General features: G+C 32.1%; 10 protein-coding genes across 14 annotated transcripts in view; 5 read left to right on the forward strand and 5 right to left on the reverse strand.

Annotated features, from left to right (window-relative positions):
* Positions 1-8,452, reverse strand: part of LOC139517509 (4'-phosphopantetheine phosphatase-like) — a 19,563-nt gene extending 11,111 nt beyond the window's left edge. The window contains exons 1-7 of the mRNA XM_071308663.1: positions 8,370-8,452; positions 6,270-6,412; positions 3,444-3,511; positions 2,041-2,264; positions 1,288-1,471; positions 813-905; positions 27-186 (exon numbers count right to left, since the gene is read on the reverse strand). Coding sequence (XP_071164764.1) covers positions 27-186; positions 813-905; positions 1,288-1,471; positions 2,041-2,264; positions 3,444-3,511; positions 6,270-6,369 — 829 coding nt within the window. The 5' untranslated portion in view covers positions 6,370-6,412; positions 8,370-8,452. The remainder of the gene's footprint in view (positions 1-26; positions 187-812; positions 906-1,287; positions 1,472-2,040; positions 2,265-3,443; positions 3,512-6,269; positions 6,413-8,369) is intronic.
* A 4,483-nt stretch (positions 8,453-12,935) lies between these two features.
* Positions 12,936-17,136, forward strand: LOC139517510 (uncharacterized). The gene is made up of 2 exons (XM_071308664.1): positions 12,936-13,080; positions 16,007-17,136. The coding sequence occupies exons 1-2, from the start codon at positions 13,023-13,025 to the stop codon at positions 17,122-17,124; spliced, it is 1,176 nt and encodes a 391-aa protein (XP_071164765.1). The 5' UTR covers positions 12,936-13,022; the 3' UTR covers positions 17,125-17,136.
* Positions 17,137-23,520: 6,384 nt separating this feature from the next.
* Positions 23,521-33,768, forward strand: LOC139517511 (transmembrane protein 256 homolog). Of its 2 annotated transcripts, XM_071308666.1 has the most exons (4): positions 23,524-23,806; positions 26,937-26,980; positions 32,680-32,760; positions 33,508-33,768. In XM_071308666.1, the coding sequence occupies exons 1-4, from the start codon at positions 23,608-23,610 to the stop codon at positions 33,649-33,651; spliced, it is 468 nt and encodes a 155-aa protein (XP_071164767.1). In that variant the 5' UTR covers positions 23,524-23,607; the 3' UTR covers positions 33,652-33,768. The 2 variants fall into 2 exon arrangements, with proteins under 2 accessions (XP_071164768.1, XP_071164767.1); XM_071308667.1 differs by lacking the exon at positions 32,680-32,760 and having other exon boundaries at positions 23,521-23,806.
* Positions 33,769-40,930: 7,162 nt separating this feature from the next.
* On the forward strand, positions 40,931-52,685 carry LOC139517512 (cilia- and flagella-associated protein 300-like). Its single transcript, XM_071308668.1, has 7 exons — positions 40,931-41,181; positions 44,835-44,916; positions 46,708-46,780; positions 47,778-47,944; positions 48,806-48,978; positions 49,980-50,046; positions 52,543-52,685. Exons 1-7 carry the CDS (start codon positions 41,084-41,086, stop codon positions 52,669-52,671), a joined length of 789 nt encoding a protein of 262 aa, XP_071164769.1. The 5' UTR covers positions 40,931-41,083; the 3' UTR covers positions 52,672-52,685.
* A 3,643-nt stretch (positions 52,686-56,328) lies between these two features.
* LOC139517504 (octanoyl-[acyl-carrier-protein]:protein N-octanoyltransferase LIPT2, mitochondrial-like) lies at positions 56,329-60,506 on the reverse strand. Of its 3 annotated transcripts, none has more exons than XM_071308656.1 (3): positions 60,393-60,506; positions 57,253-57,724; positions 56,329-56,701 (listed from the first exon to the last, which is right to left on the reverse strand). In XM_071308656.1, the coding sequence occupies exons 2-3, from the start codon at positions 57,713-57,715 to the stop codon at positions 56,463-56,465; spliced, it is 702 nt and encodes a 233-aa protein (XP_071164757.1). In that variant the 5' UTR covers positions 57,716-57,724; positions 60,393-60,506; the 3' UTR covers positions 56,329-56,462. The 3 variants fall into 3 exon arrangements, with proteins under 3 accessions (XP_071164757.1, XP_071164759.1, XP_071164756.1); XM_071308658.1 differs by having other exon boundaries at positions 56,335-56,701; positions 60,409-60,491; XM_071308655.1 differs by lacking the exon at positions 60,393-60,506 and adding an exon at positions 57,843-58,083 and having other exon boundaries at positions 56,365-56,701.
* Positions 60,507-60,532: 26 nt separating this feature from the next.
* Positions 60,533-93,666, forward strand: LOC139517505 (protein ECT2-like). Its single transcript, XM_071308659.1, has 21 exons — positions 60,533-60,629; positions 69,233-69,309; positions 70,247-70,426; positions 71,247-71,336; positions 72,128-72,235; positions 72,763-72,864; positions 73,625-73,724; positions 74,114-74,235; positions 74,482-74,770; positions 75,049-75,164; positions 76,764-76,952; positions 77,581-77,691; positions 78,134-78,230; positions 78,995-79,076; positions 81,837-81,915; positions 82,778-82,897; positions 83,860-83,998; positions 87,278-87,441; positions 89,455-89,546; positions 90,212-90,371; positions 90,829-93,666. Exons 1-21 carry the CDS (start codon positions 60,587-60,589, stop codon positions 90,940-90,942), a joined length of 2,574 nt encoding a protein of 857 aa, XP_071164760.1. The 5' UTR covers positions 60,533-60,586; the 3' UTR covers positions 90,943-93,666.
* Positions 93,667-95,952: 2,286 nt separating this feature from the next.
* Positions 95,953-99,522, reverse strand: LOC139517506 (kyphoscoliosis peptidase-like). Its single transcript, XM_071308660.1, has 5 exons — positions 99,452-99,522; positions 98,792-99,021; positions 98,235-98,350; positions 97,793-97,909; positions 95,953-96,974 (listed from the first exon to the last, which is right to left on the reverse strand). The coding sequence occupies exons 2-5, from the start codon at positions 99,011-99,013 to the stop codon at positions 96,011-96,013; spliced, it is 1,419 nt and encodes a 472-aa protein (XP_071164761.1). The 5' UTR covers positions 99,014-99,021; positions 99,452-99,522; the 3' UTR covers positions 95,953-96,010.
* A 3,707-nt stretch (positions 99,523-103,229) lies between these two features.
* On the reverse strand, positions 103,230-105,783 carry LOC139514949 (uncharacterized). Of its 2 annotated transcripts, none has more exons than XM_071304533.1 (4): positions 105,687-105,783; positions 105,370-105,456; positions 103,934-104,120; positions 103,230-103,317 (listed from the first exon to the last, which is right to left on the reverse strand). In XM_071304533.1, the coding sequence occupies exons 2-4, from the start codon at positions 105,448-105,450 to the stop codon at positions 103,268-103,270; spliced, it is 318 nt and encodes a 105-aa protein (XP_071160634.1). In that variant the 5' UTR covers positions 105,451-105,456; positions 105,687-105,783; the 3' UTR covers positions 103,230-103,267. The 2 variants fall into 2 exon arrangements, with proteins under 2 accessions (XP_071160634.1, XP_071160633.1); XM_071304532.1 differs by lacking the exon at positions 105,687-105,783 and adding an exon at positions 105,598-105,654.
* Positions 105,784-114,372: 8,589 nt separating this feature from the next.
* On the reverse strand, positions 114,373-115,555 carry LOC139517507 (complement C1q-like protein 4). Its single transcript, XM_071308661.1, has 2 exons — positions 115,179-115,555; positions 114,373-114,858 (listed from the first exon to the last, which is right to left on the reverse strand). Exons 1-2 carry the CDS (start codon positions 115,480-115,482, stop codon positions 114,446-114,448), a joined length of 717 nt encoding a protein of 238 aa, XP_071164762.1. The 5' UTR covers positions 115,483-115,555; the 3' UTR covers positions 114,373-114,445.
* Positions 115,556-131,645: 16,090 nt separating this feature from the next.
* On the forward strand, positions 131,646-137,119 carry LOC139517508 (uncharacterized). The gene is made up of 3 exons (XM_071308662.1): positions 131,646-131,910; positions 132,965-133,114; positions 136,891-137,119. The coding sequence occupies exons 1-3, from the start codon at positions 131,703-131,705 to the stop codon at positions 137,103-137,105; spliced, it is 573 nt and encodes a 190-aa protein (XP_071164763.1). The 5' UTR covers positions 131,646-131,702; the 3' UTR covers positions 137,106-137,119.
* Positions 137,120-144,179: the final 7,060 nt, after the last annotated feature.

The following is a 144,179-nucleotide window of genomic DNA, read 5'->3' on the forward strand; positions in this document are numbered from 1 at the left end:
CATTACTCATTTATTATGAATCATACCATTTTCTTTATCAGTTCTAGCAGCTTTACCAAAGCTACTGGCTATTATATCCCCTGTTAGTCCAATGGTAGAATATTCTCCTCCGTAAATATCTCTAACTAACATATCAACCTTCTTGTGGTCTCCTTTCTCAGCCAATTCTAACAAATCATCAAATGTCTACAATAAATCAAATTTTACATCATACAAGACATTTTGTGATTCTCTGAACAAGGTTAGTCTTCAAAATGCCATAATTATTATGCAAGAGTTAAAAACAAACTGTTTTCTGATTTATAATTCTAATATGTTTTGCATATCTACAAATACTTGAAATTTATTGATCCATTAGGTTCCCCCCACCCCTTAAATTACAATTCTACAGTCCTTGTTACTGAAACTACTTTCATAGCATATGCAAACATCATTTTTTCATGTAACTACAATATAATAGCTACCATCAATTAATTTTTATTCTTTATTATTGTGAACTACATTCAGCCATAGTTGGTCAACACCTACCATCTAGATGACAGAGCAATTAAAAGATTGGTAGAGAATTGATCTGAAGTTGATCTAAATCCCAAAGTTTATTAGCATGTACCAAATCTGATGGTTTAAGTGTGATGTCTCTATCTGATGGTTTAAGTGTGATGTCTCTATCTGATGGTTTAAGTGTGATGTCTCTATCTGATAGTATAAAGTATGTATTTGTAAGACTTACAACACCACATAGTCTGTAAATACTTATCATGTCAATAAATGTAGTCATGGTCAAAGTCAGCACTACAATGCTGGTTGCTTACCTTGGCTTTTGTAAGAAGAGATCCAAGTCCCCAGAATGTCCCCCCTCCAGTAGATGTCCCTCCAATTCTTTCATATTTTGTCTCTGATTCTACCTACAAAAATAACATAGGGTCAAGTTGCAATTGAGTTTCCTACACAGGGTTTTTCAAAAGGGTCATATTTACCAATATTGACATTTATTGCTGGTAAAAGTCTGTTAAGAATATCACTAAAATGAAGGAATGAACATACAGACAGACAGACAAACTCTCTATTTTACCTACTGTAAATTCTGATATTATCGGGAGTTTCTTTTATTAATAAATGCGAAAAATGTGATGGGTTGCAATAATAGCTTATGTTCTAATATCTGATACATATATATGTATGCAGATTTTGCAGAAATCAAAAAAAATAATCTAACATTGTGTCCAATTTTCAAAAGTCACAGTCATAAATGCATGCAATAATTCCTGAATGAACAGTATATTTTACCTTTACAAAACTGACACCTGATCCTATGTTTACAAGAAGATAGGGGAAAATATCATGATGTATTCCTTGAAATTGATACTCTGGCTGGCCATGTCTTTGGTATATGAATGCCTCATCAGGAATATTCTTCAACAGAAAGTTACTTCCATTAATCAAGCATTCCATTTCATCTTCCTTGTCTAACCTGTGATAAATATACTAGGTTTATATGAAAGTGACATAAAAATATTGCCTTAAACATATAATTTAAATTATAAGTGACCTAAATTTGAGAATGAAATGGGGAATATGTCAAAAAGACAAAAGAGCAGAAAACAGCCTAAGGCCACTAATGGGTCTGCAACACAGGGAGAAAAATACACATCTGAAAGCGGACTTCAACTGGCACCTAAACAAAAATGTGTATGTATCATTTATGTACCTTAACATGTATAATGCACTGTGAGATTGAATACTTAAATATAAACTAGAAAATACAAAAAATACAGGTTCTCTTGCCATTGCTACAAGTGAGGGGAAAGATACCAAAGGGATAACCACATCCATAATTAGAAAACAAATTCACAATGCCATGGCAACTTAGGTCATGTAGAATAGATGTCCAGAAACTTTGTATGTGTGTTATGTTGTGATCCACATAAAGACTAAAGCTGACTATGATTGATGATTCTCTTTTACAAACTTTGTCCATGCTTAGTGGATATACAATGCTAAATTCAAATACCTGAAGACTTATTTTAAATAAATACTCACTGAACACCTAGGGTCTTTATTATTTGGTCCTTGTACTTATGTGCCCCTCCCCCTGTAGCTTTGATGTTTTTCTTCTCCAACATAAATTCTTTTGACTGCATAAGATGCCCTCGAATAAAATCCAAACATTGGTGTAAATACTTGGTCTCAAACTTGATAAAATGTAATCTTCTTGTGTAGCCATCTTCTTCCAAAATTTGATAAATACTATTATTGTCTTCCTTCTGAAGTAAGAAATATTTCAGTAAAAACAACTTAAATAATCCCAAAATAAGTTTGATATTTTGTTGAAATGTATTTCTATTGGGAAATTGGTATGTCTCTTTAATGGTTGTATTGATGACTGTGATCCTATGAGAAATAACTTATCTAAAGTTTTCATATAAAAGTTTGGTAAAATCATTACTTAAATTCCAGTATTGAGAAGCTTATTACTTATAAAATATACTACAAGTTTCTAGTAAGTCTCCTATGATCAAATTATGTAATTATGTAAAACCTGCATAAAATATTCAAAGTTATATATTATCATAACTTTATATGTCATTGTATATCATTGTATTATACTATTGTTCTCTGCTGTCTATTCATGTTTTATATTATGTAATATATGTGGTTAGTTTTGCCATGGCATGTCTATGCTTTTGCAATCAAGATTCATTCATTCATTCATTCATTCATTATAAAGTTCCTTCTTGTCAGGATATTTTGAAAAATTTCACACACAAAAAAGGTCAGATTAAAAATATAAAGATTAATAAGCAGCAAGCAAACAAAACTACTTTACATTTTTTTAAGCAAACATTTAAATGTCTTAAAACAATCTTAAATGTTGGACAAGTACTCATTTACATGGCATAGCGAGCTCTAAATCACCACAAGAGAGCACTTTACATATGTCTGATATGATAATGGTGCAATGACTTTTTTTTACTTCTAGGTTATTTATAAACAGGTCCCTGCTTCCAAAATTATGTGCTGTCTTCATCATCCAAAACAATTACATATGTTCCTGATAAAATTGTAATAATCTATATCTATGAAATCTTTATAATTCAATCATGTAAAATTTTATAAAAACTTCAGTAGTCCATGCTGCCATTGAAATTTAAAATAACTTTATTTAGAATTTTTCTTAAAAAATCAGCTATATGGGTAATTAGAAAATAACTAATTGTTAACAACATTTGTCGTTTCAACCTTTTCAAGCTTGTAGGTTTTTTGATCATTGTTAAGGCTTTACAGTGATCTATAGTTGCTAACTTTTGAGACATTTGTTCTGGTAGAGCGGTGTCACATTGCCAATCATTTCACATCTTCTTATACATGTATCATATTGTCTAAGTAAATGGTAAATGCTAAAAGTATAAGTAAAATTATTTATAAAACAAGTTTGCACTCACATGATCACGAACGTGTGACGTCTTCCTGTGTAGTTTGGAGCAGTAAGCAACTTTTACTAGGGATCCACCTGTGCAAATATGAAAATAACAATATGTTACAGAAAATATCAATAAAATGTTTCGTTGAGTGCAGCTTGATACGACCGCAGAGGTTGAACCCTTAACAGTTGGGCCAAATTTGGACACAATATTCAAGCTTGATACTGTCTGAATTTGGATTGTTATAAAAATTTTGACATAATATAGGTTTCTGACACACACAAAAAATATCAAGATCTTACAAATCTATTGCACTGTGCAATTAAAAATTTCTTCTTGAAACTTTATAAAATTTTGAAAAAAAATTGAACCCCCCAAAAAAGTTTTGAATCCCCCCCCTTAATCCCTGCCTTTCTTTTGTAGTATGGAACCTTGTAGTACAATACAAGTTATTATCTGGAAACTGGATCTGGATATATGCTGGTTTTTGGCCCTTTTTTGGCCCTAATCCCTGCATGAATGGGGCAATAATTCCCAGAACCAAATTCCCAGCCTTCCTTTTGTGATATGGAACCTTGTGGTACAATGTCAGATAGATCCATACTCTTACATACAAGTTATTGTCCAGAAACTACAAAAATGCTTGTTCTTGGCCCCTTTTTTGCCCTTAATTCCTTAACTGTTGGCACCATAGCCCCAAAATGAATCCAAACCTTCTACTTGTGGTATTAAACATTGTGGAACAATTTCAGAGCAATTGAAATATTTATACACAAGTTATTATCCTGAAAGTAAAAATATGCTTGTTTTGGGCCCCTTTTAGTTTAAACATATTTATTTATAGTGGATTGGGAAACAAGTTTTGCAACTCATATTATTCCCTTTCCACTTTGTGGGTGCGAGTGCTGCCTTGTAGCAGCATTAGCCTTCTCTTTTTTGAAATCTACAAGGGTGTCTTTTACGTGCAAGAGATATGGCTCTCTCTTAACATGGGTCAGCCAGTTATCGTCCCCTATCATCGTTTCCTCAAGACTATACTTGCAAATGGTGTCAAGGGAGAGCCGAAAATTCAGTCCCTGAAATTTTCCTCCCGTAACAGGAATCGATCCAGGAACCGTTATGTTAGTAGTCCCATGCACTAACCACTACACCATGGCTCTCCTTTTTGGCCCCTAATTCATAAACTGTTGGGACCATCATCCCCAAAATCAATCCCAAACTTCCTTTTGTGGTATTGAATCTTCTTATTAAATTTAAAGAGATCCATTCACATAAACTTAAGTTATTGTCCGGAAACCAATGTGTCTTCGAACGATGCAGACGACGACAACATCATCATGATCATACCATTAAACGATCCCAAAATTTGTTTTTGCGGTCGTATAAAAAAACCAATTAGTTACAGAAATATAAAAATAACAATATGTTACAGAAGATATAAAACAAATGTTGTTGTTATCAAACATTGGAATAACAATGATCATGATGATATTTCAGAATAATTTAATTTTGGATGTAACGTGTCTTCTGATTGGCTGACGTTATTTTGTTATGAGCCCATAGACATAATTTAGTCATGTGACCGTGACGTCATCAACGTTTTATCATGGTTTTCTACGGTTTAAAATGGAATTTAGAATTAAATTATAAGAAATGACTGTAAATACTTTTTCTGTCTATTCGAAATAACATAAAAAATGTGGTGCACACTGTTAAATAACCCGCTACACGCGTTATTTAGTGTGCACCAAATTTTTTATGTTATTTCTTCATAGACAGAAAAATATTACAGTCATTCCTTAAATATTTCTCCATTCACATTGACTTTATATTTTTGTATCTTTATGAACTGCTTTCATTCACTTCACTAACTAGCCAACACCATTATTCAGATGTAACAGTTGTACAATAAACATGATAAAAGTAGCACAATGCATTTATTATGGTTTTGAATATGCATGACACAATTTTAAATCTGGATCATAAGCAAATAACATTTAATCAAAAGTGGGTTGATTGAATGGCTAAAATAACATGATATTCAGTGGTTGTCGTTTGTTGCTGTGTTGCATAATTTGTTTTTCATTCATTTTTTTTGGGGGGACATTAATAGGCCATTATTTACTTGTTTGAACTGTTTTACATTTATGAATTCTGGGCCCTTTTAAGCTGACTGTGCGCTATGGGCTTTGCTCATTGTTGAAGGCTGTGTGGTAACCTATTGTTGTTAATTTCTATGTCATTTGGTCTCTTGTGGAGAGTTGTCTCATTTGCAATCATATCACATCTTCTATTTCATATTTTGAATATTGTCAAAAGTTTACAGTTGTCATCATCTTATTTAGAATATAATGTTTCTCATTTTAATAAAAGATTGGAAAGTATTTCTCACCTTACTTTTTCATAAACTTATCATTGTTATTATTATTTTTTTCTTTACTGAATTGGAAGTATCCAACCAACATCTATATCTAGCTATCTGTGATAGAGTACATGGTGCTGTCAAAATTATTTCCTTGTTCAAGTAATTTGCAATTATCTTGGTAGCTGAGCTGTGCATGTTTGTATTTCATACAACATGTGCCTACATTTATAGATATGTAAATGGATCAACCCCATCACAATTTGTGAATGTACCAAGTTGGATCATGCATTGTTATTTGTGAATGTACCAAGTTGGATCATGCATTGTTATTTGTGAATGTACCAAGTTGGATCATGCATTGTTTGAACTTTGGTTTTTCTGGAGGAGTCATATGTAGATGGTTGATGTTGTCAACTTGTCTGTTGCACTGTTCAGTATTTTAAGTGATTCAGACCTATACAATTTATATACATTTGTCATACCAATATCAACAGCAAAGTGACAGGCATTCTGTAAATTTCTAAACACATCCTCCGTTGGAAGGTCGATGCTAGTAGCATATCTCTTATCTGTAGAACTCATCCTTGGTCGTCAACACCATACAATATGTGTTAACACAGACTACCTATAAATGATTGATTACACTGTTTAGTGTTTGAAAATAATCAAATTAAAGGTGTACAGATCATCTAAAATTGGATGTTTGGCAAAAACAAAATCATGAGATACATGTATGTACTATGCTGTTTTAATATTTAACAATCACACCAAACAAGAATTTAAACTTACCCAAACCTGAAAAATTATTTTGACTCCAAGCTGTCAAGTTTTTACTCGTAAATGTAACATGCTTATTGGAAAAGAAACAGAACTCATTAAAAAGTCTTTGGTTAGATGAGGCTTGATGTGCATTGATGTCTACCGATATGACATATTCCATGTCATCTCTTTTTTGCAATCTAAATTTTTTTTTAAGTTACCAATACAAGGAAGAGCAAACTTATATGCATAAGAAAGATATACTTTCTAAGTGGACAACATGTATAGACAAATATGTTGATTGTTGAAAAGATTTTAAAATAAAGTCATATGAAATATTGTTGATTAATGGTTTTTAATGAATGAACTGACTTTGAATAAGTTAACATTCTCATATATCTTATTGTTTTTATAGTTGACACTGTTTTGTTTGAGTTATTGTTTTTACAGTTGACACTGTTTTGTTTGAGTTATTGCAATGACATTTGAATGAATTGTTTAAATATTGTTATAATACATGTAGGTCTGGAACAAAATAGGGAACAAAATAAGGAACAATCATATTTTTGTGATGATTTTCAGAAATTTGTATTTTAAAGGTACCCTTAATATTGATATTTTTTAATAAATGCAAGGATGTATTATAAAACGTCCTTGATAAGCCTAAAGAGAATGAACACAGAGCTAATGTACTATATTGGTGAAAGACCAAGGGCGAACATGTAAACAGGGTGAGTCAATTAAATTATCATAAAAGAGGGACGAAAGATACCAAAGGGATAGTCAAACTCATAAATCTAAAACAAACTGACAACGCCATGGCTAAAAATGAAAAAGACAAACAGAAAAACAATAGTAAACATGACACAACATAGAAAACTAAAGAATAAACAACACGAACCCCACCAAAAACTAGGGGTGATCTCAGGTGCTCCGGAAGGGTAAGCAGTTCCTGCTCCACATGTGACACCCGTCATGTTGCTTATGTGATTAAAAATCCAGTAAATAGTCCAACTGATTGTTAATCTGCTGCACCACTGTCATTAGGGAATTGTGGTTAAGTACCTACTGAACAAACTTTATTTCTAGTTTATGATATCCTGCACAAAGACGATCACTAAGACGCTTGATGAATGTTTATAGTGCAGGGATACGGGTGAGCCCCTCTATCTGGTAAATGACGTCACAAAGGCGCGTATAATTGACGAGTTTTCTCCGGTGACAGATGAACTCGAAAGTGGTCTATTATCTTTTTTCAGAATGAATAAATGGTTTGCAACTTTATTATCGTCACTATTAATATACACCTTATCGCTATTTGTCCGCCATTGCTGGAAATCACACAGGTTCCCGTAAAATTTTGACGTCATAAAACAAAATGTCTGACGCCACAATGGAAAAGTGATTGTTGTTGACGTCAAAAGTTCAAGCGGACGGGTCAGCCGGGAATAGCGATAAGGTGTATTATCAATTAACTATTATCAATTAGAACCAAGTGGCCTAGCTTTAACCCTGTGACATGAATATACCAGCAAAATCTCTACTTCTTCAGCTGTCATAGCTGAGGGACATCTCCCTCTGTAAATTTTTCAATTTTTAAAATTGAGCTTTATACTCTTAATCAAAGAGTGGGTGTTTACAGTTTAGTGGGGTTTTTTTCAAATTCGGGCGACAAAATTTCGGCCTTCAGTCAACATGGTCAATGCTTGTGGAAAGATAAATTCATCAGCAGGGCTTAAATATTTGACGATATGCTTGTTAAAACGAATTTTGCAAGTACTGATCAATTGATCAGCTAATTGGGCAAACACATTGTTTCTTACATTTTTTTACTGGACTGTTTGTTTACAACGGAAGTCAGATAAAGTAATCTCTGGAAAATGCCGGATGGTATACATAATTTCCCGCCAAATATTTTTAAATAATCGGAGTCGGAGAGTCGCATTTACATTATTTTTTTTCTTTTTCGTGGTGAAAAGGAGAACTGCATATGTGATTCCCAGATATCATATTTAGAAATTAATCATAAAATTCCTTTATCATCGCAGAATTTTTTGTATGATCTGCAATGTATAACTTATTGAACTGGGATATTGAAAATTTTACTGATATTTCTTTAACAATGATCAACAATGCATCAATGATGATTTTAGCAAAAGCTTCATTCAGGTAGCAAACAAACATGCACCTTTTAAGAAAAGAAAAAATTTACCTAAACAAATACCATATATGAATAAAGAACTCAAGTAGGCAGTATGGACGAACTTTGGGGAGTGGAGGATATACAAGAAGAGAATGTTATATATATAACAAGGTACAAAAATTCAACAACAAAAAAACTTGACTGGGAAGCTCAGTTATAGAGCTCAGAGGAATTTTGTAACCAAATTAAAAAAAAAAACAATCTGTTAACACCTACTTCATTGAAAGATGTTCAAGCGGCCCTAAGGCAAAATATTTTTGGCCTACGGTTAAACCCTTTCCGTTACGAATAAAGGGTGCGCCAACACCAAAAGACATCATTCTACAAGAAAACATGGCTATAGAAACAAACCAGGAAAAAATTTGTGAGACATTTAACAATTTCTTTGTTAATGTAGCGAAGAACATTGGTGGTAACGACATCGCCGTTATCGATGGAAAACATCCAAGTATCGGTGCAATCTATTCAATAAAAAATACCAACTTGTCATCATCAGCACTAAATTTTCACCCAGTAAATGAACATTTTGTTTTGAAGCGAATAAATAAAATAAATGTAAAACTAGCAAATGTACTGATAGAATATCACCAAACTACTACACTATGCTAAACCTGTAGTTACAAAACCAATAACTGATCTTGTAAATTTGTCATTGTCTACCTCAGTCTTTCCAGACTCACTCAAAATTGCCCAGGTGACACCGATTCATGAAAAAAACCCAGTGTACTTGAAAATTTTAACTCATTTCTTGCAGCATTTAGGGCAGGTTTCGGCTGTCAATCCACTTTACTAAGAATAATTGAGGACTGGAAGAAAGCCTTAGACAATGACAAATACCTTGCAGCAATTTTAATGGACCTTAGTCATGAAAGCGTTCGATTGCTTACTTCATGATTTATTACTCATGAAGTTAAAACACTATGGTCTGAGTGAATCTGCTCTCCAATTACTAGATAGTTACTTGACTGGTAGAAAACAATGTGTTAAAATTGGTCAAAGTATGAGTCAAATGCTTGACATTTATAAAGGTGTATCACTAGGCCCAGTTTTATTTAATATTTTTATAAACGATATTTTTCTCTTTGTAAAAAACTGTGACTTATGTTATTATGCAGATAATAATACCCTTTCAAAATCTAGATCTTCTTTGGCATCAGTTATTTTAAAATCCTTGGAGGAAGATATAGTGGTTCACTAATCTCATGGTTCTCACAAAATAAAATGCAGGCTAATCCAGAAAAATTTCAAGCCATAGCAATTGGTAATGAAACACACAAAACATCATAGTCTAACTTAAATGGAAACAATATCAAATGCGATGACAAACTACTTGGAGTAACCATTGATTTTAAGCTTGACTTTAACCAACACATATCTAATATACTAGTATGCAAAAAAGCAGCCAGACAGTTAAATGTTCTGAAAAGAATTGGATCACACTTGAACAAACAGGCAAAAATGACAATTTACTATTCTTTCATCATGTCAAACTTAAGTTACTGTCCACTCACATGACATTTTTGTAGCGAGCGCAACACCAAAATGATTGAAAAACTGCAAGAACGACCGCTCAATAAATCATATGAACAACTACTTGAACAATCTAAATTACCAACTCTTAAATCAGACGCATGAGAACCATGGCATTAGAAACTTACAAAATTTTGACAAAATCCAGTCCTGAGTTTTTACACAATATATTAAATTTTAAAGATAACTCATATAATTTTAGATTTAAACTCACAGTTGATTTACCACAACCAAGAACTACAAGGTATGGCAAAAGGAGTTTTAGCTTTGAGGCAGCAAAGTTGTGGAACTCCCTGCCTAACCATGCACGGAGCCTCTCAACTTTGGAACAGTTCAAACATTTTATTTCTTCATGGTGTTCTTCAGAAAACTGCTTCTGTAGCTCATGTAGACAGTCATTAACTTTGCTGTTCTCAGAGCTGGAATCTTCTGGCCCTGTGTTCTCTTTATTGTTTGCTTTTATTTTTATTTATTTGCTTAGCTTATGTCATTGTGCCAGTTAAAGCAAAATTTGCTTTTCCTTTCTTTAAGCTTGCTTGCTTTGATTTATGCATGTTTGCTTAGCTATTATATTATGCATGTGTTTTATTTGTATGTGTAGTTTGTCAAATGTGCTGATAATTTGTAATTTGTTGTTTGTTTTAAATATCAAGTCGGTTATAAGAGCTCTATACAGAGCTCATGTTTACCTTGTTGAATTATACATATCATGCCCGATTCTAAATAAAATTTACTTTACTTTACTACTACTTACTACACTTGCAACAGTTGGGATTTACTATTTTCAATCCCTTTTATTGCAATATATGTTATTTGCTGTGAACGACACTAAGTTAAACTTTTGTCACTTGTATGTTTGTTTCTCTGCATCAAGTACGAGGAGATTTGCGATAGCTATTAAGTCCGCGATTCTATAGAGAATAGTCTTTTTGTGCCTTTTGCGGCTAAACAACCAAAACATATATAGTTACAGTTACGACAACAAACCCAAACAACTGAGAAGTAAACCCAAACAACTGAGAAGTAAACCCAAACAACTGAGAAGTAAACCCAAACAACTGAGAAGTAAACCCAAACAACTGAGAAGTAAACCCAAACAACTGAGAAGTCGCGGGCTGACTTTATGAGGCTTATAATATACAAAGATTCTCCGAAGCGTCAGCAGTTCCTGCTCGTCTTGTGGCACCCATCATGATGTTACTCAATTTACAAGCTATAGTTCCAGAACGCCCAAAGCTAAATCATTGAAAGCCAACGATGATATGAACCGAAACAGATGAAGAGCCGCTATATAAACAAAAAGGACAAATTGCCAAATCTATCTACGGTCAACTTTTCCTGAGGGAGTTAAAACCTTAGTTTTTAATCATTTTAAATTTTATCAACGGGCAATTTTAGAAATGTTTGTTATAAATCATGTCAGTACCAAAGTACTTATAACTACTGGGTTCTTGATACCATCGAGGACTGATAGTCCACCAGCAGATGTATCGACACACTACCTTTAAAAATGAAAACAACACGTTATAGCATATCAGTATGATACTATAAAATGTTCAAATCGTGATGACGATATCAAAATTACATTGGATGGCTTATCTTTTACACTGGAAATCAAAAAGTCCAAAAGCGTTCTTGTTATCAGGATCAATATCGCAGTGAAACTAACAATAATAGGAAAAAAACGCAATCACTGGAATATCATACCAATATGGATATATTTCATTTATGAAGGTGCTGATAAAATGTTGCTTCAAAGAAATGGAAATTTCACAATGGGAAAGTTGAAATCCCCTCTTTTGTCGTAAATTTTAGGTTTCTACCAATCGACCAGAACTGTTAATTTAGAAATGACAAGATATATTTAGCATGCATAAACTATCTGTAAACAGCTTCATTCCATTATTTAAAAGGAAGCTTTTTTTCTCATGTATTTCAATCTGTCTTTAAGTGTAAAACGAGGAATATGTATGCAAAGGGGAGAGATCATTGAATGTCACGGTTTTCTATTACACGAGGAAAGGGGTTAGTTTGTGTGTACTGCAACAGTTCTTCAATTTTTGTAGTCACACTGCCATGCATAGAGTCTGGGAAAGTTCTCAGTAATTTTGGATCCCGATATTGTTTTCCGATATAAAAGATATTAATAATTCGACAAGATTCGTGGAGCATTTCCCCTACCCCTCAATATAAGTCTATAAGAACACCTACGTATAGTTTACGCATCCAGTGTAGACATTGAAGATCACTTTCTTCATATTTGGTTGGAATTCCAAAAGAATATAATTTGTCCAGGATTTCCCTTTAGTAAGTGTTTTTGGAATATATGGTGGGTTTCATGACACGCAATATTGATTAAACATCAAAATTTCGACTTTCTCCACAAAAGGCAGTTTTTAGTGGTTATACATATTATACATTTAGTTTGGGGGATGGAGTGTTAAAGTAAGTTATACTATATATAATCAATAACAGCCACAAATCAATAATGTCAGTAAACAACTCCATCAAAGACTACTGAACTGCACCCGTCACACCTGGTACCAACTGTTATCTTATTTATCTCACTTCCAACCCCATGTGACACTTAATTATAGGTAACAATACATGTTTGTTGCTTTGATTAACATTCATTAATTATTTATCCAATAGTACTGCATTTTTCATGTGAACTTACAATATACCTGCCAAAGAAACCAATACAACTTGATTTTTTTACTTCGATGCTGATGTGGAATTTTGTATGCGAAAAAGTAGGATAAAGTCAAATACAATGGCACCAACAAATAATTTCCATGCAGGTAAGTTAGAGGCAAGATATATTGAAAACAGTAACAATTATCTTTTGGCATTCTCAAAAAATAATTTGACGCAGGATAAAACTAACGGGAAGTTTTTTCATTAATTATACATGTATGTTTCGTTTAGCTAGGTTTTGAATTGCGTTTATTTATGAAAAGTAAGTACTACGTACGTCTCGTATTTATTTGTTTATTTATTGTGTGTTTGCTAAAAACAAATAATTATCTCGTAATAAATATTATAAATAACTTTCGTTATATGTAAACGTTGGTATAATGCATTTCAATATTAAAATGAATAATACGATTATTGGGGGATTTATCATATTTTTTTTGTCACGATTTATATTTTACTGGGTTTACCAAGTAGGTCTACCCATAGAAGTGTTATTTTATACTTCCATGGTCTACCAGATATTTCGACGTTATTGTCATTTACATATTCGTTTACATCATGGATTTAAGCAGGTCCGTTTGAAGTTGCCTATGCTGATAATTCCAATCGGTTATCTATTTGACATCCATACCTGGTATTTACTTAATTTTTCCAAATAGTTTTCCAAAAACCTTTATTTCACCATGGTTACGTAAATACATTCATAGCAACGAAGATTTCATTATCGATTAAGTCGAATCAAGCATCATTAGCATGTTATAATAACTTGAATACGACCACTGTGAAAGAGTACGTTGTTTGTTAATTTAGTAAGAAATCTATAAAGACTCTTAGATTGTCACGAAAGTTGACAATTCATTACCGGTGTTTTCAATGTAAAAATGAGTGCGTCTAACATTTTTTGTATATTTCTTGATATTTTTGTTTTATGGTTTTATTAATAATTTCATAATATTTGTTTTTGAGGGAGGGCGTGTAAGGGTGTGTTTATTTCAAAGTGCATGTTTGCCGGTTATCTTAATTGATTTCATCTCAAATCTCGCAATTTTCATTTATGTGGGTAACCATTATGGTAAAAACTAAATTATTCAAATGCCCCAAAAAGCGCAACCCAGGGCCGACCGTGCAAGGGCTGTATAGGCTAGCCAGTCAAGGACGTTAACAGGGGAATTAAGTAAACACCCTACATTTTTTTTGGATAATAAGGAAAACATTGTAAAGGGACTAACTTAATTTCCCTCTTTCTCTGTCATGGAAAAGAAACTATAATGAGTAACATGAGACGAGGTCTTGTTTATTGTTATCCGTCTTTTTTACGAATGAATCGGATGTTATTTTTGTGTGGACTACTGTCACAGTATTTTTGGTGATATTCCTGTGATTCTTTCAATATGTATCCATAAACTCCTAGTTTGAAATATTCCATTTTAATTTTAATCGCAAGAGAAGTGACAGTTCATGTACTATTGATCAAGATATACCAGATAACCTGTTGAAATCTGTGATTATACCGTAGCATCATGACGGCTGGTTCGGCGTATGTTTTGTACCATCAAGTCAAAGATCAATAACTTATTTTCAAACCCTTAATATTTGATTATGACTGATGAGCATGAGCAAACAGGTGTGTTTTTTTCCCTCAAACATTTTAACCAAAAAAGCTACAAGAGCATCTGTTACACTGTTATCGGTAGTTTTGTTCGAGTTTGATAAAAATGCCAAATTTTCCCCAAAAAGTTTGAAGAAAACATATTTTTTAATTCTTCGATCAAGCTTATATAAGGTCCTATTTCTATCAGAGAAACATCAGGTTTTTTTTTTAATAAAACGTAGTGATATATACCAGTATCATTTATAACATATTCCAATAAAAAAAAGAACACTGTTACATATATAAGCACGCCTTTTACGAATTTAAGTATGTTAATGCGAAGGTGTGGTTATGTTCCAGACCGTATGCGTACTTTTTCAAAATACTCATACGGTCGGACCGTACCCGTACGGTCTGACTAATATTAAGAAGTTGTCAAAGTTAATTAGATCCATATAACAGATCAATATAACTTAACTCTCAAATAGATACAAAAAAGTAAAAAAAAAAAAAACAACAATATATTTTAATGATTTAAAAAATTCACGCTAATTGAATCTGTTAATCTCTCGTATTTCACATGTCGATCACTCAGTAAAATAATTGAACTATGATCACTAAAATTGAAAATATCGGAAGTAAATATAATGTGGGAGGACAATTGTTTTAGAATATTTAGCAACTTTACCAAAAAATATTTTTGCTAAGGAACATACACGAACTGCAAAAATGTAAATGTAAAAAATATTAGTACGTTACAAGCAAGTGTAACATTGGTTGAGAGTACCAAAATTAGGATCAAGATATACAATTACTGAAACAAATATTTAATTTCAATTGTTCATTTGTTCATTTTATCCGTGTAATTGTAATAATATTAAATTAGTAAATCTGAAAATAAACATTTTAATTAATGTTAATTTTTTAAAATTTAACCAATATGATCTAATAACATGTATGGTCAGCTCGTACTGGACCATACGCGTATACTTATACGGTCCGACCGTACGCGTATGGTCGGACCGTACGAGTATACGTATACGGTCCGGACCGTACGCGTACGGTCCAAATACTCATATGGTCTGGAACAGTTGTATATATGATTTATAGAAATATAAATGGTAGAGGAAACATGTCAAAGGTTAACCAATTGAACCTATTTGTGTTTTTAATTAATTAAATATGTCAATCAAATTGTGACAAGCTTACTATACAAAACGTTTCTTAGTTAAAAAAAAAATTAAACACATGCAAAATTTAATGTTTTCAGTAGATTTGTATTTCAGATATCAAGCAGTTTGGGCGTTTTTCACTGAAGCTCCGTATTTACTCCCTACGCTTTCCGAATTTTCCGGACGTACAATGTAGTATTTAAACATTTCTCTTATGGTTCATGACCCGTACATTTGATTTACAAGGTTTGTGTTTCTCTTTTATAGATGTGTATCAACATTGTGATCTTGGAGCTCATCAAAACTTCGTTGAATCTTCAAAGGCACTTATACAAAACACAAATGCTCGTCTTGATCGATTGAACACAATGTCGAATGACCTTAGAAGACTTGCCAGCCTTATAAAAGACGACCGTGACGAAAACGAGCAATATCAACTGGTTCCCGATATCAAAGCTATCGGCGAGATAGATAAAGACAAACAATCACAACAAACCAAACGTCAAAGTATAAACATTGTTATTCCAATCGACTGTCCGATTTCGGATACCAAAGACAGAACGATCTCAACAGAGAAGACACACAAATTAACAAAGCCGAAAAGTATGCAAAAGAAGAATAAAGAACTTCTAAATAAAAAGAGCAAAGAGGTTACAGCAAAGTCAAATGAACTTTACAATCAAAAGAAAATCGATTTAACTAAGCTTCAAAATTATACAAAAGAAAATAATACTTTTGTTCAAAATATTTTGAACGGAGGACATGGTAGTGAAAATAGTGGAACTTACGGGGATGCACATGATTGTAATACTCGAACAGATAGACAGAAATCTGGAAGTACAAACCCAGACTTCAATGGCAGCTATACTTCTACAGCACATCAACATTGTTGTTTAATTCATAAGATTGAATGCAGTGACGCAAATAATAAAAGAGTACACAATGAAATCAAAGAACCGAAGACAATGACCTCTTCTCCGACTCAGATGAAAGCCAATATTGTTGATCTATCACTTCCTTCTCGATCCAAGTATCTTAATTTTGACAAATATGATGTTAGAAGTAATGACATGAAAAAAGTGGAGTGTTATCCAATGGGATTGTTCCAAACATCCACGTCATCAAAGTTCAAGTATAACAGTAGAGAAGCAAAGAGCGATGTGTTACGACGTCAGGTTTTACTTCCAAAGAGAATAACGCTTCATGCCAACAGTGTCTCAGAAATAATCACTGAAAGATCAGTTTTACCACTAGACAAGTTTTCTGTAGGATTTCGTTTTCGTATTGGACAAAAAACAAATACGAAACACGAAAACAAGTGCAACACAAGACTCCAATACTCTTCTATGGACTATTCTCTCGTTTTAAAATCCTCAGGTTATTAAACTTCTGACACAGTAATCTATACATGTTTTAATTAAGGAGTTAACTGTTACCAGAACTTTGAATGAAAAGACCTCTCGTCGTCCGATTCTATCTCTTCATTCAACAGTACATTTGTACATGTACATATGCCATTAACAAGCATTGTTCCTAGATTTGAATCTTATTTCATATTTTGGCAATACAGTAATTCGTGTACTGATCTTGAGATTACACAGACCCCATATCTTTATCTCAATTGAAATTATGAAGGAAAAACCTTAACTTCATCTCCCTGGAAGTCATTTTTATCCAAATGCATAAAGCAGTAAACAACTGACTGGTTATAACGACAGTTATATGCCATCATTTTAACGGTTGTAGCCTTGCATTTTATATTTACTATGTTAAAGTGCAATTTTCATTCGCTTTTGCGACTGATAAGTAATACTTTGAAATTCTTGCAAAATTTGCCGCCAAACACTTTAAAAAGTGCACATCAATATGAATCCACAAAAATCTAAATCAAGGTAGGAAAACAAATAAAGTTCCGCTATTAAAAGAGCTACTTTGGACCTCTGGTCCCATATGACACGAACACATTAAAACATACCAGAAAATTATTGAAAATACAAATAGGAGTTATCTATATTCCTCTATAGCATTACCAGATTACATTTTGAGTTAAGAAACAAACCTTGTGACATATTCAAAACATACTATATAGAACACAAAAAAAACACTTTTAAGATAATATATCTGTGAATTGGTGCGTGTAATTAAAACGGCAGACGCAGTGATTGAGCATCAGCTGTTACGGTTAAATTATAAACTTCATTAATAAGCCGGTTGGAAAAGCTCGTTTCTTCTGATAGGAATTGTTTGCAGTATCTATTGATTGGTATTTCGTTGGATTTTTACGGAGTTTCTCTTTTTAAATAACTGTGATACATATAAATGAACAAGTCTACAATAAGAGAGACACGTCTTCTTTTCGGAAAACTAACGACTTTGCTGTATACATTATCTCCATAGAGAATATAAATATTAAAAGTTGTTAATTTCTGTATCATATTGGTCTCTTGTAGAGAGTTGTCTGATTGGCAATCATACCACATCTTCTTTTTTATAAAGCAAGGTGACCGCACTCCACTCTGAAGTAACTGTATAAAATCAAAGTCAATGTAGGACTTTCTTTGATATATTATTGTGTCTGGGAGACACAAGTGATGCCCCCGCAGATGCAAAGTGTTATTTTAAAATACTCAAAGTTGAGCATGGGAGCACAATGCGCCAAAGGTTCAGATCAAACTGTAGGAGGAGTAATGCGGAAAAAACTATAACATTTATCCGCTTATACCCCAAAAATGAAAAAAAAGTTCAACTATCTCCCAAGAGAGCAAATATTAATAATAATCCAAAACCCTGACCACATGCACACATTCGATTTATGTTCAAACAGTCAGCAAAGTGAAAACTTCCTGACATTCAAATTGTAGGAGGAGTTATCCGGAAACGCACCTCTTATGCAGGTTAATACTCCAAAAAATGACAAGGTTTAACTATCTCCCAAAAGAGTAAATACTAATTAAAATCAAAACCCTGACCACATGCACACCTTCAATATATGTTCAAATATACAGCAGAGAGAAAACTTCCTAGGATTCAAACTGTAGGAGGAACCGCGGTTATGCGGAATAATAATATGGCCGTAATGGGACAGACGGACTGACGGACAGGGGTAAAACAATATACCCTCAACATTTAGTTGCGGGGGCATAAAAATGGACAAAAGCTTTACACATTCTTTGCATACATTTCAACTCTAAGAGTGTTCACACATTTTACTAACGAAAAGGGTATGTCAACGACCCAAAACAGATATATCGTAATACAGCCAGCTTTATTTAAAACCATACCAATGAATAGAAAATTTTCTCTTTGATAAGTTGGGTGGTATTGGTTTTATTTCAGAGTAGAGAATTCAACTCAGTGGTTTGATTTAAGTTTTTCAGTAAAAGTATGAAGAAAGATTGTGTACCTTTCCAGATAAACATTGCCAGAACGGCTTCGAGTGGGATTCCGTCTTTGGGAACGATTCACAATGCGGGGTACTAGCTCTTTATTCAAACACAAGTCGGCAGTTCAATACAGTAAACATAAACAAATTGGTAAAATCCAAATTCATTTAATAGAGTCCAAATATGAAATAATAGTGTTACAACTTAGTTATTTTAAATCAAAAACAATGCATATGATTGCAATGGAAAATCCGAACGCAGTTCATGTGCTCTCGTTGGCATATCCAAACGGAGTCCCTGAATACAAATTTATCTTTCTTTAAATACCAAATAAAGTTGCTATTACAACACAGTTTGTAATTGTATGGTCATTTCGTCAACAGAAAGTAGATAAAAGATTGATTACGTTTATCAAAGAGAGTTACGATAGGTGATCAATCTATCGGTGAATTAAATTATGTGTGTATTTGATATGACCGTATAAAAGGGTGTCTTCCCATTTATCCAACTTTTTAAAATAAGGTATTCTCATTTAGCCAACTTTTTTTGCTGTTAATTATTGGGTTGTTTGTTTAGTAATAATAAGGTGTCTTTCTAAAATTTGACAGTAAATTTGTTCCTGTATGTTTTTATATTATTTAAAAAATATATATATATAATAGGCGATAGTAAACTTGTTACATTTTACTTTTAATTAAAATTTAGTATACTTTAAATAGTAAATAAATGTTTCATCACTTATATACAGAAGAAACAAACAAATCAGTAATATTTTTATATAAACATTTTATGAAAGTACTTCTACTTCTACCACTAAGTGACCACTTTCATTAGGATGACTATCCTGTTACTGTTTAGTGTGCGCTTGCAAACTTAACAAGTCCAAAAATGATTTAAACAAAAAAGAAAAATGTTGTGCTGTATATAACATTTATACATGGTGCAAATAAAAACATGGGACTTGAAATATAATGTGCATGCAGTAGGCTCTTGAACGAGTCAAGACTCTTTCCTGGTGCTGGTCTTGCATGATGGTATTTGGAAAGAGTGAGACTTCACATATCTTAATAATCTGTCTGGTTGTATTAGTTTGTCGTCAGCATCAACATTTACTTTCTCATTTGAGATTTTATATATCTTTGAAGCCAGAGTGTGAGCGTCAGAACAGTGACCCCATTTTTTTTATTTTCTTTTTCTTTTAAGTATATGATATAGTTCATTTATAGAAAAAATGGAATTATACCCTGATTCAACTTACAATTAACATTACTTGTTAGAGTGTAGGAACATAGGAAGTACAAATCTGTACAATGTACTTTCTTTAAACTCTCATGACAGTTTTACACTTAAACAAGAGGCAGACAAATACATGTGATACAAAACATATATTCTAATGGTGAAAATAATAGAATAGAAAACAAATACAACAACCAGTCAATTGGTAACGTTACATAACAAAAAAGAAATTAATGTGTTTTCTTAAAAAAAATAATGTTTTTATTTATCTTTTTTATTAGATTTGTTTGCCAATATTACTTTTTGTACGACAAATTAGAAATGAATTTTTATTTTATTTGATTTTTGTATGCCAATAAAAGTTCCATATGATGTTTTGTAAACAAAAAGAAATGAAATACTATTAAACCTTTTTATGAAATCCTATTTAAAATATTTAAAAGAAAAATATATTGAAAGATTTACCAATCCTATTTAAAATCTTTAAAAGAAAAATATATTGAAAGATTTACCAATCCTATTTAAAATCTTTAAAAGAAAAATATATTGAAAGATTTACCAATATATTGTAAGACAAATTAGAAATGAATTTTTATTTTATTTGATTTTTGTATGCCAATAAAAGTTCCATATGATGTTTTGTAAACGAAAAGAAATGAAATACTATTAAACCTTTTTATGAAATCCTATTTAAAATCTTTAAAAGAAAAATATATTGAAAGATTTACCAATATAAGTTTTATATAAGTTTAAAAAAGAAAAAAAACGAAATACTGTTAAACATTTAAATGAAATCCTAAATAGTTTATGCTTGTCTTTTTGTAGTTGCATAACGAACTTGTAAGATGTTTGCATTAGCTTAGAGTTTAAAAGGTTATTGACAAATAGAAATTTATAATCTTACATGTTTCAGATGTAAACAAATATTTCGGACATGTAAATTCATAGCGACTTTCGAGAATCTTAGATTATTCTTAGTATTGAATAAATTAAATATGCATGCTGTAAACGAAATGTACATTATAGAAATCAACATAATTAGACAGTTTGAAATATAAAATTTAGTTCCAAAATAATGTGTGACAAAAGTACATAATGCTAACAACGGCAACGTAAGCTGATTTTTCAGCGGATGCACACATCAAACGCTTTCTAAAAATAATACTTTGTGAGGTTTTTGATAGGTTTAAGATGAAATTGTGGGCCTAATAAATAATCATTAAATTATAGAGAATTACATTTTGTAACCTACAAAGTGTTTCAAATAAGTCAGAAATAAAATATAGTCCTCTTTTAAATATTTCGTGTCACATATCGCATTTGCAGATATATGTTTTTGATACCGCAGTCCCACTAGGCCACGATCGCACTACGATCTGTGAAAAAAATGCAAACTTTTTGATGATCGTAGTACGATCGTGTAGATCGCAGTAAGGTCGTATCACGGTCGTGGTGAGGTCTTCAAGATCGTGATGAGCGTGGCCAACTTTGAACATGTTCAAAACAATCGTGGTGCAGTTGTGGCGAAATCAGGTCGTAGCAGAAGCGTAGTGAGAGCGTACTAAGATCGTAGTTCGATCGCAAAGGTCTGTACCATTGTAGAGCGTAGCGAAAGCGTGTTTCTATTCGGAGAGACTACTCTACGATCTCCCAGTTACGTTAGTACGACCTCACTACGACCATCACGTTCTCACCACGACCCAACTACGCTTCCACTACAACTATACCACGCTGTTAACGACCATAGTACGATTCTAGCACGCCCTTGCCGTCCTCATCACGCTCTTCTTACGACCGGACTACGTTCATACTACGACCATCATTCTCATTGTCTTTTACAAAATATAAAAAAGCTCCCTACATTTTGTTAGTCTGTATGTAATTATCCATTTGCTCTAACGGCTCAACCATGCTTCTCGTTTTATATAGATTATACCGTAATTGGTTTTCCCGTTTAGATGTTTTTTAACTAGTAATTTGTTGGGCTCTTTATAGCTTGGTGTTCGATGTGAGCCAAGGCTCCGTGTTGAAGGCCGTAACTGGTCTATAATGGTTTTATTTTATAAATTGTTACTTGGATGGAGAATTGTCATATTGGCAATCATACCACATCTTCCTATAGCTATTGGCACATCTGTGTCATCTCTGCTATCGTTCACTAAAATATCGTCATTTCAGCTTTATGGACCAGCAATATTTTGTAATATTGGTTGAATTGATCAGGATTCGTTACTTTGATCCCTCTGCCTCTACATCAACATCGAGCACCACGCCCACGTGTTCTAGTAGATTTTGGTGGCATGACTGTATTGTTTCCGAGAAATCTATGTATTAATCAGAAATGAAGGAATGGAATTGTATTGATATGGAACAATTAAGATATTGACGTTATTGCTGGGAACGTAGTTAGATCGCGGTATGAACGTAGTATAATTGTGGTAAGAACTTGCTATAATCGCAGTAGAATCGTAGTAAGATCGTGCTGCAATCGGATAACTCGTGGTGTGGTCGTAGTAAGAACGTGAAGAACGTAGAACGAGCTTGATAAGCGTAGTAAGGTCGCAGAATGAGCGCGGTGAGAACGTGGTATAATCGTAACGGGATCGTTGTGGAAACGTAATGAGGACGTCGTAGCATCGTGAAATCAACGAACATTTACATTTTGATGCCGCTCATACCGCGACCTCACCACGACCAAAATTTGTTTTAGGTCGCGATGAGCGTGGTGGTGCGATCGTGGTCTAGTGGGAATGGGGCTTAATTGGTAGCAATTCCGAAACCTTTAAATGTTCTCCTACATTATGACAGATTTTTTAACTTAACAATTCAGAATTTACTGTCCTTAGATAAAAAAAAATTACATGTAATTGGATAAATTCTTTAAACATCTTTTAATCCGTCGAATGCGTCAAAAAATCCACATTTTGTACCGTTTTGACAATACTGCAAGCTCGTCAGGTTGTGTCCCCTTTTTATAATTTTATATATTTTTATTTTTGGCATCGTTTAGGTAAGTAAACGTATGCAAATTATGAGTTTAATCATCAAGTAAATTTACTCTTAAATCGTATGAGTGTCTCATAGTCGACAGTTCCGTACGTTAATCATATACATGACTCGACAATATTTTTTTTCTATTTTCGGTTCGTAGAAATCCTGGTTATTTCCCTTTTGTACTTTCGTTTTGTACATTGCCATTGACGAAATTGTTTTGTGAATGGCCTATTATGTTTGATTGAGATTATTGTCATGTCTAACATTATTGGTGGAGTGATTGATTTTTATAAAGGACTTCCTTCTCTCCTCCCTGAACGCATCATTGAGATACCCGTAGAAAGAATTGTTATAAAAGAATCTACCATGATTATCGGACAGTCCAGACACTTTGTAAGACTTGCAGGTCTCTCCGGCGCTGTAGCCGTTGCAATGTCAGCTTATGGAGCGCACGGTAAGACATTATCTAAGTTCAGTTCAGTCCTATATAAAAAACGAATCAAAAGAACCAATTTATTACAGTTTTGCATTTATCAGCTGTATGGAATGAAAAACGTGTAATGTCATGCGGAGCGTCTTTTTACCACAGAACACCACAGCAATGACAACTGTCTTTTCAACTCCCTTTCACTATTATTGTTTGGCCATGATCAGTCTGCTACTCAGTTACGTGTAATGACATGCATCAACATGTTAACCAACTTTGACTTGTATACATCTCACCCTAACTGTTTAGAAAATGCAAAGAATTATGTCAGAACACACCCCAAAACGCTAGACAAAGTTGTTGACGAATGTGCATTAAAAGATAACAAAGAGGTTTTCATACAGATGAATAGAGACAATTCTTTACATGCACCCAGAGATACCAAACAAATTAGAAATGCCAAGTACCGTAATAAACTGAAAACACAGCCTGCTTATGCCAATGTTGCTGATGAAATTCTTGCCGTTGTCGGGATGCTCGATACACATCCGTTCGTACAACAAATAATTCACAACAAGAATCAAGTACCAGCAATAGTGTGTTACACGGACAACCAAATAACAGATTTGAGACATTTTCTTGCACAAAAGTCCGAGCATCCTCTTGGTGTTGATAGAACATTTAATCTGGGAAGTTTTTATGTCACATCCATTGTTTACAAGAACCTGCGGGTAAACAGAAAAGAAACAAAAGACCATCCAATCTTTGCAGGACCAATGCTTCTACACAAGGATGCGTCATACAAAACATACAGAGCCTTCTTTTCAAACATTTCTGCCACACTTGAACTACCCATTAATGATATTGAACTTCGTCTCCACGAAAATATAGAGTTTGGCAGTGATGACGAAAAAGCTATGACCAAGGCGATAGAAAATGCATTTCCAACTGCCAAACGAAGATTGTGCACAAAACATTTAAAGGACAATGTACAACATTACCTTCAAGATCGTGTTGGTGTTAGCACCCAAGAAAGAAAAACCATCATCAACACAATTTTTGGAGATCAAGGAATTGCAAGCGCAGACGACACATTGCAATTTGCAAGGGCAGATTCGGAGCTCAAGGACTTGTGTGCAAATCATCCTCAGTTCCTGAAATATTACGAACAAAGTTTTAAGCCACGAGTTGAAGAATTCGTTAATGCACCCAATAGACGTTTAGGCACTAAGCAAATGTGGACGAACAACAATGCAGAATCCATGAACCGGGTGATGAAAGTGGCAGTCAACTGGAAGCCCCAACATGCACCAGATTTGGTTGATAAACTATTTGACATGGTGGACTTCCAGTTCATTAATCTACGGTCAGCCCTTCATCATTCTGGGGACTACATGCTGGTCAACTCATACAAACAGTACACTATAGCAGATGCCATCTGGAAAACAAAATCAGACGAGGAAAAACGAAAGCTCTTTAATAATTTCCTGCAGGACAGTAAAAAAAGAAAACACGAAAATATCATAACTTCATCCGATGGACTATACTCTGTTGTGAACAAGGCTAAGTCAATAGCCAAGAAACCTATGCAGAGAAAGAGACCAAGAACAGAAAGAGCCGAAAAAAGACATTAATGTATTTATTGAATTGTTTTGTTATTGATGTTATCAAATTAAAATTTTCAACTTAATTTTATATCTCTTTATTATTATTGAAATTTGACCACAGACAAGACTTATCTAAACTAGAATTTTTTCACTTGAAATTTGAGGAAGACACACACACACACACACACACACAAACAAACGTAAATCAGTCTTCGACCTTCAATTTCCAACAAGAAAAAATTATATTGGTACAATTCTATGTGGTTTTCTCGATAATTGGTCTTACATTAATTTTTAGTCTGGTCCCAATTAAAGGCCAAGTCGATTGGGGTCGTAAGGACAATGAGTCGACACTAGATTGAAATTTTTAATTTGTTTGACTAATAAAATCATATTATAGACATAATTAGCAATAACAACAACTGCAATGTCTGAATTGTTACTATTTAGGAGTTCTGTGGCATATTATATGTGTTCTGTGGTATATTTTTAGTGTTCTGTGGTATTCTGTGGTGTTCTGTGGTATTCTGTGGTGTTCTGTGGTAAAAAGACGCTCCCTAATGTCATGTGAAGTGGTCATTATAATGATCTATAATACGTTGAAGGGCCAATTTATATTATACGGCATCAATGACAACGATAGAAATCGAGGTGCTCTAATTATAAGTACAAGGATATGACTGAGCAACAATGTTTTTGAAAGCCCCATATTGTCTTTGCCCACACAACATGCACAATGTTGTCAGCCGGTAGTCATGGCAGTTAGTCGGCTGTTTTATAAAATTGTTCTTTCTGAGAACGACTGTTTGTTTTAAAAGGGTATTTTTTTAAAACAATTTCTAATTACCAACAGTATGTTGCAATCTTATTATTACACGTCAGTGTGTCGTCTGTCGTTCGTAAACTTTACACAGTTGATTTTTATCTTCCTATCCGATTATAGATAAATCATTCAACAAATTTTAAACAAGCTTGACAAAAATGGGGCAAGTGAGGTTTTCTTCAACCCACCTTCTTTTTTCAAGTATTCTGATAGGCGAACTGATTTAAAAAATCTTCTCATCTGGACTTCAAAGCGAAATGTTTGGTTACTTTTATAAATAATAAAATATTATATGGAGTATGATATTGAAATAAAATTGAGAATGGAAATGGGGAATGTGTCAAATATAAAATCATATTTTTATCAATTTATGAATTGCTCTGAAACTAAAATGGCGATTTAAACCAACTGAAATATGGGGAAGTGGCTCTGAATTGATTGGAGGTAAAATGTCCTCCAGTCAATTCAGAGCCACTTCCCCATGCTTCAGAAACATTTTTATTTTCTGAAAGGAAAATTACTTTTCACATATATGTTGTCTAAACTATTACAGCATCCTTCTATCTTGCTAAAACAGTCTTGTTGCAATTTATGCTTCTAATATGGGACTTCTTCATCTGCCTGTTGTAATTTTATATTATTCATGTGTTTGGCATATTTTATATATATGATTCATGTGTTTGGCATATTTTAAATATTTATTTATGTGTTCGACATATTTTCATAGGATTTAAAGACGACGAATCGAAAGAAATGGCCCAAAGAAAAAAGGTCAGTATATTTAACAAAAAAAAATCATATTTTAAGATCGCCAGACCTAAATGACCAATTAGCTTCTCTCGTTGTTTGCCGTCGGTCGTCTGGAATCGTCCGTTAATTTTTATAAAAGTCTTCTCCTCTGAAACTACCAAGACAAATTCGGGTTCAAACAACATTCGGGTTTCTAGTTTTAAGAATGTATCAGGCGTCCCCACATACAAACTCCCATTGCCGTCACGACTAACATTAGAAAAATAGGGGTAAAATGTAAGTTTTTACTCTTACATGTATATTGAAAATCTATAAATGGAGAAAATCTGACAGTGACAGAAAATGTTCAGAATGTCGTTTTTGGTCTTGAATTAAAACTCAAGAGCTACTACATAATCTAAAAAAAAATGTGTGTAGATTTAAATGTTGAATAAACTTAAACAGGTCGAGAACTCTAGATTTTCTGACGTCAGAATATATTTGCATAGTAATTTCCAAAACACAAGGCCAATATGGCCTTGAAAAACTGACCAATCGACTCAATGAACTACAATGCATTGTGGTCTACTATACGAGTAAACTACTACTTAAAACACGTGGAATTAGTGGGAAAACAGTCAATTAATATATTGTCTGGGACTCTCATTACCAAAGTTTTTATTCTGCAAATATATTTAATGTAAAATATATAACGTAATCTTCAATTTGCATGCTCAGATTAAAAAAATATTGTTTATTGGCTTCACGATTCGACTTTCTTTTTCGCCTTGCAAAAGTAGTTAAACCGGTTTTGTGCATTGTTTTGAATTGAACCTGCATTAATTTCACGACATGACACAGTGAAATATCCAATGAAGTGACCACAGTCCAGTAAGAAAATCATTTGAGCTCTTTTAAACCTGTATAATGTCATTGCAAAATCATTTCTGCCTAGAAAAACACGAAACTTTCATTGAAACACTTCTTTCTGTACTGAATGTGTATTTTTTTTTTATCAGGACCAGAACTAATAGCAAGAACATCATAATATTCAGTATGCTAAAAAGAAGTGTTATGAAAGCGGCAGGGGCGGGTCCAGCCATTTTAAAAAGGGGGGTCCTAACCCTGGACAAAAGGGTTCCAACTACATGTCCCCATCCAAATGCACAGATCGTCCAAAAAAAGGGGGTCCATCCCCCGGAACCCCCGCCCCCCTGGATCCGCCGCTGAGCGGGTACGGTATATAGCTCAATACATTTGTTATAGATTCATCCATCGATAATATCCGTTTGTTGCTAATTTTATCAAAAAATATACCTCAGAGGTTTTTTTATCGTTCGGCTGCTGTTCTGTTGACATATGTAAAATATCTCCAATATTCAAAGTCTCTGGATCATAGTGAGTGCCATATTACTTATTATTTTTTTTCTAAAACGTGCTTTGTATATAGAAATAAGAAGATGAGGTATGAGTGCCAATTGAGACATCTTTCCAACAAAGACATAATTTAGTAAAGTAAGCAGTCATAGGTCCAATGCTGAAAAGTAAGCTATTAATGACCCAAAAATTACTTGTGTAAAACAATCCAAACACAAAAAACACAAACAAAAAACCAAAAAAAACGGCCCAATTAAATATATAAAAGGACAAGAAATCTATCCCATCAAAAAAATACATTGTATATGAGCCTGTATTTCAGTGGTTGTCGTTTGTTTATGTGTTACATATTTGTTTTTCGTTCATTTTTTTTTTTTATATAATTAAGGCCGTTAGTTTTCTCGTTTGAACTGTTTTACATTGTCATATCGGGGACTTTTATAGCTGACTATGTGGTATGGGCTTTGCTCATTGTTGAAGGCCGTACGGTGATCTATAAATGTTCATTTCTGTGTCAGTTTGGTCTCTTGTGGACAGCTGTCTCATTGGCAATCATATCACATTTCTTTTTTATTATAGATCCAACGCTGCAATTTTCACAAAATATATCAAATTTTCCACCTTGTCGCACATACATATGGATAAAACCAGTACAGCTTATTTCCTAATGCATGTGGAGCAAAACTTTGGTTAGCTTGCTTGCTTTGTTTGTATATTGTACAAAATATAAAATAAACAAGTTAAACTATGCCTATATATATATTGTTTAAAGATGTCAATCTTATTTTCAAAGCTTGCATAAACAACTATACAAACAAAGCAAGCAAGTCAACCAAAGTTTTACTTTGCAGGTTTAAGAAATCAGCTGTAATGATTTTATTCAGTTTGGCAAATGTCCGAGCCCGTTAAAAACAGAACAAACTGAAACTACAGTTGCTGACTTCACTACCTTTAAAAAAAGGGAACAGTTTGGAAGTCCCATATACTGAAATGTGACCAACAAAAATACTGATAGATTTTGTTAACACTGCCATGTATATAAATATTGCTTCGCCTTTTTTACGAACACAAAATTCCAGGATCCCACATTTGCCTTTAATTATCTATACGGACATTGCTGTACTCTTGAATATCAGCACCGGCTGTTATCGACGGCTTACTTTACACCAGTAAGTTTGTCTCATGGGTAATTGTGTTTTTTCGCTGTTATTTCGTTGCTTCTGGTGGACAAACACATGAAATCTCTGTGACATCATCAAACATGTTAGTGGCTATATATCGGGTAATTCAAACCCTTTTTTCTTCGCATAGAAACAAGGAACTGGCTACGATTACATGGAAATGTAACAATAATAAAAATATTATTGTTACATTGGAGACTAATTGCCGAAATGCATGGTTGGGTAAGGACCTGATCAATTACGAATGTAACAATAACTATTGAGGCTACGGTTACATTGCGTTATTGTTACATGAAAAACAGCAATGTACGATGGGACTAGTAATACAATACAATACAATACAAAGTTTTTTATTGTCAATTATGACGCCCAATAATTTGAGCAGTACAATTAAGTTCAATTTCATACAAGTGATTACATATTGATTACATTGATTATTTAACAATTAAACAAAGTCAAGTCTTTTTCAAACAAATAAATTCTGCAGAAAAGATATATATATATATATAGTTTTACAATATAATATAGATGGACAAACTACCGGTGACTAAACTGTATCTAGAACTAATTTTCTCTCTTTGAATAAAGTACACAATAATAAACTTACTTTTTTAATTATAACATTATCCTCAGATGACATTAACCATATTAATTTTGATTTATTTGGGAGGCTTTTAAAGTTTTTGTTAACCTTATTTAAGTAATCTATATATTCAGATCTTTTATTTTCTAAAACAGGACACTGAAGAAGAAAATGAATTTCATCTTCAACTTCAGTGTTACATAATTTACATATTCTATCCTCCACTCGAAGCCCCACATATCTGCCTCTTTCAATTTCTAATTTATGTGCACTGACTCTGAACTTAGTGAGCAGTCGCCTTTCATCCTCATTTAAAATTAATAAGTACTTTTCCGTATAAATATTTTTTTTAAATAATCTGTAAGTTTTTAGTTTATTTCCATGCTGTTTATTTTGTCTATCATTGTAAAGTTCAGATTTCCAGATACAAGAATATTTCTGTTTTAATTTCCGGTAAATTAGTGATTTTAAATCCATCTTTGAATTTTTAACAAGTTTAAGATCTATATCAAGATTTTCATAAGAATAGCAATACAACTATACCAACTATTTTTGTTTAAACTATTTAGTGATCTAGAGACATTCAGGGCTTCAGAGAGAAGGATATCATCAGACTTTAATATATGTTTATAATATCTAAACATATTTAAAATTACTTCAAGAAATAAGGGATATCTTCCCATTTCACCCAATACAGCTATATTTGTAGATTTTTTACCTAAACCCAAAGAAAATTTACAGAATTTGACATGAATACTTTCTTGTTTCATGTCCTTGCATAGTTTAAAAAGATTATGTTCATTTTTATTTAGTTTATTTATTACTGAAGATCCCCATATTTCACTCCCATATAACAACACAGGTTTCACAGTATGATCAAATATATGTGAAAGTGTGTTAATTTTAGGTTTATATAAGTTAAAACTTTTTTTATATCAGTTAAATAAAGCTTTCAATCCCCTTTTATATAAATCATCTTTAGCCTCTGTAAAGCTTCCACTTGCACTCACATAAATTCCTAAATATTTATAGCCCCTAGCCCTTTCAATAGGTATATTATTAATATTAAATATTTTTTCATCTAATTTTCCTGTTTTATTAAAAACTACTGATTTAGTTTTCTTTATATTTATTTGGAGTCCCCATTTATCACAGTAATTATATAGTTTATCAATACACCTCTGTAGACCATCAGCTGTTTCTGACATTAATACTAAGTCATCGGCATACAATAAGCAATTAAGCTGTAAGGAATTTATTGCGAACCCTATCATAGTTTTCCATAGATTCACCTGCAAGTTACCTGTCCATTTAAACTTTTGACATTTATTTTATATTTACAATGCATACATTTATAAATATAATTTCTTTAATTTTTTATTTACAATGACAGTTTCTACATATGTATCCAGTAAGTGGTTTTTAAAGCATATTTCATGTGTTTAAGTCCTACACATTTTTGATGAACAAACTTACGTCCTCCATGGATACATGTATACAGAAGTTCACAGTATTAAAGTTCTAAGTGAAACCATTGAACTATATTTTTCGCCTTTGGAGCACTCAGTCCTAATCTGGAGTAGTATCTTTAAGAACATCAAAACCATGATTACGTAAAACTATTTACACACCATTTGTTGAATAATAATATTTATTATTTATCAATATTACCAGCATTATTTAGTACATATGAAAGAATTAAGCAATTAAACTATAGATTTAAGTTTAATTAATCTAGCGTAAGTACATTGTCGTTTTTCATGTAACAATAACTCAATGTAACCGTAGCCTCAATAATTATTGTTACATTCGTAATTAATCAGTTCCTTACCCAACTTTCCATTCCGCAATTAGACTCCAATGTAACAATAATATTTTTATTATTGTTACATTTCCATGTAACCGTAGCCAGTGCCTAGAAACAACTCTTCGTTAATCTGAGCATGGAAGTAATACTTTATATCACGAACTATAAATGAGGATACACAAAATGAAAAACTAAGCGAAATTGTGAATCCCGCATTGCACGAAAAAATGTGTTGTATTTCAGTAAATAACACGTGTTCTTGGTTGATTGTAAACACGTAGTAGTCCATCATGCATTGTGACTCATTTAGTGGATTGGTCAAAAACCTAGGTCAAAATAAATTGCGTCACATGTAAATAAACAATTACATGTGCGAGAACATAAGTATGCTAATTTATGCATTTCCATATAAGGTAGTGGTCCCGACCTGTTAAACTTTCTTTTCTTTTTCTCCTGTACCTGCATGTACTTTACTCTTTTATTCTATTTAAATCCCCTCTAGAAGGCCTCTGGTAGACTGAGGGAGCGTAAAATCATTGTTATCGATAGCCGATGACAAACAAGTGAAAGGTTAATGATTTTAAAATTATTATTTCAAACATTTCCGGTTGTCCAGGCTGTTATGCAAATGATTCTAAATTTTATCTGATGTTACTGGTGAAAGTCCACAAATTGTTGTATAATGAAAAACCAGAAGGGTGTTACTAAGTATATGTAATAATGATATATGGCAGGTTTTATGACACAGCTAACTTGACTCTATGTTAATTTTCTTATTGTTATTTATTTTCAGATCTTTGATTCGGGAAATCATATGCATCTTATCCATAGTCTTGCGCTATTGGGATCCCCACTTACACGTCGACCAGTGTTGGTAAGGTTTTGGATCTCATTGAAAAATATATATGAACTATGGAAAGGGTCTGTGGGCAAAGTTGTCAACATTATTTTGCTTCATTCTATGCATGTAATCATATTACTGCCTATATATATATATATATATATATGATATATAGTAATCATTTGTATCACATTGATTGATTGATTGATTGATTTTATTTCCTCCATTATACTGAAGATTTACATTCTTGGTCATTAAGGTCCGGCGATCTTAAAATATGGATATTATTTGGTGATATATATTTAAAATCAATTATTCCTCGGAGATTTTGTCCTTCCGTCTGACGTTTTTAGCGCTCTTGCGTCTACAATTCCCTTCAGTCGGGATTATAATCAAATTTATGTGGACCGATCCATTACTTTTAGGGTGTTTTGCACCTTGGAAAATGTGAATAATAAACCCATCATAGATACCAGTATTAAAATTGTGTATGCAAGACTTCCGTTTCTTCTTCAAAAGACTCATCAGTGACGCTGTAATCAAAAAGTTAAAAAGGCAAAATAAAGTACGAACGGGAGAGCACCGAGAACCAAAAATTTAGAAGGTTTTACTTACTGCATACAAGAAGAAAGAAATTCGACATTTGTTCATTTATATGAATTTAACATTCAATGTGGTCAAAGGAATTTACGTTGCCCAAATATTTTCTTCCCTTTTGCATTGATTTGATATTGGTAACATATGTAGATGTCTTTTAATACTATTATATAATATTTCCAGGTAGGAAGTTTACTGACATTAGGAATACTTGTGTTTTCTGGAAGCTGCTATTACAATGCAATGACAGGGGACAAGAGGGTTAGAATGATTACACCTTATGGTGGCATGGCCTTTATTCTGGCTTGGTTAGCTATGATGCTATGAACTCAACCAATCATTTAAAACAATGTGACTGATATGAAGGTGTATGGATGTACATAACATGTTTCATGCGTTGTGCAAGTTATTCCAATAAAATATAGTACCGGTATTTAAAAAAAAGTATATTTCTCATTTATCAAACAGAGCCATACTATAAAGAAATCCTCTCCCTGCTTGACTCCTGCTTGTTCGTATCTAAATGAACGGGCTCTGAAACAATACCACCGGACAACTGGTATGTATTCTCCTGTTTATAGCAAGTTTTTTTATAGGTCCAGCATTAATTTGTATCTATAAAATAATTTGGTTAAGGATTTTAAGTACTTTGTTGTAACATAATCTATGACTAAATATTTTACCAGTGATACACAAATTATGATCGTTGAAATCCATTACGTCACTACATACATGGGGTTGGCGAGTTGTGATACACAAACACCGCAAGTTTGGACCACAGGAACATCACCGTCTAAAACAGAAAGATTAACCAAAATCGTCTCGTTTGACGTTAAATAGTAATGAGTTCCTGTGTGAAACTGAAATATTCAAGCCTAGGAAAGGGCAGTTATTACTGTTTGTATTAGATTAATTTAAAGTCTGTTGCCTTCGAACAAACAAATATCATCAACGTAACGGTAGGCTTTGTTGGATTTAGAACTTTAGACGGATCGTTACCGAGTTGTGTCATAAACTATGATTTATTTCAAAACACGGGAACAAAACAATTCTGGCGTTATGTTAAATCCAGACGACAGAAAAACATTGGCATACCAGCAATGAAACAGAATGGAGCACTTGTAAACGACAACAAGGAGAAAGCTAATATACTTTTAAACCAATTTGAATCAGTTTTTGGGAAACGATTGCTTTCAAGCAATCTGTAGACTTATACCGGTGGCTCAGAGCTTTTCCCTCACGTCAATCGTTTTATTTTAAACATTAAGGAACATCTCAGATTCTTATAATAGTCTTGCTTTAAAAGGTAAAAACAAACGAAGGGATTGAACTTAAACAACTTTCCTATAATGTTCTTTTCATAATCTTCATGTTTGAAAATTCCCTTGACTTATATGCGTGTTTTTAACAACACGGCAAATCAGAATTAATCAGTATTTATATTTAGTGTATTTATAGATTTAGAAACACGTCAGAGGGAATTCCCAGTTTTGGTAAAATGCGAGAGTTGTCCGAGTTCCGATACTATAAATCTATTTCTGTCATATAAGAACTGAAGTGGAGTTTTTCTTATATGTTACCGTTATGAAACTGATATTTGAGATTGTACTTCTATAAAGAAATAGAGAACCATCTAGGTCGTTTAATAAACATTTAATATACGTTCTTGCTTCAGGGTTTGTTAAAGAAATTATGCGCATGCGTATAGTTTTCCTGACTTCAAGGGGTTTTAGATTGAATGGTTGCTCTAGATTCCACACTCAATTAATTAATTTATAACTCATGGGATCTTTTCTATGTATGTCTGCTATTGAGGGTTAGGGAGCTACCATTTGATTTTTATGGGGGGGGGGGGGGGCTAGGATGAAATTTGAAAAAAATAGGCAGGACAGGAGTTTTGAGTAAAAAAAAAAGGCAGGATGAGACCCTTTGCAAAAAAAAAGGGGCAGGATGACAATTTAGGTAAAATAAGTCAGCATAAACTAATAAAAAAAGGCAGGACCGAATAGAGTGAAAAATAAAAAGGCAGGACAGAGATAACAACTAAAAAAAATGCAGGACAAAATTTTTCATCCTAGCTAGCCCCCCATAAAAATCAAATGGTAGCTACCTTATTGTTGTTGCATAATTTTAAATCATACGCATCATTTAGATTAAAATAAATGTCGTCCAAATCGTAGAACACCCCTTCCGGCGAAATGGAGCCTTCCATATTATCGTTTCAAGTTGTCTCCCTTCCGGAAGTAACTTCTGTGAATTCTGAATCAAAACAACACGTTCAGTATATAATTTAACTCGTTCTGTCAATAAACGTCGTATCATAATAAAAACGATCGCAGTTAGCAATGGGGTGCCTCCTAGAATTAACGAAGGAAAATAGGTGATAAGATAATGTACGAGGTGAAATGTCTTCTCTCACTCTGAGTCTCAGTGACTGCTGTGGAAAGTAAACTTGGAATTGATAGTACAAAAATAAAACACAATAGGCCTAATTACATTGTTCATACACTTTTATCCGGGATTGGCTATTTTGTAACTATTTTACTTTTGTAACTATTTTACATGTGCAGTTGAATTAGTTTTAAAACTAATATTATCCAGCTACATGTATACATGTGTAAATGAAACAACGGCAATCGTATCCCTCAGAGCAATCTGCTCTTTGATTACAATAGACACTCTAAAGCCAGACAATTTACCAAACATTGTCCTGAAAAACTGCTCTAAACAACTAGCACCTGGGCTGCGACACATCTTCCAGCAATCCATAAACTCTGGCACTCTACCTACTTATTGGTTAAATGCAAACTCCTGTATTTAAAAAAGGAAATATAAACAAACCAGAGAACTATAGACCTGTTTCTCTTACCTGTGTAATCTGCAAGCTGCTTGAGCATATTATATGTAAACATCCTGACACACCTAGAAAGGAACAACACAGTTACAACAAGCCAAGGCCAAGTGAGAGTCAATTCAAAAAGTTGCTCTTGTATGTTTCATCAAAGTATGTTTCTCCCGTGTAGGCATATACTCAAACTAAGAAAAGTTAATCATGAAAATTTGTTTGTTGCTGAAGCAGTGTCAGATCGTTGGAAGATTAACACAGTCAGGACATCACGTATATTATTTGATGATACCGGTATATCAGAAACCCAGTCATCAGTGTTTTCTATCATATGTACACCAAAAAGAGTGAGAAAAATGCCTCAAAGCACAAAATACAGGGAGACACAAATACTAATACAGCAAATGGCAAGTCTTGCATCCGAAGCTAGTGGTGGCGAATATCAACAGAGATTAGATGTTATTTAGAGAATTGCAAATTTTTGGAGTCATGGGAAGAAGTGTATGGTTCTTGCAGTTCTAGAATATGATTCTGTGGAAAGTACAAGTTCAAGTGGCAATGAACACGACCAAAAAAGACGTGCATGGTAAAGAGGATATTGAAGACATCAACCCTTGAGACCATTTGCGAGTATGGTCTTGAGGAGACGATGATAGTCCGTCGTAAGGGGACGATAAGTGGCTGACACGTGTAAAGAGAGAGCCATATCTCTTGCACGTAAAAGACACCCTTGTAGATTTCGAAAAAGAGCAGGCTAAAACCAATTCTTTGCCTTTGGAAGTTGTTTTAGTTTTAGTTGATTTAATCAAAAAGTATTGTAAAAAAGATGCATGGGAAGCTATTCAGGGCGTATTTAAAGAAAATAAAAGGAACCCTGTCTACATATGTAACATATGCACACATGACCCAGATTCAAAGGAAGTCAGTGTTATGTGCACTGTGTGGTTATGTGTAACTTCCAAAGGCAAAGACTTGGTTTTGTAACAATTGCAAATGTTAAATCATGTGTCCATTTGAGACAAAAAGAATTGAGTTACAATTAGTTTTCAAAAATAAAGTATTCAGTATTTTCGTGATTTTACTTTTTTGAAAAGGGGGGGGGGGAGGTGTTCGGAGGGGTCCTGATCCCGAAATCCCGAAGTCACGAATTTAAAGAAATTTAAATCCCGACATTCCGAAATTCGAAAAAAATAATTCCCGGATACCGAAAGTATCAATCCCGAAATCTAAGCTGGTTCTCGGCTGACTACTACACTTTGTTTGAGTGTAGCGTAATACAAGCCGGGATTCTAGTTTTTTCTGAAATCCCGAGCTTAAAAACACCCGATCCCGACGTTCCGGAAAAGATCCTGCCCTTTTTATAGCTATATTTCCAGAGATACAATTTTCTTTTTAAAATATTACCTACAAACGGAAAGAATATTTTATGGGCTAAAAACGACGAAATATTGCGAAATCGGAATTTCCTAAAATTCCATCTACACTTTCTTCAGAACCTTTTTACAATTAAACATTATTCATTAATATAAACGTGAAATTATTCTTTTTTATGAGAGTGAGTGACCCATATTCGCCGCATAATTCGTTCATTTCCATCAACATACGACATACATTCGAATATTTGGACCCTTCGTAAATTTTACGGACGCCATCACGAGTTGGTTGACCGTATTGGAATAACCGTTTCACAGATGATATATGATATGTTACTTACGTCAACCACAACTACAACCCCCTTCCCTTTCATGAATGTGACCTACCGAATTAGACTATTAACCGGATTTGTTATAACATGAGCAATACGATCTGCTTACCCTTCCGGAGCACCCCTAGTTTTTTGTGGGGATCTTGTTTATTCTTTAGTTTTCTATGTTGTGCCCTGTGTACTATTGTTTGTCTGTTTGTCTTTTCATTTTTAGCCATGGCGTTGTCAGTTTATTTTCGATTTATGAGTTTGACTGTCCCTCTGGTATCTTTCGTCCCTCTTTTATGTAGGTTTCAGAAATTTTACTGCACGAAAAAAAGAATGTAAACTCTAGAGCAAAGTCAAATTGTTCGTGTACCAGGGGGGCACATTTTCACCGCAAGGCAAGTCCTGGGTAAAGGCACACAAATCGTTAAAGAAAAAATAGCAAAACGGCGAAAATGTGTCCATGGCGCCGGACTGAATATGCGCCACCCACTCGACATAAAAGTATGACCAAAACGACTTACCCGGCCACGTCCACTTGTATTTTTGTCCATCTGATGAGTTAAGCCTTTTTCGGGTACCACGCCGATTTCCCGAGAAATGCGAGAAAAACGTAATATCCCAAAAACAAACAGATATATCCCGAGAAAAAGATTTTTAATGGTGTCATAGGTGTTGTACTGCTTAAATTAGTGTAACAGCATACAATAATAAGATTTAAGGCGTTCATATTTAATAAAAGTACACGCAACTTCATAAAATCGATTTTATTATATCTTGTATCTTGTTATATCCATCGAATGACACTGAGACTACTATAACATGTGTTATAGTAGTCTCAGAATGACCGGACCGAAAAACAGGACCAAATGAAAAATGCTAATAACTTTTTCATTTCTCAAAGGATTTATCTAAAATTTGAAATCTAATAAGATTTTATCATTTTATATATCGATGTAAGAAGAAATAAATAGATTTATTTTTAAAAAAACGTCAGAAAACATGACCTGACCAACGCTGATAATGACAGGGCCAACATCGAGTCGACAATGACTGGACCAAATAAAAATGCTAATAACTTTTTTATTTTTCAGAGGAATTATATCAAATTTGAAATATAAAATACGAAGTCATCTTTCAATACATGAATTTTATAAGAAAACGTGACATGACCATCGCTGACTGACAGGACCTCGACAATGACAACCAAATGAAATTTCTAATTACTTTTTTATTTCTCAGAATATTTCTCTGAAATTTGAAATATTATAAGATTAGACCATTGTTTACATAAATACAGGAATATTACCAAAAAAAAAGAGAGATAGCGGTAATGTGACCTGACCAACGTTGACAATGTCAGCTGATAAACCTCAACAATGACAGGACCAAATGAAAATGCTAATTACCTTTTTTATTTCATCAGAATATTCCTCTCAAATTTGAAATATAATAAGATTTATAAGACCAATTGATTATTCGTACATGAATATAAGAACAATTACAATATAGGAAAAAATATTAAAAGCGTGTGGTTATGTGACCTGACCTGGCCGATTAAAGGTCTTAATTTCTTTCTTAATTTACTAAAATTCTTAATTTTGATCCATAATTAAAAATATATATTTATAAAAATAAACCTCAAGAAAAACATACTTTTTAGTGGGTAAAAACTTGACCTAGCTGACAAATGTACGTTGGCGGACAGAAAGTCAAACGACAAAAAGACACAAAGGATCACTGAGTATACAATTGTTTGAATATTTAATGCATATATATTCATTTTACGGTTTAGGAAATATAGCTCATTAAACTAGATAAATTAAGATTTATTGAATTATAATCATTATATGATCTTATATTTTTTGACATCATGCAGTCGTTCAGCGTCACTGATGAGTCTTTTGTAGACGAAACGCGCGTCTGGCGTATATACAAAATTTAGTCCTGGTATCTATGATGAGTTTATTTAAGTCAGGGACTTTCTACTTAAATGATTTGAAAATATTTAAAAAAAAACCAACTATATGTGATTTTAATTACTGTCATCACAAACTATATTGGATTGATCAACTTATTTATGACTTATTTCACACCTTTTGTTTGATACCTTATAATTGTGATTAAACGTGTCAGATTATGATCGGTGATTAAACCATAAAAAAACTTTTTCTCGGGATATATCAGTTTGTTTTGGGGATATCACGTTTTTCTTGTATTTCTCGGGAAATCGTTGTACTGGCCTTTTTCAACTGATTTTTATAGTTCGTTTTGTACTGTTTTACCACTGTCCCAGGTTAGGGGGAGGGTTGGGATCCCGCTAACATGTTTAATCCCGCCACATTATTTATGCATGTGCCTGTCCCAAGTCAAGAGCCTGTAATTCAGTGGTTGTCGTTTGTTTATGTGTTACATATTTCAGTGTTTCTTCTTCTTCTTCTTCCAGGTAAGGAACCGGATTCATTGCTGAATGTTAATGGTTCCGCGCGAAAACTTTACGCAGTGTCGGGCAACACAGAAAGATTTCTCTTGGCTATTTACAAATTACATTTAAAACGTTCGCAAAAAAATATACAATTAAAATTATTTACAACTGGTTTTCCTACTTCCTTTCAGAGCATGCCTTCAGGGCAGCTCTGAATCCCTCAACGGTGTTGGTCGCTGTAACTGTTGTTGGTAGGTTGTTCCAGTCCCTGATTGTCCTCGGGAAGAAAGATTGGCCATAGGTGTCTGTACTTGTTCTTTCTTGTTTTTCGTTCATTTTTTTTTATATAAATAAGGACGTTATAGTTTTTCTCGTTTGAATTGTTTTACATTTTCTTATCGGGGCCTTTTATAGCTGACTATGCGGTATGGGCTTTGCTCATAGTTGAAGGCCGTACGGTGACCTATAGTTGTTTTAAAATGTATGTGTCATTTTGGTCTCTTGTGGACAGTTGTCTCATTGCCGGGCAATCATCTTCCGGCTTTTTTTTATATTTTATTACAAGGCAAAACTAAACTGGTACTCGGCCGACTACTACACTTTGTCGATATCTTTGTCCACAGCTAGAGTGAGGCGTATTACAAGCGAATTCCAGTCTTATTTCCAAAGAAAAATACTGTACAGTAACTAACAAATATATTTTGACAAGCCACGTGAGAGTTAACTGGTTCACTGTTTACGATATACTTATTTTGGTGAAATACAATTGGAGAAATCAGTAGACGAGAACATATCCAACATGGAAGTCAAAGCAAGAAAATTCTCTTTTCAACATCTCAATTCAAAGAAATTTTCTTCAATAGACAGTAAAGAAAGTCAAGAATCCTTTCTTAAATGGTAACTAATAGTCAGTACAGCTATTGCTACTTTTTTGGCAGTGTTTAAATAGGAATCTTTAAAATATAACATTGTTGCCATAGACGCTTAATTTTTTTTCCAGAAAGATCGATCTGTCTGTATCTGTATGTAAGTAAGTAAAACTTTATTTGGATTCGGCATATTTTGTACGTTGAAGACACCAAATTCTGACTTTTATTCAACAGGAGAGTAAGACACCGATCCCTATAAGAACTCATTCTTCGTCAAGAGTGTACTACATTGGAACCAACTAGAGGATCGTATTGTATGCGCAGATACAGTTGAGAGCTTCAAGGCTGCTCTCCAACACCGCCAATAGGTGTCTCTCTCTCCCGTTGAGTAAAAGCCAGAATTGGTATCTTCAACGTATACATACAGATACAGATACAGACACCTTTTGACGGTGTTTGAGAGCTACCATGAAGCTCTTTTCTGCATTGGCGGATCTAATCCGAGATTACTCTGACGTCCAACGGCTGTGTTGCCAGACAAGCTGGGGCCGGGCTAGTCCGAGATTACTCTTACTTCCAATGGCTGGCAAAACAGCCGTTGGACGTCGGAGTAATCTCGGACTAGCCCGGCCCCAGCCAGACTTGGCAAAACAGCCGTTGGATGTCAGAGTAATCTTGGACTAGCCAGGTCCCAGCTTGTCTGGCAAAACAGCCGTTGGACGTCAGAGTAATCTCGGACTATGGCGGATCTAGAGGTTTTAGCATCTTGAATTTCCAAATAATTATGATCTCTTGAGAGGAGGTCTCATTTGGGGGTCTGATCCCAAATCCTGCTTGTTATTTAGTAGTAATTTATCATGCTTCTTGTTGCCATAATAGCACATATAAGTTCCTGTGTTTTGCCAGACTTTGATTCTCGCTTTCAAGCTTTTGTTTTTTGCTTTCACGTGGCACCCTTAAAAAAATAGTCCAATCACGTTTCACACTTAGACCCCAATTTAATAGACTCAGTACGTTTAAACACTGCTAAGGACTCCTTAGTGCACTAAGGACTATACAATGCCACTAAGGAGTAGAAGGAGTGCTGTTTACACAGTTATATGTATTATATTTACATATTATGTTAGAGATTGATATTTAATGCATAAATTTCAAATTTAATAGAAAAATGATCATAAATAAACAAGATATTCAACATTATTTAGGCACGTGCCCATTTTTCTTTGATATGCCGAAAAATCAATGAACCGTTTGACACATGCCAAATAACAAAACAACTGATTAAACAATCATAATCTTTTTATTTTAAGAAATAAACAATTGTATCGAAAAGATTTATGCTTAATATTTATAATTAAATGTGTTGTTCTTATTAAAAATGATTAAAAGGACAAATGATTTTGTTTTTGTTTTATTTATTTCCCAACAAAATTATTTGCCATAGGTGCACGACTGATGTGCGCCAACTAAATGACTAATAAGTTAGAGTGTGGTCAGCTACAAAATGTACATGCAGTTAAAATGTTTATGTAAAAGTTTGTTATGATTATTTAAATTTATTGATCAATGCAAACTTTTACACGGATGAGTACATGTGATGAGGTTATTTTTATCATATGGTAACTATAGAAAGGTTAATTTGATATTATAGGTATGTAAAAAAATTCAATAGAACGTACATGTAACAGTATAATGATGAACAATCTGACAATTGGCGCATATAAGACAACGCTTTTTATGGTTGATGTTTTGACGGATGAGTATTGGAAGAAAAATATTTCGGTAATCCAAAACTTTCCTCTCCTTAATCTTTAATTGTCTTTCATGGGTGTAATATTTTCTGGAGACAACAATATGTTTTAAACTCTAACAAAACATGATCAAGGTTTCAGTGGTGTAGCACGAGACTGAGTGTAGCATTGTAAGCATGTGCTAACAAATAATTTTAAAAAACACTTTTTTCAACAAAATGTTTACTATAAATAGTTCACTTTATTTTGTGCTGCCATCTCCCTTTCCAGACGGTGAGACCCCTTGCTTACATTTGCTTATAATGGTTTAAAAAAATCTATTTTGATGTGAAATTAACATTTTTATCACTTCCCTTTTACATAGAAAAAAGGGAGAGAGTATAATTTTTTTGCTAGAAATCCATATACAAACTAGTGAGGCAATTTTTCATAAGTCCTACAATCTTTACTAAAACAAATTATTACAGGAAGTATATTCTCCACATCTTAACGTACTTAGCAATATTTTCGAAACCGCAATATATCTCACTGAATATATAAGGTAATATAAAAAATAATTTAATACGAGTAAGGTATCATAAATACCTTATATAACCGACGAATTCCATGGGGGTGTTGCAGTGGGGACTTCTGACTGCCGTAACACTAACAGTAATTCTAAACAATTATGTTAATTGTTTCAACAAAATGGAGGTCCATGTTCCCCCTTTATGAAAGAACCTCTGGGCCGGTCTTAAAACTTTTCAATTTTGTCCCTGTAAGTGAATTTTTTTTAGGGTATGCGCTACATCTTTAGAATAAACTGATTGAAAATTCAAATGACGCCCCCCCCCCCCCCCCCCCCCCCCCCAAAAAAAAAGAACGCCTACACACATATATAAAATGTAGTTTTGCATGCTCCATGCTCTCTCTTCATTCCTTCGCACGGTGTATTATTACAATTTAAAAACCCATGCACGTATACAGAGTAAACAAAAGAAAAATAGTACTATGAATTACATGTGTGTAAAAACTGAGTACTTTTCGGTATACATAACAACGAGATTGGGAAATAGTATATACACCCACTATTATCTCTTGATTTGTTGATTGTACGTCATTTGAAGAAAATAACGATGATCTTTAATATTTACTTATTATATTTAGCAATAAGTAATAAATAGTATTTTATTACTGATATATTGTTACACCTCAATATGAATTAAAAAGACAACATCGAGTTCTTATACAATATTTATATATTGCAAACATGTAACCAACTTTTCACATCGAGCAACAACCTTAAAACTGACCAGAAAATACATTAACTCTGTTTTTATCTTTGAATGTTAAACACATTAGAATAACCAGAAATTTTAAATGTTCTTCAGTGGCAACTTTATGGCCATAGATAAATAGCACTAATTAATTGCGACAGTTCTAGAGAGTTCATTCAGATGCTAAGAAGGTCTCAAATAATTATCATTATCGTTATTTTTGGAAAAAATTAAACTTAAATTCATAAAAATTCTGAACAGCAGCTTAAAACAGACAATTGTTCAGTGTTCTGTGTTGAAGACCGTACTTTGACTTGTAATGGTTTACTTTTATAAATTGTGACTTGGATGGAGAGTTGTCTCATTGGCACTCATACTACATTTTCTTATATCTAATTGGTCAGAAACAGAAGAGAATCTGAAATTATTCATATAACCGATATACTCTGATAATGGAACTTAATAACTTAAATTTTATTTTACCAGGTTACATGTATAAGAAAATGTGTTCAGTGTATCAAACCATTAAGAGAAGTTGCTAGATAGAAATTAATGGTTTTGGGCAGAAATTATGTTAGGACAACACTGAAGTTCTATCAAATTAAGACTTCATGTTTTATAATACTAATCTTAAATACACAATGAGAGGACTATGAAGATGCTTTGTTTTACAGGTCTATGAAAGGAAGAATATGTGCACAAATGTACAGCTTTGACCAGTCATTCCAAGCATATGAAAAAGACAGTTTTGTAATGGTATGTGTGTTCAATTTGTAACATTATACAAGGATTTGTATTAGTAAGATCTTTCTATACAAACCTTACATTTCATACATTTAAATTTTATTTTGGTATTCATTATATTATTTTTTTTAATATATAGATATAGGAAGATGTGATGTGAGTGCCAATGAGACAACTCTCCATACAAATAACAATTTAAATAGTAAACCATTATAGGTTAAAGTACGGCCTTCAACACGGAGCCTTGGCTTGTATACATGTGTATTATACAGTCCTTGTACTTTTGTATTGTGTAATTTTCACAACATTTTTTGTGAGAAATTATTTTTTTCTTCTTCTGTTTTTTACCACCCATTATGATAATGTTTACAAATGATTTCACTGTTTTGGCTTAAATGTATTAAAAAAAAACAAGTTTAGTATATATGTGACAAAATAAAATGCTAGTTGAAGTTCTCACTTTTGTGTTTAGGTTGGATTTTTGTTTTCATTTTTGTCGAGCCTGCAACTTTTGTTGCAGAAAGCTCGCCATAGGGATAGTGATCCGGTGGCGGCGGCGGTGTTAGAAATAGCTCACTTCTTAAAATCTTTATATTTTAGAAGGTGGAAGACCTGGATGCTTCATACTTTGTATATAGATGCCTCATGTTACGAAGTTTCCGTCAGTCACATGTCCAATGTCCTTGTCCTCATTTTCATGGTTCAGTGACCACTTGAAAAAAAAGTTCAGATTTTTTGTAATGTTGAATTCTCTCTTATTATAAGTAATAGGATAACTATATTTGGAATGTGCGTACCTTGCAAGGTCCTCATGCCCGTCAGACAGTTTTCACTTGACCTCAACCTCATTTCATGGCTCAGTGAACAAGGTTAAGTTTTGGTGGTCAAGTCCATATCTCAGATACTATAAGCAATAGGGCTAGTATATATATTCGGTGTATGGAAGGACTGTAAGGTGTAAATGTCCAACTGGCAGGTGTCATCTGACCTTGACCTCATTTTCATAGTTCAGTGGTTATAGTTCAGTTTTTGTGTTTTGGTCTGTTTTTCTCATACTTTATGCAATAGGTCTACTTTATTTGTTGTATGGAATGATTGTAAGGTGAACATGTCTAGCGGACAGATGTAATCTGACCTTGACCTCATTTTCATGGTTCAGTGGTCAAAGTTAAGTTTTTCAGTTTTGGTCTTTTTATCTGATACTATACGCCATAGGTCAACTATATTTAGTGTATGGAAATATTTAATGATTTATATATTAGTCGCTCAGGTTTAATTTGACCTTGACCTTATTTTCACGGTTCATTGCATTGCTCAGTGTTAAGTTTTTGTGTTTTGGTCTATTTTTCTTAAACTATAAGTATTAGGTCGACTATATTTGTTTTACGGAAGCATTGTTAGCTGTACATGTCAGCCTGGCATGGTTCATCTGACCTTGACCTCATTTTCATGGTTCATTGGTCTTTGTTTAGTTATCTTGGTTAATGTAACGTTTATGTGACAGTTGTAATAAAGCTTTATACTTAGAACTATCAACATAATATCAATGATTAGTAAAGAAGGCGAGACATTTCAGTGTGTGCACTCTTGTTATTACAAAGGATGCAATTTCAACAGAATAGAAAACTTTTTGTCATATTTAGGGTGGGGATTATGGGACATTAATCAGAATACTATGGACTTCTTTACTGGTGAATTTGTCTGAATGACAATATTTTAATGAAATAACCGGTATGCACTATGGTTATTTTGCCTACTGTTAAAAATGTGATAAAAAATCATAACCCTGTTTCTTTTTAATAGGACTTTTTAACAGATCCAAATGTCCTTCACACACTAAAAGTGGTATCTTCAGGTGGTGGATGGTCAACCCTCGGTAAGAATTGAATAATGAAATATATGAATAATGAAATATATGAATATTGAAATTATTAGGACACGATTGATTCTGAAGTTCTTCCTTGACTTTAATAGAGCAGGAGGAGTATCAGTTGATACTTAGCTTGTATCTAAAGAAATAGTATTGTCTTCTTCCAAACAATATTTGAAAGCAAGATATGTGTATACTAATTTTATAAGTTATTCTAATATGGCGTGCTTCTTTCGCTTTGTGAACAAACACATGCTCTAATTTCAATAAAATTGTTTGCACATGCGTATATTGACTTCTTCAGAATAATGAATTTTATCAAATTAACATGCACTGAATATATTTCCTCAACTTTAAAACACTTTCAAACTCTTAAATGGTGCACATAATGTTACTTATTTATTTATTATGACTGTAATGTGTTGCATTCCGAAATTGACATATTTGACCTAGATACGACAACCATTCATGCTGGCTGTTCAAACTCCTCCCTCTGAAAAATCACAGTGCCAGCCGTTTGCCTTTTTTCAAACAAAAAAGGGAGGTTCATGGAAATTACCTCAATTGTCCTAATCAGAATCAAAATAATTGATGCAAGCTATACTTTATTGTAGTTTTGACATGGGTAGGCATTATATTTGTGTTATTTTAGCCCTCACTGTCGCTCGAGCAAAAATATTCACTAATATAATGCATATGCCTACCAATGTTAAAACTACAATAAAGCATAGCTTGCATTTATTATTTCTTAAATTTCAATTGGTTTGTATTACAAATCTCACAGAGTTTGCTGGACCTTGCTACAGTTTCATACTTGCAGTTAGACCTGGGTCTAATAGATTTTTAACATAATTATAAATTACTGTAAATTCAGAATTATTGCGATGCTTTTATTAATGTAAATAATGTAAAAATATCAGGTTGGCAATGATATAAACTTGCATTCTTTACATACATGTACGTATATAAATTAATCATATCATTATTTATTTTTAACTTTTAGGAGTAAATGCAACGAGTGTAAAAGCAGAAATTGTTCCTTGTACAGTTTTATCAATGTCATTCTTTGATCGTATTCATAATGATGGTGTTGTGAGGGAGTCTGGAGCTATACAGAAATGTTTTGATGAGGTTTATGAAGACATGATTGTGTCAGATGAGCTCAGAAAGGTATTAATTTATACCTCTGATATATTAAAAATTTTAGGACAAAAAACTATGACACTACTGGGCCAAATTTAACCAAACTTAGCTACAATTATCAACGGGGTATAAAATTAAAAAAAAAATATATGTTTGATGACCCAAGTTGCCAACCCACATGGTTGACATGACTTAAAATAAAACATAGGGGTAAAATGCAAGTTTGACTATTATCTTGAAAACTGCTATATAGATAGAGAATATTGGATGGAAAATTTCAAAATGTTTAGGTTTACGAGTGTAAAAGCAGAAATTGTTCCTTGTACAGTTTTATCAATGTCATTCTTTGATCGTATTCATAATGATGGTGTTGTGAGGGAGTCTGGAGCTATACAGAAATGTTTTGATGAGGTTTATGAAGACATGATTGTGTCAGATGAGCTCAGAAAGGTATTAATTTATACCTCTGATATATTAAAAATTTTAGGACAAAAAACTATGACACTACTGGGCCAAATTTAACCAAACTTAGCTACAATTATCAACGGGGTATAAAATTAAAAAAAAAATATATGTTTGATGACCCAAGTTGCCAACCCACATGGTTGACATGACTTAAAATAAAACATAGGGGTAAAATGCAAGTTTGACTATTATCTTGAAAACTGCTATATAGATAGAGAATATTGGATGGAAAATTTCAAAATCTTTAGGTTGAACTATTGTATATTTACATCACTTAATTGCTTTTTTTTTTTTCATTTCAAAGAATGAAGCAAAAATTCTCAATTTACAGCAATTTTAGACTTTAAAACATTTTAATTGCTGAAGTTTCACATTATATATGTTTATGTTTTCCACAAATTTGTACTATTTTATTATTTTCAGATGTTGCTGATAGATGACTCGGATCACTACTGTTTATACAGTGACACAGAGAGAGAAGAACTTCTATTTTGTATATTCAAACACATTTGTCTTGGAGGGAAACTTTGTCAATTTGAAGATAATGTTGAACCTTACTTAGACATCACAAAAAACATATATAAAGATTTGATAAGGTATTGTTTTATCTGTCAAAGAAAAAACTTAAGGCCACTAAAATAAGATGTCTTGTGTATTATCATGTAATGGGTTGTAATATTACAGATGTTCTCACTTACAATTGGCATGAATCAACTGAGTGTATGAACTCAAATATTTCAAATTGCCATAAGGTGGCTGTGGTGTCTGAATTAAAAATTCATAGAATATTTTAATAATTTGTCAAAATGAAGTTTTTATCCTGCTTTTTTCAAAAATATAATACAAAAGTATGGGTCACCTGGGCTTTTTTCACGCTACAGGTTGTGCAAAATAGTAAGTTGTATAGATTATGCATGGAAAATCCAATTTTATCTGATAAAAAGAAATCTACCTGATAGAATTTTAAGATTAAATGTGAAAAGACAGCTCTTATAACACGCTTTATGACAAAAAACAGAAAAATGGGGTCACCAAACTTGTTTTCTTGCTACATATTAAAATAGTTAAATTTACAACACTTTCTATTAAAAATTACTTTATCAGATTATCTCCCCTACTATCTGAATTATCTACCCTTTTTTGGCAAAGTTTTCGTATCAAAAGTCTAACACTATATTACATATACTACTCTCAAAGTTTGCCCATTTCATTAACAATCTAGACCAACTATTTCAAACTCCAAGCTGGAGAAAGACACCTGAACCACCTTAAATCTGACGATTCTGGGATAACAAATCTGATTATCAAAATTATATTTACAAATGTAGTTTACTTACATAAACTACAAAAATTAAGTTAAGTTTAAAGTTAAACAAAACAAGAAATCTTAAGTTAGTCTACATTATTTGAAAAATTGTATTTTTTTGTAAAAGATACAGTCCCTTATAAACATGAAGAGGATTAAGTAAGTAAGAAACACTGGAACAATAAAACCAGAACTATTTTAGTCATAACTTTTTTTGCAGTGTACTTTTAAAAACACTTTATTTTAGATATATGTACCTCTATTTAAATGCTTGTTTTAATTCATTTTCAGTGTGCAGAAAAATTCAGAAACTAAGGAGTTAAACATAATATCACATGTGTTCAAAATATCAGCAAAGGTAAGACTTATATCATGTACATGTATAATAAACATTCACAATTTTAATATATAAATTTGTTGAGAATTGTATCCAATATGTATGGCATTGGCCTATTTGAATGCAATGAAAATTTTAGAATCAACTTTTCAATTGAAATACTGTATATTTTGTACCTTTTTTTAGCGATGTACCCGGTATTCATTTTCATGAAATTTCAAGAAGGTATATTTTTCACAAAGTCAAGTACACAGGAATACAAATGCATACCTGTCAACTGACCCGTATTCTGCGGGTGTGACCCGAGATTTTCACAATTCTGAGGGATCACCCTGAACACCCGCCGGGTCATCGAAATAACCCGGGAATTCCGAAAATGACCCGATTTCACCCGTATTTCTTAGCCTTGAGATTGATTTCATAAGTAATATTCCTTTGAAATACCGGCAAATTCGTAATTCTTCCATGAACAGGAAGTTCATCTAGCTATGTAAACTGTCAAATTAAGTGACCCATTAAGTGCATGGCTTCACTTGACAGCTTTGGTGTCAAACACACTGTTAATTAACACCAATTACCTTAGCTTTAGGTCGTAAATAAATTGCAATTTTGGTTTACAAACATATTTCAACTAGAGAGTTACTTCCCCTTATTTGTCACCATTCCTAATTATTCATTATATTTACGTTTTATGGGTGAAAATTCAAATACATATTGAAAAATAACTTTTCATTATTTTTATACCTTTATACAATTTTTTTTTAAAAAGTTGAAAATTATTTTTTACATTTATACTTCCTTTAACTGTATTACTATATTTTATCATAGTCTAATATCCTTAATAAAGCAAAAATATTATGTTTAAAGGCTTCATAGTCAATAGTCTCAAACATTAAAGAATTACATTAAATTAGTGTTTGATGATTGAAAAAAAATTTCTCAAAAAGTAAAGCACATAAGACTGAGTTACATAAATTTATAAAAATCTTTAGAAGTGCAATGCAGGGCTCACGCTACCAGGCGACTTGGGCGAAGAAGTCGCCTTCCCGATCGTCACTTCGCTTTCCCCGACCCCCAAAAGCGAAAACAAGTCGCCCTGTTCTTGACGATAGTCGCTTTCAGTCGCTTCCGTCATCGGACATTTTCAATTTTTACCAAGTTGATGAAACAACAATTTTTTACTAATAATTAAAGAAATTCAGACATAAACGATTCATTATCTTTAAAAAAGAGGTTGAAGCATTGTCTTCGCAGTGTGTAGCAGGTTATTTGATAAAAATACAACTTTTTATCACTTCGTGCATGTTCGCAAGTCCCGGTGCTTGTTGCTCGAAAACGTACATCAACCTTAATTTCGGCGGCAAAATAAGTTTGTTACTTCATTTAAACGTGACAAAAGTTGCCTCCAGTAAATGTTTAATCCATTTATTGCATTAAAACCGTCATGTTCCTTTCCAAATAACTTGTCAAACATCGTTTATTTTTGTAAATTTTCTTGCATTCGTCCGCCATTGACCGATTTCTAAACTACGGATCTGAACCGGACCAGCTATGACCGAAATCCGTAACTCTGAGACTATTATACTAATATCAATATATTATGGCCCAGCTTAATAACTTTTATATTTTTTTATGAGAAACACTGAATTTCATACACAAGATAATTTTTAATTAAATTGTAATTGATATATTATAATTTCTTTACATTTTTTAAAATAAAATTTTATTCTTTAGTGCTAGATATTTAGTTGGTAGTTTCTCACAAGAACCTTAGTAAAACTTAAACAACTTTTAATTTCAAATGTTACTTTAATTGTAATTTTTTACTCATATGAATTGAACAACATAAAAAGAACATTATTTACATATGGCCCTTTATACTATTGTAAAATCCAAACATTGTAGCGCACCGCACGAATGAGCACTTCTCTTTCAAATCTCACCACTTCTCCCTATCAGTTTCAAAAAGAGAAGTCAATGAAATAATATTTAATAAGATTTAAAATGACTTAACAAAGTGAACATGCATTGATGTTTTGGTATCTTTGATAAACATTATAAGAAAATGTACCATAAATACTGAAATTCAGCTCGAAAAAGTTTGTACGCGTTATGACCTGAGATTTGATTCTTCAATGCAGGTCATGACCTGCATTTTCATCGTCACAGGTTGACAGGTATGCAAATGCAGCTTACATACATATAAAATTATCGATTTACAGCTGTACATGCACGTGACCCTTTGATTTAACATAACCTCAATTGAACTGTTAAAACAATATTGGTGACACTATTGTTATTGTTAATTTTTGACAGTTGGATAATATTGACATTAATTTTTTTCAAACAGTACAACATGTACATGTTATCCTGAAATTTATGTTTTATATTTTTTGCCATTATAGTAGCTTCATTGTAAATATATGATTATATTTTTTTTTCGCATTTTTCATTAAAAAAACATTTTGCTGTGAAGTCCAATGAAAGAAAACTTAATTTTTGTTTATATGTTTTCAGCATGAAGATACTCAGATATACCCTACAGATACAGATCATGAACAAAGTTTTGCTTATTTAGTAGTTGATCCATTTAAGAGACATATTTCAGTATTTTATCACAGTTATGGAAATGGTGTTTTTGAATAAATATTATTGTTTTACTTATTTTTTTTATGTATCTGACAACAGTTATCCTGCTTTCATTTTAAATATTTTAATTCATCATGAATTGTTCTGCAGCAAATGAAATGTTGACAAGTTGGTTATATCTGACAGTGTCACAGACTAGCTCAATATCATTAAAAAAAAAACAGAATACAAGAAGAACAGCAATATAAGATATTTATAACTAAAGAAAGACTTAGATAAATCTGTTTGATTGACCAACTTAGTGGATTGAGCAAAGAATTCTTTTAAACAATTTGGTTGACTAATTTGATCCACAAAAAATCTTTATACAGGTAAAATCTAACCTACACTATATATCAAACAGACCTAGAAAATCCAATTGCACATGGTCGCTATCTATTCATATTAATGTTTATAGTATATATGACCTTCATTCGTCTTCAGAGGTCATCTTGATGGTTAATTAGATAATGCCTAAACAAAAATTTTGATGGAGTCTTGATACATATTATTGAGTTCATGTATGGTTTAATTGTTGACAAGTCTGTGACTTGAGTTACAGAGAGCTCAGCATAAGGATAGTGATTTGGCTGTGGCAGTGACTTTAACTAACTTCTTAAAAGCTTTATATTTTAGAAGGTGGAAGACCTGGATGCTTCATACTTTGTATATAGATGCCTTATGCTAAAAAGTTTCCGCCTGTCACATGTCTATTGTCCTTGACCTCATTTTCATGGTTCAGTGACTACTTGAAAAAAGTTTTTGTATTGTTGATTTTTGTCTCACTTGACAGAGTCAAAAAGCCAGACATAAGTATGCTGTTTACGGCGGTGGCCTCTTGATTATGGTGAACCACTAGTGGTAAGTCATATATATTTGGTATGCAGTTGTATGAGTATTGGCACATCTCATTACCATGGAGATTATTTGGCCCTGCCCCTCAGTTTTGGTCTATTGACTTTGAAACTTTTGTTTAGTTTTCATGTATTAGTTTGTGATTAGGTCAGTTTATGGGGAACCACTATTGGTAAGTTAATGATAATTGGTATGCAGTTGTATAAGCATTGGCATATCTCATTTCCACGGAGATTATTTGGCCCCACCCCCTCAGTCATGGTCTTTTGACTTTGAAATTTTTGCTTAGTTATCATGTTTTAGTTTGTGATTAGGTCAGTTTATGGTGAACCACTAGTGGTAAGTCATATATATTTGTTATGCAGTTGTAATAGTATTGGCACATCTCATTACCATGGAGATTATTTGGCCCTGCCCCCTCAGTTATGGTCTATTGACTTTGAAACTTTTGTTTAGTTTTCATGTATTTGTTTGTGATTAGGTCAGATTATGGGGAACCACTATTGGTAAGTTAATGATAATTGGTATGCAGTTGTATAAGCATTGGCATATCTCATTTCCACGGATATCATTTGGCCCCACCCCCTCAGTCATTGTCTTTTGACTTTGAAATTTTTGCTTAGTTATCATGTATTAGTTTGTGATTAGGTCAGTTTATGGGGAAGCACTATTGGTTAGTTAATGATAATTGGTATGCAGTTGTATAACAATTGGCATGTCTCATTTCCATGGAAATTATCTGGCCCCACCACTCAGTCATGGTGTATTGACTTTGAAACTTTTGCTTAGTTTTCATGTTTTAGTTTGTGATTAGGTCGATATATGGGGAACCACTATTGGTAGGTCGATGATATTTGGTATGCAGTTGTATTAGCATTGGCACATCTCATTACCATGGAGATTTTTTGATCCCGCCCCCACAGTTATGATTTATTGACTTTGAAATTTTGCTTAGTTTACATGTATTGGTTTGTGTATAGGTTTGTTTAAAGGGAACTACTTATGACAAGTCAATGGTTTTTGTATGCAGTTGTATTAGCATTATCGAAATTACAAAAAAGCGAGATATATTTCTGTGATAACAGTTTTATTATTAGTAATAGGATAACTATATTTGGTATGTGTGTAGCTTGAAAGGTCCTCATGCCCGTCACAGTTTTTACTTGAACACAACCTCATTTTATGGATCAGTGAACAAAGTTAAGTTTTGGTGGTCAAGTCCATATCTAAGATACTATATGCAACAGCTCTAGTATATTTGGTGTTTGGAAGGATTGTAAAGGTGTACATGTTCAACTTGCTGGCATCATATGACCTTGACCTCATTTTTATGGTGCAGTGGTTAAAGTTAAATTTTTGAGTTTTGGTCTTTTTTTTAATACTATATATAAGCAATAGGACAACTGTATTTGGTGTATGGAAATATTTTATGATGAAAATGTCAGCAGGTCAGTCTTTCATTTTTTTTGTGGGAAAAAAAATGGTTGATTTTATATATAGGGAATCACTGAAGCATGACTGGAGCTGGTCCCCCTTTATCAAAAGTTCTGGATCTGCCACTGGTAAGCAAAAGGTCAACTATATCTGTTGTATAGAAGGATTTTAATCTAAACTTGTTTGTCTGGCATGGTTCATTTGACTGTGACCTCATTTTCATGGTTCATTGGTTCATGTTAAGTTTATGTGATAGTTGAAGTAAAGCTTTATATTTACAGTGGCAGATCCAGAAATTTTCATAAGTGGAGTTTTTCATCACTGACTGCCTAAGAGGGGGCCTGCTCCAGTCACGCTTCAGTGATTCCCTATATAAGCAACCAAATTTTTCCCCAAAAAGGGGGGGGCCCTGATTTAGGACTATCAACATTATATCAATGGTTAATAAAGAAGGCAAGACACTTCAGCTTGTGCACTCATTCATTTTAGACTTGTTATTTGGATGTAGGTTTTTAATAGTTAATTATAATTCAAATATGAGAATTTTAGTCAAATCCATGAACATGAAATTGACAGCTAATGCCTCTTTGGGGTTTTATGTTTTGTTCTGTTTTTCAAATACTATAAGCAATACATCAATTACAATTGGTGTAAGGAAAGATTATAAGTTGTACATATGATTTTGGCAAGTATAATCTGACCATGACCTCCTTTTCATGGTTCATTTAGTTGTTTTTTTTGGGTCTGTTTTATAATACTATAAGCTATTTGTCAACTATATTTGGTGTATAGATTGATTGTGAAGTAGTCATGTCTTTCTGGCAGGTGTCATCTGTCCTTGACCTCTTTTTCATGGTTCAATGTTCAATGTTTTTCTGGTTTAATCTGTTTCTTAGATGCTATTATTAATAAGGTCAACAATAATTGGTGTATGGAATGATTGTGACAATTATTGTAAATTTTTATGTCTGTCCGGCTTGGTTTATAAATTATCTGACTATGACCTCATTTTCACAGATCATTGTCAACTTTAAATAAAGGTGATATTTGTAGTTAAACATTTTCTTTAGGACTAATAACATTAAATCAATCCTGGTTGTTTAAACAGACAAGACATAACAGCCTGTGCACTTTTCATGTAATTTTTACCCAGAGAAGTGAAGGAAGATTCTTTTCTACAGCACCATCAAAGAGTCCTCACCTGAAGACACAATCACATTAAATGGGTCAATATCATTTTGTTTATTGTGTTGTTGGTTTGTTGTTCTATTGACACATATCTCCTGTTCATATCTTCACATCAAATTATTTTCAAAACATAGAATCTCTAATTAAATTCATATTCACAATTTTATAACTTCTTTCCAATAGATCAATTTGGCAAATATTTTTTTTATAAACAATTTATTTTCTTAGTCATAATGTTGGATCTATAAAAATGTGGAAATAAATAAAATATATTTTTTATATAAATTAAAACATGATTCATTGTTATATTATAATTATATACTTATTTTGTGTTAATATTCCTCTGTTTCTTTATCTATATACTTTAATTGACAATCAAATTGTCTTTGAAAATTTTCTAAAAATGGTTTTACAGCATCATTTATATTAATATCACAGCCCTTTTCTTTACTAAGAGACGTCACATCTTTTCCTTTTAATCCACAAGGTACTATATGTTTGAACCAGTTCAAATCAGTATTACAGTTCAAAGATACACCATGAGTTGTTACATATCTGCGACCATGAACACCTACAATATAATAATAATTGATAAAATATAAACAAATTATATTTGAGCATTGAGTTTAATGCTACAAAATTTACGAATTGTTTCTAGCACTCATTAATACACAAAAGAAAATCACACAGACTAGTAAACTCACAAAAAACTGGTACAATTCATTAATAATGGATGGATTGTTGTTTAATGTCCAGTGGCAAATTAAATGCATATTTGTAGAGTACCGGTACTAATTGAGAAATTCGTATGACGTTATGAAACATAAATTGTAGCTCAAAAATAAATATATTCATGAAATTTTAACTTCTGTAAACATGATAAAAAAAAATTTTTTAATCAAAAGTATACAAAACAAATAAAGTGTTTGATCATTCATTCCTGCATCAATTTTTAGTAATTTTCAACTGTGCAAAACATCAAAATGAATGTCTTTCACAAATAATGATCAATAATGGTTATAAAACCAAAAGTAAAACTTTTATTTTTGCTTAACATTAGCCATGATAGTGTATCTTGATGAATAGCTAATATTGATGGTAAAAAAGACCTTTCAGACTTACCAATAGCTCCAATTTTCCTATCTCCAATCCATACTCCTGTATCTTCTGTTGTATGGGCATTTAGACCATAATATTTACAAGTTCCAATCATTGTCTTTTCCATGGAACAAATATACCACTTCATATTTGGTGTAAAATATTTTAGATTTAAAATTGGATAAGCAACAAGTTGTCCTGGTCCATGATAGGTAATTAAACCACCTCTATCTGTTCGGCAAAATTCAGCACCTAGCTTTTTAAGTTTTTGTTCGTATTCTTCCGAATAGTCTTTAGATCTAATTCCAATGGTATAAACTGGGTTATGCTCTACAAGTAATACAACATTTTCTCCATTTGAACCGTGTACTCCTGCCATACTGTCTAAATGCTGTCGTGCAAATTTGGTCTGTACCTTATAAGCATCAAGGAATCCCATTTTTCCAAGATTTAATACACTCACAATCTTGCTGTAAGAGCTCATCATGACATTTGTCTGTAATGGAAAAAGCTCACATGTATTTTGATAATCATTAATGACATTATTCTAATACCGTAACTTGAAAAAAGATTGACGAATTGATATAATTTAATCTAACGTAATCAAGCTGTACCTTCTCCATTAGCTATTTTTCTACATTTTGTCAATAGCCTGACAGGTCATACATTTGAGGGTGGTAATGGGGATACTTTCATGACGATAAACGGTAAAAATGCTTGCCAAATGACGTTATTTGTAGTTTTTAGTGCGTGACAATAAAATGTACACTTGGTTTAGAGGATAAACCAGATGCTCCCCAGGGTGCAGCTTTATACAACCTCAGAGGTTGAAACCTGAACGGTTGGGCCAAGTATGGACACAACATTCAAGCTGGATTCAGCTCTAAATTAGATTGTGATTAAATAGTTGACACAGCATAGGTTTCTGACACAGAATGAATGTGGTCTAATGAACTTAAAATTTTTGTTTTGCCTTTGAGCAATTCACTTTGCCCCCCCCCCCCCCCCCCCCCCCCCCAATTTTTTTTGTTCACATCCCCCTTTCCTTTATTCCAAAACCAATCTCAATTCAAATTTCTAATGGAGTTTGCAAGAATAACTACTCATTTAAGTACATCACAGTCTTCACGCTGAACTGCTACATCTACAGGCCCGCAGCTCAATTTTAGAATTTTTTTTTTTTTTTTTTTTTTTAAATAATATCTTTATTGCACTTTTCTTTGCTGTTGTTACAAATTACTCGACCTACAGCGGAAATTTTTAGTTAGATTCTGTTGGCCTGTAGGTCTGATTTTTACAGGCCCAAGAGCAATTTCACCAGCCTGGGCTGCCCAGGCTGCCACTCGGCGTGAAGACTAACATCATAAAATATTAAAAAAAAAGTGCTTGTTATCACTGAATGGTAAAGATTGTTTTAATTTATCAGTTGATAGTAAAAGTGAATATACATTGTATATTGTATAAAACAATGATTTAAGTTGATTCAACTACTATTCTGGACAAAGAAAGATAACTCTAATTGAAATTTCTTGCTATTGCGCAATACTGTGCAATTAGATATTTCTTGCTATTGCGCAATACTGTGCAATTGAAAATACTTGCTAATGCACAATACTGTGCAATTGAAGATTTCTTGCTATTGCGCAATACTGTGAAATTGAAAATTTCTTGCTATTGCACAATCCTGTGCAATAATTGCCTCAGTACTGTGAAATTGAAAATTTCTTGCTATTGCACAATACTTAATATAATAATTTTGGATTCTGATTTGGACCAACTTGAAAACTGGGCCCATAATCAAAAATCTAAGTACATGTTTAGATTCAGCATATAAAAAAACCCCAAGAATTCAATTTTTGTTAAAATCAAACTAAGTTTAATTTTGGACCCTTAGGACTTTATAATGTAGACCAATTTGAAAACGGGACCAAAAATTAAGAATCTACATACACAGTTAGATTCGGTATATATATATCAAAGAACCCCAATTATTCATTTTTTGATGAAATCAAACAAAGTTTAATTTTGGACCCTTTGGACCCCTTATTCCTAAACTGTTGGGACCAAAACTCCCACAACCAATCCCAACCTTCCTTTTATGGTCATTAACCTTGTGTTTAAATTTCATAGATATCTATATACTTATACTAAAGTTATGGTGCGATAACCAAGAAAAATGCTTATTTGGGCCCCTTTTTGGCCCCTTATTCCTAAACTGTTTGGACCTCAACTCCCAAAATAATTACCAACCTTCCTTTTGTGGTCATAAACCTTGTGGTGTTTAAATATCATTGATTTCTATTGACTTAAACTAAAGTTATTGTGCGAAAAGTAAGAATAATGCTTTTTTGGGCCCTTTTTTGCCCCTAATTCCTAAACTGTAGGAACCAAAACTCCCAAAATCAATCCCAACCTTCCTTTTGTGGTCATAAACCTTGTGTCAAAATTTCATAGATTTCTATTTACTCAAACTAAAGTTTTAGTGCGAAAACCAAGAAAATGCTTATTTGGGCCCTTTTTGGCCCCTAATTCCTAAAATGTTGGGATCATAACTCCCAAAATCAATCCCAACCTTCCTTTTGTGGTCATAAACCTTGTGTTAAAATTTCATAGATTTCTATTTACTTATACTAAAGTAAGAGTGCGAAAACTAAAAGTATTCGACGCCGACGCCAACATGATACCAATATATGACCAAAAAATTTTCGTTTTGTGGTTGTATAAAAATAGTCTGACTTTGATTAATCTCGTTAAATTATTTCAAAAAATAACAGTAACGGTAATTATTTGAGACCTCTGACAAATCACGATAAGGATATTTTGACGAATCACGTTAAAAATTTTACCAATTTGATGCTTACGGTAGCCGAAAATGACCTTTTGACGCCTGACCCTAAAGGGCATTACTACCCTCAGATATACCCTCATAAATTATTGATTTTAATAGATCAAGTAAATGGTTGTAATTTTAGAGATGATATCCTAATAAATATTTTTTTTTAATTGAGTAGTTAAGATCACTAGTTGATAGCTGGGTCTATAAAATAAAAGAACAGAGATTCAGTGATTTCAGCTTTGCACATATTTATCTGTACATCGTGGATTTTGGATCAGAGAAAAATTAACGGCTAGGCTTGGGTGAAATGGAATTAAACAGAAATTACCAAATCTTCGAATTACCAGTAGGAATGTAATTCAGACGACCAAATTATTGGACCGGATTTGTATTTGTTGACATTTTTCTTGACAGCATGCTACTTCCTGTTTTTGTTTTGAACTATGGGAAATTGTCTTCAAATTCATTAGCCAATCAAAAATGCGGTTTGTTTGAACAGCGCCATTTTCAAGTGTGGAAACAATGTCGGAGTGTAAAACAAAGCCCGACGTACCCTTAGATGATGGCACGTTGTTATAAAACTTAAGTTAAAAAGCCTCATATTATATTCAATGTACCAATGATGTTATTGACGTAGACAAATCAGGGTTGCACTCTTGTCAGACACAACGATCCACAAAAAGCACAACCCACTCTTCTCTTTTTGTTTTCCAGTCTCGAGAACTAAATATAAATATTGTAATACTAGCCACTTTACTCGATTTATAAAAAAAAGATATGATATGAATGTCTGTGTGACCACTTTTCACCGGAAAAGAAAATATGTTGTATCTTCAATAGTGAGCAATGTCAAATCATAGATATAAAAGCCATATAGATAAAGTACTGGACTCACATCAAAAGCAGATATTTTCCGAAATTTTATCACCCTCTTATTAAATACATGTCACGCTTGGTATTAATTAGCCTTAATTAGCCTTTATTGGCAATTGCCGTCTATCGATATCTTGTAAACAGGGGCGGATCCAGGATTTTCGGTTAGTGGGGGCGCAAACTTAAATTTTTTATCGAAATTATTGAAATATTCTTCTAGAGAGGATGCAATTTAGATATCTTGCCAAGCGTGGCGAGAAATAAATATTTTGTGGTAAAATTAGCGTGAAATTGAAGTTTCAAGGTAAACCCGCATAAATCCACCCCTGACAATTTGTAATCACTATAATTAACAAGAAATCTGCGAGCTTCTATTCATTGACTCAATGATAGCTCACCGACCAATATAAGATTTTGAAAACAAGAATTTCTACTTTTGCCAGCGATTTTTAATTGTCTTTTCTTCTATTTCCGGAGGTCGTGTCAAACTTTTTATATACATTTCTACCGCATACAAGTAAAATCAGAATGAGGTCCTTGCGAAGATATGTTTATTTTCGTGGGATCCTATGTAATACGGTAGTACGGGTTGGGGGCGTTCCCCGTTTATGCATGCTTCGGCAAGGTAAACTTTACAGGTTGAAAGTGAGAAACACTAGTATATTGATATCATACAGAGATATTAAACAATGATACGAATCAATAAACGAACCTTTCGCTTGAACCAGCATTCCTATCTTTCATTAAGAAAGAATTTAAACAGGACCGTGCCATAATGAAATAACCAACCCAACCGCGGGTAGGGCACTTTCGACTACTTCGTGGAAAAGTGAGGTAGGGTTGTTTTTGAACTTATCAAAGCAATTGTTTATAAAATCCGCAACTACCATGTCACATTGTTTTACTTGAACTGCTAAAAGCCTATGATATTTTTCACCAAACGCAGTACCGCGATGAAGTATAATATATTTATAGAACTTATAAATAAACCGTAGGTCAGTTTATTAGTAATCACATTGATTCTGTTAAACTTACTGTTTTATATACTTCTTTGAATGTTAAAACAGATGCAATGCGACGAGATTAATATTCGTTGTCTGTTCAGATACTTTATTGAGCTGAGGACAACCCATGCTTTGCAAATTTTAGGGGGGGGCGCATGCCCAACACGCCCCCGCCTAAATCCGCCCCTGGTAAATTGTGAATCGGGGGAGTTATAAGTCATTCTTCGGACAAGTTCGGTAGTTTTGTTATCTTCCTGTACATAATTTTTTGGAATGTTTATATACGTGCTAAAAATTCATGTCGAGGTGATCGATGTATGATTACATTGTTCTTATAAGTCCCTAATATGCATCAAATATTTTCCACTGAACGTTGTGAAATCAAGGATCATATAATAAATCACTGTAATAGAAAATACACACAACTAGTTTCATACCAAATCAAAGACGTTATAAAAATAAAGTACACAAAAAGTATGTTGACAACTAAACGGTCAGACTTGCAGAGGGTTACATTTGTATATAGCCATATTAATAGTACGAATCACACCCTTAACAAAATTCTAAGAAGGATATATATTGTTTACTTCAAAAATGAAATAGACAATCAGTTTAAACCATCCGCTATTTAATTGCAAATCAAGCAAAAAAAAATGTAAGCAGAAAGGTATTATATATAAAAGAAAAAAATCAGAGACATGATAATTGTGCTATTTCCCAATTATTTAATGTATGTCAACCACTAACAATTTCTTCACCAAACGGCGTTTTAAAATTTATAATGTATTCATTTTTTTCTCTGTATTTTTCAACACTTGTAAAAGAAAAAACATTTTGTGTTCTAAAATATAATAATTTCGTTTTTCTGGTCTAAAATGTGATTACACTGTTTTGAAACTTGATAAAAAAAAATTGTCTTTAATAAAACGCATAGAAAAATTTGACCAGGTTTGACCTCTTACCCATGTATACCATCAGTAGTTGATGTGTCTCTTCTTGTCAATCATACAGGTCTTATTTCCCGAGTGCAACCGATGCAAGTGCTATGGCAATTTAATTTTAAGTGCCTGTTCAGTCCATTTTCCATAATTTCTCTATTTTATTATCTCCCCCCCCCCCCCCTCCCCCCTTGCTGCAGATCATAAATGTAAAATGATAAAAACTAACGACCTTTAATTAATGTAAAAAAATGAATGAAAAACAAAAGACACACTGCAACAAACGACAACCACTCAATTACAGAACAGGGATCTCCATGGCCTGTTTAACGATGGCGCCCCGCCATCGTTCAAATGTCTTGCGCCATCGTCAAATGACTTGCTCCATCGTTAAATTGCCTTGCGCCATCGTTAAATTGTCTCCGCCATCGTTCAAAACTTCATCGTATTTTGTAGCCCGACGCCATTTTTTTTATCAATTATAATCAAATGCATGTATTTGCATAACCTTAGGCTTTTTATGTTATAATCCAGTACAGTTCTAACGCCTGGGGGATATCCGGATTAAGATCGCTAATCACTTGTACCTGAGCTTGTACAGGTAGATCAACAAACTAGACAGGAGAATACTATCTGAGGATAGACGATCCATTTGTCGAATTAATCAAATAAGTTTCAGCAAGTGATTATGATGATTTAGATTAAATAAATAAATTCATAATCCAGTTACAAAGAAAACAGTTTAACAAGTCGAACACGTGCTTGATTTTGACTTACGCAATCAGCATCCCCCTTTTTTAAGAAGTACAAAATAAGACGCAAAACAGTAAATATTATTTCATCGCAAATAACTCGAGTACTGCTGTAATGATAATTTAGAATTACTTTAAAAGTTTAAAAGTAAAAACTTTAAAAATATTTCCTGTAAAGAAATATCGTATCGTAATTCCGAATTCATTTCGTATATTACAATCAAATTGATACATCTGCGTTTCCGGTTTCTTATCAGACTCGAAAGATGCATGTTGCACAGCATCAATTTGCCAGATGAAGTCATTAAAAACCTTTTCATTTGTCAACATTTGCTTTGTAAATCTCTTTAACCTTTTACATAACCCGTACGAATCGTTTTGTTGTTGCTGCAAATCAGCCATACCGGTAATGGGTTCTGAATTTGACAGTGTCCATGAAAAATAAGCTCCACATCATATGATTTTTAACCCCCATAACAATTACCAAAAATACAAAAAATCTACATGAGGACCTTCATGACAGCTTTTAGTCATTCTCAACTAAGGGGGGACCATGAAGGCTTGGCATTTGAATGATTAAAAACGGCAATAGATGAAAATATTGATACTTCTAATTCTATAATGAAAATTCAAATAAATAAAATTTAAATAAGCAATGAATTAGCATGTTCACCATTCCTTGTATTGAAGGATAAAATACTTCCGATCGCGCTACACTGTACTGCGTAGACACGGTTTGTAATGGTTAAAGTTCCTCCATCGTTCAATTTTCATCCATGGAGATCCCTGCAGAATGACATAAGAAAATTAATTGTAATCCGAAAGAGGGCAAGCTTATTTTTAGTTTTGTATAATATGTTTTAATCAATGGAACTTGGAAATTTGGAAATATCCAACATGTCCAATATAAAAATTACATGTACCTAAAGTCAGGTGTTTGCGTAAAACAATGTGATGCATGAAGGATAGCCCAAATTTATGTTTAAGGTTGTAAATTTTAAAGAATGTTACAAGAATATTTATGGTTTTCTCTATCCTCTCAATGTAGAAAAATGCATTAAATATTTCTGGATTCATTTAAAAACGATCATCATGATCATGATGATTGGCCCTAAGCAGTATAGTTTTTAGCTCACCTGGCCCAAAGGGCAAAGTGGGGCAATATGCGTAATTGTTTCTCCATAGGCTGTAATGGTAACCTTTTCTTCTGTTGCTCAGCCCATATCGTAAACTTGTATATATATGATGGCTTGTTTCGAAGCTGAGACATTTTTACATATGTGCAGGGATCTCCATGGATGAAAATTGAACGATGGAGGAACTTTCACCATAACTAACCGTGTCTACGCTGTACAGTGTAGCGCGATCGGAAGTATTTTATCCCTCCATAAAAGGAATGGTGAACATGCTAATTCATTTAAATTATATTTATTTGAATTTTCATTATAGAATTAGAAGTATCAATATTTTCATTTATTGCTGTTTTTAACCATTCAAATGCCAAGTCTTCATGGTCCCCCCTTAGTCGAGAATGACCAAAAGCTGTCATGAAGGTCCCCATGTAGATTTCTTGTATTTTTGGAAATTGTTATGGGGGTTAAAAATCATATGATGTGCCATCATGTGGAGCTTATTTTTCATGGACAATGTCAAATTCAGAACCCATTACCGGTATGGCTGATTTGCAGCAACAACAAAACGATTCGTACGGGTTATGTAAAAGGTTAAAGAGATTTGTAAAGCAAACATTTACAAATGAAAAGGTTTTTAATGACTTTATCTGGCAAATTGATGCTGTGCAACATGCATCTTTCGAGTCTGAATAGAAACCGGAAACGCGGATGTATCAATTTGATTGTAATATACGAAATGAATTCGGAATTACGATACAATATTTCTTTACAGGAAATATTTAAGTTTTTACTTTTAAACTTTTAAAATAATTCTAAATTATCATTACAGCAGTACTCGAGTTATTTGCGATAAAATAATATAAATTTACTGTTTTGCGTCTTATTTTGTACTTCTTAAAAAAGGGGGATGCTGATTGCGTAAGTCAAAATAAAGCACGTGTTCGACTTGTTAAACTGTTTTCTTTGTAACTGGATTATTAATTTATATATTTAATCTAAATTATCATAATCATTTGCTGAAACTTAGTTGATTAATTCGACAAATGGATCGTCTATCCTCAGATAGTATTCAGATTTCTCCTGTCTGGTTTGTTGATCTACCTGTACAAGCTCAGGTACAAGTGATTAGAGATCTTAATCCAGATATCCCTCAGGTGTTATTGGATTATAACATAAAAAGCCTAAGGGTTATGCAATTACATGCATTTGATTATAATTGGGGAAAAAAATGGAGTCGGGCTACAAAAAACGATGAAGTTTTGAACGATGGCGGACGACAATTTAACAATGGCGCAAGATAATTTAACGATGGCGCGAGTCATTTGAAGATGGCGCAAGACATTTGAACGATGGCGGGGCGCCATCGTTTTACAGGCCATGGAGATCCCTGATGTGGTTAAATTTTAGGGGTACGAAGTGTGATTCATTTTTCTGTAAATTAGCAAACCCCGAGTATCCTTTTGCGATGCGGCTCCTCATTGTAAAAATTCCCATTTTTAACACAATAAGTTCTTTGAAAATTTAATACTTTTAACACATTTAATTGCTCCATAATTTTTACACATTTATTCTGTGTTCCCTTACTTCTAAATTAACACAAATGGTTCAGCTCAGTCATTTGTTTATCATAGAAATGTGTCAAATATCACTACACAGAGATTTTTTGTTAAAACGTGACTTTTGAGTTCTTATTTCAAGGCGCATTAGGGATATTGTCCCAAGTGAGCTTTTCTCATCATTTGGCGTCCGTCGTTGTTAAGTTTTACAAAAATCTTCTCCTCTGAAACTACCAGGCCAAATTTTACCAAACTTGGCCACAATCATCATTGAGGTATCTAGTTTAAAAAGTGTGTGAGGTGACCCGGCCAACCAACCAAGATGGCCACCATGGCTAAAAATAGAACATATGGGGTAAAATGTAGATTTTGGCTTATATCTCTGAAACCAAAGCATTTAGAGCAAATCTGACTCGGGTAAAATTGTTTATTAGGTAGAGATCTATCTGCTCTAAAATCTTCAGATGAATCAGACAACCCGTTGTTGGGTTGCTGCCCCTGAATTGGTAATTTTAAGGAAATTTGGCTGTTTTTGGTTATTATCTTGAATATTATTATAGATAGAAATAAACTATAAACAGCAAAAATGTTCAGCAAAGTAAAATCTACAAATAAGTCAATATGACCAGTATGGTCAGTTGACCCCTTTAGGAGTTATTGCCCTTTATAGTCAATTTTTTACAATTTTCGTAAATTTTTGTAATCTTTTACAAAAATCTCCTCCTCTGAAACTACTAGGACAAATTTAACCAAACTTGTCCACAATCATCATTAGGGTTTCTAGTTTTAAAAATGTGTCCGATGACCTCGCCTGCAAACCAAGATGACCGACATGGCTGAAAATAGTACATAGGGTAAAATGGCTGCAGTTTTTGGCTCATATCTCTGAAACCAAAGCATTTAGAGCAAATCTGACGAGGATAAAAATTTTCATTAGGTCAACATCTATCAGCCCTGAAATTTTCAGACCAATCAGGTAGAAATAAACTGTAAACAGCAATAATGTTCAGCAAAGGACGATCTACGTAACAAATAAGTCAACATGACCAAAATGGGCAGTTGACCCCTTTAAGGAGTTATTGCCCTTTATAGTCAATTTTTAACAATTTTCATAATTTTTGTAAATTTTTACAAAACATTTTCCACTGTAACTACTGGGCAAGTTCATTATAGATAGAGATAATTGTAAGCAGCAAGATTGTTCAGTAAAGTAAGATCTACAAACACATCACCATCACCAAAACACAATTTTGTCATGAAACCATCTGTGTCCTTTGTTTAATATGCACATAGACCAAGGTGAGCGACACAGGCGCTTTAAAGCCTCTAGTTTAAGTTTTAAAATTTATCATTGGAACCAAATTGGAATTTATTTACATGTGTAAAAGCTTAACATGGTCTGTAAATGTCATTTCCTTGACAATTAAGTGTACACATCCCGTTATTTCAGTATGTTTCGTAATTATGATCAATCACTAGGTTCCAAAATTTCAATCAGATCTCATGCATCCATATGACATGCCAAGTTAATTAACAGATACTTAACAATTTTGTGGCATCACACTATAAACATTTGAAGTCCACTTGTTGGAGTTCCTATCAGTATAATACTTCCATGGTATAACATAAAAACAAACTTTAAAGATCATTTGAAAAAGACTTAACACATCAGATGGATGCAACAGAAGTACATCCAACAAAAACACAGGGTGGACTGGGCTAGGTAGTTCTTTTTTTTTGTCAGAAATATAAGTAAAGAGACTGGAATGCATTTTAAAACTACATTTATATGATATGGACGGCCTTGTGCACAATTATGAACGAATTCTTAATTGGTACATGTTATATTTAAAGGTTAATATAAAATTAAGATTTGGTGTGATTGTCAAATTGACACAACTCTCAACCAGAGGCTGAGATCAAGTTGGTACCTATACAGTCTTACAGTCAGACAGATAGATAAGTTATCAGTCAGTGGACTTACTTAAATAAGTGATTTTCTAAATCACTGATTTAAGTAACATTATTTCCATAAAGGTTGGAAGTTAGATTTGTCTTTCTTTATTAATAATCACCTATTTAAGTAGTACAAATTAATCACTAGAAGAAGTGATTTAATTTTACTGTAGCTTTAAATATAGAATACTAATGATCCAGGGACTAATTATGTTTCTTAACTTATCAGAACCAACATCTGTGTTGTCTATAATGACCAGGTCATTTCAGGTGATGACCTTGTACTGAATCTAGGATAATGACATAAAAATCACTTGTTTAAGTATCAGACCTCAATTTCCTTCCCAAAAATCACTTCTTTAAGTATCATTCTTTTAATAATCCCTACTAATTTCAACACCCCCGAACAATGAGATTTTTATCGCGAACAGTAGAATTTTATTACATAATCTGAAAGATGAAACCTTGAACTTCACAGGAAAAATACTCCCACTGCTGGGAAAAATCTTTTAAGAAAGTATCAGTTCATTATGTAAAGCCATTATTATAGCATTTTTTCAACTAAAATAGAATTTTCAGCTAAATGATAGCATCAAAGGCAGAAACCTTTCTACTTAAAAGAAGCAAAAAGTTTATTTTTTTTTAAATTTTACTAATTAAAAGATATTATTTAAACCTATGTGTTTAAAATTTGGAAAAAAATACAAAATTCCAATTTGTGACAAAGCCACGATTTTGCTACTCAAATAAGTGATTTAAAAATCACCTATTTCAGTAAGTCCCCTGACTGGTTATATGTGGGACTAGTCTACAGTATAAATGTATCTAACCTAATAATGATTTCCTATGATGTAACCAAAGATTTTGTTTGAACCTAGGCTACACACTTTAAGTCAATTGGCTGTAACTACTCATAATCACTTTACTTGAGGTTATTGTATATTGAATTATTTCAGACACAAAAGACAGTTGTAAGGTTGTTCTTGTTGGCAAAGATACTCAAAACAATGAAAAATTGAAGACAACACTTCAGGTAAAGTCGTAATATACAAGTTAAGGGGGTTCGCGGGTCTAAATCATTTATATAGGATTTCTCTATATTTTTCTATAAATGAACTTTATCTTATACTTAATAGAAAAATAAAATAAAAAAGTGGGGTCACCGTTCATTTGCGCTCACAATCTGCCTTCGAAAGAAGCATACATTTTTGTAAAGGTGTGTTTTTTCTGTTGAAGTAATAGGAGAAATAAAAAAAAGAAATTTATTACAGAAATCGCTATTATTTTACAATAATTTAGTTTAAGTACCGCTTATATGGAAATTATATTAAAAAAGATGGGTCACCGATGATTTGAAAAAGATATTTCAATTTTAGATCCAAAAAAGGGCATTTTCCACCAAAGGGAGATAATTTGGAACTTTTTCAATGATGTATACATTTTGAAAGTCATCTGGGGCCAACACGAATTGATTGTTTTGAATGATTTTGTACCATATGATAAAGAAACAACAACAAAAGGAAATAAATAAAATTTGTAATGAAAAACAAATGTTTGATTTTTTTCTGAAATTATTATACCCTCGAGCCTCCTTAAACATGTTCAAATATTATAATAATATATGGCTATATATTGGTATGTACAACAGTAAAGAAGATATTTTGTGCAACCAAGTTTACTTTTAAATTTTGAATGTTGATCACAACCAGTTTGCGAGTTTGCTTATAATATTGTGCACCCGTATAGAAAAGTATAAACATGAAAATCAACTTTCAATGAATTGGAATAACACAGCAACAGAGTACAGTCCTCAAATTCTTTCCTATGAGCCTGTTATAAACATTTATTGGAAAATATGGCCATATGAATATTAATTGCTACCTTTCTTAAATTGGAAAATTGTAAGTTATTTACATTTAATCTGTGTGATAATAATTTATTTTAATTTGATTTTATTTTTCATATTCCAGGAATTGAAAATTACCTTTGTAAACTCTGAAGATGGACTGGATTGTGTTCAGGATGCCTCAGAATGGGATACAGCATTTGTCCTGGAAAACTTTGAAGGCCATGTATTCCATAAATTGCATAAAGCAGAGACCTGGATAGTAGGCCCACCTATCATATTTCAGTGTGCTATTGATAAAAAAGTAATATAATTCACTTATTAGCATTAAGTTTGTACCTAAAAATTCCACTTCTGAAAGTTTGAAAGCTTTTTCTAGTGTTAAACAGCTATGTTAAGAATTTTCATTCATCAATGACATTTTACATGTACACAAATGACATGTTTGTAACTTTTGCTTAAATTCAATGCATTGAACTGTTCAAAAATATGCAGATTTTTCTATAAGTTCATTCCCCTGAATAATATATTTTGATATGTAATTTTTTTATTACAAATCATTGTAAAGGTTCCACATTAATTGAAAAATCTATAAGTAATTAAATGCACTTTAAGTTTGAGTTAAAAGATCAATTTAGAATACACCCTAACATAACAGGCAATAAAAAACCTGTGTTACAGGTAAAAAAAATACCAAGTTATAGAATGATTGAAGGGGTGCAGTTGTCTCAGCCAACAGTGATTATCATACCTTAACCACATTTTCATTGTTAACATGCTAATTGATGATAAGGTTAAGTTTTGCAGTTTAAACATTAAATAGACAACCAAATATAAAACAAATGATTTTAAACCAACTTGTCTTCTTAGATACTTTTTTTTCATTTGAACTGACCTGCTAATGTCACTGCAATTAATTTTCATGATTTCTTCCATTGTCTTAAGTATTTGTATAAGGAAAGATCCAAGTTTCAAATATTCTTCACAACTTATAGTCACATTATTTTACGTGTACTTATAATTTTAGTGAAAATAAATCACTCACAAAATATTAATTGGTAAACATTACTTCAAAAGGTTGACATACAATACAGTCTTCAATAACATAATAATTATCTTTCCAGCCAATACCACAGCACACAAGACCATTATTTTGTACAGCTATGCAGGGAGTTATTGTTTGCTTTACTGGTTTTAGTAAAAGAGAAGAAGTGGTTAGTGCAATTAGAATCAGAACTTTCACTTTGCTCCATGAGATTAGCTTGCGATCAAACTTTGGTTGTGTTCACCCTATCCATTTTGTTGACTGTTTTAGTTTTATCCTATCAAACCATTATTGAATGTGTCAAACTCTGAAGAGATCACATGTTTTAATATGAGGCAGGCATTACCTGTGAATGGGGACGAAGTCTATGATTTTTTTTAAATCAACAATGTTTAAAAAGCAAAACGGAAATACCGTAACGTTTCCGATTTTGATTCTGCTGTTAGGGATTTTAGTTGTGACGTTATTTAAGTTATGACGTCATATTCAATGTAAACAGAGAAACGCTGTCATCAGGTAACGTTTTTGTGATAACAAAAATTTTTTTTAAATGAATTAGTATTAGTTCCTTTCTTAGACTGATAAATATACATTTTATTCAAAGTCTCATGTAAACAAGACTGGAAACGGAAGTCGATTTCTGCGCAGATCTGGAAATTCAAAACCGTGACAAAAAAAAAATTGAACGATTTTGAGTCCATTAGTACAATGAAAAATTTGGGATATTTTCCTGATTTTTTTTTTTTAATTTTTTTTTAAATTTTCTTCTGTAACAGTGGACTTCCTCCCCATATTAATTTATTGATTGGTCTTGTACATAGAAGAAAACAAAGTCATATTTGTTATCTGATTTTAATCAAGTATGTATGAATGTATCATTGAAGCAGTTAATGAGTTGATTAAAACATAGTTTTGACCACTTTTATTGATAATGTTGTAATATGCTTTATTTTTATATAGAGTCCTTTGGCTGACCTAATTCATCATATGGGTGGAAGTGTAAGAAAAGATATATCACCAAAAGTAACCCATCTGGTAGCTAATTGTATTGATGGTTTCAAATATAGGGTATGTAAATAGTTTTACCAAAAGGCTCAAGTTTTTTTTGTGAGAATTATATCTCATAAATTATAGGACAGGCTGATAATATTTTAATATGAATTCTTAAAAGCATGTAGACTGATTTTATTAATGTTACCAACAGTTCAAATTTCATGAAACTCATACATTGTGCTAAAACCAAAACTGGAAAACCGATTGCATTTTGGATTTTAGTTGCTTATTGTTCTAGAATTATGTCCCATTATATTATAACTTTCAAAATTCTAAATATTTTTGTTTCCACTCTTAGGTTCGTCTCATGCAAATTTTATGAAACTCTTGCAATGCTAAGAACCACAACATGCAGACATAGTGGGGATTTGTGTAGTGAGTCACTCACTGTTCTAGAGAAATGATGCCCCTTTTGAACTTTCAAAATTGCAAAGCCTGAAAGAGGGGGTGGGAAGTTCATGTCCTCGCAAACCATTCTTCTCTTATTTTTGATTTGTTTGTAAAACTCATTATTTAAATTCATCATTCTTTAATTCTTTCAGTTTGCTGTTGGTTATGGTACTCCAATAATGGATGCTAAGTGGATTTATAGAGTGTGGGAAGAAAGAAACACATTGGGTGTAAAAGCTACAGATGAGAAAATGGTATCATATAACATAAATTGCAAAATTCATTATGATCTATTGTCTTATTGGCTCTTGCATCACAAAATATAAGATATATACAAAAATCTAGATCCAGTTAGGGCTGCTCCATTTGAAAATTCCTGGTACCAAGGGATGGCACTTTCAGAAAGGGGTAACCATTTAAAGAGGCAAATTTAGAATTTATTTCATTACCACTGTACTTCACATCCACCAATAAAAGAGATTTCAAAGTGTGTTCCCTGTATCAAAAGATTTTTTTTGATGGAACAGCTTTTATGAATCAAAATCAGAATATGTGGACTATTTTGGGCTAAATTACTCAAAAGAAGTCTGAAAACCGAAATTTGCTACAGGAAGTTTTGAATGGAATTAAATTATCAGCGGCCATTGTGACAGAAATGAACAAAAACTGGAAATCAAAAGTATGGTAGAAAGATAACAATCAAATATTTATAGTCTATTACTTAAGTCATCATAATAATGGTTCAGTTTTTTATGATTTTATAAATATTAAAAGAAAACCTATGTACAACAGTATTTTTTATATTCTTCTGACAAGGACATTCAAAGAGCTGTTCAAATATTGGCAATAAAAAAAAGATATCAATGAGCCATTAATAAAAGCTTTAAAGAACTGAATGAAAGAGGAGGAATGACAAACAACTGTCGGCAAAAACATGAATATGAAATGAGAGATATTGAAATTACTATGTTTTGAGTAAAAAACTAATCTTAGTGTTGTAAATTTTTTTTACAGATGCAGCATAGAATGCCACCATTTTATAAGTGTTGTTTGTGTTTTTATGGCTTTTCTGATGAAGAAAAAAAACACATGGAAGAATTAACTATTGAAAATGGTAATGGTTAATTAAGTTCTGTTTGGAGACAACTTTAATAAACTATGATATAAAATTTTAACGATATTGTTATATAAGTAGCATTGCATTTGAATTGTTAATATTAAGGATTTAAAAGGAGGTTGGCAAAAAACTTACCACAATTTTCATTAGAGAGCACTCATGCCATAAGCACTAGGTATTGCTTTTTAAAAACTTATGTTAAAACACATCACCAAAAGACCAAAAAAAAAAATTCAAAACAAGTAACCAAATTGATGTTCATCTCACAAGACTTGATAGCAGCTGTAGAAATGTCAATAGATATTTTACAATGCATATGTCAGAATGGATAGCATACAATACAACTTTAATGATTTTAAAGTAATATCAAGCTTTTAAATTTTTAGGTGGGACATTTGCAGCAGTTGGAGATGATGAGTGTTCACATTTGGTTTATGATGATCAACAGGTCAAAGATATTCCTGTCAACTTGTTAGATAACACCAATTTTTATATTGTTAGAGGGGAGGTAAGATTTTGAACCAATCATGACTTATTCCAAGCTAACAAACATCAGATGTGACAGCGTGATTGTCAGCTGATGTTCCAGTAAAGTTCCTTATGAGTGAATATTATGATATCTGTTTGTACTTATAGCATTTGTCTGTAAGCACTTAACAATTACAACTATTCTTACCAGTGACTAGGTTTCAATAAGTTCTTACACACTTCAACATCTTTTATTTTATATGCACATTTGATATTTATATTTCAGTGGTTTTGGGGAAGTATTCAGATGGAAGCATGTGCTGATGAGACATTGTATGAATATCATCAGAAAATAGATTTCAATGGCGTGAATGGCAATATATTCTTGCCTGGCAGAAATATGTCTGGATCCAAATCTCGTAAGAGAAAGAGATTGAAAGAGAATATTGCTCAATTGGCAGCTGATGGAGAGTATGACTCCCCATTTAAGAGAAGATCAACTGATAGAGTTTCCATGAGTCCGAATTCCTTCTTAGATGCTTCAAATACACCAGACAAATCGGATGTCTTTTCAGGTGGGTCATTTCAAACTTCTTTCATTCACTGAACAATTCAGTTATCAAATATATATTTAATACCTTCTGAATTTTATTTAGATTTAATGATGTCACATGAAAATCGCCAATGGAAAGAGTGGGGTTGGGGACATTTTGCTATGACAAAGCAATCATATATAATTATACATGCTTTGTGTTAATTTTAAGAATAAATCTACTAGCTTCATATTCTGTGGAAAATCGCTAAAGACTTTTGTCAAATCTGTATTAAAAAAACTAAATATTTTTTTAATTAGAATCCATAGAAAGTTACAAGGAAAAAATTCCAAAGATGTCCCCAAGACTTCAGGTTGTTACAGAATTATTACAGACAGAGAAAAATTATGTAGGAATTCTACACACTGTTATAAACGTAAGTCTCACTCTAATGTGTTTTTTAACCGGATTTTTGTTACAAAAATGTCAGTTATTGATTTGGGGATGTACGGCGGGCGGGCGGGAGCGCGGCAATCAAGTGTTGTACGTGCATTAACTCATGAACCGTTCAACCAAAGCTTTTAAAATTTTAATATGTTGTTACTGACAACTAAATGAAGGTCAAGTCAAATAATGGCGATTTTGACTTTTACTGTTCAGGAGTTATGGTTCTTGAAAGATTGAAAAATGGAGTTTCCAGTCGTGTCCATGCATTTACGCATGAACTGTTCTACCAAAGCTTCCCAAATTTTAATATGTTGTTTCCGATGGCAAAATGGAGGTCAAGTTTAATAATGACGATTTTGACTTTTACGGTTCAGGAGTTATGGTTCTTGAAAGATTGAAAAATGGAGTTTCCAATCGTGTCTGTGCATTTACGCATGAACTGTTCTACCAAAGCTTCCCAAATTTTAATGTATTGGTACTGATGACAAAATGGAGGTCAAGTTCAATAATGACGATTTTGACTTTTACCGTTCAGGAGTTATGGTTCTTGAAAGATTGAAAAATGGTGTTTCCAGTCGTGTCCGTGCATTTTCTCATAAACCATTCAACCAAAGCTTTTGAATTTTTTATATGTTGTTACTGATGACAAAATAGAGGTCAAGTTCAATAATGACGATTTTGACTTTTACGGTTCAGGAGTTATGGTTCTTGAAAGATCGTAAAATAGTGTTTCCATTCACGTTGTTGCATTTACTAATGAACCAATCAATCTAAGCTTTTCAAATTTTAATATGTTGATACTGACTACAAAATGGAGGTCAAATTTGATATTGACGATATTCACTTTCAGCATTCATCAGTTATGGTTCTTATGATATTGCCAGGACACAAATAAATGTTAATAAATCCGGTTTGCTGTCATTGTGACAGCCTCTTGTTTGTTTATAGAATTAAAAAGATGGGATAAACATTGAAATTGTAACCCAACAACAAATAATAAGACCCACCAAAAATCTAGTATCAAACTTAAAAAACATGATCACAACATGGCAGGTTATATATATGTACTTAACAACCATTTCATAAAGGTGAGTTCTAACAGAAGTTTACCCATCCAATGTGCATATACAAATATAAGTCATGTGTACATTATTTTAAGACAACCAACATTTATGTGAATTCAGACTTTAAAACCATAACAGGAGATATTGCATAAACAAACATGTGTATAATTAGTTGTACAATATGCTCTAATAATGATTGTGTACCTGTTTCAGAAAACATAAAATAACGATTTATGGAATACAAAAGCTTAAAATGGATTGATTTTAATGAGCTAAAATTTCAAATATGTTAGGAATTCACCATGCTACCTTGGATTCTAAGACCATTTTGTAACCTGGAAGTTTCAACTGGATTATAAATTACTAAGGAATCTAGATTTACAGTATGAGGTTTCTTGGGACTATTAAATAGTATTAAAATCATTAAACTTGAATTTCATAGAAAAAATAGGCACACAATTCAAATTTTTTTTTATACCATTCTGAAAATGGCTTATTGATTGTATTCTATTTATAATTTGTAGACATTTAAAACAGAAATTGAAAAATCTAATCAATATAATGGTGCAATATTAGGAGCACAAGAGGTCAAGCTGATTTTTGGCAATATTCCTCCTATATATGAAGTTCATTGTAAGATTCGAGACAGCTTATCACAGATAGTTGACAATTGGAATGAAGAAGTTTCTGTTGGTGATATTTTTATTGAGCATGTAAGTATGTTATTTTTAAAGTATTTATATTTTGGGGGTCTTCTCTTACATTTTAGCTGACCTGACATAACGGGACACCTATTCTCATTACTTTGAGTCTGGCGTCTGCCGTCATATTTAAACTTTTTTGTTTTAAGTCTTTTTTCCTGAAACTACTGAGCTATATTTGAATCAAAGTAGGCTGCAATTATCATTGAGGTATTATCCTTGTTTAAAAAAGATGTGTCTGTGGTTTTGGCTTGCCAACCAACATGGCTGACATGATAACAATAAAACATAAGGTGAAATGCAAGACTGTAATAGATAGAGAGAAACTTAAGTTAGCAAAAATTATCATCAGGATAAAATCTACAAAGAACAAGGTGTAATGTTTAATGAAGATTTAACTTCTTTCTTAAAGTTTCCATTTTTGTCTCTTTTAAAGTTGAGATTGAAAATTAAAAAAACAATAATTTCTAATGCATGAAATCAATGAGTGAATTTCTGACATCAAAAAAATTACCCTTCTACACATTTTTCTGAAAATGTATAAGTTTTGTCTATGTGAACAAATATGAATATTACACCACAACAGCTGTGCTCATGATTCATTTTACAATGTAATTACATGTATTTACTTTTATTACAGGCAGAAGCTTTGATGAAGGCTTATCCTCCATTTGTGAACTTTTTTGAACAAACCAAAGAAACAATAGCAAAATCAGATAAAACCAATCCTAGATTCCATGCTTTTCTTAAAGTAAGTATTGCATTTTATAATAGTAGAAATTATTTTACATGTCACTTTTTTTTGTAAATGGATTGGTTAGATGGTACCTTTATCCTAAGAATAACTACATTAAATATTCATTTTGAGTGAACCTTTACAATAAGTTTAGTGTAGACATGACCACATGTACGAAAAAATTCATTTGTTAAGTAAGATATAAAAACAATATATGGTATGATTGAAAATGAGATTATTCCAAAGTGAATATAAGTATAGGTCACTGTTTATCAAAACATTGTGCAAAACCCATTATTATTCTGGCAGCAATAAAAGACCCTGAAATGATAAAGCATGACAAAATAAATTAATCCACAGTAAGTTTGGCCATCACATTTTGTATGACAGGGCACCCATACCTTGCAAACACATCATCTAGTTGTATAAAGCTGATGCAAATTTATAATTGTTTTAGGTGTGTTTATCTAAGCCTGAATGTGGTAGACAGAGTCTGACAGAATTATTAATTAGACCAGTACAAAGGTTACCAAGTGTATCTTTGTTATTAAACGGTAAGTTGTATACTGTGTTTAGATCAAATAAAATTTACAGTTTCCAGAGGTTATTTCTCACTTTCCTGAGACTGAGAGTAACTTGATTTAAGAATTAATTCATGGCATTGGTAGATTTGTTTTAATTTAAACGTGGGTTTTACCCCTCACCTTAGATTTGTTTTCATTTAACCATTGGTTGGTTGTTTATGTTTTATTATTTTATCCAGAGTGACAAGTTTTAATAGCAGTACAGACCTTGTTTTTACGCCCCATTTATGGGCATTTGGTTTCCAGTCAGTGCGATTGTTAGTTTGTCAGTCCTATTGTCAGTCTGTCCATGCTTTAGGTTTAAATTTTTGGTTTTTCATGTTTAAAGATTTTGGTCAAGGTAGTTTTTGATGAAGTTAAAATCCAATCAACTTGCAACTTAGTGCACATGTTCCCTATGATATGATCTTTCTAATTTTAATGCCAAATTAGAGTTATGACCCCTATTTCACAGTCCACCGAACATAGAAAAACAGAATTGACTTTTAATATACAAGAAGTCATTTCTATTTGATTTGCAGTTGAATAAGCCTTATCTGCATTTCCTTGCAATGGATATGTCTATATCAGTAAATGCAATAAACCTTTCCTCTTTGACTTTAACAGTCGAAATGTTATGCAGTTTTTGCTTTACTTTGACATAATTAGTGATACTGTGAAGCAATCCATGCCTTTTTAGAATGTTGAACTTGTAAGATTTTATGTTAAATGAGTTGCTGACTGTTTTATTACAGATATTTTGAAGCATACAACAAAGGATAATCCAGATTATACAAAAGTAGAAAAGGCACTTCAAGTGGCAAAAGAAGTAATGACGTGAGTAGTCTTAATACACAAAAGTAGAAAAGGCACTTCAAGTGGCAAAAGAAGTAATGATGTGAGTAGTCTTAATACACAAAAGTAGAAAAGGCACTTCAAGTGGCAAAAGAAGTAATGATGTGAGTAGTCTTTATACACAAAAGTAGAAAAGGCACTTCAAGTGGCAAAAGAAGTAATGACGTGAGTAGTCTTAATACACAAAAGTAGAAAAGGCACTTCAAGTGGCAAAAGAAGTAATGACGTGAGTAGTCTTAATACACAAAAATAGAAAAGGCACTTCAAGTGGCAAAAGAAGTAATGACGTGAGTAGTCTTAATACACAAAAGTAGAAAAGGCACTTCAAGTGGCAAAAGAAGTAATGACGTGAGTAGTCTTAATACACAAAAGTAGAAAAGGCACTTCAAGTGGCAAAAGAAGTAATGATGTGAGTAGTCTTAATACACAAAAGTAGAAAAGGCACTTCAAGTGGCAAAAGAAGTAATGAAGTGAGTAGTCTTTATACACAAAAGTAGAAAAGGCACTTCAAGTGGCAAAAGAAGTAATGACGTGAGTAGTCTTAATACACAAAAGTAGAAAAGGCACTTCAAGTGGCAAAAGAAGTAATGACGTGAGTAGTCTTAATACACAAAAATAGAAAAGGCACTTCAAGTGGCAAAAGAAGTAATGACGTGAGTAGTCTTAATACACAAAAGTAGAAAAGGCACTTCAAGTGGCAAAAGAAGTAATGACGTGAGTAGTCTTAATACACAAAAGTAGAAAAGGCACTTCAAGTGGCAAAAGAAGTAATGATGTGAGTAGTCTTAATACACAAAAGTAGAAAAGGCACTTCAAGTGGCAAAAGAAGTAATGACGTGAGTAGTCTCTTAACCCTTTCACCGATTGCTGCCCAGACAGAAGCTACTCTGAGACGATGGCTTCCCTGGCTACTATTGCTCAAGTGGGAGATCTTCATAATAAATGTCAATAAAAACTTGTTTGTAGTTATTTGTGTATTTATTTCATTCACTAACACCATGTTCACAGTTTTATTCATGTTTTGATAATTTTTTCCTCATAAAATATTCAAATTTTCAAATTTTCGGCATTATCTAGGTGAAATTCTCAAAATTCTGCTCTTTGACCCCAAATCGTAATTTTTTAACTCAAAACGGCAAACTTTTGAAAATTTTTATGAGGCTGTACAAATTCCTCACACTGAACGATGTCCATTCCAAGTGTTTTGTACATAAAACGACATTTTATGTCAAAAAAGTATACTAGTTTGGCTTCAATTCTTCCATATTCTTTCAAAAAAAATGTTCCCTCATTTCAAATTCTCGTAAATTCCGTAAATTTCGTCTGATTTTGACACGGTTTTCAACAAACGGAAGCCCTATGTTTACACTTTCATCCGGGTATTCATCAAAGAAAGATAACTCATGTTTGCACTGTTTTGAGCGGGAAACATAAAAGATGTATTCCGATCCCGGTAAAACGGGACTCATCGTCAGTTGTCTGAAGCGTGAATCCCGGTAAACCGGGACTCATCGGCGAAAGGGTTAATACACAAAAGTAGAAAAGGCACTTCAAGTGGCAAAAGAAGTAATGATGTGAGTAGTCTTAATACACAAAAGTAGAAAAGGCACTTCAAGTGGCAAAAGAAGTAATGACGTGAGTAGTCTTAATACACAAAAGTAGAAAAGGCACTTCAAGTGGCAAAAGAAGTAATGACGTGAGTAGTCTTTTAATACACAAAAGTAGAAAAGGCACTTCAAGTGGCAAAAGAAGTAATGACTTGAGTAGGCCTTGTACACATTCATGTTAAAGAAAAATTGCAATCATGCCATCAAACATTGATAAATGTATTTGGTATGAAATATAAAAGTAGTGGTATTTGTATAACAAGAGAGAAAATATGACATGGTGCTATCCTATAGATATTCAATCATTCAAAATGTGAATTGAGAATAAAAAATGAATTTTTTTTGTCATTTCAAATTTTCATTCTTAAATTTACCATTTAAAGTATGCATATCATCAACTGCCAATAATACTGCACAATTTAATAGTTGGGTATCTACAACAGCCAATTATAATTTCATATATAGAATGGTAATATGAAAAGTCATGAATAATGCCAATATAAAGGTGTATTCATAGGAATCCCAACCACCAATAACATTGCAAATTTGTTAAATGGATGCCATATTTTGTTTTACTGTCAAATAGTAGTAAGTAGATATAAGAAGATGTGGTATGAATGCCAATGAAAGAACTCTACATCCAAGTTACAATTTGTAAACGTAAATCATTATAGGTCAAAGGACGGTCTTCTTTACGGAGCCTTGGCTTACACCAAACAGAAAGCTAATAAGGCCCCAAAAAATGACTAGTGTAAAACTATTCAAACAAAAAACAGTCTAATCTATATATAAAAAAGGAAAAAAAATGCAAGTTTTAATTATTTTAAAATTGATCTTGTCATATTGTTAGGGCTATTCCAGAAAAAAATGTATGGGGGGGGGGGGGGGGGGTTGGAAGGCACATTATATTAATAATACATGGGTGATGGGTATCAGAGCAACTTTTCACACTATAATGCACTATAATTCTCAATTACAATTGTCTGGGAGGCGGGTGCTGACAAAAACTGCCTTCCAACCTAACCCCCCCCCCCCCCCCCCCCCCTACATTTTTTTCTGGATTAGCCCTTATCAAATGTATCTCTGATTAAACAGTAATAGATTTTTTTCTAATTTAATCTTTAATTTTTTCTAGGCATATAAATGAAGACAAGAGGAAAACAGAGAACCAGGTTGTGATGTTTGATATAATGAATGATATTGATAATTGTCCTGTAAGTATAATTGTATATAATAATAAAAAAACATTTGATGTATAAAGCCAGGTTATTTTAGACTAATTGTTCTTAACATGGAATGTACACAACAATGAAAGAAAAAAATACAACTGAATTAACCAGTAATAAAAAGATTATACCCTCATTAGTTATACATGCCAATGTATGGGTAGGGGCAATAATGCCACCACCTCTGTCTATCCAAATATCTGTCTTTTTCTAAATGTTCTTAACATGGAATTTACACAACAATGAAAAAAAATACAACTAAATTAACCAGTTATAAAAAGATTATACCCTCATTAGTTATACATATATGCTACTCTAGGGGTAGGGGCAATAATGCCATCACCTTCTATGTCTGTCCAAATATCTGTCTTGAAACAAAAATTATGTCACACATTTCTTTGGTACTATTTTACACAATTACTTCATATCTTGTATTCTTGTAAGCAACTTCACAGTGATGAATTGTAATGCATGAGCCATTTTCAAATCTTAACTGACACATTTTTCCTGTTTATTCATACTTTGAATTTCAGGTGCAATATTGTTTTATATCAATGCTATTTTATGTCTCCCCAACAATATCTGGTGATATATTGATATTGTCTAATCAGAACTGTCACTCTATTACTAAAGTGTCAATTAAAAATCAAATAAATGTTAGCAAACCTTTTGTTTTATAGAACAATAACATGCTGTTAATGACCACATTTCAAGCCCAAATAAATTTCCTATGCTGAATATGGACTTAACTATTTTTACTTTTATATTATTTGAAAGCAACAAATGACACTCACCTTCTTTGAAAGACTCACATGTAAGATAATTTTGATTGACTGTTTCTGTTATATAGGCTACACTACTGTCATCACACAGAAAATTTGTATCCAAGATAGACGTGATAGAATTATCAGATGAGTTATGTGGAAAAGGGATTCCTATGTCTTTATTCCTGTTTACAGACAGTGTAGAGGTTTGTCTATTACTTGTGTTTCTAAGAAGTTCACTGTATGTTAACATAATTTTGTGCTTTTTTAAAAGGTTGTACCTAACACTACAGGGAGATAACTCTGTAATATCAGCTAAACGTTTTAATTATGTTGCGTTGTGAAGGCAATATAAAGCTTCTCAATGATCAAAATTAGTGTTTGTCAAACTGCTATATAACCAGTGTATTTTTTCTGATAAAACGTTTGGTTCAAATTTTTTCAATTTTTCATATTTTTGTTAAAGGGTCAAAGTAAATACTTTGTAAAAGTTTTATGAAAATTAAACGAGCCAAATTAATTTTAGTGAAAGTGTTGGGTACCACCTTAAAAAATTGTTGGTTTGACTAAAAATGAATTTTCAAGAACTTTATATTGTTAGCTTCATCATGTTAATGAAAATCAATCTACAGAAGTAAAGGTTTAATTGCCTTTTATTACTCAACCCATTAACATCTGATATAATTACCTATGTGGGAAAATAGTGTAACATTTATATAGAATCTAAACAGTATGTGATATATTGTTGTGATAAACTATTTCAAAAACTAACTTTTCAATGAGATTATAAACTATTTCAAAAACTAACTTTTCAATGAGATTATAAACTATTTCAAAAACTAACTTTTCAATGAGATTATAAACTATTTCAAAAACTAACTTTTCAATGAGATTATAAACTATTTCAAAAACTTACTTTTCAATGAGATTATAAACTATTTCAAAAACTAACTTTTCAATGAGATTATTTAAGAGAGGTCCCATACATTGTAATGCAACTCAGGCTTTCTTTATGTCATTTGAACTCTGTCTTATTGGCAATTATACCACATCTTATATATATTTCTCTGGCCACTGGACATTGAAATTACAGTTTTATGTGTGAAAAAGGTTTTGGATTAGTTTGAAATGAAATTATAACATATTTTCACATTGATAAACATTTTAGATGTGCAAACGGCGGTCGAAATATTCCACTAGCATGAAAAGTCCAGCCACTCACAAAACACCTCAGAAGCCCTTCAAACATTTAGTGATGATACCATTACCGACAATAAAACGGGTGTTAGATTGTAATGAAACTGAAGGTAAGTCTTCAAACATTTAGTGTTGATAACGTTACCCACAATAAAACGGGTGTTAGATTGTAATGAAACTGAAGGTAAGTCTTCAAACATTTAGTGTTGATAACGTTACCGACAATAAAACGGGTGTTAGATTGTAATGAAACTGAAGGTAAGTCTTCAAACATTTAGTGTTGATAACGTTACCGACAATAAAACGGGTGTTAGATTGTAATGAAACTGAAGGTAAGTCTTCAAACATTTAGTGTTGATAACATTACCCACAATAAAACGGGTGTTAGATTGTAATGAAACTGAAGGTAAGTCTTCAAACATTTAGTGTTGATAACGTTACCCACAATAAAACGGGTGTTAGATTGTAATGAAACTGAAGGTAAGTCTTCAAACATTTAGTGTTGATACCATTACCGACAATAAAACGGGTGTTAGATTGTAATGAAACTGAAGGTAAGTCTTCAAACATTTAGTGTTGATAACGTTACCGACAATAAAACGGGTGTTAGATTGTAATGAAACTGAAGGTAAGTCTTCAAACATTTAGTGTTGATAACGTTACTCACAATAAAACGGGTGTTAGATTGTAATGAAACTGAAGGTAAGTCTTCAAACATTTAGTGTTGATAACGTTACCCACAATAAAACGGGTGTTAGATTGTAATGAAACTGAAGGTAAGTCTTCAAACATTTAGTGATGATACCATTACCGACAATAAAACGGGTGTTAGATTGTAATGAAACTGAAGGTAAGTCTTCAAACATTTAGTGTTGATAACGTTACCCACAATAAAACGGGTGTTAGATTGTAATGAAACTGAAGGTAAGTCTTCAAACATTTAGTGTTGATAACGTTACCGACAATAAAACGGGTGTTAGATTGTAATGAAACTGAAGGTAAGTCTTCAAACATTTAGTGTTGATAACGTTACCGACAATAAAACGGGTGTTAGATTGTAATGAAACTGAAGGTAAGTCTTCAAACATTTAGTGTTGATAACGTTACCCACAATAAAACGGGTGTTAGATTGTAATGAAACTGAAGGTAAGTCTTCAAACATTTAGTGTTGATACCATTACCGACAATAAAACGGGTGTTAGATTGTAATGAAACTGAAGGTAAGTCTTCAAACATTTAGTGTTGATAACGTTACCCACAATAAAACGGGTGTTAGATTGTAATGAAACTGAAGGTAAGTCTTCAAACATTTAGTGTTGATAACGTTACCCACAATAAAACGGGTGTTAGATTGTAATGAAACTGAAGGTAAGTCTTCAAACATTTAGTGTTGATAACGTTACCCACAATAAAACGGGTGTTAGATTGTAATGAAACTGAAGGTAAGTCTTCAAACATTTAGTGTTGATACCATTACCGACAATAAAACGGGTGTTAGATTGTAATGAAACTGAAGGTAAGTCTTCAAACATTTAGTGTTGATAACGTTACCCACAATAAAACGGGTGTTAGATTGTAATGAAACTGAAGGTAAGTCTTCAAACATTTAGTGTTGATAACGTTACTCACAATAAAACGGGTGTTAGATTGTAATGAAACTGAAGGTAAGTCTTCAAACATTTAGTGTTGATAACGTTACCCACAATAAAACGGGTGTTAGATTGTAATGAAACTGAAGGTAAGTCTTCAAACATTTAGTGTTGATAACGTTACCCACAATAAAACGGGTGTTAGATTGTAATGAAACTGAAGGTAAGTCTTCAAACATTTAGTGTTGATAACATTACCCACAATAAAACGGGTGTTAGATTGTAATGAAACTGAAGGTAAGTCTTCAAACATTTAGTGTTGATAACGTTACCCACAATAAAACGGGTGTTAGATTGTAATGAAACTGAAGGTAAGTCTTCAAACATTTAGTGTTGATAACGTTACCCACAATAAAACGGGTGTTAGATTGTAATGAAACTGAAGGTAAGTCTTCAAACATTTAGTGTTGATAACGTTACTCACAATAAAACGGGTGTTAGATTGTAATGAAACTGAAGGTAAGTCTTCAAACATTTAGTGTTGATAACGTTACTCACAATAAAACGGGTGTTAGATTGTAATGAAACTGAAGGTAAGTCTTCAAACATTTAGTGTTGATAACGTTACCCACAATAAAACGGGTGTTAGATTGTAATGAAACTGAAGGTAAGTCTTCAAACATTTAGTGTTGATAACGTTACCCACAATAAAACGGGTGTTAGATTGTAATGAAACTGAAGGTAAGTCTTCAAACATTTAGTGTTGATAACGTTACTCACAATAAAACGGGTGTTAGATTGTAATGAAACTGAAGGTAAGTCTTCAAACATTTAGTGTTGATAACGTTACTCACAATAAAACGGGTGTTAGATTGTAATGAAACTGAAGGTAAGTCTTCAAACATTTAGTGTTGATAACGTTACCCACAATAAAACGGGTGTTAGATTGTAATGAAACTGAAGGTAAGTCTTCAAACATTTAGTGACTATTCCATTACCCTCATAGTGTTTCTTACAGAAGGATTGGGGAGGTTGTTAACCCTTTTTTTATAAAATATTTGGTCGCCATGATCAATTCTGTGATTCATCTTTTAATTAGACCATTTAGAGTTATTTCCCTGTCATGGAAATCATTTTAATGCCAGGCTGACATTTTATTGAATTTCCTAATTTTGTTTGAACATTTTTTAACCTACTTAGTACAAATCAGGTCATTATTGAATCGAATATGGAAAACAGTGATTTGTACTCCTACTTATTTTGAAAATTATACCATTTTAACCTGGCATTAAGCAAGATGTTATATTAGGTTTTAATTTTTGACAATCTTCATTCTACTGTTATCTAAATCAAATTAAAATTAGAATGACTGATATAGTTGTGACACTGGATTTCAATATTTTTTCCATTGTTTGCACTGAATATTTAATTTCTAGCTGATTACCAAATATTTAACATTACTTGCTTGTCTTCCCTTGTTCTGGATAAATTCATCCACTTTGATAAAATCTCTTATTTTACTATCCATACTTTAAAACGATGTTGTTTTTAAGTATGGATATATATTGCTGTATAGATGAAATAGATTTATTGCAGAGTGTTACCTTGTTGAAAAGAAAAAATATATAATTTGTTAAGATTATCTATCATAAATAATTCATTTATTATAATTATTACATTTGACATGTGCTTATTTCCTTTTCATGCAAAGAAATAAACACATACTGACCAACTTTTGAAACATGAAACAAATATTTTCTTGTATAATCCTTCAGATTATAGTTAACATTGTTTTTACAGATTGTCGGAATGCTTTTGGATTGATCTGTAAAAGTACTTTAGATACGAAGGGAACAAGCAGTAAATTATATAGTTTTATGGTCGACAGTGAAGAAACAACAAAGAAAGAATTTGTTACCAGTGTTGGGAAGAGTATTGTCAATTTGAACTGCGTATCAGACTATGTATGTTTAATTTAAATGGTCATTAGTGTCCACTAATAAACAATGACAGTGAACATATGACATTAGGAGATCTTAGACACTTTAGAAATCCTGTTTTGTGTCATATTTTCATCTAACATCCTTTAATGCAAGAGAGAATTTAGAGATAGTTTAAATTTCGTGATCATATTCAAAGAGAAATGTGAAGGTTTTGGGATTTAACTGACTGTGACATTTAAATTATGTTGAATCTTTCCTATGTAGCAACTTTGAATGAATTGTTCTTTAAAATATATGGTTAGACAAATCACTCCCATTTTGATACAGATTCAATTGATACAGTGATGAAACATTTTTTTTTTTTGCCTGTTCACATTCATTTAACCATAAGCTGCATATTTCTACTGAGAAATGGTATGAAGGATTTGTCAAGGATAAGTGATAATATTAGGGCTTAATGAAAAAGTGACAAATAACCTGATGAAATGCAGACACACACAAGGTTGATATTGCCCTACACCACTATTTCAGGCCTAAATTAAAATATTGTTTGTTTGCCCTTTTCCGATCCTATGTTTTGAAACAGGGTAGGTAGGTAGGTAAAATATTTTATTTTTCTTTCCCAAAAAATAACTTAGCTCGGTACATTTTTTGTCATGGGTAGGCAGGTAGGTATAATATTTTATACATAGATACAAAGTCTGCATGATGTCATTTTTGTCTGTATTTGCTTTTGTTTAAGTATGCTTTTGCTAATAAGTTTCTAGGACTATTAGTATAATAGTCCTAAGTTTTGAAAAAAAAATATCATGTAGAATGTGAAGTTAATTCATATGCACTACAACTTTTTTTCAAATTTCAAAATATAGGGTTATGCGGCATATTTTAAACGTTTACATACCTGGGATTTTTAAGAATTTTAACTTGCACTAATAGTACTCTGTACCTTGAAGGCTTACTTCAAGGTTCAAACCTAAAGTTTTTCTGTAAGCAGGTAAGTAATAACTTTGTTCTGGTAAAATATGTCCGGGCATAAATACATTGTACATTACTAGTAGAAAAAGTATCTAGAGTGTTTAAATTTTTGTGTGTGCCTGTGTTTCCAATAAAAATGCTTCAAGACTTGAAACTCAATTGTCACGTATTTTACACCACATTTATAAATGATTTGTATGGAAAAACTTGGCGATTTTACTGCCAAATATTCTCCCCTTTACAGACCTTTGGTTCATGTCAGATATAAATCAGAATATATCAATGCTGGTTGAAGGCATCATTAACATAATCATCCTAATCTACAGACCACCAAAGGCCATCCCTACATAGGATACAAAGTCTGTTTACAAAATATTTTGTACACACGTTGATAATTTAGTATTGGACGAACTTTTTTTGAATGAACCCTGCTCTTCATGTATAAAGACACAGAGTAACGTTCGTTAAATCATGATTTCAAAGCTGTCAACATCGATTTCAAACAAATGCTTTGAAACTCCAAATGCAAGTGTTCATTCATGTCAAACGCTCATGTGATACCAAACGGACTAGACCTTATACAGGAAAGATAAAACCTGAGAATTCCGGTAAAAAAGTTTTGAGCGGGAAATACAAATATAAGATTTTTGGTAGGAACAAAAAATGAAATAAAATAAAATCTTGCTGGTAAACATAAATAAAAGATTTTCAGGCGGAACGAATTTATAGGGTCGGTCGGTAAAGGACAAACAAACAATATTTTAATTTAAGCCTCAGACAAGATTTTTTTTCTAGCTGTATTTAGACAACAATACTGATTAGTTTTCCTATTATTCTATGCCAGGTTTAATTGACACAACTGCTTTTCAATGAATAGCATCAAAAGAAAAATGTTAGTAACAACAAAGGAATCCCATGTTAAAACATTCCCAGTTCTATTTTTCCTTTTCAGTTTTAAATTATTCCTCAGATTTGTAGGTTTGTCTAGACAGACATATTAATGCTTATTTGGAAGTTTGTGTATACTCTGTAATAAGAATGATTTGCATTTGTTTTCAGGATAGTCTCGTTATTTCTGTAGAGGGTAAAGACTTGCAGATAAGTACCAGTGAAGTAGAAAGAAAAACCCATACACTAAGCAGAGCAGCTAGGTATTGTTATCAAACTGTATTGTCACATGTACTAATATACTTGAAAAATGTTTGGTCTTGCCTGCTATGAAAGTAGCAGAGGGTTGACAATCTGTAGACAATGGCATACAATTATCTGTCTATTATTATTTTTTAAATCAAGAAAATATTATATAAACTCATTTCCTTTAATTTACTCATCTACTGTATCATAAGTAAATTCTGTTGATTCAAATGTTTATCATCAAATAGCTTCTGTATAAAGTGATAGGCAGGTAAATTACATTTTGAAGATAAGCTTGATTGAGAAGTTGCAAGTATTTATCAAACAAAAATGCAGTGGATCTTTTTTTAACACCAGGGTATGACCTACCATTAGACTGTCAGATGTTGACTCCAACTATGTAGGCCTGTAATACAATATCTATAACTTATGTCTCTGTGACACCTGAAGGAAGCAGCTGATTAAGTCATTTACATAGTTAAACAATTGCTCTAAAAAAATGAGTGTACTATATAAATAAATTTCATCATGCTTTATTCTGGATATCTCTGCCAATTAAATCTGGCTGTTATGATGTATCCAAGAGTACTGAACGTGATGTTAAACACTATCAATTATCTTGCTTAAAAGAATTATAATTTATAGTATACAATATATATACAGACTTTGATTACTATTTTAGGTTAGGGAAGAGGGTCAGTAGAGCATTCTCATTCAACAAGACACCCAAGCTGAAGAGAGCTGTATCTAGTATTTCTCATGTATTTAGTCCAGGAGGTGTGCCCCCTTCACCTGGTGGAGACCTAAGGGGGAAGAGATTAGCCAGTTGTATAGATCTTACAGTAAGTTTATAGTTCATGAAGAAGGTCAAAAGATTTTTTTATTTAATTCATATACATCCTTTTTAAGAATCTCTCTCAGATGACTGTTTTAAAAAAAACCAATATAATTCCCTCTGTGTTATATTTGGTACATCAGCTTTTATAAGGTTACATAAATTAGTGGGCCCTTATGTTAAGCTTTACATCAAACAATAATAATTTTGGTACACAATTAATGGAAAGCATTTATATCCCAAGGTCCTTCACTTTTATAATCTCAGTTTTGTGTTCGAAAAATTATATAAGGTTAAAAAAAATGACAAGGGTATGAGTTAGATTTAATATTTACTGTCATCTCTCTTCAAGCTCTGATCAAAATGACTAAAACCTCCTGTAAATAAAAATTCTATTTTTGAGTACCAGATTCCTAACTTTACAATTATAAATACATATTTGATGTTCTTTGTTTATTTTTCAGGAAGTGTCACCAACATTATCAACATTATCAAGTTATCCCAGCACAATGACTCTTTATGAAGATCCAGACTCTGTTAGCTTAGATTGTTACTCTTTGAAGGATTCTAATGACTAACATATATATCAAAAATTCCATACCATGTGATATTTTTATACTAATATTTATGCTTCTTGTACCTTCTGGATATAGGGCAGGTAGTCATTATATCTTTTATCTACTCTATCAGACATATATTCTTAATTTACTTGAAATGCAACAGACATATATTTTAATTGAAAGAGTCCAAAAAAAAAGGCTAAAAATTATTTGTGATTGCTTTCAATTGGGCTAACATAATATGCTTTTGTCATGTATGTCACAAATATGTCAACACAAAATCTATCGTTTACTTGGCGAACTGGGCAGAATGACTTCATATTAAGTATAGTTAAGCAAATCCATTTATTAAAGGGGTTTCTAATATATGTTGAAGTTTGTCAATGTGAAATATATATATATATATATAAATTGAACACACATTGTTGTATATGTTCTATTATATTTCTTGATCAGATTGATTTTGAGAAGTTTCCATAGCAGGATGTTCTTTCAACCTATGGCAAAACTTGTCAATGTAAAATCTTCTACAGTTTGAATTGATTCCTTTGGAATGGAGATAAACCTGATACATTTGCTTTTTCACACTTAAAGAATTTTACAGATATACTACTTTTCATAGGAGCTGTTTTTCAAATTTAGAGCTAAGTGTTTTGTGTTAAGAAACCGGCACATTTTGAAGCATAATACATTATCAAACAACCTACAGCTGTGCTAAAGAAGTAATGTTATGTTGCTTATCATTCCTCCATAAAGTTAACAGAGTAAAAGGAAAATGAGTCATAATACATGTATGACAAATGAACAAAACAATATATATATTAAGTGCTGGATTCACTGAAACATTCCAACAATTTATGAAACAAAGCATTATTGAAGAGTATAACACATATTCTATCTATTTCCATCTCTTGTCTTTTGTATCTAAAGCATTATTGAAGATTATAACACATATTCTATCTATTTCCATCTCTTGTCTTTTGTATCTAAAGCTTTACATTCTACTCCTTTCTTTTATTATGTTTAATTTCAATGGTGCTATGTCAAGAAATGTTTTACTTGAGTGTATTATTAGTTGGATACTAATTTTTGTGGATTTTAGGAGCCACATGAGAACCTTCAATTTAGATGATGAATTAAGTTAAAATTTTCTAATGTCTTGTATGCAGACTTTTGTAAAACGGTTAAACCATGCAATAAGATATCTCAAAAATACAAGTTGTCCTTAATCCACAAAAATTGGTACATACGAAAATAAGTGAATCCACAGTAACTCTTTATGACAAACTTACTAACAAACAACTTACAAACAAATGTGCCATACATTGCCAGAAAAATGTTTTTTTTAAGAAATGTTAAATTAATCTTATTATTCAAAGCCACCTTATGAATGATAATAATAAAAAAGGTAAATGAAAACTTACCCTTCAGTTATCTTACACTATTATTTGTAAACATCTGTAGTTCCCCTTTATCCAGTCAGTAACCATGAATATAAGCATAATTGACTGTAAAATAATCTTCAAGAACACATAAATGTCAATTGTGTCTACTGACCACCAATTCACAATTTTAAGAATGACAATCTATTTGTTTTTAAATTATAAAAAAAATGTGTTCTGTTATTTAAAACCTTTCAGTATTAAATTTTTAACATGTTAAAAGTTGGAGCATTACTTATTTTTGATTAAACAGCCGGTTTCAGAATTCAACTATTTCGCTAGACTAAAACCATCAAAATTTTCTAAATCCTTGTAAGAGTTATTGTCCCCTTGTGTTAGTTTGAGTGTTTTAAGTAAGCATTTCCAAATAAAGACACGATTTATGTTTCTCCACATACATGTATGAGAAACAATTGCTTTTTCACATGTGAAGTTTTGCACAGATAGACAAAACAGTCATATAAAACAACTCATAATTACCAAATGATTACTGTCCCTTTTTACTTGCATAGGAGAAAAAGAACAAGAAATACAAATTTGTGTCAAAAATAATTTTTAACCCCTACAATTCAGTGTTTTCTATCTGAGATATATTATACAGCAAAGACAAGTTACTTCTTAGGTTATAACCAGACCTTAGTTACTGTGATATGAATTTGAAGATATAAGTTGTTCTTTGAAATGTTTTATTCACATTTGAATCTGTTCCTCAATTGATATTATTTATACATATCCATTTTGTTTTTATTTAATGTGTAAGATATTGTAAATAAGCATTTTAGTTAAAACACTCTGTAATTGATAATAAGGTTGTCAAATGTAATTTTTATTCAAAGTAAACCATTTCACCTTCTTAATTTTCATTTTTTAATATGGTAGGTATTTGAAAATAGTAAATGTTTGCTTTGTAATTTCAATTAAATGTAATTTAAAATAAATCAGTTTTAATAATGAAAATAGGCAATTCACTTTTTACATGATCAATAAAATGTCAAATTTCAAATGAATTTCCATTTAAATATCATTATTATAATATATGATTTGTACAAGGAAAGGAATACACTGTCCTGTTTTTAATTTAATGGTTATATTATTTATGTAAAACAAGTAATTTGAAAGAAAAAATGGATTGCAAAAGCTGATAAGTCATTTTATGTGGTAAACTTTTGCATGCATGAAAATACAAAACAAAAAAATCAGTGTGTAAATTTTATATCATTTTATAATCGTGTATGTATTGAATATTCGGTTGTGAACCAGAGAAATTAGTGCTTAGAAAGTAAACAAATTTAAAAATAGACATCAAGTGTTGTTTTCAATGTTATTATATAGCCAGCAATATGATCATTTGACACCTGTCAATAGTGGATGTAATAGAGTTTACTGTCTGCACATCTATCATCAAATCACATTTCAACATTAGAAAACATTACCCATTTTCCTTTTACCAAAGAAATATCAAAAGTTATAACCTCAGTCAATAAGTATTTTCAAATATTACTTTCTCTCATAAAAATAAGGAGATTTAGTATAATTGCCAAGGAGACAACTATCCACAAAAGTTCAACTGAAAGGGGGCATTAAGGATTACCCTGGTCGGTCATAGAAAGTAACAAGTCCTGTATCCAGAAAAATACAAGAAGGTGGCCATAGGATGTCTTGCTTGTAAATTGCAAAATCATACCTTGCATATTGTTTTCTTGGAAACTAAATCACATTTATTTCTGTATTTTGTCATTAGAGATAGCTTGGAGTATGAAGTCTTCTCATTGTTCAAAAATGTTTTATAACATTTGCAGCAAAGTTAAATTAGATAGTGGAAATGGCTAATTTACCATTTCTGTACTTTTTACGGGGACATACCTCAAGAAAGGTGAACGTGACACCATCCAAAATAGATATTGAACTGTGTTTGGTGGTTATAGGAATTGTCTTTAATTTCATACTATTTGGTTGATGCAAACTAAAGTAATAAATTGGAAACCAATTTTGATCAATTTTGGTCATACGTTCAATTGATCTCTTTATTGGTGAATTTGTATGATGCCCCTTGCTTCATCAAACAACCAGTTATTGATTATTCATATCTTGTTCAGAGTCGTGATTCTTGTCCTTGATCTCATTCATGGTTATTGACAGGGCCTTTGGTAGCTGACTATGCTGTATGGTCTTTGTTAATTGTTGAAGGCTGTACGGTGACCTATAGTTGTTAATTGCTGTGTCATTTGGTCTCTTGTAGTGGCTTGTCTCGTAGACAATCATGCCACATCTTCATATTTTCTATATGTATATAGAATCAATGTCAAGCAGAGGATTCACCTGACCTTGATATCATTAAATGATTCAGTGATCAAAGCGAAGTCATCGCTGTTAATTCTGTTTCTCTAATACATAACTGAAAGGTGAATTTAATTTGGTATTTAGAATGATTTTTGAGGTGTGTATAACTATCTGACTTGGACCTCATTTTCATGATTCATTTGTCATCGTAAAATTGCCGTGAGTGCGTTCGCTTCACACAAGTACTACATCAACTATATTTGATTTTGTGTGTAGACTGAATGTAACCTTGGTGTATGGTTGTTTTGCAGTGTTCATCTGACGATTAGCTCATTGGCAATTTTTTACTTATCATGAATAGGTATGTTTCTTAAATAAAACTAGAAATAGGTCAACTAAATTTGGTGTAAAAAATGTATCTTACAAGGTTTCTCTAACCTTGACATTTGACTTCATTTTCGAAGCATTAATAATATTAAGTATAGGTGAGACTTTCAATAAGACATTGAAATATTAATAAGTGGCATTGAATACCTTTATGGTTTCATGGATATATTGATAAGTTTCAACATTTATCCGATTTTGACTCGGTCTTTGAGTGAAAAAGGGGAAGGAAATCTAACTGACATCTCCACTGTAAGATCCATCTGTGAACTCAAAGATTCATGGGAATAACAAACTTATTGCCTTTAACAATTTGTTTTATAAGTGGTTTAATAATTATTTTAGTTCCAATAAGTTATATATGTATTCATTTATTTTTGTTTTAGTCTGGTATAGGAATTGTAATATTAAGTCCCTCCTTGACTGAAGTCTTATTGTTTGATTTTTGTTTGTTTTTATGATACCAACTTTTATGTTAGTTTGTTGTCTCGATTCCCCCTAAGTGAAATTTGTTTGGTCTCTTTCGTTTGTTTGATTGTTTCCTCATTTTCAATTACACATTAGAAGGCATGATCAATACAACGATTTGATCAGTAACAAGTGTTGATCAAGATTTTTTTATATGGATAATGTGCACTCCCTGAATTCCATGTACTAGTATTGCGTTGCTATGCCAGATTTTGCTTGCTTCACAGAAATATTTAAAAACGAAATATAAAAGACTTTCCAGTGATAAGAACGTGCTTTGAATTATATTGCAACCAATCAAAATGTTGTTTTAACATTATTATGTTTCGTTGATGACAGTCTAAGCATATTTCAAATAAAAAGATTTAACATAGTATGTTTTTTTTATGCGTATGGCATTCAAAGCTTTGTGAAATAAAAAAATTATAGATCGAAAAATAGATAAAATAACTAAGACAAAATCACATTTAATAGCATATATTTATCTACGAATGTCTATAATAGAATTGAATCTATTTTGGCTTTTTATCGACAATGTAAAATTTGTAAAGTGAATGAAATTTTCCATTTGCATCATCAGAAGTACTACCATATATAACGATGGCATCTCCAGACTGGGGTGTTGTTATTTTTCCTTCCCAGGTTCCGTTTTCATCGCATTCTAGAGGGATGTTTTCCACCATGATTTGTCGAAGGTACTGTGAAGACAGACGGATTTTAACTTTGGACTTTGCTGGAAGCTCTCGAGCATGTGGTTCATGGAGGGTAACATGATAAGTTTGCGCATGTGTAAAAACATATGGCAGAGACTTTACGTAGTTGTTAACGTCCGTGCATTTTAGTAGATATTTAACCATTAACTGCGCCGGCTGTGACATCTCGCCATCTTTCTTCCCGTAAATTCTAAGTACATAGGTTCCTGGGGACGGAGGTCTGGCTTGAACACTGTATGTAAGAGTGTCAAATTGATAAACTAACGTGTAATCATCCATTTTCACATGATCTATGGTCTCCATTGCGCATGTTATGTTTCTAACAAGAATGCTGGCAGTAATGGTTATGTGAACTTCTTTCCTAAATATAAGAATAGGCTCTTTATGCGAAAAGTCTAATCCCCAATCCTTTGCAGTTTCTTCGAGCTTGACAAGTTTGTTGTATTCAGCTAAAGTGATTGGTTGTTTGAGAAGCTGCCAATTATTGTTGATCTTTCTATCAGAGCTTGTCCATGGATAATGATCGTTGATGAATTTATCTGGATCTGTAAGGAACCAGAATTCTTCGTATTTCCTTACCCAATAACAAGTTTCATCTTCGTAACCAGCTCCCCAACAGCAGTCGACAAACCGCCAATCGTCGTCGACAAAGACAGCATTCCATGCGTGATCAGGAGAATCATGTGGTGTGTAAGGTATTTCTGGATCGTGGTCCGTGCGCTTTGCAAAACCAGATAGATTCACGACAGGAACACCAGAACTCCTGATACAAACATAATACAAATAAAATTATTGACAATATAATTTTTTTTTATGTCTTGCCAGGTCTGAATTTCAATAAAAAGTTACTAGTAAATTTTGCCTTGTCTTTTTGCGCTAGGCCTTCAAACTTATGCAAAACTACATACATTGTACTAATATATATATAGATCCTTTTTGGATCTTTTCATTAAAATTTAGATATGAGCAACAAGTTTACCCAACAATGTATTACGCTGCAAGATGTCTAATAAATACAAAGTTGTTAATAAGTTGTATTTTTAAATTGGGTAAAATGGTTCTTTTTGAATTATATGTCAATCAATATCATTGATCATTGTAGCTGATATATCTTTGAGTTAACAAATTAAATGATTCCATTCATTATTTTACAAAATTTTTAGTTTTTAAAATTTAGAAACCTCTCTACATTACAAATAGAAAAGCACAATACACATAGAATTGAGAATGGAAATGGGGAACCAAAAAACAAGAAACTGCTCAAGGTTGTCAATGGTTCTTCAACACAGCGGGAAAATCTGCACCTGATTCGCGCTTTAGATAAACTGATGCATACTCGTTTAGCAATATGACACCGAAACGTACATTAATGAACCAAAAAATAAAATAGAAAAACGCACAAAACTAACAAAGCCTAGAGGTCCCTTTTCAAAGCATATCTGCACAGAATAGACAATTAAATTATTTAAATAAGAAATAAAACCCAGAAAAAACAAAGCCAAGCAAAGAAAAAAAAAATTTAAAAATCCAATAACTATAGTAAAAAAGTAATTTTATGTTTTGCATACAATGAATACTTACTTGCACATTGTTGCGAACAGGTTGCAATAGCCGACCGCATCTCCTGCTCGTCTGCGGAACACAGTATTAGGGTCTGTCAGGGACTCGCCACCACCTTTATTGTTCGATGTTTCATACCTTAAAATATTAAGAAAAAGAAATAATTGAAAATCGTTGCATTCATTTAGACACACTTAACACTGAACTGATAGGGAAAAAACACCTGCTCTCTCTCCCGTTAACCTCCGCTCACTAAAAAAAACATACAAAAAGAAATTAAAAGAATGTATTCCTTGTTTCGTCATGTTGCACAATAAGTATTCGTATTGTGTCATGTGTGACCATGGAATAGTGTAATAAAAGGATGACGGTTCTTGTACTTAAAACTTTGAAAATTGAATACCAAAGAAAATAAATATGCAGGATGTATATACATGCATGTTATTATTTCAATGTTACTCACGAAATATTTGCTGTTATCCATACAAAGAATGATCGAACTTTCTCTTTGTCAGTATCACATATTGCTACCAGATATTTCGTTAAGCTTTTGATGGACTTCAATGCTGACCCTGGAACCTGGAATATAATATCAATACTGAGAATGGAGGTCAAAGTAACGGACATTGCAGGGAAGTACAATAAACACATACATTATAACTAGATATATATATACGATTCCTTTTCAGACATCTGCATACTGTCATCTTACAACGTCATAATATACGGCGATTAGATTTGAATTTTTCGTCAAAAATCATAATATATTTCATTATTGAAGTTTTCCTAAATGATTTAAAAATATATATATATCTGTATTACGAAGCACAACGTCTTGGTTTTGATGTACTGAATGATTACAGAAACGCACTACCTACTAGATGCGCTAAATCGAAAATACAGCATGAATTTATAAAGTAGCAGTATAATAGGTAATCTTTCCAATGAACATAAAAAAAACACCCACCTAAATACACAAGAAAACACAAACACACACATGTAATAAGTTTGTGAACTTACATTCAAAGCATGATCATCAATTTCTTTGAACTTTTCTATATCTGAATACTTGATGATTTCTTTTTTCTTTCCAGTAGGCGCTCGTAGAATATATGGAACAGGTGCGTTTTTCAGTCTACCCATGCACCCTTGAGAGATTCCCCCGCAGAAGCACCCAACAACATCACCATCTTGAATGTCGTCAGCTTCAACATGAACCTCAATGGATGGGTTACATCCCATTTTGTAGACTACATTTAATAATATAAAGAAGTATTACTTTATAACTAGGAAAATTTTTATATTTTTATATTTGTGTCATATTTCCATTTTACTTAATAAAAGATAATAAAAGCTTGCTTTTTTGTTAAAGAAGAAAATGGCCAATGTTTTTGCTTGTTGTAAAATGATTCTAGTAAACCAAATACCGTGAAAAAATATCGAACATCAAATAAAAGACTTATAATATACAGACGTTTTTGTGCATTAGTACTCGGAATATACTAGTGTTTGCTTACATCAACTTCATTTGACCCTTGATAGATTGTCTCATTGGCATTTATATGAATACCACATCTTTTTGTCATTATAGTAATTGGAAATTGACAATTACCACGCGCTGAACCTTCATTTTATTTGCATACTCTGTCTCCGTAGATTATAAAATTATAAAATACTTACTGTAATTAGAAATTTCTTTTTAAATTACTCGATGTCTACCTAACAACCACACACATGTGTGTAATCACGCTTAAACTAAACAACAAACTATATAAAACGATCGTTTTACAATTATTTAATTGAATTCAAAAGAATCTAAAAGCGTGAACTGCATTGTCTTTTTTAAAAACAACTACTTACATATCCCACAGTTCAACTGATATATCCTATTTTAAAGTACGTTCCAAATATATTTGATATAAACGAAACGGGGATCTTTATCTTTATTTTATCAATCGCATTTTTTCCTTGAGATATTCCCAAATCGGAAAATGAAGGACATAACTCTAGATATACTAAATTAAAATATCTAAAAGTTATTCTTATTTGCAGTAAAAGCAACATACACACAATTGTAATTTTACGATTTAACAAGATTTGCCCATTGACATTTCTATTTTAATTAAGAAATATAAAATGATAGCGACTAAATATATATATCCAAATTTAAAATGATAAATTTTCTTATACACATATTATATATATGTTCATATATATATATAACTTTATTCTGATAAACCTTTGTCAATACAATGGTATACAGATATAACAAGAAATAAATGGCACAGTTATAGTTTCAAAGAAAACATAATTAATGTGTTCATTATTTACAATTAATTGTAAACCATAGCACTGAACAGAACTGGAATCAGCATAAGTATCCTGTTTTGGCTGCTCCATAGGTGCATAATTCCATGACTGCACTATGTATCTTATTTTGCCTTTTTTCGCGACATATCACGGTTCTACAAAATAGAGCGGGATTTTGTCCTCTCACACGGAGGACGGACATTCTAATACTTGTTCTTAATTGTATATTTTGACTATCAAGAGGCATTATCAGTCAATTTCATGTTAAACAATTTAACTCAAATTCCAATATTTGAGTTCTAACATAAAAGGTATATCAAATTTATAAAAAAAGTCTAAATTAAACAACTAATAAGACATAGGCTCGATAATATGTATCATCGGTTCGTGTGTATTTTAGTCTAAACGTAATCTAATTAACCAATGAATTGAACTCCGAAGACTGGCGACGGTCATATGAGCAATATAACTAAACAAAAATATAGATATAAATAAATAGCGAACTCGTGCAATTGGATTTTTCTAGATTTGTTAAATCATATTACCGGTAAAACTATATGTAAGTTATCGTTATAACCTGTATAAGAATTAGTTTTTGTTGATCGGATCAGTCAATCGAAATTATTTACATTCGATTCACTTTTAATGCTGACATTATTTTCCTTTTAACAGCTGAACATGCATAATTTATGCGTAATACATCTATAGCTAAAGGGTTAAACCGGAGGTCACATGAATTGAACCAAACTGGTTGCTAAAAGCTGATTATTGTTTTCACTATTTCACCTTCATTAATGATTGAACAAGAGAAAAAAAAAACATATTTTAAATGGTTCAAACGACAAGGTTTGACATTCACCTTACAATACGTCTACATTGCCTATTTACTAGAAAAATTATGAATACATTTTACAGCGATTTCCAAAGATCTATCACCGACTCTTAATCCGCCAAATTAGCCCAAAATGGTAAACAAAAAGTGCCAAAGAAAACAACTGTAAAGGTTCGAGACGTTCAAGCACATAAACATGTAGAGTGATGACTTTCATTTGTCTTTGTTCTATCATTAATATAACTTTTACTGTTTGGTCCGATATAACTGAACAAAAATATAGATATAAATAGATAGCGAACTCGTGCAATTGGATTTTTCTTGGTTTTTTAAAATTTATATTATCGGTAAAACTATATGTAAGTAATCGTTTTTACCTGTATAAGAATTAGTTTTTGTTGATCGGATCAGTCAATTTAAATATATACATTTGATTCACTTTTAATGTTGACATTATTTTCCTTTTAATAGCTGAACATGCAAAATTTATGCGTAATACATCTGTAGATAAAGGGTTAAACCGGAGGTCACATGAATTGAACCATACTGGCTGCTGAAAGCTGATTATTATTTTCACTATTTCACTTTCATTAATGATTGAACAAGAGAAAAGAAAACATATTTTAAATTGTTCTAACGACAAGGTTTGACATTCACCTTACAATACGTCGGGCTCTACATTGCCTATTGTCTAGAAAAAATATGAATAAATTTATCACCGACACTTAATCCGCCAAATTAGCCCAAAATGGTAAACAAAAAGTGCCAAAAAAACCCAACTGTAAAAGTTCGAGACGTTCAAGCACATACACATGTATAGTGATGACTTTCATTTGTCTTTGTTCTATCATTAATATTACTTTTACTGTTTGGTCCGGTATAACTGACATAAATAGATAGCGAACTCGTGCAATTGGATTTTTTTAGGTTTATTTAATTTCATACTATCGGTAAAACTATATGTAACTTGAAGTTATCGTTTTTACCTGTATCTGTAAAGAATCAGTTTTTGTTGATCGGATCAGTCAATCAAATGATTTACATTTGATTCACTTTTAATGTTGACATTATTTTCCTTTTAATAGCTGAACATGCAAAATTTATGCGTAATGCATCTATAGCTAAAGGGTTAAACCGGAGGTCACATGAATTGAACCATACTGGCTGCTAAAAGCTGATTATTATTTTCACTGTTTCACTTTCATTTGAATAGTTGTTATATTATATGTCATTATGTTATTGTTATATTATATGTCATTATGTTATTGTTATATTATATGTCATTATGTTATTGTTATATTATATGTCATTATGTCTTTGTTATATTATATGTCATTATGTTATTGTTCTATTATATGTCATTATGTTATTGTTCTATTATAAAGTTCAAAATACTTTAAACGACTTAATTATTTTAATCGCGTAGGGGTATTAACCATAAGAATTTCTTGATAATTTTAAATCTCGGTCTGTTTCTGAAATTAGTTCTAACATACTTATGATTTTTACCCGGTATACCACCATTATGTGAAATTATAATTTTGGAAAAAAACATTGAACGGCAAAATTATTTTATAGTCCTTCATATGTGACGTTTAAATTGTATGACGCCTAACACGCGAAGCTTTTTTTTTTCTAATTTGATAGTCAAAGATGCTTTTTGTGCTTTTTTGTTTAATATTTGTTTGTTTTGAGATTGTGACACAGTGTTGACTGTTTTGTTCACGCATCGTTGTACATATAATGGAATTTTATGCGACTGTCATACAAGTGAGAGGTTTAGCGCATTAAAACCAGGTTAAATCAACCATTTTCTACACAATAAAATGCCTGTACCAATTCAGTAATATGACAGTTGTTGTCCATTTGTTTGATGTGTTTTATCATTTGAATTTTCCCATGTGATTGGGGACTTTAAGTTTTGAATCCCCCCCCCCCCCACCCCCCAAAAAATACTTTCAGGCTTAATCAGACGGAAACCAATAATTACAATAAATCCAATGTTTTTAGTTATTCTTGTTATGTTTAAAAAACGGCTAATGATCTACAATGTTTTTGGTAAAGTCTATTTCAAAATCTGTAATCCAAATTGTTTGTTTTATATTTTAGTTCAATTGTCCACCAAAGAGATTATGGGCTACTTAAACACCGTGATAACAAAATTAAATTCTAATAATGAAAGTTTTACCCACTCTAACCCGTCGATTTATCGAAATCCTTCAGTTACCTTGTTATATCGCAACAGTTTCAAGTTTATTGCATCAATTTCTTGTAAAGGATTTTTACATTTGTTTGGAAAAACATTACAAGAAGACATTAAATGATTTATTTTATTTTCGTGAGGTAGACCATAATTAAGCTGTTATATTCTCTCTCTTTTCTGGGTTTGGTCTTCCAAACAATTCTGAAAAAGGAATAAAATCCCTGATATTCTATAAATTGAAGGGAGGTATATAACACAGTATTGCTCATATTCTTCCTCGAAAATGTAAAATCAAGACGGTTCCCACTTAACTGTAAATAAATATTCATTTTCTCTCTCTGAATTATTTATCAGGTGCGGCTTGACATTTTAACCCAATTTGTCTGTTTACTTAGTTCACACACTGTTGTCAATATAAAGAAATTTAACGCGATTCTCATACAAAAAAAATAATGTAGCCTTAAGGCCAGATTTTATCAACCTTTGTCTACATAATGAAATGCCTGTACCAAATCAGAACTATGACAGTTGTTATCCATTCGTTTGATGTGTTTGAGCGTTTGATTCTGCCATTTGTTAAGAGACTTTTCGTTTTGAAATTTCCTTAGAGTTCGTGTTTTTTGTTCATCTTTTTTTTCAATAAAAAGTAAAAATGCACAGTCAAAGAGTTCCTAGATTCAAACGATGATTTTCGATTAATTTGACATTTTTGCAAATGCGTTTTTATTTGTTATACAAAGATTAAATGCATAATAGTTTAATTTAAAAAAAAAAAACGAATTTCTATATAAAATTCTAATCAATACTTAAAAAATACCTTCACCGTCAATCGCACCATTTTTATCTAGATCTCCATCTTCAATAGTTGCAGTTGCATACCGTTCTGCTTCCTTTTGTTCAAACCCGTACACCCAAAATAGGCACATTTGTTCCGTCCACGTACTATAGTTGTCATCAAATTCAGGAGTTCTCATCATATTCCTGCAATCTTGTTTAGTAAGACTCTGTAATCAGAAAATTGGGAATTGGAAATGGGGAATATGTAAAAGAGACAACAAACCGTCCAAAGAGCAGAAAAAAACGGAAGGCCATCTATTCAGTAGGTCTACAACGCAGCGAGAAAATCTTGCACTTAGATATCTACAGTTAAAGCCTAACAATGAAGTGGTTTATCAAATAATTAAACTCGATACTTACATGAGGATATGGATATTGTTTGATTGGCTGCTATGCAAACCTTGGAAATAAATTGTGATTGAAGATTATATCTTCTCGTGCATATCGCTGATTCGCCGAATTACAGCTTTACTTTTGTATCTATATCAATTTGTTTCTATTTCAGTAATATTAGCACGTCAAAATGTGTGTGTTTTGCTTTAGGGTCTCAAATATTTGGCATTGAGCATCGCTCTAATGAAAATTGTCGAAATGTGCATGTGATACAGTAAAACTGTATCGGTTATATTTACAACTGAAGTTTTGAATTGTATTATCTATCGCGGCAATTTGGTAAAAATTAGCTTCAACCGAAAATGACGTAAAAAGACAAATAATATCATAAAATCTATATATAAAATAAGAATACTTTGAAAATATCATGACGCGATATAGCATACAGTTTTTTGCGAGGCGGTCTAGTTGAAATAATTCGGATTCATGGGTTTTTAAGTTTAATTGAGAGTTAAGTATTGAGCGTATTTACTGTGCTGTTAAAATTTAATATTTTAGTATATTTGCTGTTTGATTTTTCGTTAACGAATGTATATCAAGAGTTATGTTTACCTAAATTATTTACCGCATATGACTGATTTTTACAGATGGTTGTCTCAAAAGAAAAAAAACACCACTATTCTGTTATTTTTACAGATCCAAAGTTCATAATCATCTTTTACTCAAACAGTATATTTGTTTTTCATATATGGTTAATGTTGATACTACCGATATTTCTATCAGAATAGCAAGCCTATATTTTAAGTTTTTATCATTTATGCATCATACCAATCGTGTATTACTTTCAACCTAAAAAGTTATTACATGTATCTCATCTCCCTTATGATCCAAACGTGGTAATGTGCATTATATATTGTTGTACCGGTATCGACATTCAGATCTAGTTCGATACTGCCTTTAATTGTTTCTTGGTTTAGGTTTTGTTACAATCATGCAATGTTCCTTCTGGTGAGTTGTGTGGAAAATCAATATCATATTCATTTAATGGATATAACTTAAACATAACGAGACAGGTCTACTTACATCCTTCATTCTATGAAGTGGCGATGAGTTAGAAACCACGCTCAACGAAATCATAATTGCAAGAAATAAGACAAATTGCATTTTGCCCTGTAAAATAAAAAAAATACCAGTTAATAATGATTATTGGTGTAAATTCGACTACTGTATCTACAAAAACAAAAATGAAAATGCTTTCAATAACAAAAGTCTAGACAGAAATATTATCCACATAAAGTATTAAAAGATTACCTGCATAATATTTACTCAATCATAGTGAACAACTCGTTCATATCATTACTATACACAACATACAAAATATAAATACTTCTTTAACTTACTATTTGTTTTATGCTTGCTGTTGAAAGAAATAAAATCAGACACACGTGTCAGTCGGATTAACAATAATAATGATATAAAATGAATATTAACTATAAGGATATAGATGTAATTATGTTTTTTATTTCAAATTCATTTGAAAATTAGTGTTCCATTTTAAAGTGTAGCAATTTGCTGTAGTTATTATCAAGAAGTAAATGTCACTGAGTTATAAGTGCACCCCTCTTTATCGTTATCAATATAGTATTTATATTGTGTCATAGTTGAAATTTATTCGTCCAATGTATGGTTATTGCTTTTGTTAATATGTGTTTAGACCAAGTAATGACATTCCAATTGCACTTTTATAGTGTGTCTTTCTTAATGTAATGTAATACGACTGTTTCGGTTAAGGGTGAATGTAGCATGTAGGTGCCTGTTAAAACGTTTAAACCCGCTGTATTTGTCGTAACCTGTTGTTCAGTGGTTGTCGTTTGTTGATGTGGTTCATAAGTGTTTTTTTTATATAGATTAGAACGTTGGATTCCTGTTTATATTTTTTATACTAAAATTGAAAACAGAAATGGGGAATGGGGAATGTGTCAAAGAGACAACAACCCGACCATAGAGCAGACAAAAGCCGAAGACCGCCAATGGGTCTTTAATTTGGGGCCTTTTATTGCTTGCTGTTCGTTGAGAGCCAAGGCTCCGTGTTGCAGGACGTTCTTTATAATTGTTTACGTTGCACACATTGTGACTTGTATGGAGAGGTGGCACTCATCCCACATCTTCTTATTCTACGAATATAGAAAGACGATATATTTTGCTGACCCGAAATGTTAATCTATTATTACAATTTAGTTTATTTTGTTTTGTCCTATTATCAATAATTCAACAAGTAACTTCATGACAGTTGTTCTTAGTTTTTGTAATTGTATCATTTCAGACAAAAAATTGTTGAGAATTTAAATGACGCAAGATTTATCAATTTTTTTAATTTTATTTCGGATGAACATTATGTTTTCGTATTGTTTGAATTTCTTATCATTAAATGGACTCTGTAGTTAGTTTTCTTTTCTGTCTCATTGACGTAAACCTAAATATCTCCATTAATTCTTATGCATACAGATGAAAAAATTCAAAGGTTAAAATTTGTAATACAATTATTTTGGAGTCATTCCGAGCAATAAGAGTAATACTCATTTGAAACATAAGCAATTTCTTAAAGGACACTCTAGGAAATCAACTAATTATGATGGCAAAGCGAGGAAAGAAGAAATGAACAGTGGAACTTACCAGTGTTTATTTCTATATATTTACAGAAACAATTTTTTTCAAATCATTATATTTTTCTTGATGTATGTTGATACATGATATATAAGAACTCTGATTATTGACTTTTAATTGAAATAAAATCCCCCTAATGTCTTTATGTTATTTCTATCTTATGAATTAGTGATTACGAGATGGAGTAAGTAAAACTATAAATAGTCAAGTTAAATCAAAGAAATTCTTTTCTCTTTGGTGTAAATTTAAGTAGCGTTTCTCAAGTTATGAACCAAACATAGCTGTATCTGTGGTATTATTATTCTTAAGTTCAATGTAATAGATGTATAGTCAGCCTTTTATGGCTGACTATACGGTATGGGCTTTGCTCATTGTTGAAGGCCATACGGTAACCTATAGATGTTTATTTTGGTGTCATTTTGGTCTCTTGTGGACAATTGTCTAATTGGCAATCATACCACATCTTGTTTTTTTTTTATAATTAACGCTGTCGTAGACATTTCAATGAGATACATACATGCTTTAATGTATGTGTTTTTACAGCAGCTCAGAAGACTAGTTTTGATTGCTGAGAATTCCATTAATTTAGAAATACGTTGTGCAGAGCATTTGTCAGAACGAGTAGTATAATGCAGTTTATAGGATCACTTAAATAGTTTTGTAATCGAAAAGAAAGAACAACGATATTTTTCAAGTATTGTTTGTGAAAACTACAATATATTTGTCAGTTTATTCAAACAGATTATGGCAACATTAAGGTCTTTGTCTGAGTATTCGTAGACCTGTAAAATTGTTTACTTATCTATCAGCGACCTCACATCTTCGGTAAATTTCGAAAGATAATTTACGACTTCTTTCTTTGTTAAAGTCATTATCTGGAGTACCTTTTGACATACTTCCATCGATACACATTTTAAAGTTGTGTATTAGTTTTCAAAATAACACATTTTGTAGACATTGGCAATATCAGCAATCATAACGTTTCAATACGATGGATCTTAAAAAAACGTTACAATAGTTCTAAAGGTTTCAGAATTTTATGGTTCAGACATGACATGAAGGTAATCAGCATCTGATATTTGACAGATTTCGACAAAGCATTATGTCAAAATAAAGTAGTCTATGACGAAAAGATTCCAAATCAATAAACCAAATCTTGATTGCTTTCGAAAATCTTCCGAAAGGATGACTTCGACGTTATCTAGAACCCTTGGTTCAATAGATTCGTTATAAGCATAAACCCTCTACCAAGGAAATCATGATAGGAAACGCAACTATTAGATCACCATATACACATACAGGCTCTAATGGAATGTTGCTACTTAGTTATTGAAATTAAACAATTGGGAGATCCTAATAAATATCAAACTGTGTCCATTAATGATTTTGACAAAATATCAATTTACCTATTGGATAAGAATTAGGATTTACCTATTGGATAAGAATTAGGATTTACCTATTGGATAAGAATAAGAATTGTACCAGTTACATCCTGTTTCTTTCTTTGTTAGGTCTTCCATACAATTCTGAAAAAAAATGAATTCAAATTCTTAGATTCTATGAAAAAGGGAACTATAGAACAGAATACTTTTCCTCTTTCTGTCTCGAAAAAGTTACAACAAGACGGAATCCGTGAAAATTATAAACACATTTATTTTTGTGTGCATTATATACATGTGTCAGGTAAATTTAACCCCGAACTACCTTCATTTAAAAGGATCTTCAAATACAATTCTAAACAATACTTGAAAAAATACCTTCGCCGTTAATTGCACCATTTTTGTCCAAACCTCCGTCTTCAATAGACAAAGTTGCAAACTTCACTGCTTTCTCTTTTTTAATCCCATACCATCACCAATATAAACACACCTGTTCTTCCCATGTATTATAGTTGTCTTCAAATTCAGATTTTTTTCCCTTATCCATGCAATCTTGATATGTAAGACATACAACACAGTGAAAATGCAAATAGTTAAACTAAATATATCAGTACTTACATAATGATATGGATATTGTTTTGTAGACATTTTCTGCACAACAAACTTTGGAAATAAATTGTTATGATGAAATGTTTCTCTGTTATGCATAGCACTGATTGTGGCTATCCTTTTGTCCTTTTCCAGTAATATTAGCTTGCCAATAGGTGTGTTTGGCTTTAAATATTTAAGTTCTAGTATTTGGCCTGGACCATCACTGAATAAACATTAATTATCGAAAAGCGCAATGAAGCTTTGAAATTGGTATCTTTTAATGTTATAAATTTAGTTTGGAATTGTAATAACTATCGAGGGTATTTGGTAAAATCAAATTTCAACTGAATATGGCTTAAAATGCCGAATATTGACATTTACATCCCAACTCTCTTGTTCTACCAGGGATGATCCGAGCCGGATCGGCCAATCCAATTCACCTCAGCTTGAGTTTCTTGGCTTTGTATGCCTTCCTTTGTTTTTTTTAACATTTTGGCGGGAATGGCTTATCCACAATAAAACTTACAATTATTTATACGGAAAAGACTTACTATCAAATCTATGTATAAAAAATCCAGTGTATATGCTGGGATTCGAATTCAATACCTTTAGCATATCAAACAAAGACTCAAATCCCTACACCTGGATGACTGAATACAAACTAACCGTCAATAAAATATTTAAACATTGTGTCTAGGGATCATTAAAGGTATATACAATATAATGATATATAAAGTATATAATAAGAATTGTGTGACGTTCTGAACTACATTTTATAAAGTGTAAATGTATATTTTTTTTTACTAATTTAGAATATCTGGGATGTAAAATAGTTATCCCATTCGGACTTGGTGTGTCAGTGTAAAATTACCCTCTGGCCTCTGGCCATCGGAATGATTTTACACTAACACATCGTGTCCTCATGGGATAACTATTACAGAAATTTATTTATCGTCATATTTGAAAAGAACGCATATACTTGTTTACACAGCGGTCAATTAAAAAAAAAATTATTAATTGGATTTTAAGAGTAATTGAAAATCCTCATATTTACTGTGATGTATCAAATTGAGAAATTTCTTTTACTGTATATTGTTTTTTTATGAACGTATCTCAAATGTCATGTTACAGTTAGTTTCAAAAAGAGAAATCGCTATTTTTTATATGTACAGATAACAAGTTTAATTATTATAACTTATTCAAAATGTATTGATGTATTTTTTGTATGATTAATGTAGCGTCCATAGATTATGTTGATCAGAATAGTAGGTCTACATTTTCATTGTGTCCTTTTTAAAAATTAATTCATTATATCAATGAAATTTATGTACAACTTTCAGGGAATAAGCCGGTACATGCCTTTCCCATAGGAATCTAACATGGTGATGAACATCATACATTGTTGCTCCGCTATTGTTACTTATGTCTTGTTATCAACCGCCTAATATTGTTTCTTGATTTAGGTTTCGCTGCAATCATGCTAGTAGCGAGTAAATAAATATTTTTTTATCGTAAATTTATCTTATATACAATTAGGTTCACTTAACAGATATCACTAAAACGTATGGATAAAGATCTTCTTTCTTCCTTAATTCCATCACGTGAAGATGAGTGTGAAATCCCACTAAACGAAATCATGATAGCTAAAAATAAGAAAAACTGTATATTGCCCTGTAAAATAAAAGAAGCAATTATCAGTTAAGAATGTCTATTGATTGTTAATTTGAGTTTTGTGTCTACAACAAACTGAAACATGCTTTCAATTACAAATGACTTCAAAGAAATCTTATCATCATCAAGTTTAAAAAAGTCCTTGCAGCATGTTTACTCATAGTTTTACTCATTTTGCTCCTATCAGTGCTTTACATAAATTGAACAGACAAAACATAAATTTTTCTTTAACTTACAATATGTTTTATGCTTACTGTTGAATACAGTGAATTTTTCATCAGACACAAGTGTCACATAGATTAAGAACTTTAAAATATTAATTATACGACATAAATATCAACTATGATGATATCGATATAATTATGTTTCATAATTAATTCACTAGACAATTACCGTGTTCAAATTTGAGTGTAATAGCAAATTTCCTGTACTTAAACAAGAAGTAAAGATCACTTAGTTACATGTACGGAGCAAATACTTTTATAAAGGTTATGATCACTGATGTTGTAGCCTGACTTATTGGCAGTTATGCTTAGATTTTGTGTGATGTCAGAAAAAAATGTGTACCCTTTAAGTGGACAAGATTTATCAATTGTTTTTAAATTGTATTTCGGATGAAATTACTTTTTCTTTTGGTTGAAAACCGTATGCTGACCTCTAATGAACTCTTATTTACTATGTAGTTATGCTGCTGTCTCACGTATACAAATATTGCTTTAATTTCACAATTACGACAATTTGGTGAAATAATTTTCTTTAACACGCCGTAACATAGTTCGGTGACCTTCAACTGTTTACTTATGTGTCATTTGGTCTCTTGTGAAGAGTCGTCTCGTTGGAAATCACAAATCATGATAGTAAACGCAAGTCCTAGAATATCGTATCAACTGGGAGGTATATATGTCAAATGAAGATGCTGCTTAATTGTTGTAACATAAAAATAAAATAAAAATACTAGGTTTTGTCATCCTTTAAATTCTGTTGTAGTTAAATTAAGTTCTAATAGTTCGTTACTATTAATATCTTAATGTTAATCAAGTTTTGAATCAAATCTAATTATCATCTTTGGTATTAATAATTTAAGTTCAATGGGATAATGGTGATCAAATCTGGCGTAAAACTTTGACTTTTCAATGAGATATCACACTTTCTTTAGTGTATGTACTTCTACGGCAGCTTAGTTGGGAATGCTGTTTATTATTAATTCAGAAAGACGTGTTACCAAGCATTTGGCAAAAACCAGAAATATAATGCTGTTTATATGATCACTTATGATGTATTGTGGTTATCGAATAGAGAAAAATGCGAAGCAGATCTTTATGTTTTGGATATAGTCTAAAATAATTAGAAGAAAGAGAGCTCTGATTTTCATGGATTTCTTTTTTAATTAATGAATATTTTGGGGTTTTAAGTGAATCATCAAAACTTTTTTCTGTTACCCAGGAACTTTTTAATAAGATTAATAAACACAAAAAAATTGATATCTTTTGATGTACTTTTTACGAAAAAAATTGCCAGGGTAGTAACATAGTTTCTGGCACCTGTGTGTTCTTTTCTGGGTATTTGTAGAACTGTGACATTGTCTTTCAAGATAAAATATCTATATTTACAATCAACGGCCTCACAGTTGCAGTATATATTGAGAGATGATATACGACTTCTTTCTAGATTGGATTACAGTATAGATTACAAATCTTAATAGACCGAAACCTATAATTAAAAACCAAAGTGTGCATAACTTTGATTATGACATCTGTGCAAAGGATAACCTTAATGTTTAGAATGTCAATAAAGAATAAATGAATATTAAATAACCGTATCAAAATGTTTCATTTTAGCTTATTTGTTGACTACGGGACTGGTGATATTATAGTTGATGAAACGTCCACCAGCATTTGGTAACTACCAATTGGTGGTAAAAAAATTATATGAAAAAGATTGTTTAACTGTTGTGCTTACACAAGGTGTTTTTGTATAAGCTCAAAATATCGTGCAACTGTCGTACGACGATCGCAATGACATTAACGGTACCAATTTCCTGCACCAGATGCGCATTTCGACAATACATGTCTCTTCAGTGATGCTCGTGGCAAAACTATTTGAAATCCAAAGCTTATATAAGAGATGAAGAGCTATAATCAAAAAGGTCCAAAAACTAAAGCCAAATCCGTGAAAAATCGCAAATGACGACCCGCGATTTGACAAAATTTCATGTCGTGGCGCTGCATAGTTATCAAAGGTACCAGGATTATAACTTAGTACGCCAGAAGCGCGTTTCGTCTTCATAAGACTCATCAGTGACGCGCATATCAAAATATTTATCAACCCAAACAAGTACAAAGGTTGAAGAGCATTAGGGATCTACAATTACTAAAAGTTGTGCCAAATACTGCTCATAGATGTGTCGTAAGTTCGTTGTGATCAGGGGTTTACCTCTGACCATCGCTATTCTAACTTGCAGGTTAAAAATCTTTGAAATGATATCATTTTCGATTGACTGATAAACGGTATTCTTCGTAAGGATTTATATTCATATCAGTTTAAATTCACAATGAGAAATAGGAAACAATCAGTAATATTACAGATAAGACGACTATTTTTGTATCTGAAAACATAGGACAGCGAAAACATGTCGCTAGTGAGTTGCGTCACCAGCTTTTTGTGTAAAGAAAACCTACCTGCTGATCGAATCATTGTAGGTTAAACAGGCACAGTCGTAAAGTGTCAATTGATATATGATAAAGCATACGGTGCAGTAGAGGGTATCATGAGAACAGTTAATGCGAAAGTGACGATTAGAAAGTCGAAATCACTATATTTGTCATTTAACCCAAGACTTTATGATTTTCTCTCACTAAATAATTTGGTGTCTATTTTACGCATCTATCCCGTCGAACTAGAGATAAAGGATACACCAGATACAGTTAAGTCTGCCTCATATCTTGACTAACATCTAAAAATTGACAATGAGGGTCGGTTGAAAACAAAACTTTACGACAAAAGAGATAATTCCACTTTTCCAATTGTGAATTTTCCATTTCTATGTAGCAACATTCCAGCAGCGCCTACATACGGAGTATATATCTCCAAATTGATACGATATTCCCGGTTTGTTTTTCCTATCATGATTTCCTTGATAGAGGGTTTCTGCTCACAAGGAAGCTATTAAACCAAGAGTTCCAAATGGTAAAAAAAAATCGTCCCTTTGCAAATTTTACAGACGCCATCACGACTTGGTTGACCGTTATGGAATAACCGTTTCACAGATGATATCGGATATGTTCCTTATGTCAAAACTACAATCCCCTTCCCTTTTTAAAATATGATCAACCGAATTAGACTATTTACCGAGTTTGTAATAACATTAGAAACACGAAGGGTGCCACGTGTGGAGCTACTTAAATTCTGGAGCACATTACCTCCAGTTTGTGGTGGGGTTGCTTGGTCTTTAGTTTTCTATGTTTTGTATCTTGCACTATTATTTGTGTATGTCTTTTTCTTTTTTAGTCATGGCGTTGTCAGTCTATTTTCGATAAATGATTTTGACTCTTCCTCTAGTACCTGTCGCGCCTTTTTTAGAAACATTACTTTAGAGATTCGTACATGGTAGGTTGAAAGACAAAATTTCTAATTCAAGCTAAATTTTCTTCCCTCTGCCGATTAGATTGATTGTTAATTTGCTCTCGTCTTGTTTACGCATGAACTATTTTTTTAACAACAGTCAATCATTATACCATTTTTCAAGATTCTAAATTGCATGGAAAAATTACTATGAAGACCCTTCAATTATGATATTGCTGTTTTAAGAAAACCATTAAAATTTATTTAAAATGTTATAGCCGTTGTATTCTGTATTACATTTCATAAAGCAGCACTCCGGAAAACGTGTTATATAGCTGAGTAGGTGTCGCGTCAAGATTAGCGGATCCAGAATCTCGGAATCTTCGAACCCACAACCTGTCACCTTGCTGTAAAACAACAAGAACTGTTTGACTGGCCATATTGTAATCATCATTATCTAAAAACATGGCAGCAAGCTGAATTCCGTTTCTAACAATTTCCATTGGTAACGTGTGTCCTTCCGTATTAAACAGCGTAGTTGACAGAAGATAAAGACCTCTATAAGGCGCTATGAAATGACCGTCACTGGAAGAATATGCCCTTCCTTCGTTCGTGATGATTTTGTCAAACTCTACTTGCTGGTGGTATCCTAAACTAACTTCACGTGTCAGGGCTGCAAGAAAGGCAACTCTATGGACTGGTGTTTCTACAATTAAAAATATAAGTGTTATAAAACAATTGATATATAATCTTTAAAAAAAATCCAAATATTTAAGGGAATATGAAAGAGAAATATATAGGTAAAAATTTGATATTAAGGGGTACTGGATAACTCTTAAGTACATGTGTAACTATTTTTTTCTTCGGGCTATGTCTAAACGCTTTACAAATCAGTCAATAAAACCAACATATGATATTATATCATTCCTTTACATACAAATCTCCTCAGTGCTACTAATAAAAATTAAATATACATTGTTACAATAGAAAGTTGTCAAGATAAATTATACACTTATTCCTTCCTACCTGTAAGCTGACGTTTATCAAAGGCATCAAATGGGAGGCTCATATTTCCATTCGATTTATTGAAAATGGACGTCTTTTTAAAAGTACGCATTTGCCTCTTCAGATTCTCATGTTCTTGTTTTAATGTTCTTATATCGGTCGTCACTAGAGATAACTGTTCCATAATGACAGCATTCTGTTTTCTCAAAACTTCATTTTCCTTTGATAGTCTAACATCTCTTTCTTTTAATTCTATCACGTCGTCTTCCAATCGTTTAACATGTCCTACAATTGCCACAAAAAACCACCAGTTAGGTTGAAACATGTAAACTTAAGTTATATGTTTATTCGGTCAACATATCGACAGCTGCTCGATGGATCCTGATAATAATCATATACAATGACTGGAATATTTTGGATAGGAAACCATTTGTTTTGTTTGTAAAATACGGTTCAATGGGTAGACATTGATGATAACTTTGATTGCCTCTGGAATATATGAGCATTGGAAATAAGAATGTTTTTTTCTATCAATACACTTATTAATGACCTAATACAAATGTTGCTAAGCAATATTTGAATGTTCAGATGACTTAGTTTCTTCCTTACATTGTGTTTAGTTTTTTGCATTATCCTTTCAGACTCAACGAGACGCTCTATGTAATCATGTTTATTTCCATCTGGCGAGTAGATGCCTTGACGGGTTCTTTTTCCGGAGGAATATTTATTCATATTTCAAATTTGTCACGGGTATTAGAAAACTAAATAGAACGTAAATCAAAACCAAAGTATTATGCAGCTGTGGATAAAATACACACCCAAGCTAACAAATTAGAAAAAAAGTAAACATTGACTGTTTACCAGAAATGAAACAAAAGACCTCCTTGCGTTAACAAAATATAGTTGCATACCTGGTAGATCATTTGAGTTGTATTCCTGTGATGCGTCAATACTTATAAAGCAACTTACGAGTCCTGCAATATTCAAAATCAATAAAATACATATTTTAAGGAACGACATTTCAGCACAACAGATTAGATAAGACAGAAGGAGTATGAAATAGTGTACAGTTGTCCTTATTTCTTTATCTTCTTAATTTTAAATATAATCATAGCGTTAAACTTTTGAAGTCAAGTTCAATCCGCTTTGATTTTAGAAAGATTTCAAATTTCTGGCACTTCAGATTCTAGTCGCACCACTTCCAAGAACCTTCCTAATGATTTAATTGATGACTTGCTGTTGTATCTGATATGCACGAAGGCTTTGCCATTGTTATCATTTCAAGGAAACAACAATAAATTTGTCATCTGGGTTCAAAGTGGAACACAAGCTCGGTGTGTTTGTATTTATTTCTTCTGAAAATAGGCGCAGTCGATTGGTTAAGTTAAGTGGAAAATATCCATTGATTCGATTCTTAAAATGCATATGTAATTGATTTTTATATCTTCATGCTAAAACCATAATTGGTTAAAGTCAGATATATGTAATATTCATTCGTGTGTATATTTATGTATATATTAGAGAAGACGTTAATAAAGTGAAAAAACTTGTGTCTAATCCAGTTGTCATTTTTTATAATAAATATGTTTAAACTAAAAAAAATAATGGAATTATTCATTTGAAAAGAAAGAACTAATAAGCTAAACTTATTTAATAAACATTGCAAGACTAACGCTGTTAATTGAGGGTCACAAGGCAGACGTAACCTTTTTTTTATTTGACAAGGTTCAAGACTTCCACAATATTGGTATGTCAAACCAAAGTTAATTAATTCTGATTCATGTTATCTATTCGACTTCTTAGATCATGAACATTTATTGAAAAACATGAGAAACAAGGTTTGTAAAACTGGATCAGATAAAGTTTGAAGTAAGAAGCCTGTATGTAAGTGACAAACTATAGAAAACAGATAAGGCACAAGTAGAACATCTTCTCAATATATAAGCAGAATGTAACATTCGCAATGAAAACATATACTAACGAACTCGAAATCGGTACACAGCTCAATATGAACCTGGCTTGTCATGAAATGAGCAAAAATTGTGCTAACCAAATCACAGATAATGATTATTATAAGATGTAAGAGTAAATATCATCCCTCCATTTGCCAGATACGATTTAGACATTCCGATCGTATTATACGACGGGCACTTCACACATATTGATCGACAAATGCAACTTTACGCTTTCACAAATGGACAATACAGTGCAAAAAATATAGGAACCATTGACATTGAAAACCTTTTGAAAGCATTTCATGATAGGAACGCAGTTACGACCTGATAAATACAAAAAGATGTATTGACTGCTTGTGATCTGTACAACGAGCTAATCCAGTTAAGCAAGATATGAATAAACTCATCATAGATACCAGGACTAAATTTTATATATACGCCAGACGCGCGTTTCGTCTACAAAAGACTCATCAGTGACGCTCGAATCCAAAAAAGTTTTTAAAAAAAGCCAATTAAAGTACGAAGTTGAAGAGAATCAAGATCCAAAATTCCTAAAAGCGTTGCAAAATACAGCTAAGGTTATCTATGCCTGAGGTAGAAAAGCCTTAGTATTTCAAAAAATTCAAAATTTTGTAAACAGACAATTTATAAATATAACAATATCAATGATAATTCATGTCGGCACAAAAAGTGCTGACTACTGGGCTTGTGATACCCTCGGGGAAATTAATCATCTAAATAATATACTCGGGTACAGCCGATCAGACAAAGATTATGTCTGCCTTCCATAATGGGAACAAACTATCAATACTAGACTGAGGATCATTGAAAGCATTAAACTCTACAAATGTGCTAAATCTGAGTAAGACAAACTCCTTAGATACCTCCAGGTACAACACAAATTTGAAAGTCTTATTGGTACAGGTAGAAAGCTAGTGTTTTGGTTCATGATAAAGACTCAGTTGATTGACACGGACCTGGATGCAGTGTTTGGATTGTATATGTTCCACCTGAGTACAAGTCCTATGTATTTTAGGATGCTGTTTATCAGATTTAAAATAATTTTGAGCTCTAATCACATCCCGTTATCAATTTGTTGATTTTGTTTTACATTTAATGGTAAAGCCACCACAAAGAACGTCTTTCAATGCACGACTTCAGATATTTTTTTGATTTTATAGAGAGATTGATTCAATTTTAGATTTGGTCGATATCCTGAGTGAAAGAAAAAAGAGACATATACTTTTTCCTTTCCAAAGGATTTTTAATAAATAAGCTAACTCTCTTATATTCGATACTGTGAAGTTTACTAATAATTGAAAGAAATATCATTTTGAAAATGGCTCAGATTTAAAATGAACAGAGTGAAATTAGCCTTATTTCATAATATTGAAATTTGAAAGCGAAAATGATATCACATTGAAGTTTAAATTTGAGTAGATATCTCACACAGAGTTTTTTTTAATTAAAGTATATTACTTAGATTCAAAAATATTCAACAAGAATCTTAACACATTTCTTTCCTAGTGGAATTACGTTTGATTATTAAACGTTCCTGAACATTAGATAAACACAAATTTAATTTTCAATTCCGGTACGTAAAATGATACCATATGTTATCAAATATGGGTTTCTCCATTGCATGGTACAAATCGACAATTACAGGAAATAAGACTGATAACAGTGGCATATAAAATCTTATAATCCCTTTACAAATTATAAATTAGGTATCTTGACATGTTTAAAAGATTGTTTGCAAAAGATATTTAAGGTAAAAAAAAAAGCATAGTTATTTGGCAAACAGGTACTGGTTAATGTTCAAAGTTACAGCAATGAGAACTAGTACAATAATTGGATGCAAGTCTTTGTACCATTTATTTGCCTTATGCTTGTATCTAGTTTCTGGTACTGATAATGTCACTTCCGATGTATTTCAGATAATTTCTAAGAAATGTTTTATAGGATATGATAAGATGATTCAGATACCGTATAATTCTCTACCTCAGTGTGCTTATTATTGTTTACAAGATTCCAGTTGTAAAGGTGCTTGTTTTAACACTTTTGGTAACACTTGTTACCTTACTTCACGGATTAGAACAGATCCATCTCTGATGTATATCCGGTTACCAACATGCTTTTTAATGTGGAAATGTAAGTAAACAGTCTTCTGTATTATTTTGTGCTCATCTGAACATAATACATACATTGATTGTTTAAGGGACATTAGCTATACGATTTAAACAAGATATTAAAAAAAAAACAAGGTTAATGTTTCAAACATAAATAAAGGCGTACTATTGAAATAATAATTTGCAATCAGAAATCAATTTTGTTAAATTTTTTTAATGAGTTGTCTTCAGAACTAAAAAAGCTACAATATATAGATCTAAGAAGATGTGGTATGAGTGCCAATGAGACATCTCTCCATGAATGTCACAATTGTAAAAGAAAACCATTATAGGTCACAGTACGGTCTTCAACACGGAGCCCTGGCTCACACCGGATCAGCAAGCTATAAAGGGCTCCAAAAATTACTACTGTAAAACCATTCAAACAGGAAACCAACGGTCTAATAATATATATTAAAAACAAAACCGAAAACACTTATAAACCACAACAAACGACAGCCAATGAACATCAGACTATATAATAAGTATTGACTGGGATTTTTCTATCATTGTAACTTAAACTAAGGTAGACATCAAAAAATCGGGCGACATTCAGAAAAAAAATATAAAAGACAAAGAAAAGACAATAAAGAATAAGAGCGTATTACTTTGAATGAAATACCACTAAAATATACAGGTCATGCCACTGCATAAATAGTACAGGTTTAAAGCAATTTAGTACATTCTGATGAATTTAAATGATTAAGGTGGCTTAAAAGGAGCAGGCAATGTGTAACGAAGAGTTATGATTGTATGCACAATGAACAATAAAAAAAAAACAATCTTCTCTTTCTTTTTTATTGGATTACAACAAATTATATACGCAAAAATAACTATTTCAGAATGTAACAGTATTCACATGAAAAGAGATCCTTAGTTTATATTTTCTTTTACAGGAAAAATCGTTGTCTTGAGGAATGAGATATATATCGTCAAAACAATTTTCTCATCTGACTGGCTCATCAAAAGAGAAGCATCAAATAGAAAAACTTCAACGAACTCAGTCATGTTCTATATGTTAATGAAAATAACCGATTAAAACGGTAAATAAAGACCAAGAAGAATAGAACTTCAAAATTTCAAATACAATTTTAAGACCTGGAAGAATTTAACTTTAAACTGATTTCAATGACAATATTTGTACACACTTTTCCTTTCCTCAAACGAACTACACTCGTTGAAACTTTGGATTTTATTGTATTTATATTTAATATGCCCGAATTTTGTTCCACATGTGAAACAGTTGTAACACCTGAAAAAAAACCCACATTATACATTGCATGCGTCCGAAGCGCTTTTCTGATGAACCCACTTCAGGAACACTCATAGTGGATTATTTGAATGTAAAGTATGTGTAAGAACCTAAGCAGTTGAAGAGCTTCATAACAATTAAAAAGACATATAAAATGTCAAATCCATCAAAGGTCAACATTGCCTGAGGGAGTTAAACACTTAGTTTCGAAATTTATCAACGGACAATTTAAAAAAGGTTTGAAATATGTCCATGATGATTTTATAAATTTTGTAAACTTTGATGACAGTCTCATCAAATTCCGTTATATTTACAATGATGCGTGAACTAAACAGACATAATAAATAAAATAGTCAAAATATGGGTACAGCAGTAATCATCGTGTAACAATTTAAAAAGGAACACAAAAACATCTATCTACAAACACATTCATTGTCTGACGTCAGAAAATTTTAAACGTCACATATATTTGGCATTCAATGCATACACAAACAATTTTTAAATTTCATATAGGCAATGTTAGCATACAGGGTTAAAAAATCAAAAGTATGTAAGAATCAATTTCAGAAATAGACCGAGATTTAAAATAGTCCAAAAGTTATATAGAATTTATAAGAGTCATTCTCTGTAAAAACCAAAGAAATTCGTGGGACTGTTCACACCAATGTCACAGATTTTCAATATCTTTTCAATATTAAGCCCATATGATGCCCTGATAACAAAAAATTACTCTCATTTTTGTTTTTGGGGTTTCTGTTGCCATGGTTACAGGTCCCATATATATAAGCCCAGTAACAGAGCAGCAAAATCTCAAAATGCATCATTTTTCAACTTTCATTATTTTTAACAAATATACATTTTTAGCCTAAATCATAGGTATACTGAACAAATAAAGGTCTGGAACAACACATTAAAGTAAACAGACATTGTCTTGAACCCATTCAAAACATTAAAACTTGTATCTGAAAAGTGTCGATTTTGCATTTTTTCAAACTGCTGAAAAAGGCATTTTTTAGTAAATTTCTAAATTATTTTTTTTTTCCCAACGTCACATTTTATTGTTATGCCTCCAAAATGATCTTCATATATCACTCTTTTACAAAGAAAAAAATTGGGTGTGTGTTTTTTGTTGTTAAAAAAAAAAATTGTTCAAAATTTTCTGAAATTTCGCAAAACTTGAAATTGCATTGTGCAGATTAAAAGAAAGTTAGTGGTTATATTCGTCAATTTCAAAGTTTTTCTTATTTAACTTTGTAAAACCATACTGATTAGGAATTGTTTTGATACACAACTAATATTATTCAAAATAAATATCAATAACAGTTGCTATGGAAACACATTACAAAGAACATTGCAGTTGGCTTCAGACCACAATTAATTCCCTTTTTCCATGGCCTTTGCATATAGTTCTCAATTATCATAAGGGGTATTTCGTCCTAAGTATTCTGGCTACTGTTTTCTTTGAAATGCTTACTATCTAATTGGTCCTATCAGTTGCATATATATAATGAAATAAGTAAAACATGTGAAAAAAGAATTGTTTAAAGTGAAAGTAGTGATTTGGTCAAAATGAAAGTAAGGTAAAATTCACAATGGAAAATCCCTTATCAAATGGCAAATTCAAAAGCTAAAACAAGTCAAAAGAATGAATAACAGCTGTCATATTCCTGAGTTGGTACAGATATTTTCTAATGTAGAAATGGTGGATTAAACCTGGTTTTAAAGCTTGCTAAACCACTCACTTGTATGACAGTTGGATACATTTCTAGAGGTTACAGGTAAAACATGCAACTTGAGATGCGACTATGACAAAATAATTGGCATTAAGAAAAGAGATCAACAGAAAACTTGAAATCAGTTTTATTTTGCAGCTAGATGTCACATAATATTTATTCTCAGTTATGTCTGGAATCATCTGAGAAACTTAATTATACAACATGGTCTGTGTCTAGAATGATAGTATATTTTGTTTACAGTATGCATAGTTTACTTAAAGTCCTGAATACATAATTATATCATATTTGCATATATGTAAGTTAAATTGTTAAGAAGTGCTTATATTTACTCTTCGCAGTCATTGAAACTCATCGATCCTTCCTGAATATTATTTATGGGGTGTTTGTGTCCTGTCGATAACCCAAAAGTAAGCCGTAATACTTAAATCTGCTTTTTTTGTCACCACGAAATAAAAAAGACAAGCTAGAAATACAAAAATATCTCAACAAAACTTACACTAGTGTGTTCTATCCTGAATATGTAATAAGTATTCCAAATTGCTAGAAACAACTGAATAATTTAGGAAATTCGAGGCCCCAGGGGCAAAAAACAAGAAAATTGCCTACCCCCTGTCATAAAACAAATAATTTAACTTGTAAATGCTATGATTTTATGATTTTTAAGTTCTTGATATAGAAAACAATAAATATGCTTGGAAGTTATCCAAAAATCAGATGTAAGCAGTCATCTCTATAACATTTTAAGTGAATTTATATCTCAGACTGGTATCGGCATACATACAACTATTGCAAATATGGCTTTGTTTGAACACTTCTAGTATATTTATTAAGTAAATTGTATCAGATATATGGTGACAGATGATACTGTTGTGACAAGAATTCTAAATTGACCATTTGAGGTAGAAAATATGAACTTTAATTGACAAATAGGCATACAGTAAGAAGTGGACTGGAGACAGAGGCAGGATTGGATACTTTATATAATCTTGAATGTTGTAATGATTGACTGCTAAACATTACATTTATGGTATTCTGATATGCTTTAAATATGTTATCAAAACAGTTTTAAACAGGTTCTAGGCATTTTATATCTGAAAATATGCAAATAGGGTAAGCTTGGCACTTATTAAAGTCTTGTTTTCAAATTCTTTTAAAAATTGAAACAGGGGAGGAGGTATAAAATGTTCAGTAAAAAAAACCTTAGAGTTTAAACAGTTATTTCTTTCAGGCTATAATTCTGATAAATGAGTATTAATGTGAGAAAAAACTGATTTTAGAGGGTTTTCTATATGAATAAATGTTTGTATAGGTTGCACTTTGTAAATACAGCTGTTTCTCAAACCACGCCTCTTTTGGGAAAATTAATTTTGTTTACATACTGGTTCCCAGTTATGCTCTCTGTGTTCCATCTCATAGAGACATAACTTGGGAATGTTACCAGTAAATATAATGTGCATATTGTTTACATTGAAATTTGTGGTAACCCTTCATTCGAGGTAGGGGTAGTTAAGAAAATTACTGTTAGTTAAAACTTTGAAAAGTTCAGTGCATATAAACGTTGAAAATATGCCGCACAGCCCTATCTTTTGAAAAAAATTGTAGTGCATATGAACTTTCAATTGTAGGATAAGATTTTTTTCAAAACTTCATAGTAAAAGTGGTACAGTTTAAGCTGTAAAATGAGTTCCTATGGGAAATTGCATTGTCAATATTTACAGAAATGCAACCTATAATGGATTTTAACTGCTTATGTGCATGCTATAATTACAATGATAAGACGTGCCTCATTTCATACAAGGAAATTATCAACAAAGAAAAATCCAGATGTTTAACTTGTACGACGCTGTTAAAAACAAAAGGTATTTTATTTGAATGTTGAAAATAAAATGTATATACTCTTTATTCCTTGATCACTGTTTACCAACTCCAGGGGTATTATTGAATTGAACAGAAAAAAATATTAATCAGCATATAAACACGAGAAGAAAAAGAAAACAACTTTGATCCAACTATCATATATAATATACTCAAAACGTGATAGTAACAATGATATCACCACTATGAAAAGAAACCATGATAAAGTCTGAAAATGATACTTTACACCTGATTCGATAGCATTTTAAACAATTTCGAATTATCTATTTCAGGAACACCGAACATACATGAGCATCTACCAAGGTGGGAGCTTCTGTTTAGAGCAACAGCTGGAATCAACATACCTGCATACGAAACATTTCTTGGAACTTACTCTGGCGATCTGCCCCACAACCTTCAGCCGATTGTTTATCTACTGAAACAAACGAATGAATGCAGAACACACTGTCGAAATCCAAAAATTGACAAGTTTCAAAATATGAACATTACGAAGGTAGCAATCATTTATAAAATCAATAAGCTCATATTTCCCTTTTTTTTCTTTTACACGTGGATTTTTTTCTCTGTCTCATTTTTATGTTTTTGTGTTGTTGTTAATTCTAATTTCCAGTTATTGCTGTTAATCCGATAATTTTCTGAAATGTTGTTTGCATTGTATTGAAATGGACATTGAATACATGGAATGCTGGATAAGTTAAAACAATGCAAAACTATTTAATAAACAACTTGATAGAAATAATGCAACATCTAACTTTTATATATTTTATTATATAGATAAAGAGGAGTTTTTCAGAAATGGTAAAGTTGTGGTGGCTTTTGTTGTACTTGGTTGTTATCCAAAAGACGGAAGCATCACAAACACATCATGGTTTAGAAAGGAATATGTGAATAACATTACATGGCCAGATCTGAATAGAAAAGAACATACGCAATACTTTACGCTCAAAGGGTCAGTTAGTATACAGTTTTGATATATCTACCGACACAAGCATATACAAACTAATTGGATGGATTGAAAAACATGTAGTTCACATGATAAAGATTTACCCAGAAAATGTCCGAAGCAAGAAATGTATTAATGTTATTTTCATTTATCATTGAATAAGACATCACAAAAGATTATTAAAACAAATGTATAATAGTAAAAATAAAAAGCACTCAAGACACAAAAAAGACAAATGAGAATAAAAGGATAAGGTGAAATTTGTACTTTCAATTTGAAGAAGCACAACTAGTATATTTGTTTAGGTGTCGTCTGTTCTTTGGTCAGGTTTTTGTCTCTTTGACACATTCCCCATTTCCATTCTCAATTTTACAACTATAGAAATATATAAAATGAGAATTGTCATTTCCTTGTCAATATAATGGATTTTATGAGACTGTCATAAAAGTGACACGTTTAGCTAGCTATTAAATCAGATATAAAACAGCCATTTTCTACATAAGAACATGTCTGTACAAAGAAGGAATATAACAGTCGTATCCATTCGTTTTATTTGTTTGAGCTTTTGTTTTTACCATTTGCTTACAGCTTTTTGTTTAGAATTTTCGAATGATCGATTGATCGACCAAGCACTCTAATATCGTAAAATATTGTGCAACACCAACACAACAAATAGAAACCCGAATATGAACTCAAGTGCTTGTGAAGAGGTCTGAAAGGTTTATAAAAGAGGGACGGAAGATACCTGAGGGACAGTCAAACTCATAGATTGCAAATAAACGGACAAAGTCATGGCTAAAAATAAATAGACAAACAGACAAATAATAGTACAGAATACAAAACATAGAAAACGAAAGACTAAGCAACACGTACCCCACCAAAAACTGGGGGTGATATCAGGTTCTCCGAAGGGTAAGCATATCATGCTCCACATGTGGCACATGCGTCATAAGCGCTTTTTTGGATTAACCTTCATCAGGAACGCTCATAGCCGAGTATTTGAAAGCCGAAGAAAAATACGTATGAAACAGTTGAACAGCTTTATGAACAAATTACAGATTTTACAAAATTAAGTCTAACTAAGATCAACTTTGCCTGATGGAGTTGAAAACTTAGTTTCTTTATATATTATTCTAAATTTTTAAACGGACAATTTCAGAAGGTTTGTTATAAATGCTTAGGTACTGACTACTGAGCTGATGACACTCTTGGGGCCTAATAGTCAACCAGCACAGGTATCGACCCAGTGCTTAAAATACGAAAACAACAATATTTCCTTCTTAAATATTTTTTTGCGTCTGAAGCGGTTTTTTGATAGCCAATTAAAATGTGATTAATATTTAGAAAAATTATACAATGTTGATCACAAATAAAGTTACTGACTCATAAAAAATAAAATTGAATGAATAAAAAGTCTGACTCATAAATTTTTTTTAAATGAATAAAAAGTCACGAAAATGGCCGATTAATATCAGAACTATTGGAAAATATAATTATTTTTGATAATTATTTAAAAAGCATGGTTATTGACCTCAATAAAAATGAGCAGCTATCTCAGTGAAATTTTCAAAACTATACAATGAAACAAACTGTCGATGTAATTAGTTTGAGTCATTTTAAGAATGATTCATCATTTAAAATTAACTACTGTGTGAGAAAAGTCGTCAACCATAGGAAATTTAACACTACTTAACTATATTTATATTTCATCCAGCTACAAAACCTCAAAAAGGACAAGACAATTTTACATAATTAAAAGGCATGTTGTTTGTTCAACTGATGAAGGATGGTTTATGGTAATTGATAAAGCAAACAAAAATGCTGCACATGCATGTCTGTATGATATAACCAAAACAGTTCCTGAATTTGTTTATTCAGAACCATTATATAGATTAGAACAGTGAAAGTTATTTAAGTTTAACACAATGGATGCCACATATGAAGCATTTTTGATTTAATATTCCGGTGCTCCTTGAATTAATCTAAATTTTCGATGGAGTGCATGTTGCACAATCTAAAGTTTCCGATGAAAGCGTCCTGTCAAAGGTCGGTGGTTTTCTCCAGTAACGTCGGCTTTCTTCACCACCTCCGTCCAATATTACTGAAACTGGCGATGAATTAAACAACAGTTCAATCATTTAATAAAACTGTGTTTTGTTTTGTGTCGTTTTTCATTGATTTATGAGTATAAAGTATCCCTATTGTATTTACCGTCCCTTTTTTAGAAGGATTAATAACGTGAAAATTGATAGCTTTAAGAGACCATACAGTTTTAACCCTTAAATAAGTTTCACGTTTCATAGGTAAGCACGAATAAATTGTCACTAATTATTCAAAATCTTAAAAATAAACCAGCACAATGATCAAGTATGTACCGGAACAAATCCAAATAGTTCGGTACATATCTAGTAAAAAAATTAAAAGATGCTTTCATCTGGAAGGGGATAGTTTCGACCAAGCTTAATTAAATTCGACCTTTGCATGATTACAAATCAGAAGGAATACCGATTCCAAACCCCTAGTAGTCTCTTCCCTGATCTACAAATCAAATACAGCTATCCATGCAAAAGGGCGATTGGTCGAATGATCAGAATTAGAAAATCAATGAAAGGTTATTTTTTAATACAAATCAATAAAATGTAGATTTATGCGCCTTCAATAAAAATTTATTAACTGTTTTATCATTTCAAAATACATGTCCGTTCTACTGGTAATGAAGGAAAGCGTTTCACTTCCAGAAAGATTAAATAATCACATGAAACTCCACATTGTCTGGATTTGGCACTGAAAAGTACATCCGAAAAGCGGATCGGAGGCATGAAATTTATAAATGTTAATCTCATTTTAATTTACATTGTACGTCTAACATTTTTCTTTGAAGAGGATAACGCTTAAATTTGTCTTAAAACAACAATACGGTTGTTAACTATTAAATTTTTTATATACGCCGACGCGCGTTTCAAAAGACTAATCAGTGACGCTCGAATCCAAAAAAATAAAAAGATCAAATAAAGTACGAAGTTGAAGAGCATTGAGGACCAAAATTCCTAAAAGTTTTGCCAAATTAAACTAAGGTAATATATTCCTGAGGTAGAAAAGCCTTAGTATTTCAAAAATTCAAAAGTTTTGTAAACAGTTTATGTTTTAATATGAAAATATATTGACCATATCAATGATAATTTATGTCAGCACAGTAGTGCTTACTACTGGGCTGGTCATACTCTCGAAGAATTAAATTTCCACCAGCATTGGCATCGACCCAGTGGTTGAAAATAAACTCATCATAGATACCAGGATTAAATTTTGTATATATATGTGAAGATTTCTTTATTACAAGTATTGATTTATTTTACAGATTATAACTATGCAGACGTGTTTGCCATTTCTGCTCAAATCGATGACTGAAACGGTAGAAATCGCAAGATCGTTATATGTGGTTTAAACAACATATGGTCTGAGAAATACGTGTACATCCATAAATTGACATTTTTTAGTCTGTGTTAAAGAATATATGGATTAAAGATTTAAAGTAAAACTGATTTTATTGGCATTCTTGATTAAATGTAAAACTTGAATAGAAGGGTTACCTAAAAGAATGATTGTGTTTATCAGTTTACTCGCAAGTTATCAGTTCACATTTAAATTCACAGCAGTTGATATAAAATGTAAATTAATGTTAAATCACATGAACTATATTAATTTCTTTACGTATTTAACGTTATTAATTGGATAATGTAGTCAAATGTTTTGATCAGAACAAAAATTGATTTTCTTTTTAATAAATGAAAACATTACCTTTATGTATAGCTACATAGACATGAATGGTTATCTTGTGGCTCTGTATTCTGTCGATATTATGAAATTGCACAAGTTCGTTCTTCTATTAGACTGCTTATGATGTCTTTAACTGAATCCGTGATATGTACAGTAGTACTAGCTAGCAAACAAATTTAAGTCTCAAACGGTAATTTTGATATTTTTACAGCATCGGAGAAGTCTGAACAATGAATTATCAGTCCTGTTCAGTCTTTGAGTCAATTTTCAGACTTATTCATTCTATGAATCATTACTATCACTATCAGATAAACCGCTTGCAGTCTGTTCAGTAGCTTATATGACAATTTACTTAAATGTTCATGTGTGCCGGAAAGTAACAACTAATGGACAGTCTAGACATGGATTGAACAGATTTTTATTTGATTGCGTGTTTGAACAGTATTGAAAAGTAAAATCACAAAAATAACAAACTTCTAGGAAAATTCAAAAACGGACAGTCCCTAATCAAATACCAAAATCATATGCACAAACACATAAAACGAATGGACAACAACTATCATATTATTGACTTGGTACATGCATTTATCTATGGAGAAAATGGTGAATTAACCCTGGTTTTATAGCTAGCTAAACCTCTCACTTGTAAGACAGCCGCACACAATTCCATCATATTGACAACGATGTCTCATCAAAACAAAAGGACATAATAAATAATGTCATTAAGAGGGGTTAAGCCGTCAATATTGTGTTATTATCGTAATCACTTTAAAAACAAACATACAATGTATATGTAAAGAAAAAATTACCATGACACAATAACACAATGACGGGATGTACATAGCCACGTCATATGTAACAAAGAAACACTAAAAGGCATATAGATAAATATTGCTGCAAAAAAAAATGTCGTTAACTTCCAAACAGAACAACGAAACAGATGTTTTTAACGATTTTGGATATACATTTCAGTTCATTTTCATAAACATATGGCTTGTGATATTGAAAATAATTGCAACACACTGAATCTGCCTACTTCGTCCTCATACCAAGATAAAACTAGTTTTATATAATGCCCTGAAGTATGTTCATTGTAATTATTTAACTACGGTCTACCATCTATGTGTAAGTATCCTAGATTACCGTGTAAGTTTAATTTCCTTTCGACGTATATTATCCTGAAAATAGTTCTGTTTTGCTAAATAGAGCTGAAAAGGGCTACTAAAACTTCTACTGAACTCGTTATCACATCATCTCAAGGCCAATCATATTTAGATAAAGCGTATTCCGGATTTGAACCTCGTTCAACTATATATGAATATCGAAAACATATATATGTATCATTTACAAACCCCTGAGTCGGGTAGAGGTAATGCAGCTTCATAGGTAACACAACTAAAAATCGATTGTACACGAGGGTAAACTCCATTGTGCTGCAATGTCGAACGGGAACATAGATGATATTGTATCGGCAGTAGCTATATCCGATATAAGGATGTGATTAATACTACCAGCGATACAATCTAAATCACTCCAGATTTAATATTATAGAAATACTACGATTTTGCAGTGTGACGCCGTCACAATGTTGCGCTTATATTGATTTTTTCAATGTTTTTTTTCATGATATATTTCGACACTACTCGGTAGTTCATTACTACCATGGTAAAAAATAATATCCGGGACGCCCTATATATAATAGTTTCAATTAAAACGGACACAATCAAAGTACTAACATATCATTTTTACACAGAAGTTTGTGGGCAGAATTACAGAAAATCGTTATTTAAAATTTCCTCATTTTGTGTATATTCCTTGCATTAATCTATTTAGTTCAATATTTGTAAATGATTATAATATCTATGGAAGTGTTAAAAAAAAATATTCCATGCACCGACAATATATCCATTCTTTGCAATTCCGATACAGTTCAAATGGTTTAAAATTAATCAAAATTTTCTAAAATTCGGATTACTACTGTCCCATTAACAACAAATTCTACATTAACTAATTTAACAGTAATTTCCGATTTCTTCAATATTATCTATCGATATAGCTGCTATTGTGGTTACAGATTATAACGCTTTAACACTAAAACTTATTAATCTATATTTCAGGAAGGATTTTGCTCTAAAATATTATAGCAATTCGTTTCTGCTACACATGGTTTATTCATTGCTTGAAATTTATTTTGTGTCTTTTGCATTATCGTTATTAGAGATTTACCAGTGTTTAGCGTATTGGTAAACTGATGTTATAAAGGTAGATGATAGTTTTCAACTTATTCTTATTTTGTATCTGTATTGAAGACCGTACTGTGAACTATAATGGCTTACTTTGTACATATTGTGAATTGGATGGTTATATGTCTGATTGACACTCATACCATATCTCCTTATTTCTATTGTACACAAATACATTTATTTATAATACATTATTTGCTCTTTTTCAACGCAGAATCCACATTTAATATGAAATTAGTAACGAAAATGAGTAGCATGAAGGTGTGACTTTGTTGGAAGCTTGATGAATTTTTATGAACATGATCTAATTGAGCTTCATTCTGTTTTATGCAGTTTAGCATATTTTGTTTGTTTTTGAAATATTATAAGCAAATTACATTTCCTCATTTTCAATATCTCTGTAAAGTACGCTGGGGAAAAGAAAAAATATAAAAATAGCCAAACAAAGCTTTGTGTTTAAGAATATCGATTATATGCTTTTGTGGAACAAGTGTTAGTTTCCTTTTTAAAAGTAGATGTTTTCCTGTTTTCTTCCTTCTGTGACGTAAATAATATCATTTTTCCGTCAAACATATTTCTTAACATGAAATTAGACTGCAATGCTAAATCTTTCAAGAAACTTGAAATTATCAATAGCCTTAATTGTAACTGGGTGTGTAATTCATTTCATTGGATTTGTTTCACCTTACTGGAATATACTACCAGACACCGAAGCACTTGAAAGTACGGAGAGCGCCGTAAGACTTGGTCTGTGGACAGTATGTATTCGACGAGGAAAGAAAATAAACTGTGTACAATACGACCACAGTAAGTAATATTATCAATTTTTGTATCACTTAAAAATATCCTCACAAGGATTTTTAAATATATATCACAATTAAGATATAGCAGTAATTGTACATACGCTAAAAGTATAACTGTGGGTTAAAATATGATCTTAATAGTTTTTACAGTTAATAAATCTCTCGTTTGGAATGATATTTCATGAACATTCTAGTCTATGTTCTAAAATTTCATTATCAGATTTTATTTACTTATCGTATGTCTTATCCTGGATATCCTAATAGCTGTTGCTGTATCTCAGCCGCATCATAATGCAACCAATCAGAATCTAGTAGTTAATTCAAGATGGCGTGTTTGTCGACTGAAACTAATAGCTCCGCACCATGATTCGAAGCAAACATTGTGTTATCAGTTTGACTTTACCATGTTTACACGAGACACTTACACAAAAACACAATTAAAGCAACCCAGAAACTGATAGCATATATATTCTTAATCTCAAATAATCACGATTATGGATCAACCAATAACCTTTCCCGGCTCGGTGCTGACGGCCGTACTTTGACCTATTATCGTTTACTTTTGCAAATTGTGTTTTGGATGGAGAGTGGTGTCATTGGCACTCGTACCACATCTTTTTATATATATAGACTTAATTTATAACAATATTTTTTGTTGACAGTATAAGGTTTCATGATAAAAATCTCGTACCTGGTTAGTACAGATAAAAAATACACTAGCAACGACCACATGAGCAATATCATTGTGTTTGCTTTTAAAAACAGATAAATTAATAAGCCAGGAATTATAACCCCAATGAATGTATTTATAAAGAAGAAGATGTGGTATGATTGCCAATTAGACATCTCTCCACGAGAAACCAAATGACACAGAAATTAACAACTATAGGTCACCGTACGGCCTTCAACATGTATATACATTTGGGAAACACGTCAACGTTCCGATAATGTCATTATTTTATAGCTATATCAATCATGTAGGAAAATTTCTTTAGATTTAAAAAAACCCTTCATATTGATTTTGTGTATCTTTCATTCTCATTTGTTTGTCGTTGCAGGTCTTAGCCAGTCGAAGGCAGCTAAAGGATTGGAAACATTATCTGTGATATTTTATTTGTTATCCCTATTGTCATTCTGGCTTTACCTGCGTCATCCTGTTTATGGAGGAGACATACTTTTAGTATGCATGATCTTTATCATTTTGATTGGTAGGTGAGTTAAAGAATAATAAAAACAAAAATACAAATAATCAAACCCACTGAATGCTTTAGAAACGTCGCACGATACTGGTGTCACCTAACGTTACACACTCAAAGACGTAAGCCAAAATAAAAACGTTGGAATGCATGTTGTTCAGATGGCTTTTTACAATAAATTTTAAAGGATTGATATTTTTTCCTAAGAAAGGATTAATTGTTTTTTCTTAGATAAAAGATGTTAAGCTTTAGTTTTATTAACAAATTAAAAAAAAAGTAACTTGAATTGAAACCATTTGTTTTATATACTTTTAATTATAAAGGCAATCGATTACTTTTTTTATGGATAAACTATGCACTGCAAATGCACTCATCTTTGCACTCCAAAATGTCAAGGCGAAAGGACTACAGCATATCTAGCATGTTAGTTCTGCACAAATATATGCAAGGGAGTTAGCGGGAACAATTATTATTGCTGGTTTTGTTTCCCTATTAATTTGTATTATAGCGGATCCGACTATTATAGTCCGGAAAACACTTCAGTTCCGCGAGAACATCTCTCCCAACCCCTTCTTTATAAATCGATAGAGCTTCCACATAAAACATTAATTTTAAAGTTTTCTTATTAAGCAACAAAATAAAATAGCCGTATCCCAAATCGTCTGTGAAAACCGCAATAATGACAATTAGACGGAACGTTAGAAGTATACTTTATTAAATAACGTCAAAATCGTATGTGGGGACATTGTATCGGACATTTTAGTTTTATCTGATATCTCGTATATTATATTTAATTTATGGGAATTTAATATCAAAATAGAGCTAATTGTTTGTACTTTTATCCATTATATTTTGTTTTATGTAGCGAATGGCACTGTATTAAATAAACATCATGAAAAAACAGAAAACGTAACCATACGTTTAATTTAGTTTGAAGGGGACAAAATGTCGGACATTGCTATTGAACTCGAATAACAAGAATTTATTTTAAAAAATCCTGATTATTGCATGAGGCGAAAGTGTGATCTTTGTACAAAATACTATTATAAGAATTATTTACTTTCGACATGGGGATTACTCTGAAATTCCCTTTTTTGAGACAATTTAACAAAAATTACGGCAACCTTTCGTGCATGGGACAAATAATTTGTATCATCTTGATCCCTTTTTTTATATTTCCGTCTTTTCGAGAGAAAAAAATCGACATTACGTCATCGCCCTATTATGAATTGCTTGTTCTGGACAAACTTTTATATCGTTTGGTAATAAAATTTATGTGTTTTTTACGGTATTGAGAATTTCACAAAACTAAAAGTGTAACGCGGGACAAGGAAATCATATTGCAAAATAAAGGTTCCAAAACTACGCAACAAATGTTATACTATTTTACTGATCAAAAGAAGATAATTCGAATATTTCAAAGTCGATTCTCCAAATTCATCATAACTTACCAAAATTATATCACATGAATTAACCCCCTACGCAAAGCTGTCTTTATCCATTTCTTGTTATTTTAAAAGCGACAAGCTTGATTTATGTTATCATCGATTGGTCAACGGAGGACGGTGTAAATAATCTTTAAAAATGTAATAGCTATAAACAGATAACTGTAACGATACGCTTTTACAAAGTCCACAAGCGAATCATGTATTACATTTTAGGTATTTGGTTTTAAATAAGACTGATGGAACAAAAATACAATTATTTTGCCATCTAAAAAATTCATCAGAAATATATTTGTATTGTCTGATGAAAGTAATTACACGTTATAGTTCCCTGGATAGTTCATAATATCACATATACACGTATATACCTTCAAATTGCTGTTGTTTTTTCTTCAAAATCACGACTGGTCATACAGTCAAAAAATCTGAAATCGCTTCTAGAATACAGTCAGTTCTAGACTGATCGTACAGTAATTTATTTTAGGATCCTCAAGGAAAACATATTTTTTTTATGGGAAATACGAATATTCTACTTAAATACGAAAAGAATATTGAAACAGTATATATTTAACTGTAAACTGATGCAAATATTTGCAATAAAAGATTATTTGCTTTGTACTACGAGAGCAAAATTGTCCATCGATTTCACTTTTTCAAAGTCTACCAAGTTGATGTGATGCACACGTATATTTTATATTCTAATGCATGTTTTTGTTACAGTAACTCATATTTATGATGCTATATATACTTTGAAGATGTTCAAAGCACTTTGTAGATATAGGAGTAAACAAATGATGAGAAAAGTTACCGTAGGCAAAACCGTCCTGTTAGCCAGTTGGAAATCATCGCTTCGAAAATCGCGACTTCCGGATAGCGTACAGAATAGTATCTACACTGTGTTACCGTTTTCCTAACATTAGTTTATAAAGATATATACCTTATAGCGGCTGTTCTGTTTTTGTTTTCGACTAACAGTATGAAAATCGACCCCAACGATGAGCTTAACTCGATATGATAAAGTCAGTATAAAATAAATTGTCATTTGTGGACAAAATTTTGAAATAAAATTGAAATGCGACAACTATCCATATAGAGGTAAATGTAAATAACTGTAGATCATGGTTCTATTTTCAGAAATTAGCAAAACCCATACCACATAGTAAGCCAAGGTATAAAGGACCCAATATAACAAACTGTAAAACAAATCAAACGAGAAAAAGAACCGCACGACTTACTAAATCGATGGCGTTCAATGGCTAACCTACTATGATACTATCACTTTGACATAGTGTTATTTTTAAAACATTCTTATTAAAACTGCCATAAAAGATGATTTTCAAGTGCACACTTAAACTCTTTTTCTCTAAGTGTCTTTAGGAGACAACTTTTTGAAAGTACATTGTAAATTTAAATATAGCTTTCATATTGAAACAGAAAGTAAATGTGTATTTTATGTTTCTAAACAGGGGAAATATTTAATTTGGATAGTAATATTTAAATTCTTGAAGGCTACCCCTCTCGTAATTGTCAGTTAAAACCATTTATTAAAGTTACAGGCGTCAAATATGATTTCATTTTTTTTAATAAAAATATGCTTTGACTTTTCAATAAAACAAAGCATAACAATCTGAACCTAAGTTAACGATGTATCCGAATGATTAGCAGATATAAAACTAGTACTCCAGCGTCAGTTGTTATATCAATATTTATGTATTTATTTTATTTCTATTTTGGCATACGTAGCGCACTTTAGGGACAAGATGAATACGCTTTAAAGAAAACATTTAATTTGATCATGTTTTTTCCGGTTGCAATATGTTATTATAATCAAACAACGTTTTTCATTTTTCTGTTCTTATGAATAATAATAAATTATGCTATATTATCATCTTTAACAAAGAGTTTCCTAGATAAAAAAAATCATCAGCCAGTAGTCTGCATGTAATATTGCAGAGACAGGTTTCTTTTGTTGGTGATTTTTTGTTGACAACTAATTGACTTGCATTTTGTTTGTGACGTTGGGTTGCTGTCTAATTGAAGTATGCCTGCTCTCCTTTTATTCATAACAGTTTAATACAATATATGTCAACCTCCTAAATTAGTGATACATTCCAGTCCGGAAAGATGTCCATGTACCCATCATTGTTAACTTGATAAGAAAAGGCGTAGTCGTGGTGTACTAAGTATGAACTCATAAGATTATTCATTTTGACACAACGCCAGATCTAGTAACTTACTTGTTCTAGATTTGTCACACATTATTTTTATCCCTATAACCTATGAAATTGTCATCTTACATTTAATGATTGAGCTCTTACTACATACATTTCGTTTTAATTTCAGTTGAAACAACAGCAGTTGGAGCTCTTTGTTGGGTAACTATGTCTGATATTCAGAAGAGATATGTATTATCATGGGCGTTCGGATTAACGGTTGGTTCCGTGATATTTCCCGTGATTGCTGGCTGGTTTGTTTCACAAGAAAGAAGTTCTTTTATTCAACAACATAGACGTTCCAGTTTAGAACAACCAGAAAAGAAAGAAATTTTACTTCATTAAAATATGTTATAAAAGATATACCTTCATGTACTACTTTAGCGGTCGAAATGTTAGCCATTTATTCAAACTTTTTTTTTTATATTTCTATCCTTTTGATAGACGCACATATTTTTTTTTATTTCAACAGATAAACTCAAGAGGATTTTTGTAGAAAAAAATATGAAAATCTTCTTTACATTATTTTCGTTTTAATATGTACGTAATAGTTCATTACAAATAATTGATTTTCAACAACGTTGTAGGATTTGAGGACAAAAACGGCATTTTTTACGGTACATCTAACAACTTTAAAAAATTTCGATGTTGACTCTTTCATCAAACTTGGTACAAATAATCTTCATACGTAATCAAACATATTTGCCATTTAAAAAAAGGGCAGCACTCCTTTTTCGCCAAATTCTGTTTTTCAGGGGTATCATTCGCGCCATTTTTTTTCAAATGTATCAATTGCGCCAGTTTTCGGAACTCATTTGCGCCAATTTACCTGAACACATATTGATCGTACAAATTAAAGATTAATATATATTTAGTATCCTTTTTGTCTTATAAATTTTTATTCGTTAAATAATTGTTACTCTTGTGGGTGAAAGGTGAGTATAGATAATAGGATTACCATTAAACTAAAGGTATGCATATAAACAAACAGGTAAACACTAATTATAAAAAGTGTTCAGTGACGAAAATAAAACAATCAGTTTAAGAGAAGTCTTTGCGTTGATAACATGAATGTTACTATTTAGAACATACTCACCCCTTCTCGTCCAATGAAAAGTCAGTTTTTTGCCCTCTAATTTTCATAGTACATGGTTTTCCATGCACTATGAAATGCTTTACATGAATGACTTTTCATTGTCAGTTAATTATGAAAGTGAACTCTTAATAGCTGCACTAACAAAGTGTACAATCCCCTAAGGCATGTTCCTTGGGAAAATAGCCTACTGATTAAAGATTGAAGAGTAAAGATTAAAATAAAAACATTTAGAATTTTGCAAAATTTCATGCATTTTCTAATGGTACACATATATAGAATACACAAACAAAAAATTGGTAAGGATAAAATTACATTTAATAAATTATATACCTTACATTTGAGGGAATTATTTTCCCATTCTTTCAAAAAAACACAATGCCAGACTGCTGATATATAAAGCAAAGGATTGTTTTCGGAGAAACACAATACTTTTAAATTTATTAATAAAAAGTAAGCATTTAATGTTGAATGGTCTGAATTCAAATATTCATACAGAGAGTTTAATATTTATAAAAAAAATCAAATTTCAAAAAGTGGATTTATATAACATTGTGTTGCTTTTTAGAATTAAAAAATCTAAAGATATATAAGTATTAAATTTTACCTGAAGCAGAAGAAAAACAATTTCTCATTCACAAACTATGTCAGTGCTATTTCATTTCATCCATTGAAATGATCTTTACCTATGTTTTATATTTAGTTCATTATAAAAATTGAACTCTTGTTTAGGTTTGAATATGACAATGGGAAAGAATAGTTTTGTTAGGTCACTCGAAAGTGTGAATATGTTCTAAATTGGTCAGACAATACATGGTCATGCTTTATGAAGATTTAAGCCCTCGGATTCGCCTTGGGCTTAAATCTTCATAAAACATGACCAAGTATTGTCTAACCTATAAATAAACAATAACTGTTTAGTGTCTTTAAATATCAGCTGTATTTGTACGAGGCTAGGAAACAATGTGTATGCGAGCTTTTAGCGAGCTTCTACACCTGTTTCGACCCAAGTACAAATACAGCTGATATTTAAAGACACTAAACAGTTATTGTCTTTATCCTGCAATTAATTCTGTATATTGTTTGTGTTTTGAAAGACACAAAAACTAACATGATATAACATATTTAGCATTTATTTTCAATTTGTAATCCCTTAAATTGAGGCCCCCGTAGTAATATCAAAATCACACATTACGCTGAAGACGGGTTCGCAAAAAAAGAATCTCGAATAGTCAACAATTATACATCTCTCAAGGTGAATAATTATCTATTTTAACATAACAACTAATTTCAACAGTAAAAACAAATAACAAAACATTGTCAAATTTGAAACAGAAGTGTACGAGTTGTCATACGCTTCAGACTTGACATTCACTAAACATGCATGCTGAAATCGACATGGTTGATTTTGTAATGATACACTTTCAAGTTTTGAGAAATCGACAATTGTCATCGTCATTGGAATGCAACCGGAATACACATTCTGAGGTCACACATGTTCAAACAATACTCAGTCCGGCAGTGGGCGGAGCCTTAAAGCGATATCTGTATAGTATACAGATACAGCATAGCGATATCTGTAGGGCTGTATCTGTATAGTAGGACACCCAATTGCAGGATAAAAGGAAATTAGAATCGAATTGTGGGAAGCCAGTTGTTGTGTTAGATGGCCATAAATTTCGTCAGGCTTTTATTAAGAAAAGTGGAGAAATAAGATGGCAATGTACTACAAAACACTGCTGTGCTACAGCTTATACCGATGAGCAATGCCTAGCTGTTCTGAGTGGAAATCTTGCACATATACATGAGACAGACCCACAAAAGTTAGAGCGTCAAATACTACGAACAGCATGCAAAAGAAAAGCTACAGAAAATATATCCGAAAGACCAGCTAAGATCATATGTTCGCAGCTATTCCATCATGAAAAGGAAAAATGACTTGAGGTGCATAAGACAGTCTATGTACAGAGAGAGAAGAAAACTGTACCCTGCCCAACCAAAAAGTTCAGTAGAAGTTCAAGAAATTTTAAGTGAGGTAGGAGAAGAGTTTGTTTTAGAAAATGATATTGAAAGTTGTGGCGCAAAAGGACGCAAAAAAGAGGGGTCCATGTACTTGTTTTTAAGTTAAATCAGTGTAAATCATTAAAATAAGTGTATATTTTTTCTTACTGTTTAGTCAGCTGTATCCCTATTTTCGACAGTTTTACCTATTATATAAAAAAGAAGATGTGGTATGATTGCCAATGAAACAACTATCCACAAAAGACCAAAATGACACAGACATTAACAACTATAGGTCACCGTACGGCCTTCAACGATGAGCAAAGCCCATACCACATAGTCAGCTATAAAAGGCCCCGATAAGACAATGTAAAACAATTCAAACGAGAAAACTAACGGCCGTATTAATGTAAAAAAAATGAACGAAAAACAAATGTGTAACGCAAAATCAAACGACAACCACTGAATTACAGGCTCCTGACTTGGGACAGGCACATACATAAATAATGTGGCGGGGTTAAACATGTTAGCGGGATCCCAACCCTCCCCTAACCTGGGACAGTGGTATAACAGTACAACATAAGAACGAACTATAAAAATCAGTTGAAAAAGGCTTAACTCATCAGATGGACAAAAATACAAGTGGACGTGGCCCGGTACTTATAAATCCCGACACAAAAAGACACAATGAACAGATCTGAGAGTACTCGGAGTTATCTGACAGCTAGTTCAAAGCCACTAACAACTAATAAAAAAATCATACAACTAAGACTAAACTATCAATCCGTTCACATCCAACATCCAATGGATTTAGTGTAAAGACGTCATAAACAGCCAGAGAAAAACATGACCTTGTGCAATGCCAAGTTACCGACAAGGTATCGACAGATTGTAGATCCATGAATATGTATATGCATATAACATACTAGTAATATTTAGTCAGCTTTTAATTTACTGATAACAAAATCAATATTTATACCAATAAAAAGCAATATTCAATGATCTTATTACAGTGTTGAATAGGTAACCTTTTAGAATAAGTTTATTTAAAGGAACGACAAGTTTACATGGATCATTTCTAAATTTCCGGGCACGGTTAATAACATTTCCGTAAAAATGAGGATGTGCTATCCCGTTTGAAATAAGTTTTCTACATGTACAACCAAACTTCAAAACCAAATCTTTACATCTATGGAAAAATTTAGTAAAGGTTTTAAGTAATTTATGGTAACGATATCCCTGGTTTAATAATTTACCAGTAATACATAGGTTGCGTTCGTTAAAATCAAAAACACCGCAACAGACACGGGCATAGCGAACAAGTTGTGAAATATAAACACCGTAAGATCGTGCCAAAGGAACATCACCATCTAAAAATGGAAAATTAACAATAGGGAACGAAAAATCGTCTCTTTTGTCGTAAATTTTAGTGTGGAGTTTCCCCTTTAAAACCGGAATATCTAAATCCAGGAAAGGACAGTTATTACCGAATAAATTTAATTTATTCGAAGTAAGTTCCTTTGGGTAAATTTCCGCAGTATATTGAGAAAATTCTTGATTATTTAACGAAAAAATATCATCAAGATAACGGTAAGTGTTGTTGAATTTATCAATTAAATGCAATTTCAACGAGTCTTTTCTGAATTTAGCCATGAACTGTGATTCGTAACAGTACAAAAGCAAGTCTGCTATTAAAGGGGCACAATTAGTGCCCATGGGGATACCTACAACCTGTCAATAAACTTTGTTGCCGAAAAGTACATAAATATTATCAAGGAGAATATTATGTTTGTTTGATTTGTTCACACCTCTTTAACAATATAACAAAATTTGCTGAGACGCATACAAGTGAGAGGTTTAGCTATACAACCAGGTTTAATCCACCATATTTTACATAAGAAAATGCCTGTTCCAAGTCAGAAATATTACAGTTGTTATCCATTCGTTTGATGTGTTTGAGCTTTTGATTTTGTCATTTGCTTAGGGATTTTCCGTTCTAAATTTTTCCTCGAAAATTGGTATTTTTGTTATTTTATTTTTTTTTTGTACCCGAGACTTACGACATTACTTATTCATTACTTACTAATATATATCAGACATATCACACATACATATAATTCAATTGTAATGTTGAGTAATTTTATTATGATATATGTGCGACAATCCGATATGAATCATGCTCCTATTCTGGTTGCATTTCTGTAAATATGGATAATGCAATTTTTCATAGAAACTCATTTTCCGAAAAGCGTTTCACTTTTACTTTAGTTTCCAAAAAAATATATAGCATAAAACGGAGAGTTTATAAGCACTACTATTTTTGGCAAAGGTCAAAGCTTAGGGCTGTGTAGCATATTTTCGACATCTATATGACTCGAACTTCTAATTGTTAAACCTTACACTCTTAGTATGTATTACCGCTAGCTTTACTTTATGTCTTTGTCAATTTTTTTTCGAAATATTGTTTGAAGATCATGTTGGCAAATTGGCTACATTGAAATTCTTGATAAGAAAAGAATGACTCAAATGAGACAATAATATTACTTACATAATGAACCAATATAAATCTAGAAGTAAATAAATACGGGTCTTTGGAGACAACTATTATTTTCCCCCACAAAAAAAGCCAACGAACCAATCAATTAATATTTAATAAAGTATCTTACTTTTAATGGTAACACCTGTCTATTTGTAAATGTTTAAATTTTTGTGCACACATATTACCTGTACATGTATCTTAAATAATGATAGAGCGAAGCAGTCCATAGCTTTTTAGAAATCTCAAACTTGCATTAAATTTCAGCAAAGCAATATAAGACAAGAAGATACCAAGATGCAACGCTATCCAATAAAACAGAGAAAGTGTGATGATTGAACCAACATCTTTTGTTGGTATATCCTACTTGATGCCTACAGCAAGGCTTAAGAAAAAAACTTAAAATTTATACCAAATCATAGTTCAAAGAATCACTTCAATAATTGCAAAATTGCCAATTTATGAGTGTCAGCATACAAAGTGCCATCTATTAGACCGTTCGGATCATGAATGCCAAGATTATATATTCTGTGCAAACCTTTCTTTAGAAAGGTACAAATGTTATTAATGCTGGTCTAATACAAGACATCGTCACTTTCTAAATACAGTACAAGACATCAGGTAGAGTATGTAGCAATGTCCTGCAGCAGTTATAAATTGTGTCTGTTTTGCCATTTGATTAGGGACTTTCCTTTTTGAATTTTCCTTGGAGTTCAGTACTTTTTGTGATTTTACTTTTTTTCTAGTGAGGTTTCCCTTAGAGAAGCCTATTTTATGTCGGTTACACCCATTAGCAGGATTTATATCAGGATATATCCGAATTGATTGTAGAAAGTTTATCCTTGGACAATCAATTGGAGTAATCTGAAACAAACGAGACGGGATCGTGCCTAAAGAAGACAGCCGTCGGTATTTTTCAATTACCATAAGAAGCTCAACGAATAATATTCATTTTAACAATACATAAGTACGGTGAAAGAACAGTTTTTTGAGAAAGGTCATACATATAATACTCTTAAAATACTTCGACTTAATAAAATAACATGTAAAAACAGGAACATTATGAAGGAATGCAAAATGTCCACCAATACTGTTTTTAAATTGAGTGGAAGTGATTGGATGTATTAATTTACGACACAAAAACTCTACTATTACGACTGGAAAAATCAAATCAAAGAATTGAAACTTATATTCATCTCCGAGTTAAAAGTATCAAGCAAATATTCCGATGTTGCTATTTTTTTTACAAAAATATTAATATAACCGTTATAATGTTTTATCCTTTTAGGCTCCATGGAAATAGCCTGTGTAATTCGATAAGCACAACTATGTACTGAATTAAGTGATTAAAAACTTGTTAGAATAGAAGTTACAACCTTATTCCAACTTAATTCCAACAAAAAAAGAGCAACATCATTTTCACACATTAACAAAATAAATGAAAAACGCTAGTTCGTGAGAATGTAATAACTGAGGAAAATAAGAGATTTTTTACTTAGTGTTATTTTTATGTACAGTTTTCCATATTTCGTTTGAATATTTAACCTTGTGTTGACTTTCATATATTGACACTTAATTACTCAAATCCGCAATACCTATTTTTCTGCATGAAATGTGACGTTTTGTGCTGAATTCTCTTCTACCGTTAGCTTTTGTTTAGGAATTTTACTTGTGTAAGCCTTAGCAATACACGAACTGTATTGATAACCTTTATTTTGCCAATTTTCATCCAGAGTGTTATAGGGATGGAGGTAACCTTCAGTGTCCTCAGAACCAATTCCACTGGCAC

The sequence above is a fragment of the Mytilus edulis genome, chromosome 3 (assembly GCF_963676685.1).
Source record: "Mytilus edulis chromosome 3, xbMytEdul2.2, whole genome shotgun sequence".
In the NCBI taxonomy this organism is placed as follows: domain Eukaryota; kingdom Metazoa; phylum Mollusca; class Bivalvia; order Mytilida; family Mytilidae; genus Mytilus; species Mytilus edulis.

Coding starts and splice junctions, on each gene's coding strand:
- LOC139517510 (XM_071308664.1), top strand. CDS start 13,023: ATGCGAAAAAGTAGGATAAAGTCAAATACAATGGCACCAACAAATAAT. Junction 13,081..16,006: donor AACAAATAATTTCCATGCAG/GTAAGTTAGAGG, acceptor TCTCTTTTATAG/ATGTGTATCAACATTGTGAT.
- LOC139517511 (XM_071308666.1), top strand. CDS start 23,608: ATGTCTAACATTATTGGTGGAGTGATTGATTTTTATAAAGGACTTCCT. Junction 23,807..26,936: donor GTCAGCTTATGGAGCGCACG/GTAAGACATTAT, acceptor ATATTTTCATAG/GATTTAAAGACGACGAATCG. Junction 26,981..32,679: donor AAATGGCCCAAAGAAAAAAG/GTCAGTATATTT, acceptor ATTTATTTTCAG/ATCTTTGATTCGGGAAATCA.
- LOC139517512 (XM_071308668.1), top strand. CDS start 41,084: ATGGAAGTCAAAGCAAGAAAATTCTCTTTTCAACATCTCAATTCAAAG. Junction 44,917..46,707: donor AAAAAGACAGTTTTGTAATG/GTATGTGTGTTC, acceptor TCTTTTTAATAG/GACTTTTTAACAGATCCAAA. Junction 48,979..49,979: donor ATATATAAAGATTTGATAAG/GTATTGTTTTAT, acceptor ATTCATTTTCAG/TGTGCAGAAAAATTCAGAAA.
- LOC139517504 (XM_071308655.1), bottom strand. Junction 56,702..57,252: donor TAGGAAAATTGGAGCTATTG/GTAAGTCTGAAA, acceptor ATTATATTGTAG/GTGTTCATGGTCGCAGATAT.
- LOC139517505 (XM_071308659.1), top strand. CDS start 60,587: ATGTCGGAGTGTAAAACAAAGCCCGACGTACCCTTAGATGATG. Junction 76,953..77,580: donor GTGATATTTTTATTGAGCAT/GTAAGTATGTTA, acceptor CTTTTATTACAG/GCAGAAGCTTTGATGAAGGC. Junction 87,442..89,454: donor TGAACTGCGTATCAGACTAT/GTATGTTTAATT, acceptor ATTTGTTTTCAG/GATAGTCTCGTTATTTCTGT.
- LOC139517506 (XM_071308660.1), bottom strand. CDS start 99,013: ATGGGATGTAACCCATCCATTGAGGTTCATGTTGAAGCTGACGACATT. Junction 97,910..98,234: donor TGGATAACAGCAAATATTTC/GTGAGTAACATT, acceptor TAATATTTTAAG/GTATGAAACATCGAACAATA. Junction 96,975..97,792: donor CTGTTCGCAACAATGTGCAA/GTAAGTATTCAT, acceptor TGTTTGTATCAG/GAGTTCTGGTGTTCCTGTCG.
- LOC139514949 (XM_071304532.1), bottom strand. Junction 104,121..105,369: donor CACTTCATAGAATGAAGGAT/GTAAGTAGACCT, acceptor TTCTGATTACAG/AGTCTTACTAAACAAGATTG. Junction 103,318..103,933: donor TGGTGCGATTGACGGTGAAG/GTATTTTTTAAG, acceptor TTCCTTTTTCAG/AATTGTTTGGAAGACCAAAC.
- LOC139517507 (XM_071308661.1), bottom strand. CDS start 115,482: ATGTTTCAACCTAACTGGTGGTTTTTTGTGGCAATTGTAGGACATGTT. Junction 114,859..115,178: donor TGATAAACGTCAGCTTACAG/GTAGGAAGGAAT, acceptor TTTTAATTGTAG/AAACACCAGTCCATAGAGTT.
- LOC139517508 (XM_071308662.1), top strand. CDS start 131,703: ATGCTAAATCTTTCAAGAAACTTGAAATTATCAATAGCCTTAATTGTA. Junction 131,911..132,964: donor CTGTGTACAATACGACCACA/GTAAGTAATATT, acceptor TTGTCGTTGCAG/GTCTTAGCCAGTCGAAGGCA. Junction 133,115..136,890: donor GATCTTTATCATTTTGATTG/GTAGGTGAGTTA, acceptor TTTTAATTTCAG/TTGAAACAACAGCAGTTGGA.